The sequence below is a fragment of the Lissotriton vulgaris genome, chromosome 1_2, assembly GCF_964263255.1.
Source record: "Lissotriton vulgaris chromosome 1_2, aLisVul1.2, whole genome shotgun sequence".
Lineage (NCBI taxonomy): Eukaryota > Metazoa > Chordata > Amphibia > Caudata > Salamandridae > Lissotriton > Lissotriton vulgaris.
The window spans coordinates 6583345-6727523 of NC_141686.1; positions in this window are offsets into that span (position 1 = coordinate 6583345).

Here is a 144179-nt window from a genome sequence, read left to right on the forward strand (position 1 = left end):
TAAATGGAGAGTGGAGGGGGGCGGAGCGTGGGAGGGTCAGTTGGGAGGCGGTAGCGGGGAGGGTAGGCGGGCCAAGGGAAGCACAACAACAAGATGGTGGTCGGGGAGAGAAAACGAAACTGAGGCGAGGTAAAAAAATCTGAAATGCCAAATAAAACAGTAAAAGCAAGAGCAGGCTGTTTCAATGTCTTGGTACTGTCACGCTCAAGATCAGATCATTTAGGTGCGGCGCTACGGTGTGATGCGCTATGACCGGCAGAGTGGGCTGACAATAGTAATTTAAAAAGCAGCAGGCTACGATACCAAACGCCGATAGCAGGGCAGTGCAGTTCAGAAGTTGCAGTAGCGGAGAGCAGGGAAAGCGCTTCAGGGAAAGCGCTCCAGCAGTAGGCGCTATGTTCATGAATCAGGAGGCGTGGGGAGCAACCGCTATGGCACGAGTCCAGACGGTCACAGCGGTGTGTAGGAGGAGGTGAGCTTTCTATTCGTGGGTGGAAGGGGCAGCTGGGAGGCGGTAGCGGGGAGGGTAGGCAGGCCAATGGGAAGCACAACAACAAGATGGTGGTCGGGGAGAGAAAACGAAACTGAGGCGAGGTAAACAATCTGAAATGCCAAATAAAACAGTAAAAGCAAGAGCAGGCTGTTTCAATGTCTCGGTACTGTCACGCTCAAGATCAGATCATTTAGGTGCGGCGCTACGGTGTGATGCACTATGACCGGCAGAGTGGGCTGACAATAGTAATTTAAAAAGCAGCAGGCTACGATACCAAACACCGATAGCAGGGCAGTGCAGTTCAGAAGTTGCAGTAGCGGAGAGCAGGGAAAGCGCTTCAGGATAAGCGCTCCAGCAGTAGACGCTATGTTCAGGAATCAGGAGGCGTGGGGAGCAACCACTATGGCACTGGAACAAAGATATACCTGGCTGAAGAGCCTTAATAACGGTGAAAGCAGTCCTGGGTTGCTTGTGTTCTGGTACAGAGTGGATTTGGTCTGTACTGTTATGATGAGTAACAGGGCCAAGACTGATTTGCATATGGCTGGGTCCATATTGAGGTGGCATGGTGGGGGGGAAATGATGGATCAGAATGTGGCCTGAGCAATTGCCAGTGGTTGAGATAAATTCAAGCATTCCTTCCATCACCTTTTTGTGTTTGAATTTGACACCCAAAGTGTTCTGGGTATGCGAAGACTTAGGTCCTGGGCTCACTATACCACTGGAATCAATCTATACCTGGCTGAAGAACCATAATAAGGGTGAAACTACTCTTAGGTTGCTTGTGTTCTGGTTCAGGGAGGACTTGGCAGTTGCTGTTCGGGCTGGACTGTTCCTGTGAGGAGCAGGGTCAATCCTGATTTGCGTATTGCTGGGTCCAAAGTGAGGTGGCATGGTGGATTGGGATGTGGCCCAGAGCGATTGCCAGTGGCAGAGATTAATTCAGGCATTCCATCCATCACTTTGTTGTTTTTGCATTTGATGCCGTAAGTGCACCGGGTATGCTCCGACTTGGGTCCCGGGCTCACTGTGCCACTGGAGTCAAACTTTACCTGAATGAAGAGTCCTAATAAGGGTGAAACCGGATGTTGGGTTGCTTGTGTTCTCATTCATGGAGGTCCTGACTTTGCAATTCGTGCTCAACTGCTCCTATGAGGAGCAAGGTCAAGACGGATTTGCATATGGCTAGGTCCAAACTGCAGGGGCATGGTGGGCAAAAGTTGTGAATGGGATGTGGCCTAAGCGATTGTCAGTGCATGAGATCAAGTCAAGGATTCCATCCAGCACCTTGTTGTTTTTGCATGAGACCATTTGCAAGCATTCCATCCAAGCCTTTGTTTACCTCAGTGCGATACCTACATTGCTAGTCATCACTGTCTATGGTAATAGAGACTCACATCTGTTTCACAACATTGAGGTCTGTTACTGCCATGGATGTTAATACTCATTATTTTCTATTAACGTTTCCTGGAGCCATTGATGTAATTACACAGAGGGGTGATTAATGTTTATTGTGTCCTGAAGCGATTCAAGCTCATTAATGTGTACCACCATTACAACTCCTCACAAGCTGTGTCCACTAAAGCTTTGTATTGTCCAGGGCCATCCAGGGCCCTTACTGACTGGACCTACTGATATTCAAAGCAAGAAGTTACTAATGGCCATTTCTGCCTAGGTTCAATAATGACTAGCAAGGCTTAGGGCCTTTAAGCCTCATTTCTAGTGGGGGACCATTGATCCTCATTGCATCCTGAGCCCATTTACACTGCAGGATTTGTTTTGGGCCAACCAAATAACAATGAAATACAAATGAAAAAACTTTAGTTAATTGAAAAAAATTAAGTACATGTAATAATTCAAATGACAAGAAAACGAATTAAACAGAGATATGAATATTTGAAACGTGAAATAAAAATAGGGCCATAAAGCACAAAGCGCCACCCGCAGTTGGAAACGCTGGACTGAGTTAAAGTTAAGGATGAACGTAATGAAGCATGGGTCAGAAACCGGTCGAGAAAAATGGATATCGATAAGTTGTCAGCAGGGCAAGCTGCAAGCTAGATCCAAAGAAGGGCTTGCAACGGTGCGTTGCTGAAGAGTGGGTTCCTAATGAAGTGATTGACCAAGGCAGGGAAGATCTGAGCTGGTGAAATCCGAAGTCTGTGCCCAGAAACACCTTGAAATTGCAGCTTGGCATCGGTCCCAATGAAGCCCTTTACTTTCTGACTTAGAAACCTTTCAGGATGTCAGCTCTCCTTCAGTGGAGCAAATCAGCAATTTGACATTGACAGCCGAATCTTGAAAGGTAATTCCGGGCTCCTTCAGTCCTTCAGGCAGAAAGTTAGCTGAAATGTTTCTAAGTTACACCTTTTTAAGTGTGGACAGAGGGAGTACACTTTAACCCCAGCCAAGGGTCCAGGACCTGCACAAATCACTCCAACAGAAGCCAGCAGCAGGTCCATGTACTGGTCAGCTGGGCAGTTTCAGGGAAAGGGACCTCTGAAAGCGTGTTGGGTCCCAGTAACTCAAACCAGAGGTCAGTCAACTGACACTTGGAATCACTTCCGGAGCCCTGGGTTCAGAGTAAGCAGGTCCTGTTTTCCATCCGGTTTCAGACAGCAGGGAAGTCTTCATCTGATCTTCACAGGTCGAGGAGTGTTCTGAGGAGAGGTTTCTGGGGTCTACTTTTAATCCAGGTGCCAGCCTATGGGTGGATGGCAAATATTTGTCCACCTCCTAAACCAATTATGACAGTTTCTATACCCCAATCATTTGGTGCCAATATGACTCGCTAGACAAAGGGCGGCCAAGGCTAGGTGTGAGCCATGCTAGCCTCTGCTGAAGTGAGTTCATGACTCCCAAGTAGTGTCTATCGGGTGATGGACTATTGGTGAGTCATCAGTTGAGCTCCCCTAAAGTTTTTAGGCTCTTCACTAACTGGCCTGTTTATGCCAAGATCTTGCCACCCACTAACATGAAGTTCTGGTGTACCCTACTGTTAGAAATTGGGTTATTGGCGGACTGGGCTGTGAGCCCTGGTCAATCAGCAATCACAATCCTTGTCAGGTTAAAGAACAAGCAAATACCAAATTAACGTGTGCTAAACCCCCAGAGTAGCTTGCCACAGAGCAGTTAGGCTTAACTTAGAGGCAATGTGTAAAGATTTTGTGCAGAACATCAAACAGTAAAACAGTGTAAACGCCACACAAAATGATCTCTCACCAGGGTAGTATAATAGAGCCGAATTTAATAACTAAAACAAGACCAAAATGACAAAAATCCAATCAGTAGAATTGAAGTTATGAAACTTTAAAGAATAACGTTCAAAATAGCGCCTAAAAGCAGAAAGCACCATCTGAAGCTATCTGGTCATGCTGGACTGGGTCAAAGTCAAAAGTTCATGCTGGCTGTAATGGAGCATGGGTCGTGTACAGTCCCACATTAGTCCCACTGAAGTTTTACTCTCTCCAGTTTTGTGCCAAGAGTCCCATTTGCGTTGGAGAGGGCAACAAGAAGTAAGTAGAGCATCGTGGGCGTATGTCAATGTGACATGAAGAGCAGGCCAGGAATCACGGAAGGGCAAGCTTTGCACTGGCATTCCACCATGGGCTTTTTATGATGCTGTGTAAAGAGACAGTGTGCCGATGGCTTGCACTGGGTTTCAAAGTGAGTGGCGCGGTCTTAGTGCAAATGACCCTGAATCTGTTCACAAAGAGTCCAAAAATGTGATTTTAAGAGCGCTGAGCCACACTAAGGATCCAAGACCTGAGGAGCAGCACTTTGGGGTCAAGAACTCACTGCACCTGGGTCCAGGAGCTGGTTGGGGAGCTTCTGTTTCTCTGAGGCTCAGATTAAGAGGCCATCAGATTACCTCTTGTAGCCCCTCAGGGGTTCTGCATTCAAGATACAGGTCTAGTATTCTTCCCCTGGCAAGAGGGCAGCAGGAAGCAGGTCAGCACAGCTGGGCTGTAGTTTGTTAATAACAGCAGTCCAGCAAAGCTTGTAGCATTGCAGCAGTACAGGTCGTGAAGCGTACAGAGGAGCTGGTGTCGGGGGTCCTTCTTTTATACACAGTTGTGCCTTTGAAATGGGAGAAGCTTCTAGATGCATGCCTTTGAAGTGCACAGATGTCCTTTCTTCCTGGTTTTAGCTCCAGACTAACTACAGTGGCTATGCAGCCCTTTGCGTGTCGGCAGGACACAGCCTATTCAAGTATAGGTGTGGTGTAAACAGCTCCATCCTCCCATATTGCCAGAGATGGCCAATCCAGTCACAGTTATGCTCCCATTGTGTGCAGCAACTAGGAGGAATACACAAAACCCAGCTTTCACCCACACCCAGTAATATGACCAAGAGACAGGCTGCAGGCACCAAATTGCAAGAAAATGCCAGCTTTCTAAAAGTGGCATTTCAGAATTGTAATTTTGAATCCGACTTCGCTATAAGTTAGGATTTTAAATTGAAAGTGCCTCTTAAGTGGGTGGCACAATCAGTGCTCTAGGTCCACTCGTAACATTTAATTTATAGGCCCTGTGAGTATGTAGTACACTTTACTAGAGACTTATTCATAAATTAAATATGTCAATTTGGTATACGCCAATGTTACCATGTTTTAAACAGAAAGCATAAGCACTATGGCTCTGGTTAGTAGTGGTAAAGTGAGCAGAGTACGAGGGCCATCAAAAGCGAACTCTGTGAAAATAGGAGGTCTGAGGGCAGAAAGTTAGGGGAAAAGGGTGCCGAGGAAGGCAGGTCTAACACCGACTCTTCGAATTACAGCGACTGCCAATGACGCCCCACAGCATGAGATCTGCACTTCACGCCACAGTATGGACAGCTTGCGGTGACTTGCAAAGTGAAGTTTTAACAAACACTATCCCCAACGCCGATAGGAACTTTGTGCTAGAGAGACGACCATTAGTGATGCCCAGCCTGCTCTTCGCGCTATATCGATAATCATCGGCAACGTTCTACCTGCTCCTTGCTGCCCCTTCTAAGGCAGACAGAGCTTGTTGAGCTGGACTTTGAAGGTAAGACTTTCAGCAGGGCTAAACTGGTCCCTGTATTCGGGCAGCGCTCCATTGTGAATTTGACCGGTATCGAACAATCAGATCGGAGCGAGTTGCGCTTTGTGCGTTTGTTGCTATTTACACTTAAATCTTAAAAATTGCAAATATCCTGTTCTACTAATTGGATTTTGTTTTGTTTTGGTGTCAAATTATTTATTAAAATGTACTTTATTTTCGATATTGGGATGGGAATGTTCTTGTGTTTTCACTTTATTGCTGTTTGAAGTGCTGCATAAATACTTTATGTATTGCCTATAAGTTAAGCCTGGCTTCTCTGTGCCAAGCTATGAGAGGGTTGTGCAGAAGTTGTTTGGGGTTTGCTTGTGAGTTCAACCAGACAAGGATTATGGCTACTACTTCAGTAGTGTTCCCCCCTCAACCAGTAGTCCAATTTCTTATATCCATGACATTGAGTCAAGGGAGTCCCCTCCCCATTCATTCCCAGGGCCATATGTCCCGTCAAGGATCAATGCAAATCTCACCACAGAGGAGCTGTCAGGGCCCAGGTGAAAGCCGGACACTGACAGGAAAGCCTTTTGGTTTAGGCAGGAAAATAATAACTTTTTAGAAGTGTGATTTTCAAAATAGCAATATAAAATATGGCTTGCCCATTAAGTTGGATTTTAAATTACTATTAAAATGAGTCCTTGTCTCATTCTTATAGCTGCTTCCAAACTGAAATTAAGCAATACAATTTGTTTTAATGTTTTAAACACTATGCACCCTGCCCAAGGGCATGTATGGCCTCTGCTACGGGTGACTTATAGATAGTAAAAAAGGAAGTTTTAGGCATAGCAAAAAGTTTATTTAGCTAGGTCAAAAAAGCAGTTTAAAACTGCACACCCAGGCTGCAGGGGCAGGCCTGGAGGCTTGCTTTACAGCGCTACTTCAGTGTGTAGCATAATGAATGCCCACTAGAAGCATTTAATTTACGGACTCTGGGTGCATGTGGTATCATATACTAGGAACTTATAAGTAAATAAATAAGGCAAGTAGGTATATGCCAATGTTACCTGGTTTAAAAGGGAAATCAAAAGCTTTACCAAAGGTTAGCTGGGCTAAGGTGCAGACAGTCCTATGCCCAACAGAAAAGCTGATTTGCAGCAAAAGGTAAACATCTGGGGTGATCCTGCAGATCTGGCAAATTTCCAATAATTACTGCATATAATATCAATGAAAAGATAAAACTGATCTTTACAAATTAATAGAATCACACAAATGAATGAAACATGAAATACCAGCATACAATTCCAAAATCACAAAAATCCAGTGTTTCATATGGAACAATTACATTGGATAATTAGTCATCACTAGTATACATGTTGCAAATAAAATGCATTTTCGGCAAATATCGATCTGTAACAAACACAAATTCGAATCACTCCAACAACTTATAAATGATTCCTTCAAATTGTTACATACTGAATGACTTACTCATGTTGTCTCTTATTGGCCTGTGCTTGCCACATTTGACATACAATAGTAATGGTGGAAGCTAACTTATTATGTTTAGACCCTATTTATGAGTATAGACTAACCCCATGGAATTATTGTCAATGCCTGGAATCTCCTTATAGAATTCCTGCTAATATCAGTTTATGCTCACGCAATAGGGAATTACTGCACAGACTCTGTTTTACCGGGAGAAATTTCATATGGTATTCCTGGTTATTTGTGGATTAATGCACACATTTATCACCTGCTTTAAGAAGACAGTAATGTGTGTGGGTGGGGTCTGAATTGATTGGGGGAGTGATGAGAGTGGAAAGTGTAAGGGAGGGAAAGTCATCACAGGATATGACAAAGAAAAAGGAAGACATGTGCCAGCGGACGGGGCTTGGCATCTGTAGTAGCCAAAGCTTCTTACAATGTGATACTTGGAAATTGGAGAAAATGTAAATGCTGAGTTTTAACCATTCAGTTTAATCTTCTCCCATTTCAAAGTGCTGCCTTTACCCACAGCAGGCATCTTGCTGCCAGTGGCTGGTAGCACCGCCATATTTATAACTGGAAAACACAGCCATTATTTGAAGTGGGAGAAATTTAAAGTGCAGAAAAATGTTCCATAATATGAACTTTTTTGCACAACATTTTTCTGCACTTTAAATTTCTACGATTTAAAAACAATGGTTGCATGTTTGTGTTAGACATGTAACGGTGCCATGTATGGTGAAAGGTATGTTGTGTGCCACAAATACATATGACAAAGGCTGTCAGGTACCATATACATATATTCCATTCTTACACACACATTTTCATATATTCCCAAAGACCACACTTTCACTGATACCCATTGCAGGCCCGTCATCATGCCGCTACTCAAAGTGTGTTGTTTACTGCATAATATCTGGCACAATGGACATGAGGCTAAAAGTCAATGAAGCTGGTTCTGGGGGTGTCTGGTAACAATCTGCTAGTTGCTTAGACTTCAGTTTCTCACAATGATTTTCATTGATCAGAAGTAGCACTAACTACAGAAAAGGTAAGGGATCCCTGGAAATCTAAATTGAGCAGGGAAACCAACATTTTGGGAAGTTTCCACCAAATTCAAAATGCAGATCTAACAATTTAAAATATTGTGGGCATGTGGCATATAGTGGGTGTTGGTGTATCAGATTATATAACGATTGAACTACCTCCTACTGAATGTTAAAAGGATATTGTGAGGTATATGGAGGCCTAGGATCAGAAATTGGCCGTGTTTCTCTTTATGCTCACAGAACTCCTGGGTCACTATTAATGTCCTCATGAAATAAAGGTAGATGTGTTGCAAGTCATAATTTCATGGCCATAAATATTGTGCTCTGAAAGTATCATAGCCAAAATGTTAATTTTCAGAATAGCATGAATCTAAGTATACCCAGGTAAGTATAGATGTACTCTTCTTAACTCCCTTCTACATACTTTCAATATAAACATTTAGGGCCTGATTCACAAAGGTAACTTACTCACAAACTCGGATTCTAAAATACTAGTAAAAAAATAAAAAGCAGAAGTCAATCTTGTGCAACACAAGGTAAACCACTGGTACTGCAAAAATGCCACCCTCCCATAGAAAATAATGGAGAGTGGGACTTAAATTAAAACCTCAGGAAATATTGATAAATTAAATTAGATTATTTAAAATAGTTAAAAATATAAATAATTATGAATTAAGACTAAACAAATAGATACCAAAAAGTACATATATATTATTTAATTATAACATATTTTAATCACCTATTTTGAATTTTAAAAATAAGATATCAATTATTTTCTATAAAAATTGATTAAAGGAACTTTAATTCTGGGTATCGCTTGTAATATGTATTAAGGCACATAACAAAATATATTTTTCCTTAGTTGGAAATTTATTTTTCAAGTTAAACTTGAAGAAAGTCATTATTTTATTTTAATTAAATACATTTCCATGAACTAATTTTGTTCTATGTTTAAAATAAATGTGCACTAACAATTAAACTATAAATTTCTAAATATATTTTTTATTTTAAAAACAAAAAATGTAAATGTTCCCTTTACCTCACTACAGGGAGACTCCACAGTTGGGGCAGGCATGGCCACATCGTAAGGTGTAGAAAAAAGTAAAAAAAGCTGATTTAATAAAATAAATTATAAATATTGTTATGTAAAATATGAAAGGTAATTCATTTTGTGTATTCACATCAAATGTGTAACAAAAACAAATGCCACAGTGCTATTAAATTCATTTTGAATTAATCTTTTCTATCATATCCTACGGTATTGAAAAAATTCTCCCAGTCACATCATGGCCAATTTTTTATGTATGTGCTGGATGGACTCTACTTTGAAAGTCTGTCTCCAAGTCTCGCTGACACACATTTGCCCTGACTGTTTTGTCTTGCTTTCCTGGAATAGCAGGCCTGGTGCTATGGTCTTTTGAGCCACAGATTTGTCATTCTGGTAGAAGTAATTTGGGGGAAATTGTCTTCTGCAATGGGTAACTGTTAGAACTGGCATCCTTGGGAGGGTTTTCCCCTAGACGTTTTGTCTGTACCTCTTGTTTCTGCTGCTCTTTTTGTTGGCCCAAGGACTTTGAACACTTTACCACGGCTAACCACTGCTAAAGTGCATGTGAGTTGCCCCTAAACATTATGACATTGGTGAACATATGATTGGCATATTTGATGTACTGGTAAGTCCTTATAAAGTGGCATACCATATACGCAGGGCCTTCACTTCAGATGCAACCAGTTGGCTGGAGCCCCAATTGTGACTCCCACATAAGTAGCCTTTCCATCCAGGCTCAGGTCTGCCACTGTAGTATCTGTGCCCAAAGTTTACTACCACTTCGACTTGGCATTGAAGACTACTTGTCAAGCCCCACACTCCCCTTTTATGACATATGAGTCACCCCCAAGGTAGGTCCTAAGTAACCCTAGGAGCAGGGTGCTATGTATGTAAAAGGTAGGACATATACCTTTATGTTTTTATGCCTTGGTAGTGACAAACTGCCAATTTCATTTTTCACTAATGTGAGGCCTACTCCTCTCAAAGGATAGCATTGGGAATCCCTTAATACACTTTTAAGCTGTAATCCCTGATTAGAGAGGTGTTGCCTTTTCATGTTTCTTATGTTTGGAAAGGTAAATCTTCGTTACTGGTGAAGTTGGATTTCACAGTACTGTTTTAGAAATAGAGGACATTTCTCTGCACTTACTGCTCTATGTTTCTGACAGCTTGTCTCCAATACATGTCTGGGGTGGGTGACAGCTACACCTTGTGCATTCCCTCTAGACAGTCACAAACACAGGAAGATAATGCTCATTTGCATTCTGAGCACTCATCTGCATTTTCATTGGTCTTCCTGGGCAGGGAGGAATGGGAGGAGCTATCACACTTCAATAGGTAGTGTCCTGTCCATACACAAAACATTACGTTACCCCCCATAGATAGCCTGGCATCCAGGAATGGGTTCAAAGGGATAGTTGTGCCCTTCAGAGAGCTGATTTGAAGTCACCCCTACATCAAAAGCTCTTTTGGTTATAAGTACTGGAGCTCTAACCAGCTAAATTCAGACACTTCTGGTTCTTAAACTGAATCTTTGTCAGGAGGACTGCTTTGCTCCTTAAAGGACTCAACTGGACTGCTTTTCTGGAAGGACTGTTTTTCTGCTTGTTGCCTGCTGCTCCCTGACTTTCCTGAAGGAGAGCTGAACTCTGCCTTTCCTCCAAGTGATCTCCAAGGGCTAGCTGGCTTGCCTTTTGTTCTCTGAAATCTCAGGGATACAAAAGACTTCCTACACTTTTGCTGGTGCTGCTGAACTTCTCCTGTGAGTTCCACTCTTGCTTGAGGTGCTCCCTCCAAGTCTGGGCCTCAAATGTGGGTACTGCAGATGTCTTGCTACAAAATCAATGCATTGTCACCACTGCAACAATTAGAACCGACACAGTGCCCTTCGACAGCGATGCAGTGCTGTTACAGAGACAGCCCTGTGCAGCTCAATGACAACATGGGACTTGACTGCAAGGTTCGACAGCGACACAGCCCTGAACCAAGGTCCAGACCCAGAGGCTCCACTTCAGCGCATCAACCCGACTGCGAGTTTCCACAACAACGCTGCACCAATCCGTAGTCCTGACCTTGAGGCTTGAATCAACGCATCTACCTGACTGCATGAATCGGAACTGATGCATTGCCTTCACTGTATGGAGGAGATCAACACATTTTTATCAGGAAAGGTACTTTGTTCACCGGGGTCTGCGTGGGTCGGCCCAAACTTTGACTTTAGCCCAGTCAGCATGACCTAAAGTAACCTCTTTAGCACTACTTGCTACTAAGCACTGTACTGCATTTCAAATTCAATATCTCAAATTTTATGCATTGGATGTTTGTTATTTTGGCCTTGTTTTGTTCAGAATAGAATATTCTATTTTTCTAAACCTATGTGGAGTCTTTTTATGGTGTATTCATTGTGTTCCTGTGTTTGTGTGTTTGTGCGTGTTTGTGTGTGTTGCACAAATACATTACAAATTACCTCTTTAGATAAGCCTGACAGCTCTGTGCTAAGCTACTAGACGATGTGCACAGGTTATCTTTTACTGTGTGTCTAGCTTACTCTGACCAGAGTGGTGGTTCGTGCCAGGCCTGGGTGCATACCTCAGGAATCCCATTTCTAACACTAACTGTGGTGGTTCAGCTACCGGCAGAGTGGAGTAGACGATCTTTACAACTCCAGCAGATTTGCTCAACAGGCATGCGGTCAGCAAAATTAAAGGTGATTTGTAGTCTGTAATGACACAGTTATCATCTGAACTTACTTGTTAGTTACAAATGTAATTCGTAATGGTTTTTTTCCAGTTCTCGATCAGCACTACTTTGGAGTATGAAAATAGAAGGTGAATTTGACAATCCGGAGGGAACGCCGTGTGAAAGCCATGAGCTACAATGACTTAAGTTACACTAGACCACCGGTAAACTCCCATCTCACTGGTGTATCTTACTATTAGGCATGTGGGGGCATACAAATTTATAAAACTTTACACTTGTATTATATATTTATTATAATATGATTTGATAGCAGTGGCTTTTAAACGCATCTCATACTCAAAGTATCAGTGGAGAAAATGTCAATACAATAAAACACATTTGGGGTGGTCCTATATTGATTTCACAGTACCCTACTATTTAAGATGCCAGCACACAATGGAAAATATCCACTGTGTATATTATGATTAAAAAAGACACCAAAGCATTCAATAGAAGTCCAAAGAATGTAGTTAGTCCATAAAGTATGGATTCACATTGAAGTTCAATTATTTATTTGATGCAGTAGCAAATTTCTGTAGTCATCTGTACATCATAACAGATTGACAGCCTCTATAACCTTCTACGGATTCTTAACCGAATAACAACTGACATATGTTTCATCACCCAGTAACTTATTCAAGGCTAACCGTAGTGGAATTGATGGCGCACATTGATGGCTCCATGCCAAGGAGTCCCGTGGTATGGTGGATTGCATACACTGAGCTTCATTTATGAGAAATGACGCATTGCTGCATGAAAGCAGCGCTGCGTCACTTCTCAGTGTGCACTCCTTGCGACATACCTGATGCGTCATATTTAATGTATGACGCACCATGTCGCAAGGAGTTACAGATACGTCAGTATTTCTGACGTATCTGTAAGCCCAAAAATGATGCATTGCTGAAGTGTGTCACAAAAGTGACGCAACTCCAGCAATGCGTCCTTTCACATGGAGCAAGCCCCATGTGAAGGGGCCTGGGTCAGTCTTATGCCTGCTGTGAGGCAGGTGCAAGATTTTGATGCAACGGCGTCCTAGAAGTGGCGCAGTGAAATCTCATAGATTTCACTGTGTCACTTCTACGAGGCTTTTTGCGGGGGAACGCCCCCCCTGCATACATTATACCTGACGCAGGTATAATGTAGCTCAGAGGTTTACAACGTGACGCATCTGCTTAGATGCGTCACTTTGTAAATAGTGCGCAACAGGAGGCATGTTTTACGACCCATGCTGTGTTTCTGTTGGTACCTACCCGTGGAGATTTTAGTTGATTGTGCCTCATCCAGTCGGGTAATTAGAGGATGTTGAAATAAGCAACAGGGGAGACATGATGCCAGGGTGGACACAGCCCTGTGCAAAGTGTTTGGTGGAGTTTGAGGAACTATGCCGGGCCCCGGGGGAAGCAGAGTCGCAGACTAGTCTTCCCCTGGGGTCTTTCGCGCAGGGATAGGCCAGGTAGGGGAAGGGGAGGAGTTAGGGGGTGGGTATTTAGGCGCAGGGGAGGAAGGGAACTTCCTCTTCCTGCGCCTGGCACCATCGGGAGGGAGATCAAAAGGAAGGTTAGTCAGGTCTAGGTTTTTCCAGTGTGGTAGAGTAGTCAGCAGTTTCTGGGTTGAGGCGATTAGCGTCGGGGCTGTTGCACGGCAGTTGGGGTTTTAAGCTGCCACGCCTGAAGCGTAGGGTTTTTGAGATGTCGGGGGTGTCTTCAGAGGATGTCCGGCAGGCTCTGCTGTTGCTCACGAGGGCCGGGCGGGAGGACCTGATACAGCCGAGGGTTTTGGAGCAGGCATGGGTGGGGGCCCCCAGGGGCACGTGCGCTGCCTCGGCTGGAGTTAAGGCCGCTGTGGTAGCGTGCCTTGAGGATGCGACGGACGAGGCGGGGCAGGAGCATGTGCGAAGGGGGGGCGGGGCACCCAAGGACCCGGCGAGGGGCGGGAAACGGTGGAGCCTGCAGCCGCGGGCCTACCCACAGCTTGAATTTTTGCCTGGGGCTTCGGGGGCTGCCGTAAGGGCCGCGCCCCCGCGCTTCCACCCCAAGGGCCTTTGCAGGTGCCGGCCGGCGCTATGCAGGGGGAGGGGCAGGCGGGCGGCATTTCTGAGCCTGCCCTGGAGATGGAGGGAGCACCGGGTGGGGAGGGGGCTCTAGGGCATGCCGGGCAGCCGGCTCTCACTGCTCCTGGGGATGGTTTGACTGGGGACACCTCGAGGGCAGCAGGGGGGCTGTAGGAGGAGGAGGCCCCCATCGACCTGTCTACCAGCTCTAGGGCTCGCACCCCTGCCCCAGTAAGGCAGGCGGCGGCGGGGGACCTGGGGGGCCGGGGTGGGCCTCCCACCCTGGTTCCCATGGGGGGGGCCTGGCTGGGTTCCTAGTTTTCCGCAGGTGGGTTTCTTCACCTCGGGGGCTGAATTTTTTGGCTACTGGCCCTCAGATCTGGGGCGCCACTTCCTGGGAAGACAGGGCCCGGGGTGAGAGAATCCTGGAGCAGATTCAGGAGGTCAGGTGGGCAGAGGAGACCAGAGCCAGGGTGGGTGCGGTGTGGGGCCATGAGGTTGAGGGCCCTCCCACCCCGACCTCTGAGGAGGAAAGGGAAGCAGAGAAGAAGGAAGAGTTAAGGAGGGTCAGGGCTAGGAAGGCAGTGCAGGACCACATCCCCAGGGGGAGTATGGCAGGAGTAGGGACGGCCAGGACGGCTTTGAGGCCCGATGGTGCTGGGGCCCACTCAGGTTCGAGCAACCTGAGGGGTGGGAGGGGATCCAAGCCGGCGGCTGTCGGCAGAGCCCGGGGCTGCCTGGCGGGGCGCAAGACGGCTCCAAGACTCAGGACGGAAGCAGTAGGGCAGTCCGCGGTGGCTGTCCCTCCACCGAGGGCTCGGGCTCCTGCAGCGCGTGGCGAGTCTGGTGTGCGTGGGCGGGGAGGAGTACAGAAAGGTGTGAAGCGAGCGGTGAAGGAGGTGGACAATTTGAGTGTGGATCTGGAACCGGTGCTCGAGTTGGATTATGGTGCTGAGAGTGATGAGCTGGAGGACGGGGAGGTGCGGGATGACTTTGAAGGCTTAGGCGGCGCTGCGGACAACGGGGACCTTGGTGTCTTACAGGACAAGGCGGTGGCGAAGACCAAGGCAAGGACGGCAGCGGTCCAGGTGACGGAGTCCAGAGGACGGCCCCGGGAGCGGACCTCGGCACTCACAGGTGAGGGAGCCTGGTGGGCTGCTTGGGAGGACGTTCCCCTGGGAGGGGAGGGGCGGAAGAGGACTTGCAGGTCGGTGGGTGTGGGGGATGGTTCGGTGCGGGAGGTGGAGAAGCCATCGGGCGGTCCACCTGAGGATGGTAAGAAGGTGGATGGTAAGTCGGTGACTTTGGGGGTGCAGACGGACAAAGGGGATGGTAAGGAGCAGAAGGGAGTGAAGGTACCTAAGAAGCTCCCATGTATGGGGCTGGCGATGCCTTTGGGGTCGCATCTCTGGGAGAAGCTTAAGGATCGGATCTGGAAACATGAGTTTGTGGATGTCTTTAAGTTGCTTCATAGGGAGGTGCAGGCTAAGGAGGGGTCTAAGGAGGAGAAGTGGGAGCTGACGAGGCGTCCTAGGGTACCGGTGACAATGGAGAATTGGATGTCGGCTTTCTTGATCTATGCCAGTGTTTATTGCCAGAAGTATTTGGACAGGGCGATTGCGCTTTTTAAATACATGGACATTATCCGCAAGGCCCAGATGCAGTTCGGGGGTTTTGCTTGGTTGAGCTATGATGAGAAGTTTCGAGCTAGGGTTAGCGCGAATCCCGAGAAGTGTTGGGGCGAGGTGGATCAGGAACTTTGGATGCAGTGGATGGCGTCTTCGCACTCCACTGCGTCCACTCACACGGCCAGTGGCCTACCAGTGGTGTATCGGTCTTTTCCGCCGCGTCCCGCCCAAGGCGGGGCGGGGGGTGGAACAGTGCCCAGCACCATTGTCTCCGGGCAGCAGTCCAAGCCAGGGGGTTATTCCACGGGGGCCTGTTGGAGCTACAATAAGGGGTATTGTTCCCGGTATCCCTGTAAATTCAAACACGAGTGCTCGAAGTGCGGCGGGAAGCATGCCCTTACGCAGTGCCTCACGCTCACCACACCCTCGGAACAATGGAGGAACGCCAGAGGGCAGGGCCACCCTGGACCGAAGGGCGCCTACACAGGTTAGGGTGGAGGCGATGGCCCCGTGGCTCTCGTGCTACCCGGATCAGGAGGCTGCGGCGCAGCTCTTCTGGGGTTTCACTGAGGGCTTTAGGGAAGGCTACCAGGGTCCCAGGGAGCGACGTTGGGCCGAGAATTCGAGATCTGCCAAAGAATTGCCGTGTGTAGTGTCTGCTAAGTTGAAGAAGGAGGTAGAGGAAGGAAGGGTGGCTGGCCCATTTACTGACTGGCCGTTGCAGGACCTGATCATATCCCCATTGGGGGTGGTGCCGAAGAAGGAGGACTGGGAGTTCAGGATGATTCACCATCTGTCGTGGCCAGAGGGCCAGTCAGTGAACGACTTTATTGCAGATTCAAGAGTGCTCTACGCGTCGGTGGACGATGCGATCCGCCTGGTGAGGGTGTGTGGGACAGGAGCGGAATTGGCGAAGTGTGACATCAAGTCTGCTTTCCGTTTACTGCCTATTCACCCGGCGGATTTTTCACTCTTGGGCATGCAGTTTGGGAGGGCCATCTACGTGGACAAGGTTTTGCCCATGGGATGCGCCATCTCCTGCGCTCTGTTCGAGCTGTTCAGCACTTTTCTGCAGTGGGTCATGGTGCGTGTTAGTGGGTGTCGCGAAGTCACTCACTACTTGGATGATTTCCTCTTCCTGGGGAGGTCGGATACCGGGGATTGCGGCAGGGCCCTGTCGCGATTCCAGGAGATGGCCTTTCAGTTTGGAGAGCCCCTGGCGCCCGAGAAGACGGCTGGTCCCAGCTGTTGCCTCACCTTCCTGGGGATCGAACTGGACTCGGTGCAGTGGCTGGCGCGCCTTCCTGCGGCCAAAGTGGCGGAGATCCTGGCATGTCTGGAGTGGGCTGTGGGGGAGCAGCGGATTCCTTTGCGGGCGGTGCAGAAGCTTCTGGGTTTCCTTAACTTTGCACGTAGGGTGGTGCGGGCAGGGCGGACGTTCTGCAGGCAGCTCGGCATGGCCATGTCGGGGGCAGTGCTTCCACATCACAGGGTCAGGATTTCCATGGGAGTGAGGACGGACTTGAGGACGTGGATTACTTTCTTGCAGGACTTCAACGGTGTGTCTTTGGAATTTGACAAGGAGAGGGCGGTCTGGCAATGCAAAATTTACTCTGACGCGGCTGGGTCAGCAGGGTTTGGCGTCTTCTGGAATGGCAGGTGGTGTGTGGAGAGCTGGCCGGCCTCCTGGATCAAACAGGCGAGGAGCATTGCCTTCTTGGAGTTCTTCCCTTTGCTGGTGGCGTTGGTGGTGTGGGGGGAGGAATTTCGAAACAGATCTGTGCTCTTCCACGTAGACAATATGACGGTGGTGGAGCTGGTGAATCATCAGAAGGTGAGGGACCTGAGGGTGTTGCGGCTGTTGGGGAGATTCATGTTGGCGTGTCTGCGGTTGAATGTGGTGTTTCGGGCTAAGCATGTCCCTGGGGCGAATAATGACATTGCGGATGCTTTGTCTCATTCGCAGTGGCAGCGGTTTCGACACCTGGCACCGGGAGCGGATACATGCAAGACCGAGCTGCCGGCCGGCATCTGGGCCTTGGGGGAGTGAGGATGATTAGACTGGTGGAGGGTTCGCTGGCTGTGACCACGAGGAGGACTTATCGTTTGGCATGGTCTGAATTTAGTGCTTTCATGGGCTGGACGGTGACTGGCGTTGTGGGTATGGAGTCGGATGTGGAACAAGGGCTGAGAGGTTATGTGTTGGATTGCATGGACCGGGGTTTGACTGCGGCTACGATCTCTGGTAAATTGGCGGGGATATCTTTCTACTGTGTTTTGTTCCTGGGCTTTGACCCAACTAAGGATGTGATTCTGAGCAGAATGTTGCGGGGCTCGGGCAGGGAACGTGGGAGTCGGGGGGTAGGCTGAGGGAGGCAGTGACGTTTGAGTTGTTGGTCCGGCTGGTTGGGGGTGTTGCCGGAATGTTGTTATGACCTGGTTGAGGTGGGTCTTTTTCGCTTGTGTATGGTGTGGATGTTTTTCGGGGCATTTCGGGTATCTGAGCTTTTGGGTACAAGGAGAGGGGCTGGCAGGTTGTTTGAGAAGGTGCAAGTGGATGGGGGGCGCTTGGGTATTTGGCTGCAGTGCTCCAAAACTGATCAGTTAGGCAGGGGCAAGTGGGTGTGGCTGAATGAGACTGGCGGGCGGTTTGCCCAGTGTTGGAATGGCAAACTTTCCTGGGGACGGGGAGTGTGCGTGGGGGAGAAATTTTTTGTCATGCATCTGGCGCAAGAGTGACGGCGGGCCAGTTGTTGGCTGCTTTGCGCAAGGCTTTGAGGCGGTTGGGCATGGATGAGGCTGGATTTGGGACCCACTCTTTCCGGATTGGGGCCGCGATAGCGGCGGCCAGGTTGGGTTGGTCCTGGGATAAGATCAGGAAACTAGGAGATGGAAGTTGCGCTGTTGTGAGAGGCATGTGAGGAAGTAGGTTGGTCCCAGGCAGGATGTTGGTGCTTCAGGCTGTTTTTTCTTGTTCTAACATCTTTTTCTTCGTAGGTTGCGTGGGTGGACCGGGCAGTAAGACGGTGACTTGGATTGTTGGGCACTCCTTCGTGCATTGGGCTTCCAAATATGCGGAGCAGCAGGTTTACGGCCGTAACCTGGGACTGAAAGGACACTTGCACGAGGTACAATGGTGGGGCAAAAGTGGCATGCGATGGGGGGCACTACTGCCCTGGCTCGTGAAGATGGTCCCACAGAGGGGATGTCCTGATTTGTTGATCATTCATCTGGGGGAGAATGACCTGGTTCAACTGTCCGGATTGGCACTGTTACAGCTCATGCAACGGGACCTGGAGGTTTTGAAATCGAGGCTTGCAGGGACCTGCATTGCCTGGACTGAGTTGGTCCCCAGGAAAGTGTGGAGAGGGGCTATGAAGCATGGGGCCATCGAGAAGGCTCGAAGGAAGGCTATGAGACTCTACTGTGGTGACAGAGACATTAAGGTTATTGCACATGGCTGGATACGACTGGAGGAGCCTTTCGTTTTCAGGGATGACGGGGTACACTTGTCCCAGCTGGGCAATGCGTACTACATGATGGAGATGAGAGATGTGGTGAGCAAGTTGTGGAATGAGGCTATCTGGTGTCGCAGGGAGTGAATGATGAGTGTGTGGCGGACTGGCGGGCCGGAAAGGGGGGTGGGGCAGTGATCCGCCCTACAGGGGCTTTACTGGTTGGCAGGATTTGAAGGGACAGGGGGGTCAAGAGCGGGCACACCCATCCCTTGGGGGGGGGAGTTCGTAGGGCGGATAGAAGCGTGAATGGCACGACGCAAGGAGTGGGGCTGGATGACGAGTGATTGAGGGGGAAGAATAAAGCATGGTTGGAGCTTCTAGGGCTTGGTGATGAAGCGGAACGAGTGAAACGAATGAGGGGGGAGTGTGAGTGGGGGTTTGTTGTTATTATTATGTTGATGTTACTGTTATGTACAGATTCGCAGTTCTGGTCTAATAAAATGGCCTTTTACGCTGACACTGTGTGGTCTGTTTATTGCGCGATGCCAGGCCCCGGGGGGAGCAGAGTCGCAGACTAGCCTTCCCCCGGGGTCTTTGGCGCAGGGATAGGCCAGGTAGGGGAAGGGGAGGAGTTAGGGGGTGGGTATTTAGGCGCAGGGGAGGAAGGGAACTTCCTCTTCATGCGCCTGGCACCATCGGGAGGGAGATCAAAAGGCCACCCACCCGCCCGGCAGCTGGAGGTGTGTTTGGGTCGGTCTATAGCGTTGCCAGTTTAGGCCAGAGCTGCTTCAGGCAGGATTTGAAGGGACAGGGGGGTCAAGAGCGGGCACACCCATCCCTTGGGGGGGGGAGTTCGTAGGGCGGATAGAAGCGTGAATGGCACGACGCAAGGAGTGGGGCTGGATGACGAGTGATTGAAGGGCAAGAATAAAGCATGGTTGGAGCTTCTAGGGCTTGGTGATGAAGCGGAACGAGTGAAACGAATGAGGGGGGAGTGTGAGTGGGGGTTTGTTGTTATTATTATGTTGATGTTACTGTTATGTACAGATTCGCAGTTCTGGTCTAATAAAATGGCCTTTTACGCTGACACTGCGTGGTCTGTTTATTGCGCGAGATGTGTTTTTCAAAATTCTGCATAATTGACACCGAGAAGGCTGTACTGCCATGCTTTAAGTTAAGACGTATGCATTGCTGATCCCGAATTATGCCAGCACTAACCTTAGAAGATTATTTGGAATCATGCCTGTCAATTCACACAGGTTAACGAGGACATCTTTGGGCCAGTGGCAGCCTCCAAGTTCCTTGAAATACACTTCATTAAATATCTTTGCTATATCGCAGTCTTGTGATGATTCTTTTGTCTCAGTTGTTTTAACACTGGTGCACGAGATATGGAGCAAATGTTTAATTGGCAACAGAGGATAAATGTGCAATATCAAGTTGTTGAGAAAGGGAAAAGGGTGCACTGAATATTATCGTGCTAAGGAAGGAGACTGAGCACGTTTTTTGATGGTAAAGTCTTTATATAAAATAGGGTAAAATGCAAAACATTGGAAGAGAGGAAAATCATCAGTTATGACTAAAATTGAGAAGTCGAATGTGTGAAATAGAGGGTTTATGTTGTATCATAGTAAGGAGTTCCAGTAGACTTGGTTAGTTTATAGATGAATACGTTTATTGTTCTTAGATGTTAAGTAGATTTTCCAGTAAAGATTTAAAAAGACCCCATCAGGGACAGCCTTTCTGCTGCTCAGCCAGGATCCAAGTGACAGTCTGCCTCACAGCAATCCACACATTCCAATGACATCACCATCCAGACCAAAATTCTACCCTTACCATTCACACTGGCTGAGCAGCAGAGGCAGAGCAACAGGGAAGATGTAAGGTACAAAACCTTAGATATAACGCACCTTCCCACTGTTGGAACTGACCCTTCTTGCAGGGTCATCCCCAAACTTTTTGCTTCTTCCTCCCTTTTTTTCCTGACCCGTGGCTGTTGGCAATAGGACTCTGATCACTTTACCACTGCTGATCAGTGCTAAAGTGCATATGCTCTCTGTGTAAATTGTTATTGTAATTGGACCTACATGATTGGCATATTTGTATTACCAAGAAGTCCTTAGTAAAGTGCACTGAGTGTGCCAGGGCTGGTGATAACAAATCCTACTAGTGGGCCTGCAGCACTGATTGTGCCACCAACATGAGTAGCCCTAAAATGGTGTCTCAGGCCTGCCACTGCAGTGCCTGTGTGCAGTCTGTGAACTGCCATGCCCTCCTGGTCAGTGTCCCCACTGACCAGGCCTAACCCTTCCCTTTTTGTGCACATTGGTCACCCCTATGGAAAGCCCAGGGTACCCCCCTGGGCAGGGTGCAGTGTATGTGAAAGGTAGAGCATGTACTGGTGCAGGTGACATGCTCTGGTAGTGAATCACAGCCAATTTCGTTTTTCACTATTGTAAGGCTATCTTGCTCCATAGGTTACATGGGGGATGCTGGCTATAGTGGCTACCAGCATTTCTTCCCATAGGAGCAAGATAGGACATAAGAGTCTAGTATACCCAAACTCAGAAATTAATAACACATCTTTTAGGAAAGGTTGTTTTTAAATCCTGTGTTTGAGAACAGCACTTTTAGAAAGTTGCTGTTCTCTTGTCTGACCCTTTTGTGTGCCTTGGCCTGTTTGTGTATTGACTGTCTGGTTTGAGAGTGACAGGGGCTGGGGATTCCCCAGGAGGCTGGCTGAGTCAGCCCTAGGCTGAATGACTGCATTTGCAACTTGAGTGGTGGGAGGAGATAGCACCTGGGCCTGAATAGGGCTGTGCCTGCCTTTCACAATGCTGGCTCCACCTACTGCTGGGCGGCTGACGACCCTGCCCCTCACTCTGAAAGAAAAGGAGAAGCCAGAAAAACAAAGTGCTCAAGAAACACCCAGAACTGTTTCAGACCGGGCTCAGGGCCCAGATGCACAAAGCGAACAAAGACTTTTAGGGGTATAAGTACAGGACCCCTGACAACAAAAAATTAGATCATCCTGGGATCAAGAAGGAACCTCTACCAAGGAGAAAGCTGAAACTGAAGAAGGAAGATTTTCCAGCTGTTGCTCTGCTGGATTGCCCTGCTGTTGCTTTGCTGCCAAGGAGAGGGGAAGGACTTTGCTGTGCTATGTCCCCTTGCTTGAAGGAATCTCCAAGGGCCTGAGAAGAGCCGGCTCCCTGTTCTGAAGTCCCAGGAACAAAAGGGATTCACCCCCAGCTTCCCCTGAGCTCTACTGAGAGAGTTCTGTCCTTGCTGGAGTGCTTGGCCCATGTGTGGTGCCTCTGGAAGTTGTACCTGTGTTGGGAAGCTGGAAACTAAGCTTGAGAGACTTTGCTAAAGAAAATTTATCGCATCGCTCGCTAAGGAGCGCATCCCTGACAGTGCAAGAAGTTTCCCGCCGCTACGAAGGTCGAGATCGTTGCAGCGCCTGTTGCTGCTCTCAGAGCCGTCGCATCCCTCATTTGAAAGACGCACCCGATCGGTGCGGGAAGTCTAACATCGCTGCGAGTATTGTCGTAGAGCCTGTCGTCGCTGGGTGAGATCAACGCACCGCCTGCCTGCGGACCGCATCACGTCGCTGCGAGAGTCATCGCCGAAGCCATCGCATCCACGAGCTGCGAGAGAGAAGATCACCGCTGGTCAACGCATCGTCGCCCTGGAGATCGTCGCAACTCCAAAGATCGTCACATCGTGCCTTTGCGAGAACAAACTTCCTACGGAAACTACGCACCGGAATCCATACAAGTGGCCTTCCTCCCCATACAGACCGAATTCGTCGCAACACGCCCACTGCTGCAGCGGGGCTGTCGCAAACGCCTCCCCAGGGTCTCAGGAGCAACGTATCGCTTGTTTTCCACCGCACCAGCTTCTGCTTTTGGAACTTTGTCGCTACTAAAGGTACTGTGTCTGAAACGTGACGCAACTGTGAACTTTTCACGCAACTGTGGAATATTTTATCGCAACTTAAAGAACTTTTTATTGCAACCTTAAGAACTCTTTTGAAACCATATTCTTGAATTGTGTATTTTGGATTTTTGTTGTTTTGGTCTTGTGTAGTTTAGATTAAATACCTTTATTTTTCTAAACTGTTGTGGAGTCAGTTTGTGGTGTTTTCACTGTGTCACTGTGAGTGTTGGTACAAATACTTTACACATTGCCTTCTGATTAGCCTTGACTTCTCGTGCCAAGCTACCTAGAGGGGGAGCAGGGGTTATCTCAGAGGGTTTCCTCCTTACCCTGACTAGAAGCAAGGGTCCCTATTTGGACAGCGGTACCTACCCCTGCCAACTAGAGACCCCATTTCTAACACCCCCTTTATAAAATGGACAAAGCAAAGCGAATATAAGTAGAAACAACAAAGTTACAAAAAGAAGAATAGGAATTGCACAGTTATTATGCAACAGCATGCTAAAAAAACAAGGTGGAAATATGGTATTAAAGAGATACAATAAAGGAAAAGAGAACATTCAGCAGAATACAAAAATGTAAACTGCATTGCAATAAGTAAAACCCAAAAGTAGAGTAGTAGAATGCGTAAACTAGATAAGACACACATCTCCTTCCTTAGAAGAGCAAATATGAAACAAGGAGTTTTAAAAACACAAAGGCAAGATTAGAAAGAGACATGCATTAATAAGAAAGAAGTATACCACGAAAAAAAATAAAGATTGCACCAAAGTTACCACCACAACCACACCATCTGGCCAGACTGGCGAAGAAAATGGAAACACTGAGCACTGCAAAAGGAAGAATAAAGGATAAAGACTTACAGCCAGAAAAAGTAAGCAATGGGTGGCTAGCACCCAAACAGCAAGTAAGGAGTGAAATACACCCAAAAGAATGAGAATACACCCAACCAGACAGCAAGCAAAGGGAGACATACACCCAACCAGAACATAAATAAGGGGCGGCTGACACCCAAACAGAAAGCAATCATAAGTAAGCAACAGGTGGCATACACCCAACCAGAAATCAAGCAATAGGTGGCTTACACCCAACCAGAGGTCAAGCAAAGGGTGGATAACACCAAACCAGAAGAAAGAAACAGGTGACTTACACCCAACAGAAAGCAAGCAATGGGTGGCTACACCCGACCAGAAATTTTAAAAAACTGATGGCGTAACCCCAACACATCGTCCCAGAGGAAAGACATGTAAAGAAAAGTATAGAGTAGGTGAATAACACTAAATTGTGAATCCCGAAATAGCAAACAGAGTAAAAATGATCTGGGTGGACTGCACCTCACTAAAAATCACAAATACAGTCACACCTCAAGTTAGACCACGCAAGAGTAGATAAACACAAGGGAAATGCAGACGAAACCAACATGCCAAGAAAGAAATGCATTAACAGCACAGTAGCATGTACATGACAATGTGGTAGAAATGCATTATAAGATTAAAAAAAAAATAAGGTAGGAATATCAGAAATGTAATAGCAGCACTATAGGAAACAAATTAGCATCAAAACATTGTATAATAGATGAGAAACATTAAATAACATAAGTAAAATGGCAAAATAATGATAGAAAGAAACTGCAGGTATGAGAAGAAACATAAAAATGCATATTAGTGAAGCGCCGTAGTAATGGGAGCCAAAAAAAAAAACCACAAATCATGTTGCTTAAGTGTCAGGATAACCTGAAGTCACACTTAAGGTGAAGCAACAAAGAAAACTGAAAATCATCTCTAAAGTAAATGCAGTAAGGCTGGAAACAGTAAAATAATGTCCCATGAAATACCTCAGACAGATGGCTCCACGGATGTCAAACTGAAAACCCAAAAGGATTTGAAGCAGGTGTTCACGCCACTGGGCTAACAATATTCACAATTATTTTTTTATATTCTGTTTATTGAAGTTTCTCAATACCATACCAAACAATTGTACTGTCGTACCCATCAATAGAAACTCAAACAATAGCAACAAAAACATTAAAAGGTACATTTGTGATCAGATGTTACAATACTAGCAATATAACGGTCCTGTCTCCGTTGAATCATTTCATGCATTCAGAGTGATACGATAATGCAATATTAAGGATAGCCAATCAGGTCACACAGTTTCATTATGAATCTGGAGTGATAAATATTCTCTAAGCCGTACGCAAATATCTTTAGGTCTGGATGTTACAGACCGTTCCTCGTCATACAATTCCAATTGTTCACAGCAGTACACCTGGGGCCTCATTTATGAAAGCCTTGCGCCACCGGTGCGTCACTTTTTCCCATGTTAAAAGTGACGCACCAGCGGCGCAAGGCCTTCATAAATAAGGCCCCAGATCTTTAAACCATTCATCAATTTTTGGCGCAAATGTACTTTCCCAAGTGAAGATAATCTACCACTTGGCGAGTAGGAGGGCCACTCTAACAAACCTGCCTAAGATGGCCTTTGGCTGGGGGTCATAGCCAAGGAGGCACCCCAGAGTTGCGCATTGTAGAATGATTCCCAATATTTAAACACAAGCTCACACTGCCACACAAGGTGGATAAAACCAACATTGGATTGTCCACATCGCTTACATTGGTCAGAGTCTCTTAGGCCCATTTTGTGCAATTTAACAGGGGGATGGTACATTTGATGGATACATTTCAAATTAATAATATCAAGATTACTATTAGGCGTGAGTCGACCTGTTAGCATGCAAATCTGCTCCCATTCTTTCAGAGTAATCTGGGGATTCAATATGGCGTTCCATCGCCCTAGACACATGTCTGATCCACATAGTGTTTCTTCTTGCACTGACCTGTATAACTTGGTAATCATTTTTTTCCTGGTTGGGGCCACTAAGAGTAATTGAAGTGATTGCAGTGTAGTAGGCGCAACAGGAAAATCAGGGTAATGGTCCTCAAGTGCACTTTTCAGGCGGTAGCAAGAATACTGGAAGAGTAGCGTGGGATTTCGAGTATATTCCAGGTCGTTCCCTGTGGTGTAATTTCCCCAAGGAAAGAGGTTGCACATATGCGTGATGCCAGCCTCCTTCAAAGCGTTTATGGGCCCTTGTTCCTGAGTGACGGATAAGGCTGCATAACCGGACAGGGGCTGGGCAGATGCATATAAAAGGAGTTTGTCTCCGTGTTTGCCAATCGCCTGCCAGGCGGCAATAGTGGTGTCAATGGTGTTAATTTCAAGTCTTGGCATGTGTCTATGAGTGTATGTAAGGATGCTCGCAAGCGGTATTGGGTGTACATCTCCTTCCTCTACTGCAATGTGCGGTATAAAGTTGTGTGTGCGAAACCAGTAGTAAGCGTATTGGGCCTGTGCACACAGATAGTACACATAGAAATCGGGAGCGGCAAACCCCCCTTAGCCATAGGCGAGCGTTTCTGTGTGCCAGCTAATTCTGGGCTGCTTGTCATCCCATACTAGTCTCAAGAGTTGAGTTTGGACCGTTTTAAAAAATTGTTTGGTGAGTTTGATCGGGATGTTGCAAAAAAGATACAAAAATCGTGGAAGGATGACCATTTTATTTACTGCAATGCAGTCTGCCAGGGACAGCGGGAGATGGGACCACCTATCTACTTGCTGCACTAAAGTATAGTAGGCATGGCCATAATTCTCTTTGATCACAGTGTCGGGGTCAGGGTGCACCCAGAAACCGAGATATTTAACCGGATCTGCTGTCCACACCAATGGGTATTACAGCTGGGATGGAGTTGTGACCAACGTCAAAGGGATAATTACCGATTTCTCCCAGTTGATCATGAGTCCAGAGAATAGACCAAATCTGATATATTCACGGATGACTGGGGAGAGATGCTGTTGAGGATCATGGATGAACAAGACCATGTCGTCCGTATACATGGAAATACCGACCGGCTGGTTGTTAAATTTGAGAGCAGATTCTCTATGGCGTTGGCAGATTTTACAAGCCAATGGCTCCAAAACAAGGGCAAAGAGGAGGGGGGACAGGGGATATCCTTGTCTGGTGCCGTGTTCGATTTTAAAAGTCTCCGAGGTGAGACCACCCGCCCGCACCCTCGCCGAAATATCTGTGTATAAGATCTGTATCCATCTCGTCAAGACAGGCGGGAACCGAGTTCTTTGCAATATGCGTAGCAGATAGCTCCATTCTATGGAGTCAAACGCTTTAGCCGCGTCAAGCATGACAACAGCCGCTGCTAATTCAGGATTAAGTATGTGGAACATAGCAAAGATGGTGTGCAGATTATGGGAGGTGGAACGCTCTGGGATAAACCCGGACTGGTCAGGGAGCACATGATGAGGCATCAGAGGTTGGATTTTTGTGGCCAGTATCTTCGCTAGTATTTTTCCGTCTAGATTGATAAGTGATAGGGGATGATAGGACTCGCACAATGTAGGTGATTTATCTTTAGTAAGTATCAGGGACCCCCTGTTAAGGATCTAGCTCCTGGGTCAGGGAAACAATAATTTTTGAAAAGGTATATACCCAGGCAGACTTTAGCTACAAGGAACTGGCTTAATCGCAACACATCTTAATGACAACATATGATAAACACAAAAAATGATAAAAACTAGAAAAATCAACAGACTGTTATGATATCAAAAATACATTTTAATTTCGATTTGTTTTTTTTAAAAAATCAATCTGATAGGAGATGTATAGTCAAGCAAATGATACATTGATTAGGAATGACATTTCTAATACATTATTAAAATACAAAAGAAAACAAAATAAAAAATTAGTTTTAAAATTGTTTCTCCAAATTTTTTTGTTAGACTTGGGCTGTGTCAACGCGTTTCGACAAATCTTTTGTCTTCATCAGGACTTTAGAATATGCAGCCACTTTTTTCTAGACAGAATAAAAACAGGTTTTAGATAAATGTATGGTCAGCACTTTTTAGGTTACATTTAGCGGTTCTTGTTATAGCTAACCGAAGGTGACCAACAGGTAACAGCAATTTATAACAATCTGTTGATAATTTCCATACGTGATAAAAACATATTATACGTTTAGATCAAAAAGCAACGTTAGATAAAAATTCATTTTCTTAGCCAGGCTTGTGTATTTCATTTGAATGATCGTACAGAATCGTAGAGGCCCCAAAGTGCATTCGTATTGGGAACCTATAGTTTGGCAGGCTAGGTAGGTAGGCATTTTGTTAAAGACTGGAAAGGAGAAAGGTGTATTCCCATTTATGTAGGTTGCGTAACATTTTTTTAAAAAATTAATCCTTATTAAACAACGTCATCCAGAACTATATCATACTAGATTTTTATGTCTAATCTTTCATAATAAAAAAATAGATACTGATTCTAACAGTCAATGTCTAAAAAAACTCCTTCGATGACTGCTAGCTATATATAATATCTATGTTACCCATTAGTTCCTCAAAATTCTTGAATAATCTCTTACCTAAAAAAAGAGAGAGAATTTTGTAGTGACCTTCCACTGTAGTATTTTATTGGAGACTGAAACAGGAAAGCAGTGCTTTTTCTATACTTTGACGTGGGCGGCAAACACTATCTGTTTAATAAAAGAATCAAAACTTAATGGTATTTCAGTATTTTGTTCTACATTTAGTATTAAATACAAAACGGTTTGCCAACTCTGCCCTCTATTATGTATTCATGGCAGATTTACCTGAGAAAGCAATAGACGCTGCGTACTTTTTACTTCTATGACACAGGGTCGATTTCTTTAGTCTTCAACAACAAAACGGTCCACTTGATTGTTTACAAGGGGTACGTTCCTATACAGATGGAAAAAAGGATTCAGTCTACTTGTCTTTAGGTTGGTATTATCTAAGCCTCTTCAGGCAGTATCCAGAGTTATTAATTATTTCGTAGATTACCTCATCTAATGAACGCAGTTGTCCCAAACCAAAAGGTGTGTGATGTAGAGCTCTGGTCTTTCAAGTGCGTTTATACAGTTCTAGCCGCTCTCTGTGTCTAGCGATTATCGATGGTAGATAGTCAGAATACTATTCAATGTCGGGAAGTTAAAAACGTCCTGAAGATAGAAGGAAAAACAAGAAAACAGTGTTTGTCCCTTAAACATAGAACAGCTTCGGCTCGTTATAGAATTTCACCCGAGTCCCTTGGCGTTTGTTTACCTTTTGGATTCAGTACGATATGGCGACGGAAGGTGGAGCCGTTTACATATCTTTGTGATTCTCAGGGGTTTATTCACTGCGGTTCCTCCATATGGGTATCGATTAAGTTGATCAGGGGTGCCTGGGACAGTGCAGCCTTGACTCGAAATCTAGATGAAATATGATTAAATTATTTTACTTAACGACTGATTTAAAGTCGGTAATTTGTCTGGTTCCTATGTTGGAACCTTAACGGTACGGCTTTCAGTAAAAAGCCGACAAGGAAGTTTGCAGCGAGTCAAATAGACACGGCTTCCAGCTAAAAGCCGACATAGAAGTCTGCAACGAGTCAAAACAACTTAACAAGGAGTTTGATAAGCTCTTACCGATTTCTAGAAGCAACAGCGCCGTGCGTCTCCTTCCGTCAGGGGTTCAAGTGGAAAAATGGAAGATCACAGAAAGTCCTTCTTCCATTACTTTATATACACTTCCAAAGGAGGAGGCGGGATTCGTTTTTAAAGGGATATCACCTATTTTTCAGAATTACCTAACCCAAGGAGGGGGCGGAACTTAGGCTATGTTGGGGAAACGTCTCGCATGATTAAAACAAGACTTACGGAACATAGGTCAGCAATCAAAACAAAACGATTATCAGCCCCACTTGTGAATCATTTTTCAGAGTATAAACATAAACCAGAGGACATAAGATGGCGCATCTTGGAGAAAATTCACGTGCAAGAGAACCAAGGTGGTAATGAAATACGAAAGAAACGTGAGGTCTACTGGATCTTTACCCTTGGGACTTTTGAACGGGGTTTAAATCAAGATCTACCCTGGGAGAATGCGATTATATAAATATATAAATATTATATAAATTTATAATCTGCTAACAATAAATATACTCCTTATACAATGATGTCTAGTCTCTGGATACATAAGTGGGCAATATCCCCTTAAATGTTAACTCCGCCCCCTCCTTGGGTTAGGTAATTCTGAAAAATAGGTGATATCCCTTTAAAAACGAATCCCGCCTCCTCCTTTGGAAGTGTATATAAAGTAATGGAAGAAGGACTTTCTGTGATCTTCCATTTTTCCACTTGAACCCCTGACGGAAGGAGACGCACGGCGCTGTTGCTTCTAGAAATCGGTAAGAGCTTATCAAACTCCTTGTTAAGTCGTTTTGACTCGTTGCAGACTTCTATGTCGGCTTTTAGCTGGAAGCCGTGTCTATTTGACTCGCTGCAAACTTCCTTGTCGGCTTTTTACTGAAAGCCGTACCGTTAAGGTTCCAACATAGGAACCAGACAAATTACCGACTTTAAATCAGTCGTTAAGTAAAATAATTTAATCATATTTCATCTAGATTTCGAGTCAAGGCTGCACTGTCCCAGGCACCCCTGATCAACTTAATCGATACCCATATGGAGGAACCGCAGTGAATAAACCCCTGAGAATCACAAAGATATGTAAACGGCTCCACCTTCCGTCGCCATATCGTACTGAATCCAAAAGGTAAACAAACGCCAAGGGACTCGGGTGAAATTCTATAACGAGCCGAAGCTGTTCTATGTTTAAGGGACAAACACTGTTTTCTTGTTTTTCCTTCTATCTTCAGGACGTTTTTAACTTCCCGACATTGAATAGTATTCTGACTATCTACCATCGATAATCGCTAGACACAGAGAGCGGCTAGAACTGTATAAACGCACTTGAAAGACCAGAGCTCTACATCACACACCTTTTGGTTTGGGACAACTGCGTTCATTAGATGAGGTAATCTACGAAATAATTAATAACTCTGGATACTGCCTGAAGAGGCTTAGATAATATCAACCTAAAGACAAGTAGACTGAATCCTTTTTTCCATCTGTATAGGAACGTACCCCTTGTAAACAATCAAGTGGACCGTTTTGTTGTTGAAGACTAAAGAAATCGACCCTGTGTCATAGAAGTAAAAAGTACGCAGCGTCTATTGCTTTCTCAGGTAAATCTGCCATGAATACATAATAGAGGGCAGAGTTGGCAAACCGTTTTGTATTTAATACTAAATGTAGAACAAAATACTGAAATACCATTAAGTTTTGATTCTTTTATTAAACAGATAGTGTTTGCCGCCCACGTCAAAGTATAGAAAAAGCACTGCTTTCCTGTTTCAGTCTCCAATAAAATACTACAGTGGAAGGTCACTACAAAATTCTCTCTCTTTTTTTAGGTAAGAGATTATTCAAGAATTTTGAGGAACTAATGGCTAACATAGATATTATATATAGCTAGCAGTCATCGAAGGAGTTTTTTTAGACATTGACTGTTAGAATCAGTATCTATTTTTTTATTATGAAAGATTAGACATAAAAATCTAGTATGATATAGTTCTGGATGACGTTGTTTAATAAGGATTAATTTTTTAAAAAAATGTTACGCAACCTACATAAATGGGAATACACCTTTCTCCTTTCCAGTCTTTAACAAAATGCCTACCTACCTAGCCTGCCAAACTATAGGTTCCCAATACGAATGCACTTTGGGGCCTCTACGATTCTGTACGATCATTCAAATGAAATACACAAGCCTGGCTAAGAAAATGAATTTTTATCTAACGTTGCTTTTTGATCTAAACGTATAATATGTTTTTATCACGTATGGAAATTATCAACAGATTGTTATAAATTGCTGTTACCTGTTGGTCACCTTCGGTTAGCTATAACAAGAACCGCTAAATGTAACCTAAAAAGTGCTGACCATACATTTATCTAAAACCTGTTTTTATTCTGTCTAGAAAAAAGTGGCTGCATATTCTAAAGTCCTGATGAAGATAAAAGATTTGTCGAAACGCGTTGACACAGCCCAAGTCTAACAAAAAAATTTGGAGAAACAATTTTAAAACTAATTTTTTATTTTGTTTTCTTTTGTATTTTAATAATGTATTAGAAATGTCATTCCTAATCAATGTATCATTTGCTTGACTATACATCTCCTATCAGATTGATTTTTTAAAAAAAACAAATCGAAATTAAAATGTATTTTTGATATCATAACAGTCTGTTGATTTTTCTAGTTTTTATCATTTTTTGTGTTTATCATATGTTGTCATTAAGATGTGTTGCGATTAAGCCAGTTCCTTGTAGCTAAAGTCTGCCTGGGTATATACCTTTTCAAAAATTATTGTTTCCCTGACCCAGGAGCTAGATCCTTAACAGGGGGTCCCTGATACTTACCCAAGATTACCCACGGTTGATCCATGTGGGGCTGTTCTTCTCCTTTTTTATCTCCTCTTGTGTACAGAATCGTAGAAACCTAATAAAGAACATTCCTATCTAACTTTATCTAAAATACAGCCTCTTTCTAGTTTAGAATAATAACAATCCAGTGAATCCATTCCTCTAATAGACCATCAGAAGCCTGAGATAATATTATTTCTTTACACACAGAATGGCTAATCTTCAAACCTTTGGGTTCTCGGATGAGGATTTTGAAACATTAGTAGGGACTAATGTTAATTTCGGTGAAAATCAAACAAGTAACCAACATAATAATAGCGACTATAGCAAACTACTAGATCTTCAGAAAAAGTTAGTCAGGATAGAAGCACACGGGGAGTTCATGCTGAACTACCTCAAAAATGGCATAATCCCCATGGGTTTAAGGATTCGAATTATTCCAGGCCTTTTTGTAGATATCAAATCCTTTCTAAAAAAGTGGAGTATGATAGCGAGCCGCTGCTCGAGAGATCTCATGATGTTAATCATTTCCACGTCAAAAGAGTTGGCAGCAGATATAAGAAAGGAAATAGAAGTACTTGAGGATAAACTAAAAAAGTCTACCACTTTAGATGAGGCAGAAAAACAGCTAGACTCTATCAAAAAAGACATATTGTCCTTCTCTGAATATTTTAAAAAAAGAAAGGAAGACAAGTTTATAAAAGATAAAAGATTCTATTCGGTTGAAAAGACTTATCCTTATATTGTTGAAGGCTTTTTCAACTGTGATCCAGCTTCAGGTGCTCAAGGACATACTTATCAACAAAGGGTTAAAAACTTCTCAAATTCATCAGGGTCAGAAATAGACTCAGAAGAAGAAAGCAATATGGGTTATCAGGACGATGGACCCTATGATCCTAGAAACGGACAAAGAAATAATCGCCGTCCTTTTTTAGGCCATCGAGGGGGGAGGGGGAACCGTCAAAGAGTCAGGTTCCAAAACCACTCAAGAGGCAATTATCAACCAGCCCAATATACCCCGGAACCTCAGAGATACCTGGAGACAAGGAACAAGCAATACTGGAGGAACGGGATGTGATCCCGATCTTTAACTTATCCTCCCATGTCCTTGAACCTTCAGATGTGTCCCTTCTATCGAAGGGTTTAACGTTTGTCCCTCATGCACAAGTGAACATTTTTGAACTTTATCGTGACATTCATTCTTTTCTACGAAAAATTAGACTAAAAAAGTTTTTTATCCTAAATGATTCATTAGAATTAGATAATATAGGTAACAATATTGTATCCCTACCCTCCAGTTTCACCCCAACTCTACAACAATTGGGTCCTGAAGTAGCTGTCTTCGAAAAGGTCATTATGAAAAGACTAGAACAGGCCCTTAAATTTATCCCTAAACCGAAGTACAATATATCTAAAGCTGAGCACGACTCCCTTGAGAAATTGAAGAATGACAACACGATTGTCGTTAAAAGTAGTGATAAAGGTGGAGGAATAGTCCTTTTGGACTACACCACATATGAGGAAAATATGCAAAAGATGCTTAATGACACCACTTTCTACAAAAAGATTCACTCGAACCCTACAGAAAGAATAGTTAAAACCATAAACAAACTAACGACGAAAGCTCTGAATGAGGGAGTCATAAACAAAAAAGAATTTGAATATTTGAACAAGTCAGAAAGGAAAACATCTTGCATATACGGACTACCCAAGATCCACAAGGATCAAAATAATCCACCCTACCGGCCAATTGTCTCCACGATTGGGACCCCTCTGGAAGCAGTCTCGAAGTACCTAGATCAAGTTTTGCGGCCATATATTTCGTTATCTCCATCGTATGTAAAAGATACAGGCGATATCATCAAAAGAGTAGAGAATTTGTCATTCAATAAAGGTAGAGATTTACTCGTGACTCTAGACATAGAGTCATTATATAGCAATATACCCCAAACAGAAGCCATTGAAGCTACTCTATGGTTTATCGACCTACATCAGATCCCATGCTGTAAAACTTTCATTAGAGATTGTCTTACTATAGTGTTAAAAGAAAATTTCTTAGAATTTGGCAGTGACCTATTTTTACAAATCAAGGGCGGAAGCATGGGTGCCTCCATGGCGCCCTCAATAGCTAATATTTACATGATTTTCTTCGAAAGCAGATTCATCTATAATGAAATGGCACCGTTCTTCGAGTCTGTTTCCCATTGGTACCGTTACATAGATGACATCTTCTTTGTATGGACCGATGGGGAACAGACTCTGAAGGAATTCCTGCTTTGGCTGAACCTTACTGATAATAACTTGCGCTTCACCGCACATATAAATGAGTCAAAAGTTGAATTTTTGGATATCAACATACAAAATAATGAGGGCACCCTTGAAGTGGACCTGTATTCAAAGCCAACTGCACGTAATACACTTTTACACTTCAGCAGCTATCATCCGCGGTGTCAGAAAGATAGTATACCGTTCTCTCAATTTTTGAGAGTCAGACGGAACTGCACAAATATCAAAGATTTTGATGCCCAAGCTGCAAAGATGAAAGAAAAGTTCATTCAGAGAGGCTATCCGCACCGTCTGGTAAGAACAGCTTACAAAAGAGCTCGGTTCTATGACCGAGATATACTATTGAATTCCCAAAAACAAAAAAATGATCCCAAATTAGTGTGCATAACAAAACATTCAACAATGGACTCAACAGTGAGACAGATAATCAATTCTAATTGGCATCTCTTGAACACCATTGATGACCAAGAAAAGATACAGAAACCTATGTTCGCGCACAGACGGAACAGAAACTTAAAAGATCAAATAGTCCATTCTCGCCACAAACCCAAAACACAGAATACCACATTTATCCAGAAATCAATTACTGGATTAAATGCAATCAAAGGTACATCACGGTGTGGATCATGCCACTCATGCGATAGCATCATGACTGGAGAAAGTATGCAATTCAAAACGATAACTATTCGGGCCAAAGAGCTATGGAATTGCAACACGAAAAACGTGGTATATTTGATCATATGCCCCTGTAACTTAGGCTATGTTGGGGAAACGTCTCGCATGATTAAAACAAGACTTACGGAACATAGGTCAGCAATCAAAACAAAACGATTATCAGCCCCACTTGTGAATCATTTTTCAGAGTATAAACATAAACCAGAGGACATAAGATGGCGCATCTTGGAGAAAATTCACGTGCAAGAGAACCAAGGTGGTAATGAAATACGAAAGAAACGTGAGGTCTACTGGATCTTTACCCTTGGGACTTTTGAACGGGGTTTAAATCAAGATCTACCCTGGTAGAATGCGATTATATAAATATATAAATATTATATAAATTTATAATCTGCTAACAATAAATATACTCCTTATACAATGATGTCTAGTCTCTGGATACATAAGTGGGCAATATCCCCTTAAATGTTAACTCCGCCCCCTCCTTGGGTTAGGTAATTCTGAAAAATAGGTGATATCCCTTTAAAAACGAATCCCGCCTCCTCCTTTGGAAGTGTATATAAAGTAATGGAAGAAGGACTTTCTGTGATCTTCCATTTTTCCACTTGAACCCCTGACGGAAGGAGACGCACGGCGCTGTTGCTTCTAGAAATCGGTAAGAGCTTATCAAACTCCTTGTTAAGTCGTTTTGACTCGTTGCAGACTTCTATGTCGGCTTTTAGCTGGAAGCCGTGTCTATTTGACTCGCTGCAAACTTCCTTGTCGGCTTTTTACTGAAAGCCGTACCGTTAAGGTTCCAACATAGGAACCAGACAAATTACCGACTTTAAATCAGTCGTTAAGTAAAATAATTTAATCATATTTCATCTAGATTTCGAGTCAAGGCTGCACTGTCCCAGGCACCCCTGATCAACTTAATCGATACCCATATGGAGGAACCGCAGTGAATAAACCCCTGAGAATCACAAAGATATGTAAACGGCTCCACCTTCCGTCGCCATATCGTACTGAATCCAAAAGGTAAACAAACGCCAAGGGACTCGGGTGAAATTCTATAACGAGCCGAAGCTGTTCTATGTTTAAGGGACAAACACTGTTTTCTTGTTTTTCCTTCTATCTTCAGGACGTTTTTAACTTCCCGACATTGAATAGTATTCTGACTATCTACCATCGATAATCGCTAGACACAGAGAGCGGCTAGAACTGTATAAACGCACTTGAAAGACCAGAGCTCTACATCACACACCTTTTGGTTTGGGACAACTGCGTTCATTAGATGAGGTAATCTACGAAATAATTAATAACTCTGGATACTGCCTGAAGAGGCTTAGATAATATCAACCTAAAGACAAGTAGACTGAATCCTTTTTTCCATCTGTATAGGAACGTACCCCTTGTAAACAATCAAGTGGACCGTTTTGTTGTTGAAGACTAAAGAAATCGACCCTGTGTCATAGAAGTAAAAAGTACGCAGCGTCTATTGCTTTCTCAGGTAAATCTGCCATGAATACATAATAGAGGGCAGAGTTGGCAAACCGTTTTGTATTTAATACTAAATGTAGAACAAAATACTGAAATACCATTAAGTTTTGATTCTTTTATTAAACAGATAGTGTTTGCCGCCCACGTCAAAGTATAGAAAAAGCACTGCTTTCCTGTTTCAGTCTCCAATAAAATACTACAGTGGAAGGTCACTACAAAATTCTCTCTCTTTTTTTAGGTAAGAGATTATTCAAGAATTTTGAGGAACTAATGGCTAACATAGATATTATATATAGCTAGCAGTCATCGAAGGAGTTTTTTTAGACATTGACTGTTAGAATCAGTATCTATTTTTTTATTATGAAAGATTAGACATAAAAATCTAGTATGATATAGTTCTGGATGACGTTGTTTAATAAGGATTAATTTTTAAAAAAAATGTTACGCAACCTACATAAATGGGAATACACCTTTCTCCTTTCCAGTCTTTAACAAAATGCCTACCTACCTAGCCTGCCAAACTATAGGTTCCCAATACGAATGCACTTTGGGGCCTCTACGATTCTGTACGATCATTCAAATGAAATACACAAGCCTGGCTAAGAAAATGAATTTTTATCTAACGTTGCTTTTTGATCTAAACGTATAATATGTTTTTATCACGTATGGAAATTATCAACAGATTGTTATAAATTGCTGTTACCTGTTGGTCACCTTCGGTTAGCTATAACAAGAACCGCTAAATGTAACCTAAAAAGTGCTGACCATACATTTATCTAAAACCTGTTTTTATTCTGTCTAGAAAAAAGTGGCTGCATATTCTAAAGTCCTGATGAAGACAAAAGATTTGTCGAAACGCGTTGACACAGCCCAAGTCTAACAAAAAAATTTGGAGAAACAATTTTAAAACTAATTTTTTATTTTGTTTTCTTTTGTATTTTAATAATGTATTAGAAATGTCATTCCTAATCAATGTATCATTTGCTTGACTATACATCTCCTATCAGATTGATTTTTTAAAAAAAACAAATCGAAATTAAAATGTATTTTTGATATCATAACAGTCTGTTGATTTTTCTAGTTTTTATCATTTTTTGTGTTTATCATATGTTGTCATTAAGATGTGTTGCGATTAAGCCAGTTTCTTGTAGCTAAAGTCTGCCTGGGTATATACCTTTTCAAAAAAAATTGGTGATTTATCTTTATTAAGAAGAGTGATAATCAGAGTTTGTCTGAGGGAGGGAGGAAGGGTCCCGGACTCATGAGCCTCCGCATACATTTCCAAAAGATGGGGTACGAGAAGGTCTGCATAGGATTTATAGAATTCTGCCGTTAGACCATCTGGCCCGTGGGCCTTATTATTAGGGAGAAAGAGAATAGCATCTTTAACATCAGTTTCGTTTATGGGCTGACTCAGATACTCTCGGTAGGCATCCAATAACCATGCACAGGCTATATCTGATAGGTAGTCGTCGAGTGTTGCATCATCCATTCCACCCCGCGAGGCGTACGTGTCCGAATAGTATTGCCTAAACTGACCGACTATTGCTTGTGGAGTGAAATGTGACCTACTATGAGTGTCAACTATTTGGTCAATCTGGTGGTGCTCGGACCGGAAACGCAGTTTAAAGGTCATGTTCCTACCAGATTGTCCCCCCTCCCCATTTTCTCTGGCCACATGACGCCATGTTATGTATTTTGCCTCTGTGTCAGCCAGCGTATCATATTCTGCTAGAAATTCGTGGACGCAAGCTAGAAATTCTATAGATGGTGTGTTCAAATACTGTTTCTCCAGCTCCTCTAAGGCCTTCTCTATATGCGACAGTTGGCCTCTAATGTCTCGGAGAATCCCCGCTGTGGTGCTGATACACACCTCCATATCGTCAATTTAAATGCCTCCCAAAGTGTGGTTTGACTATCCACTGAGCCCACATTCAGTTCAAAATATTGTACAATGGCCGCCCTGACGGCTTCATTGTATATAGGATCAAGTAATGCCTCATCCCAGAAATGTCAGGTGAAGGGGCGGTGGGGGTTTGTGGTTATGCAAATGCATAAGCTGACACAGTTATGATCTGATAAAGTGCGCAGTAAATTGTGTACATGTGTGACCCGTCCGTTAGCTTCTTCATTCAGCAGCCAGTAGTGTCGCCGGGACCAACTTTTGTTTGCAGGTGTAATATACATACCCTCTTGAACTCCTGCAATGCTCAAGCGCCAAACATCCACAAGACCTAGTTACGCCATGGCCTCATGAGAACACTGGGCGAACTTAATAGTGGGTGCGCCTTATGGATTGAATTTATCAACTTGTGGATTGAGGTATGTATTCAAGTCGCCTCCCCATAGGACTGCAGATTCAGGCAATGACCGCAAAACATTGAGCATGTGTAGAAAAGGTGATGGGTCGTCAACCACGGGGCCGTACATGTTAATAATCCGTCCGTAGGGTCATTCCCAGTTTGCCCTGTACCATAGCCCAGTGGCCCTCAGTATCCGTGCAAGTATGTATGGGCCGGAACGATACTCCCTTTTTAATTAGAATAAGCACTCCTCTGGAATATTTAGAGTCGGATGACGCCAGACGTAAATTCGCCCTCTTGTGTGCTATTTTGGTTTCCGTGAATTTACTCAAGTGCGATTCTTGCAATAAAGTGATTTGCACAGTATGCCTATCTAAATATGTCAGCACCTGGTGGACTTTCTTGGGGTGTTAAGACCACGTATATTCCACGTTATGCATTTATACGTTTCACCCCTTGTAAATATCGAGAGTATTCAACACACTGTGAATGCTGGATTGTGGGCGGTCAGTGCGAATATTGATAAGGACACCATCTGTAGCATGTGAGCTAATCACAGTACCTACAACTGTAAACAACATTAACCCATACCCTCTCCCCACCCACTTTAGCAACCCCAATTTGCCTAAGACAAGTCCCACTAACATGAACCGTCCCAAAACAGAAAAAATACCATAGAACATAGCGTGGGGTACACCCATTGGGGGACGTGGCGGCAAAGACCACTCCCTGATGAAGGCAGAGGGGGCCGCATATGTAGTTTGGAAGTCTCCCACGTGTGAGCCAACCAGCTGGGCCCAAAAGGAAGAACATGTGGGACGACAGTAAGAGCAAGGGCAGTGATCATAATAGTGAGGCTAGGAGCTACATCAGCCCAAGGTTACTGAGCACAGCCAAGCCTGTAAAAGAAGGGGATCCCACCCCGCTGGTCTATAGTGGATGAACATGAATACGTGAATCTACGATGGGGAATCACCATTGGAAAACAATAGTACAAAATATGCATTTCAACAAACTAGCTTACAGTCGCCCTAAGTGGGCTCATCTGATCTAACACATAATGCAGCAATATATCATAATAACTTTGACTAGCACATTGCCTGTGGCAGTAGGACAAGTCATCAAGAGCACTGAAACTCCCCCGGATGAATCATCCACATCGGAAGTGGTGTCTGCAGTGTGCCACTGACAGCGCAGTGATTTGGCATAGTCCCTAGCTAGCTTCGGGTTTGTAAAAATCTTGGGGTTGTCATTGGCGCCTATGCGCAGGGGAGCTGTGTAGAGCATAGCATATTGAATTTGCTCTTTCATGAGTAGATTTTTGACCCCCTGGAACTCTTTCCGCGTAGCCTGAACCGTGGCCGTAAAGTCAGGATAAACGGATAAGACTGGAGGTTGATGATGCCCTCTTGGCAAGTAATACGCAACATTGTATCTTGATCTCTGAAGTTCAATAGATGAGTAATGATATGCCTGAGGGGTCTCCGGGTGGCGGACACACCCCCACTGATCTATGAGCCCGCTCTGGGGTGAACATAGTGGAAAGATTCTTAGCTTCACAGACATCATGAAACAGAGTCTCGACTTAGTCCTCCAAGCGGCCAACATTCGTTGATTCCGGCAGGCCCTAAATGTGCGCATTATTGCGCCTAGAGCACGCTTCAATGTCTTCATTTTTCATTTGGATAACTGCCAGTAGCTTGGCCATGTCCATGGTTTTGGCTATTTGTTGTAGGCCATCTTCGGAAAATTGCTGTTCAGCTTCTCCGATCCTCGCTGCATGCTTGTCTAGTTTTGATGAAAAGCGGTCCATCCAGCCTTTGAGGGCCTTGATGTTGCCGTAAATGGCTTGAATGGCGGACAAGGTATTTTCCAGCGTGGTAGGGGGTGGAGCAGCAGCGTCCAGCTCCGAGTCCGAGGCTGCAGTTTGTGAAGACTTACAGCCCTTGCGTAAGTCAAATATCGGTCTGGCCTGGTTTTTCTCTGGTTTGCCCATAATGTTCTCAGAGGAGAGAGATGCTTTATCACAATCGCAGCTGCGCTTCCCAGGTGGCTGTGAAGGCGAGGGGTGCTCCGAATCTCGATGGGAGGCGTGGGGAAGCTCGTATTTTGTGGACAGAGAGGGCACCGGCTCGCACGGTTGATCGCAAGCCTTCCCAGCGCGGTTTGACTAGCTACCCTGCAGTGGTGCCAATATCAGCTCTAGCAGTGCGAATAAGCAGACGAGCACACACCTCGAGTCTGGGGGCAAGAAGGTCTCAAGATGTGCACACTACTGCTTGCAGTACAAAAGGGGGTGGCGATGGACGCAGCATCTGAACCAATCAACCACTCACACCCAGTCAACAAATCTGGGTTTAATCCATCACCGTTCTTTAGCCCACTCTGCCACCCCATTTCAGACATAGCCATATGCAAATCAGTCTGACCCTGTGCCTCATGGGAACAGTCCAGCCCGAACTGCCAAGCCATGCCTTCCCTAGACTGGAAACAAGCTTCCTAGGACCGGTTTCTGGCATTACAGCCGTCTTCAGCAAGGCTTGCTTGAATCCAGTGGCAAAGTGAGCAAGGGACTCACGTCTGAGCATACCCTGCCAACTTATGGCAAACAAAGCGGTACAAAAGGGGGTGGTGATGGACGGAGCATCTGAACCAATCAAACACTCACACCCAGTCAACAGATCTGGGCTATATCCATGTCCCTTCTTTAGCCTTCCTAGGACTGGTGTCTGGCATTACAGCCGTCTTCAGCCAGGCTTGGTTCAACACACCAGCGCATCTTGCCTCTCAGCAGACCAACAGCTCACCCGACTGGCTCAACTGCATCCTCCTCAACGTGCGGCCCTGCCACAAACACGTCACAGAAAACTGGGACCCCGTTGACACTACTTCCTCAGACATCGCCTTCTTCACAGAAATCTGTTCCAACCTCTGCTCCAAACTGGAAATTGCCATTGCCATCCCAGATGGCTACAAAATCATTTGGAAGGACCACCCCAACCACCCAGGAGGAGGCATTGCCATTGTCTACAAAAGCACACACTGACTGCCCACGCACTCTAATGACCCAATGGCGAACATGGAACACCTCTACTTCCAGATCGGGGCCAACCCCAACACCACCTCCTGTGGCACCCTCCTCTGAATGCTCCCCGGCCCATGACCTCCCAATTCACCAATGCCATCGTAGACCTCATCGCACCCCAGGCTCTGCCACCCACTGACTACATCCTACTCAGAGACCTCAACTTCCACCTGACAACAGTAGTGACCAGAACACCACCACCCTCCTGGATAACCTTATCAACATTGTACTTAAGCAGCTAATCACAGCAGCAACCCACAAGGCCAGGCACACACTTGACCCCGTCTTCTCCGCCAGGGGGAACTTCAATTACAGCCACACCACAAACTCTTTGGGACTGACCATCATTGTATACATCATGCCTTCACCACACCCAGCATACACCACCACCATCATCGCCCCCCGTCGCAGCTGGATCAAGGCCACTGAAGGACTTCTTGTCAACTACCTCAGCTCTACCACTTCGCCAACACTTACAGATGCCAACCCTGCAGCACGCGGCCTGCACAGATGGATCTCCAAATTTGTCGACACCTGGCAGCTCTACTGTGTGAGTGGACTGAACTGCTGGGGTTTGCTGGCCACCAGGGTAGGTGAAAGCAGACACACTGGATGCCAAACTGTACTCCCGTCTGTGGAAAAAATAGGTACCACCCTTGAACAAACACGCACTTCCCTTGAGGGCCGCATCAACAAAATGACAGTTGACTTCACTCTGGAGCAGGCAGATCTTCCAATCTGACTGACAAGGTACACGACATTCAGCAAGAATTGGCCGAAGTCCCCCATAATACCCAGAATGCAGCATTGGAGGTACATTGGAGGTACATCCGCTAATGGCAAGTGTGAAGTCACTAAAAAGAAGTGTCAAGGATGTGGAGGGCCACTCCTGGCAGAACAACTTGCAAGTGATGGGTCTTCCCGAGTGAGCAGAAAGAGCTGAGGATGTTGGATGTACTGAGATATGGTTGAGTGATCTACTGCCAGCAGTTGAACTCTCCCCATTCTTTGTTTAGGAGCGGTCCCATCAAGTGCCGGTGAGCCTTCTGCCGCCAGGGACAGGCCCTAGTTCCTTTCTCTTCTGTCTCCTACAGGGATTGTGATGCTGTCCTGAGGGAGGCATGCAAGGTGGGGGAGGTGAAAGTGGATGACACTCCCGTACTTTTCTTCCCTGACTACGCCATGGAGGTGCAGAGGCAGAGGGGGTCAATTTTAGTGGTTAAGTGATGCCTCCAAAAGTTGGTAATAAAATACTCCATCCTTTTCCTGGCAAGGTTGCAGGTGGTCTCAGATGGAAACAAGCAATTGTTTGACCCCCCTGAACAGGTCTGCACCTGCTGTAATCTACTGGTCGCCAGGAGGTGCGGACAGGGAGTGAAGTGTCTGTGCAACAAGCTGTAATTTGCAGAGCCAGTCATAGTAGGAGGTGTAGGAAGAGCACAACTACAAGCCACCCCCAGTTTGGAGCAGGTTATACAAGAGAGGCGGAATGCGCTGCATGCAGCATGATTGCACTTAGGGACAGGATCCCAACACTTCCCCCTGAACGCTCCCCCAGCATTGTGGGCTACACTGCGATATAGTAATCCGGTGTGCAGGCAAAAGCCCAAGAATGTGACTTTTCAGATGGCAGATAACCTATTTTAATGTTGACCAGTTGTGCGTCACTCCTTCTTCCACGGTTAGAGACTGCTCCGGAGAGCCTCTGGTTTTCAGTGGTTCCTGGCCTCCAGCTTCCTGTTGCTGAAGTGTACAGAGGTCAGCACTTAGAGGAGATCAGGTAGAGTCGTTACACAAAGGGAACAGAGCAGTTGTTCAGGTTCAGATGCATGTCAGGGGTGGTGGTCCTGCCTTGCGACATGGAGCGCTGTACAGTGTATACAGCGCATCCATGTTGCCGCAAGGAGGGCATAGTGAAAAGTGTTGCATTGCTGTTTCATCACAGCAATGCTACACTTGTCATGAATGAGGCCCAGGAATGCACCCTTTTTCATTGATAGGGCGCATGCTTGCCCTTTGGTTTTGTCACAGGGCAGCATAGCAACATTGATTGCAGCGCGGACCAGCACCAAATAAGGCCCCAAGGGTTTGCACCAATTTCAAGACCAGCTTTTTTCTGGTCTTAAACAACTGCCTCTAATTAGGAATTTCATTGTAAATATAGCAAAGTGTGGTTAGCAGCAGTTTTTACACGAGAACGCCTACAGTGTGTCTCATTTTCGTGAAATCCAGCTAACAGAAGTGTCGATCCTGAAAATTCACGTTTACGCTGGAATAGTGGCACTAACTGCAGTTAGCAGCACTTTGTAAATAAACGATAAAAAAAAGCCACAGTAACATCAGAAAATGTATGCTATGACGGCGTTAAGTATGCCCCATAATTTGGTCATATGCCGAATATCCATGTTCTCTATTTTTCATTCATTATTTGACTGGCAGTGTCATAAAAATAACTACCTCATTTCACTCTGTCCCAAAAGAGTTTGCTGCATAGCACTTGTATGATTAGACAGGGTTATGAGTTACTGACTTGACCCCTAGAAGTGCACCCTTGCTACATAACTAGACCTGCAATGCCTTTGATTACAACAAAACATGTTTTCAAACACAAAGATGTCAAAACATCAACACGTTGGCTAGTCCTCCCTTTAAAGGTATTTTATTTTAAAATAGACACAATTAGATATGAAAGATTGTTATTGTCAACGATTGATCAAATAAAGAAGCCGCAATAAACAGATTCAGGTGTTGGTAATAAGAAAATAAATAAAATGCAGCTTTAAACGGAATCCCATGTTTATATAGAGCCCAGTGATTGAAGGGAGGTGTTGGAGACGTTTTTGTGTGACTTCTAGAATGTATTTACACGTGGAGGTTGTTTTCATAATTGTGTTCACACTGTGCGTGTACTTAAAGTTGATATTGAGTGCAGAGAAGACTGATCATTGCTGGTTGTCACGGTGTGCAATAAAGTAGTCTACTAAGATAGCTGTGCTGTTCGGTAACTTGGAATTCATTGGTCTCCTCATTGAAATGTGTAATGGATTTATTGATTGCATTCAGTGCACTGGGGGAAACAATTTCTGTTCGATTGTTGACTTCATTTTGTGTGACTGAACCAATTATGCAGTGCTAATTGCAGGATGTGGTATTGTGGAATACATTTATTTACATCCTGTTTGTGATACAAGGGATTGTTTTTTTCAATTTCCCTATGAAGAAGCTGGAGGCTCTCAACCTATGGTAAGGGTTTAAGGGTATGTTATGGGATGAATAGAACTAAAAGACGTCTTTGAGGATGTTTTTGTCTCGTGTGGCAAGTAATTCACAGAACAGCCATCCACATCTTTCTACTTATCGGAATCTTCGTGACTGGATCGATGTGATGCACCTCAGGTACACACAAGTTGCTGCAGCAACAATTGGTATTTGTTTGTTAATTGCTTGAAGCTGCGATTCAGATATAGCCATACGTCCCTTATTATAACTATTGTTTTTCATATAGTTAAACCTGTCATCCTTAGGGTGGTCTTCCTCTAACCCTTTTGCCTTCCTCCACCATTTTTGCTGATCTCATTCTGCAGGCCTTAGGACTCTGCACACTTTACCACTGCTCACCAGTGTTACATGCTAAAGTACAAGCACTCCTTAAAATATGGCAACATTTGGCTTTTTTCAATTGGCATATTTAATTTACTTGTAAGTGGCTAGTAACATGGCACTACATTTTCACAGGGTCTATAAATTAAATGCTACTAGTGGACCTGCAGCACTGATTGTGCCATTCACTTAAGTAGCCTTTAAACATGTCTCAGGCCTGCCATTACAGCCAGTCTGTGCAGTTCAAAACTGTCATTTTGAACTTGCAAAATAAACCTTTTGCCAGGCCCAAACCTTCCATTTTAATACCTCTGAGTCACCACTAGTGTAGGCCATGGACACCCCATAGGGCAGGTGCAGTTTATTTAAAGGCAGGACATATGCTTTTTGGTTTTATATATCCTGGTAGTGAAAAACTCCAGGTATCTTTAAATGAAATATACCTGGTCAATGTAGATTTGTAGGTTGATTTATTAAGATTGATTTTATCATCAAGAGCCCCACCAGGAGCAGTCTTCCTGCTGCTCAGCCCATCCTCCAACTGACTCCCTCACTCACCAACATTCCACACCATCCCCACTCACCAACATTCCACAACCTCACTCACACTGGCTGAGCAGCAGGTATAAGAAGGTTGCTTTCATTACACAGAATAACTTTAGTACTCTTGCATGAATGCTTACCATGTAGCAATGAGAACTAATGCACGAAAAATATTAGGTGGAAAACATTTCACGCATGACATGTCATAACACACTAATTGCAAATGCGCATGCAAAGAACAGATAGAAAGCATTGAATGCAATTTGTACAACATGTCATAACATAATACTTACAAACAAAATCACAGTAAACAATAATAAGAATACACTCACCCTCATCTTCTCCCTTTCTAACCAGACAACAACACACACTCTACCACACCACAAAACCTCAATCCACCCCCTGATACCACAAACCTGCCAGATGCCCAGGCTAACATAAAAAGCAGCCCGTGGAGTACCAATCACAGGGCGCAGTAGAGAATTGTCCAAACAACTGCCAAAAAAAAAAATTGAAAAAGTGAAACACCTTGGCATACCACTGCCCCTCACCCTAACCCTTAGTATGGATGGAAGAAAACTCCAATAACACGTCAAGAGTGGCTTAGACTCTGCCACTCACCCTTACTCCGTAGGTAGGGTGGAACACCACTCAACACCAACCATTTGACATCTACACTGCCCTTCACTCAAACCCGTAGTAATGGTGGAAAACACTGCAATCACGTGTAATATGGCTTCACTCTGCCCCTCTCCCTTACCCCATAGGCAGGGTGAGAAAAACTCTACACTCCAAACACTTGTCTTTTGGAATCTACCCTGCTCTTCACCCAAACCCATAGTAAGAGGGGAATCAAATTCTAATAAGACATCAAACCTTCAACCACTCATGAGTTGGCTTAATCCTGGCCCTCACTCTTACCCAGTAGGAAGAGTTGAAATAACACATTCATTTGGCTTACTCTCTTCCCTTCGCCGAGTGGAACACCCCATCACCAGTAGCACTCAAACTTGTACATGACACACTCAATCTACACATGGCAAGTGCCATGAACACCCATATAATACAAAGCACTCTGCGAAACCTGCCAGTGAAACAAAGAAACAAATCACTGCAAATTAAACAGTTAAGCATTGAACATTTGACAATAGGTCAGCATTAAAATATTCACTCTCAATGCAGGACACAGCAAGCAGTAAGGCATTGAACATTAGAAAATACACCAACATTGAGGAAACTGGTGCTTCCCTTTGGTGAGCGACTCCTCACTCGAAATTCCTTACAACTCCCAGGTACCTTAAGATGTTTTGCAGTTACTAGTCCTCTGTATTGTGTAGAATTCCTTTCTGTGGTGTAGAAGACCACAACTAACAAAAACTACACAGCGCAGGAATTCGATAATGTAGTAGACACCTATCTAAAACTCAGGGTGTATAGTTGTGTCGCATCTTCAAAGTGTTTGCAGCTGCGCCAAGAATATCAACTCTCTTCAAGCACTCACCAAGACCAGAAGAGCAAACTCAAAGCTTGTCATGAGGATGGCACACTGCAGCTGCAGCTTCCTACTGGTGGTGGCACGTAATGGAGAGCCGTGTTGAATGGCTCTAGGTGCATGCGTGCGCCACACATCCAGCGTCAGAGAGATGCTTCAATTCATCACACTACACCACCATGTGACTCAACAAACAAGGTAAGGACAGATGCACTATGTTGCTATTCAAATGTCATGTTAATGCTGATGCACATGAGACTAAACCCCTAGCATTATGCTGAAAATTGAAATGCGTGCAAATTTACACCAAAATAACTCACAAAACACTTCAAAAGTCCTGCAATGATTCCGGCGGACTGCAGTTGTAATTCATATGAACGTATGCACCACTTTCAAGCATTGATGTGCTGGTGGAAGTAGTCCTCATACCAAAACTGCCAGAAAACGTACTGCTCAGTCCAATACATTCAAACGAATTTTCACTACAATTAATTCCTTATGTTGAGGTAGCCTCAACCTAGCCGCCAATAACCTCACACCACCTGATCTCCACACAGTGAACCAGACAGGTTCACAAAAAGCTGCCCCACATATGTCAAGGTCAGGTCCTCCCACACCGCGGTTGAACTTGTGGATTCAAAGGTTGTAGGTGGGGCAGTATGCCGCAGGTCCAGCTTCAATCATCGTAGTCCAAACCTTACAAGTCAAAGGTGACATATATAGTTCTGGCACACCCAGGTTGGGGCGACTGGTCTTCAGTACTGGGCTGCAGAACTATGTAGTTACACTACATACTCTTGGTTTATTAGGCTCTAATTTCTTGGAAATTTTGTATGCATTGTTTTTTCTTTCAATCCATTTGCACTCTTAGATTCTTCTTTAAATTGTCGCCAAAATGTTGTAAATGAAAGACGCCTTGTTCATGTAGATTATGTAGGTTGATTTATTAAGATAGATGTTATCACCAAGAGCCCCACCAGGAGCAGCCTTCCTGCTGCTCAGCCCATCCTCCAGCTGACTCTCTCACTCACCAACGTTCCACACCATCCCCACACACCAACATTCCACAACCACAGTCACACTTGCTGAGCAGCAGGCATAACAGTAACATTGAAGTTACCTTATTACATTTAATAAGCTGTAATTTCGAAATGGGAACAGGTAACTATTTCATGATTGGTGTCTTTGAAATTGTAATGAAACATTCTAACTTATGGTAAAGTCAGATTTTAAATTACAATTTTGAAAATGCCACTTTTATAAAAGTATAATTCTCATGTCTTAGCCATTTAGTGCCTGTGTCTTGTCTCTGGGCCACATGAAAGGATGTAGCTGACAGCTGGGTTTTGTGTATTCCTCCTAGATAGCCACTCACAATAGAGAGCTTAGGTGTACCTGGCTGGGCCATCACTGGAAGAATGAGATGGTAGAACTGAGCACAGCCTTACTTACACTTGAATAGGCTGTGCCCTGCAACCACACAAACGGCTGCATACCCCCTGTAGTTAAAATAGGGTAGGGAAGGCAAGATGTCTTGGCACATTAAACAGAAAAGGCTAGAATATGTTTCCCCAATTCAAAGGCACAACTAGGTATAAATATCAGACCTCAGACACCAAGTCTTCAGTACGCTTCTGGACCTGTGAATACTCTGCCAGGAAGTAGGACTGCTGTTCTGCTGATAGGACTGCCGCTCTCCTGAACTGCTGCTCTCAAAAACTAGACTGATGCCGTTCTGGGCTGATCTGCTGTCTGCTGCCCTCTTGCCTGAGTGACAAGGACTGGACCTTGACCTTGCCAGGTAGGTCGCTCCCCCACGCTGCAGCTCCAACTGCCTTTGCCTTCTGTTGCCCTTGTGTGCCCTTTTTGCTTCTTCTGGGCACCGCTGCCCGTTTTGCCTTCTCCACCCCATGCCCCCTGTTGTCCTTGCTCACCCCCTCACTGCTCCTGCTCCTGCTCCTGCCGTTGCATCCCCTGTGGCCCCGCCCCATCCATGCCCATTCGCTGCCCCCTGCTACCCGCCTCCTAGCTGCCACTCCCTCCCACCTCCCCTTAAATGGCGCCCGCTGAGCGGTGAGGAGACAGACCTTTGACCTTGCCAGGTAGGTCACTCCCTCCGCTGCAGCTCCACCTGCCTTTGCCCTCTGTTGCCCTTTTGTGCCCTTTTTGCTTCTTCTGTGCCCCGCTGCCCATTTTGCCTTCTCCACCTCGTGCCCTCTGTTGTCCCTACTTGCCCACCTTTCTGCTCCCGCATCCCCTGTGGCCCTTCCCCCCTCCGTGCCCATTCGCTGCCTCCTGCAACCCGCCTCCCAGTTGCTCCTCCCTCCCACCTCCCCTTAAATGGCGGGCGTGCCTTTGGTGCGCCGCTGGCGAGCCTAAGGCATGCCTAAGGCAAGCCCGTCCGTGCCCATCCGCGCCTGGACCGAGCCTAGCGCCAGAACCCCTGGCACCCACACCAGCCATGAAGACCGCCTCCGATACTACACCAGCACCCTCAATGCTCTCAACCCAGGACGGACACTCACCTGATGCAGGGCCACCCCGACGCGCCCCCACAGTCCCTTCACCTGCTGGAACTGCAGCTTCCCCTGCATCAAAGACACGGAGACACCCTCCACGACAGAACACAACCAGCTCCGATGAATCCTGATCCACACCTGATCCGCACATAAACACGCCGTTGAGCTCTGGGCCCTACTCGACACTGCATCACCAGATGTCGCCTTCCTGACCGAGACCTGGATGAACGAAGCTTCCTCTCCAGACATCGCCGACAGACACAAGATCGCCCGCAAAGACCGCACCAACGGAGTCGGCGGAGGAATCGCCAACATCCACAAGAAGACCATCAGGGTCTCTACAAACACCGACGACACTCTCAGCACCGCTGAACACATGCACTTCCAGATCCACACGGACCCCAAGACCACCCTAAGAGGCACCCGCGTCTACAGACCACCCGGACCCCTACCACTATTCTGCGACGCCATCGCTGACTTCATCAGCACGCACGCACTGACCTCCACCGACTACATCCTCCTCGGAGACCTGAACTTCCATCTGGAGAACAACAATGACAGCAACTCCTCCACCCTGATAGACAACCTCGCCAACCTCGGAGTGGAACAGCTCATCACGACGCCGACCCAAATCACCGGACATACGCTCGACGCCATCTTCTCCTGAAGCACCCACGTCTCCTTCAGCCACGTCTCCGAACCCACCTGGACCGACCACCACTGCATCCACTTCACCTTCCGGAAACCCGTCGCACATCACTGCACCATACAGACCCCGTCGCTGCTAGGGCAAAATCACAGAAGCACAACTACAGACAAACCTCACACTCAACCCACCAACCAACCCCGTCAACCCCGAAGATGGTGCGCGCACCCTCAGGCGATGGATGGATGACTGCGCCAACACCTTAGCCCCGCTGAAAAAGATAACCCTCAAAGACACCAGCAAGAGAGCCAACTGGTTCACCCCAGAACTCCTAGCATCAAAGCGCACCTGCCGGAAGTTGGAGAACATATGGCACAGCGAGGAGTCGCTGGGCAGCCGCGCAGCCCACAAAGATGCCATCCGCAACCACTACCACCTCATCAGGACCGCGAAGTGGACCTTCTTCAAAGACCGCCTCGACAACAATGCACACAACAGCAATGAGCTCTTCAACATTGTGAAGGTACTCTCCAACCCCAGCTCCAACGCCAATGACATCCCGCCATCGCAAACCCTGTGCGACTTCCTCTGCACCTTCTTCCACCGCAAGATCGCCAACATCCATGACAGCTTCAACCCCCTGATGACCCTAACAGGCTCCAACACACCGCATCCACCACACCCCACCAACCGCGACCCCCTGACAACCTGGGCCAATGTGAGCATCAAAGACACAATCAAGACCATGGGCACAATCCACTCCGCCTCGCCGCATCTTCAACAAAGCCAGCAGCTCCATCGCACCCCACCGGAGCAACATAATCAACCTCTCCTTCGAGACGTGACCTTCCCTGAGAGCTGGAAACACGCAGAGAACAACGCCCTACTGATGAAACCCAAGGCGGACCCAAGCAAACTCAAAAACTTCCGGCCCATCTCCCTGCTTCCGTTCCCAGCTAAGGTCATCGAGAAGATAGTCAACATCCAGCTTTCCCGCCACCTCGAAGACAATAGCATCCTGGACTCCTCCCAGTCAGGATTCCGCAGCAACAACAGCACCGAGACCGCCCTCATCGCCGCCACAGACGACATCAGGATCCTACTGGACAACGGCGAGACGGGGGCCCTCATTTTTCTGGACCTCTCTGCCGCCTTCGAAACCGTCTGCCACCGCACACTAGGCACATGACTCCACGACGCAGGGATCCGAGACAAGGGCCTGGACAGGACCTCCTCCTTCCTCTCCGGCAGAACCCAGAGATTCTGCCTCCCTCCTTTCCAATCCGAAGCCTCCAAGATCATCTGCGGCATCCTGCAAGGATCCTCCCTCAGCCCGAGGCTCTTCAACGTTTACATGGTGTCTCTCGTACACATCGCCTTACATCATGACCTCAACATAATCTCCTAAGCCCACGACACGCAATTGATCCTTTCCCTCATCAAGGACCAGCCAAAGCCAACCTCCACCAAGGAATGAAAGCCGTCGCCGACTGGATGGAGGATAGCCGCCTTAAGCTGAACACAGACAAGACGGAGATCCTCATCCTGGGGCCCAACCCCTCAGCTTGGGATGACTTCTCGTGGCCCGCATCGCTGGGGGCACCCCCTGCACCTACCAACCACGCACGCAACCTGGGAGTCATCCTCGACTCGAAACTCACCATGACCAAACAAGTCAACGCTGTCTCCTCCACCTGCTTCAACACCCTCCGTATGCTCCACAAGATCTACAGATGGATCACGACAGACACAAGGAAAACAGTCACCCAGGTCCTAGTCAGCAGCCGACTTGACTAAGCAAACGCCCTCTGTGCCGGAGCCCCGACCAAGCTCATCAACAGACTGCAAAGAATCCAGAATGCCTCAGCACGCCTGATCCTGGATGTCCCACGCTGCGACCACATATCACCCACCACCTGAGGAACCTGCACTGGCTACCCGTCGACAAAAGAATCTCCTTCAAGCTCCTGATCCACGCACACTAGGCATTCCACAAGACCGGCCCAGCCTATCTCAACAGTCGACTCTCCTTCTACGTACCCAACAGGATTCTCCGCTCCGCTGACCTCTCCTTGGCCACCATCCCACACATCCGTAGAACCACAGCCGGAGGCAAATCCTTCTCCCACTGCGCCGCTAAGACCTGGAACACCCTTCCCCTCAACCTACGACAAACCGAAGACCTTCTAACCTTCAGGAGACAACTCAAGACCTGGATGTTCGACCAGTAGCAACAGCACCCCACACTCCCCACCCTCAGTACCTTGAAACCCTTGCGGGTAAGTAGTGCACTTTACAAATTATTTGATTGATTGATTGATTGATTGATTGACCTGCATCTCTAGAACCCAGAACACCTGAGTGACTTCTAGGGCTTGTTGGCTAGCCTAAGAAGCATAACAGACTTCCAACAATCTTTGCACCAACACTTGGACTCTGCAGTCTGTGAGTGTACCCTACTAAGTGGTCAAGCAAAATACAAATAATAGTGGAGGGTCAAGATTTGGATTTTTTCTGAAAAAACGACTATGTGTAAGAGTCAGTGGCAATAGTCCACTAATCTGGGTACATCATTCATGGTTATTGAAAAAATACCCATCAGTAGCTCTTCCTTGGCGCCCTTTTCATCATATGGGTTCCTTCCAACCAAGAAGGATAGTATTTTGATATGGTCAATTGGAACAGCATAAGGACCAGTGATGGTATAACCAGGTCACAGGGAGCTTCTGAAAAGCAGTGCGGGGGGGTGTGTGTGTTTTAACGTGCAAAAAGTGCAGGGTAGTGACATTAAAATTAGATAACCCTGAGGAAAGATTATTTATTAGAGACCTCAGTGTTTCTAAGATTTTAAAACGTGCGAAATTGGTAGTTTCACCTAATAGCTACCAACAGGTTGGTCGACATGACATGTTTCAGCAGACTTTAGATCACAGAGGTATCAACTGCATTCATCAGGACCTGTATCGCTACTGCTAGTAGTGTATTGTAAAATAAATAAGAAAAGGAAATCTTTCACCTGGGTACTAATGAAGGATCATTCTCCCAGCTAGGAAGTCCAGTGTGAGACAAACATAGTCGAAAAAAGAACAGAGAAAATCAACAATTAGTATATCTACAATATCCAGAGCAATTTGCATGGTATATCATATCAGTAAAGAGAACCACATATGTTATCCTCTCCGTAGTACTTTAATTCCTACTATTAACCACCATACCTCGAAATGATATGTGGTAGGACTCTCACTTACCATATTGTGCAGGAGAGTACTGCCTCACCTCACCTGGCTCACAGCTCAGGTAATTGAAGCACCGCTCTAAAATGAGAAGAAAAATGGACAAAGACATGTCAGCATACGCCGACTTCACACTTAATCACAGCTAATTTCAGCGTGCTTGTGGGTTTAAGCGGCCGATTTTACCAGTTTAGGACCTCGGCAGACTTAAATATCATTGTAGATGTCAAACCTCTATTAGTGGAAAGGAGTGTCTCTTGTTAGTTATTTTTTGAAAACAAAAGGCGGTGAAGTTTAAAAGCGGCAACTAAGTATATCCAAAATCACCGCTTAGTCGTGACTTATGACGGGTGAGTCAAAGAGATCATGCGCGATGTGTGTTAGCATCTCCTGATCTTTGTAAGCTCGCGTTGGGTTAAACACGCACTAATTGGGACTGTGTTAGTCGCCACGTATATTCCGCCGCTTTTGGTGGAAAGAAAACACATGCGCCTCCGCTAACTCAGCGTTTTTGTGATACAGATCGAGCGGGTGCAGGCTCTCACCAACGGCGTAGTCCTGCACTCCTACTCTGTACCGGTCTCTGAGGAGCGTGCGCATATGGTTATGGAAAGCTCGTATAGTCGCTAGCAGACAGGCATAGAGCCATCGTCTCTTACCTGTCCGTCGATACTTCCAGCGTCCCTCTGGCTGTAAGGGGAGGTAACGCGCGTTGTTAGGAGCAACAGTTATGCTTCCCTCGCTAGGCGTGTACCGTCACGCCCACTGCCCTGAGGATTGTGGGGCATGTAGTTCTAAGGCATAGGTGTCCGTTAGCTTGCCTAATCCGAGGCGCTAGCAATGCAGTAGTTAGATGCGCAAGCATACGGACCAATGGACATTACAAAATAGTATTACTATTATAGGAATTAGTTTGCCTAATCCGAGGCGCTAGGCATACGGACCAATGGACACTACAAAATAGTGTTACTATTGTAGAGTTGGGAATGTTAACCGGCTATGCCAATAAGGGGATCTGCACAATCAATTGTTGTGGAGTATGTAATGTAACTGTTCATAAGGTGGAAGGCAAAATCTTTTGTTACAATAAGATCTCGCACAATGTGAAAGATCATGACTGATGTAAATAGCATCATAAGGAGAGGACAAACGTAGCCCTTTAGCCTGGTCAGAACTAATGCCAAAACCCTGAATGGTTTAGTGTACTCTGAGTGAACCATCACACTAATATAATGGATTGAAAATTAGAGTGACATCCACGGTATGTCATCATTCAGCCCATCTTTGTCTGAGTTCAGGGTATATACCCATTTCTGTTCTTTTCTGAACAAAAACCTGTTTATGTCTGTCACATGATTAGGTATAAGTGGTTGTTCGAGCACAGTCCAACGAAAATCATTTGGGCCATGTCCCACCTCTAAGAAATGGTTAGTCATTTTGGTAGACTGTTTACGACACCTAATAGTGCTCCTGTGTTCGGAAATGCGTGTCTTCACTTTCCTTGTCGTCATCCCCACATATTTGTACTCACAGGGGCAAACTATTAGGTAGATGACATTTGGACTGTTACAGTTGGTAAAACGCCTTTGTTCCCACAGACGCCCACCCCCAATGTCGATGGTTGTCGATTTGGAAGTTAGCGGACATGCAGCACAACTCAAACAGGGATGGTGCCCTGTCACGGCTGGCATATCCCAGAGTGTTCCTATTGCTCTGGGGGTCACTGATCTGGGTCTAGTGTGGACCAGTTGGTCCTTTAGATTTCTACCCCTTTTAAAAGCAAACAGAGGGGGAGGCAGGCTGTCATTACCCGTATTCAGAATACTCCAATGCTTCTTTATGATCTTTTGAATCTGATTGGAGCGAGTGCCAAAGGTATTGACACAGGTGATCCGGGGTTCTGGCATTTTGGGTACCGATGGCTCCAGAAGACTTTCACGGTTGTTGTTGAAAGCCCGCTTTTTTGATCTTCGTATCAGATGTTTAGGATACTTTTTTTCAAGTAGATTGTTCTCCAATGTTTTGGCATGGTTGTCGAAACTCTCCTTGGTGGAACAATTCCTCTGTATTCTCAGGAATTGTCCGTAAGGCAAGTTGTCTCTCAGAGCTTTTGGGTGACAACTCTCATAGCTCAGTAGAGAATTTCTTGCCATTGGTTTCCGGTAGAGTTCGGATTGGAGACCTGTTGGGGTCACATTAATCTTAAGGTCCAGAAAGGCCAGGTGTGTATTGCTGTACTCAACTGTGAACCGAAGGAATGCATTTCTGCTATTCAGCCATACGTGGAAGGTTTTCAGGTCATCCACACTACCGCGCCAAATCACAAGGACGTCATCAATATAACGTTTCCATAGACGTAGCGAGGCTAGGAAAGGATTGGTTTCAGTGAGGACGACTTCTTCTTCGAACCGGTGGACGTAAAGGTTCGCCAGGCTTGGGGCAAAAACACTGCCCATGCTGGTCCCAGAGACCTGTAAGTACATGGAATCTTCAAATTGGAAATAATTTTCGGTCATTGCTAGGGTGGCCAAAGTCATAATGAAAGAGACCGGAGTGATTGTGTCTAAATCACGTGTTCGTAGCAGGGTCTCAACAACATCAAGGGTCTCCCTTTGAGGAATTGACGTGTAGAGAGATTCTACGTCGAACGATACCAGTAGGTCCAGGTTGGCATCAAACTCAATATCTGGTAGAATCTTTAGAACATCCTTCGTGTCTTGGAGGTATGTCGGCATGTTATGGACCATGGGTCTCAAAAAGTGATCTACAAAAGTAGAGAGGGGTTCGAGCAGTGACCCAATGCCCGATATTATCGGACGTCCAGGTGGGGGCCTTTGAGGTTTGTGTACTTTAGGTAGCACGTAAAAGTATGGGATAACAGGATGTGACAGTTGTAGATATGATGCCTCCTTTGATGTTATCCATCCTTCAGATAGTGCTTCTTCCACATATTGTTTTATGGCCAAAGACAGTCTAGCAGTGGGATCCTCAGTGAGTTTACGATATGATCTCTCATCGTTGAGTTGTCGGATACATTCCTCGCGGTAGGTGGTGGTGTCTAGGACCACTATAGCTCCGCCCTTATCGGCAGGTTTGATCACTATCGAGCAGTCCTCTTTGAGATTCTTCAGAGCTATCTGCTCTTTTTTCGGGAAATTGACAAAAGGCTTACAGTCCTGTTGCAACAAATTCTTTACATCGCTACCCACTGCTTCTTCGAAGGCAATGACCTTAGCTGGAAGTCCTGTGGTGGGTGGATTGAAAGTGGAGGGTTTTTTTAGACCTGTATTGTGGTCCATCAGTGATGTATTACCTCCATCTTCGTTGTCTTTGGCGAAGAAGAAGTGCAGACGGATTTTCCTGAAGAATTTGCCCATCTCAATATGGGTCTGGAATGGGTCGCCGATGTTAGTTGCTACAAAACCCAGTCCTCTATTGAGCAATTTTAGCTCCGTCTCAGAAAGTGTTCTTGAACTGAGATTTATCACGAGGTCGTTCCTGATGTTGTCGCTTGGTCCTGTGGGATCTGTTTCCCGTTCCGGAGGCCCATTGACTGAGGTGCGAGGTTCCATTGCACTTGGTTCTGCTGCTGTCCTCTCCTCCTCCCTCTCTGTCTCCCCCTGCCATACCCTAAAAAAGGCTGGGAATTGAAATCAGGGAAGAATTGTTGGGGACCAAAGGGCATCATCTGTTGTGGGAAAGGGGCCCCCTGAGACCAGGGGTTAGGTTGCCACCATGGTGGGAACTGGGGTTGGATATAGTTCTGACCAGGTCCTCTCCAGTTCCTTCGGTTGCCTCTCCCTCGGCCTTTGTTGTTGGTGTTGCTACCTAGGCTGGACGAATCTGAATCACTAGATCCATCGCCAGAGCTGGAAGTATCATAGCTCGACCCTCCTTTGTGACCCTTAGAATTATATACTGGGGGGACAAAGGAGTCGCTGGTATAGGGATAGATTTTCTCAGTGGCAAATTTTTCTATATCTTTTTTACACTTCTCTAGTTTCTTAAACAAAATAGAATCACTGAATTCTTTGTTAGCCTTATTATTTTCATCTAGATTCTTTGTAAAGATTTTACTCGAGAGTGTAGTTCTGATCTGCCCTTCTAATAATTGGATTTCGACCAGAATTTTATCGGCCGCCTTTTTTGCTGTCTTGATTATAAGCACTAACCAATCGCGGGTGCACTTCCACGCGATTAGGTACCAATTATTCAGGAATTCCTTATCATCCAAAAAGAGCCTAGGAGCATTAGTCACAATTAGTCCACTGGGTGCGCAGTTGCCACGTAAGTACTGGGCCATTACCACGCCATGGGCACAAATACGTGATTGGCTCTTTTTCATAGTTAGAATTTTTGCCCAACCTTCATCGGTGCTTACTTGAGGAGTAGGTATGTTATCCAGGATACTAGGATTATCATCTAAAATGGATTGAATCTCTACTTCATCAAAGGAAAGGCCAAGGATCGTTGCCATGATAGTATATAAACCGCACAAAATGCACGCACAGAAAGAAGTAGTGAAGGTACGTATAGTCAATGTCTATCGAACTCTCACAGAGGGGGTAAAGAGAAAAGTATGAAAACATAGACCCGCGGCCTTAGCCGCACAAAAGCATTAATCGAACAGAGGTTGTTTGGGTCACAGGGATAATTTTTTATGACCACTCAGCACTATATTCCCCGAGAGTAACTAAGCAAAATACAAATAATAGTGGAGGGTCAAGATTTGGATTTTTTCTGAAAAAACGACTATGTGTAAGAGTCAGTGGCAATAGTCCACTAATCTGGGTACATCATTCATGGTTATTGAAAAAATACCCATCAGTAGCTCTTCCTTGGCGCCCTTTTCATCATATGGGTTCCTTCCAACCAAGAAGGATAGTATTTTGATATGGTCAATTGGAACAGCATAAGGACCAGTGATGGTATAACCAGGTCACAGGGAGCTTCTGAAAAGCAGTGCGGGGGGGTGTGTGTGTTTTAACGTGCAAAAAGTGCAGGGTAGTGACATTAAAATTAGATAACCCTGAGGAAAAATTATTTATTAGAGACCTCAGTGTTTCTAAGATTTTAAAACGTGCGAAATTGGTAGTTTCACCTAATAGCTACCAACAGGTTGGTCGACATGACATGTTTCAGCAGACTTTAGATCACAGAGGTATCAACTGCATTCATCAGGACCTGTATCGCTACTGCTAGTAGTGTATTGTAAAATAAATAAGAAAAGGAAATCTTTCACCTGGGTACTAATGAAGGATCATTCTCCCAGCTAGGAAGTCCAGTGTGAGACAAACATAGTCGAAAAAAGAACAGAGAAAATCAACAATTAGTATATCTACAATATCCAGAGCAATTTGCATGGTATATCATATCAGTAAAGAGAACCACATATGTTATCCTCTCCGTAGTACTTTAATTCCTACTATTAACCACCATACCTCGAAATGATATGTGGTAGGACTCTCACTTACCATATTGTGCAGGAGAGTACTGCCTCACCTCACCTGGCTCACAGCTCAGGTAATTGAAGCACCGCTCTAAAATGAGAAGAAAAATGGACAAAGACATGTCAGCATACGCCGACTTCACACTTAATCACAGCTAATTTCAGCGTGCTTGTGGGTTTAAGCGGCCGATTTTACCAGTTTAGGACCTCGGCAGACTTAAATATCATTGTAGATGTCAAACCTCTATTAGTGGAAAGGAGTGTCTCTTGTTAGTTATTTTTTGAAAACAAAAGGCGGTGAAGTTTAAAAGCGGCAACTAAGTATATCCAAAATCACCGCTTAGTCGTGACTTATGACGGGTGAGTCAAAGAGATCATGCGCGATGTGTGTTAGCATCTCCTGATCTTTGTAAGCTCGCGTTGGGTTAAACACGCACTAATTGGGACTGTGTTAGTCGCCACGTATATTCCGCCGCTTTTGGTGGAAAGAAAACACATGCGCCTCCGCTAACTCAGCGTTTTTGTGATACAGATCGAGCGGGTGCAGGCTCTCACCAACGGCGTAGTCCTGCACTGAAACATGTCATGTCGACCAACCTGTTGGTAGCTATTAGGTGAAACTACCAATTTCGCACGTTTTAAAATCTTAGAAACACTGAGGTCTCTAATAAATAATTTTTCCTCAGGGTTATCTAATTTTAATGTCACTACCCTGCACTTTTTGCACGTTAAAACACACACACCCCCCCGCACTGCTTTTCAGAAGCTCCCTGTGACCTGGTTATACCATCACTGGTCCTTATGCTGTTCCAATTGACCATATCAAAATACTATCCTTCTTGGTTGGAAGGAACCCATATGATGAAAAGGGCGCCAAGGAAGAGCTACTGATGGGTATTTTTTCAATAACCATGAATGATGTACCCAGATTAGTGGACTATTGCCACTGACTCTTACACATAGTCGTTTTTTCAGAAAAAATCCAAATCTTGACCCTCCACTATTATTTGTATTTTGCTTAGTTACTCTCGGGGAATATAGTGCTGAGTGGTCATAAAAAATTATCCCTGTGACCCAAACAACCTCTGTTCGATTAATGCCCTACTAAGTGGTGCCACCCCAGTCTTGGACCCTTGGAAGTGGGTCTAAGGTACTTTGCCAGCCTCTGTGGATCCAGAAGAACTGATACATCTCCTCTGCTGCACGGTTCACCCCTGAACAGAACTTACTCATCGCTGTTACTGCGTGGATCAAAACCGCTGCATAGACCTGCATTGTATCACAGCCTGTCACCTCATCAGAACCGCTGCATCCCTCATTGACTGCAGCCTTGACGACAACGCTAGACTTGCATTGCATCGCACCCTCTCCAAATCTCGGGACCAATACATCGCCTCAGCTGCACGATGCATCCTCAATATGGATCCAAGCAGCGCTGCCCAAACCAGGACTTATGTTACTTTGTTCAGCAAGACTAACTGGGCTCCAGTAGCCAGCCTGCACTCCATTGCAGTAGGGCTAAAGCTGTGTCTTTGTCCTCGTCCGGCTTTACCAAATATCCACAGTTGAAGCTTTGTGCTCTTTGGCGATATTATTAAAACATTTAAAAATAAATATTTCAACTTCTACTGATTGTTTTTTTTGTTGTTGTTTTGGTCTTGTTTTATTTATTAAAAATCACTCTTTTTTCTAAATCTATTTTGGGATCCTTTTATTGGTGTGTTTTCACTGTTACTGTTTGGAGAAGTGCACAAGTACTTTACACATTGCCTCTGAGTTAAGCCTGACTGCTCTTTGCCAAGCTACCCAAGGAATGACGACAGATTAATTTAGGGTTCGCTTGTGACTTCTTCCGGAGAAGAATTGTGGTTGCTGCTTGAGAATGGTTTCACTCACCTTAACCAGTAATCCAATTTCTTACCCATATTATAACTGTCGCCTGGCATGGTCAAAGAGGTGTGTTTCTGACGTTTTATCATTGTAGTGCTTTATACCATACAGTAATGAAGCAGCTGAAGTCTACCATTGCCATGATCACAAAATGTCTTAGCTTAGGTCACTCTAATGGCTGCCCCTGGATTCACATACTATTCATAACAATTCTTCTATCATCTGAAAAGCAGACTATTTTCATCAGTGCTTCTACTAGACTGAAAACGTGGTTATTTCTAGTGACTTGTGGGTTAAAAAGAGCATGTATGAAATCTGATTTCCATCCCTGAAGTTCATCACCTGCGATCAAAAAAGATTTTTCAAAGTATGCCTTGATTATATAAATGAGTGTACCACAAAAGGAAAATAATTGTGAGCCTATTCAGACAGTAAGTTCTGTTATGATTTCTTTTTCTAGCGTGGGATGTCTTTTCTTTTTGAACCCGGATGGAACAGGATTGCTCTTGTAATCTTTGTTTGAGTTTTTTCTTGATCTTGAATTTGAGCCTTCTGCTGTGATTAAAACTTCAGTAAATGTAGGCCAGAGTGCGAAACATGATTTGTGACTAGAGTAAGAGTAAAATCTTAAATTCGAGTAGCAAACTTAGTATTAAAACATTTGAAAAAATGTCATGTTTAGCTGCCACCATGGCAAATTATGGTCAACATCAAATGAGATCTCTATCAGTGCTGGCAGCAAGTTTGAAATAAACTTACTTCAAAGGAGCACTAGATTGCTTTACAGAGATCATGTTCATGGTAATAGAAGCATATCAATAATAAAGAGGTTACCCAACATTATTGTGCATGCCTGGACTGGGGGCAGGAAGTTACGTGAATCAAGTATATGATCTCCCAAGAAGGCCTATTACTATGTTTGTTCTCTTTCTTTTTACTGTATTATTTATTTATTTGTTGATTCACTTGTCTATTTTTTACTTTTGTGATGGCCCGGTACCTCCACATTTATACTGGGCCGATTCCTTATCTCCATTTATCTAGTTCCATGTAGACTTAACATTCTTTATCTACCATTTCAAACTGTGTGTCCACTATGTTGGAATGTAAATTAAATGTAAACTATAAAAAATAATTCTAAAATGGCTGCCATGCATGCCTGAACGAATGGGCTGATAATGTTTGAATGGGTTTTTATTTTACTAAAAGTCAAACAATTTCAAAAGGGCCATGGTGCATATATACATATGCAAGGTGGCCATCAGAGGAAAAAGTAAGCATTGGAAAAGACAATAAGTGTCACAGGTGACCTTTATTTAATTTGCCAATGCTTGTTATGAGTTGTTACAACTGTTAAGGTCAGTCTGTACCTATTCAAGGTTTCATGACTCTAGGAGCAGCTGCAAAAATGTGATACATTGTTAAGGGCAGGCCTGTTAGGTAACAGCTGATGCCTTTCCTTGTGGAGAAAAAACAGCTGCCCCCTTCCTGAAGCAACCTCAGACTCCAGATTTGTCACATGTTGTCAAGAGGTGTGGCTAGAAGTGAAGCACAATTCAAGGAAAAAAACTAGATACAGTAAAAAAACTGGCCAATCAACAGGTCGTGCAGAGGAATGGAGCTGGAAGAAAAAAGCAGGACACAAAAGGAAACCAGCAAGTCCAGCAAGTAAGCAACAGATAAACAAGCATACTTGTGACGCAAGTTGCAACTGGTCTGGTTTCCTTTTTATAGCATAAAAAAAACTGTGGAAAAAAACAGGAAATGATGAGACACCAGCTTACCTTGGACAAGTCAAAGAATAAATTCTTGTAAGAGGAGACCTTAGCTAAAGGAAGAAAATCTGGCAAGGACTACTAATTATGAAACCCTAATTTTCCAAGCCTGTGGCATTACAGAGAGCAACCGCATGGCATATGATTAAACTGAAACACCATTTTACAAAGCAAATTCACCTAGGATATACACACCATGCCAAACAGTGCTGTGTCAAACCAGAGGGACACTCTGCAGCAGCGTAACGCTAAAAACAAGTGTGACACCTGGGACAAGTCGGAGCTAAAACACTGCCTTCTCTTAGGGGCTCCCAATGTAATTGGAATTCTCTCACAAATTGTCTAAATAGACAAGGACTGCATACAGATTCTGCAGTTTCACATCCATTCTAATCAAACAATTTGTGAATCACACATTTCCTGTGCTTCATATTCAGCTTGTCAAACCAGAGGGACGTTCTGCAACAGCACAACGCTAAAAACAAGTGTGGCTCATTCAGTAGCATCGAAAACGCTATGCTCATATTCAGCTGGTCTATATAGCAAAACTAGTGGTGGTCTCCTATAAAATGTATTCCCTTGCCTTTTACTAAAAGTTCCTAATATGGAAACATGAAAAGACTGATGTATTCTCAAAGAAGAAGACAGCTTTATTCAAACAGTGAGAGGATATATGATCCTTATGATACTAAATGGATCACACTATTTTGGACTAAGTTTAGACCCAAGAATAGAAGATGGTAGATTGTCTGAAGACAATCATACCTCATCACCTACCTTATCAGTTTGAGATGGTCATCTATATAGATTGGCCTGGTTAATTTGTCTTAATCTCACTTTTTTCGGATTCGGGAGATGAATTTCTCAGCAATGAAGCAATATTCTGCAAGGCATGGAACAGGATCCTGAACATTGCAAATCTCTTAAAAAAATGCGAGAATTTAATACAATTTCAGCACACAATGGGGACAATTTTGCTGATCTATGAACTGAACTATTGTAAACAAACTCTGCAGAAAAAAGCAAGTATTTGCAAACAGTCTGAGAAGCAGATACATAATATCTTTAAAATATTTCACAGGACTGTTCAATCTTTTAGTCTCGCCATTGACTTGTGGATGATATCTAGAAGTTAAAGCTCTCTGGGTTCCAGGTTTATTTACAAGTTCACGTCCAAAATTTGGAAATGTATTGAGATTCATGATCAGAAGTGATCTTAATAGGAAGACCATGAAGCCTAAAAATATCAGAGTAAAAGGCTTTAGTGATTTCTGAAGCCTAAATAAGCTTTGGAAAAGCTGAGAAATTACCCATCTTGGTAAATGAAGCAACTGTTACCAATGTAGTGGTACATTCTTCTGAACTTGGCAATACAGCAATAAATTAAATAAATATTATCTCCTCAGGCCTTTTTCGGTAACTCAGAGTTTAAGAGGAGACCAACCTTCTTCCGGGTTTCTGTTTTCTTTTGAAGAGAAATTTCACAGAAGCTTAAATACTCACACATATCTTGTTAACGACTAGGTCACCAGAATTTCCTCTTTAGTAGTTTCTCTGGGGTTTTTATTCTTCCATTGCCAGAGAGTAATCATGACATAGTTGAAGTACTAGTTCTCAAAGATTCTTATAATAAACAACCTATTCTTGTAAAAGATTAGAACATATAAAATAATGGTACTTGTGAAACAGATATTGATTGATGTCTTTAGTTTCACACTGATTTTCCCTAAAAAAAAAGAGGTGGCCAATATGGCTGTCACAAAGGTGCTAGGTGGAAGAATCCTTTCTTTGGTTCAAATTTCTTTCTTCCCGGAAACTGTCTAGAGAAGCTATCAGCAACAGTGCTGAACTGTTTAGCTAAATATATAACTGGAAAATCACTATTCTGACATTCAGCCTGTTGAGGAACCTGCAGATTCTAATGATCTGTATGAAACAATACCTTGAATTGAGACCGTAGAAAGAAAAGCCTCAGCTCTACAAAGGTTCCTTGATTTCTAGCAGCTCTTTCTCTAACACCAAATAATTATATTCAGCAGGTCAAAAGTTTCTGCATAAGAAAGTTATTGAAAGTTCCAATTATCCGGGCCTTCTTAAATTAGTATGACTCCAATAGCTTGACCAGATTCATCAGTTTCCAGGGCAAAAGGTATGGAAGTATTTTGTTGTTGAAAGATGGAGTATCTATGAATCCTTCTTTAGGCTGCTTAAATGAATGAATGGATTCCTTGTTCCAAAGAAAGTTTTTACTCTTTTTAAAAAGATCAATTTTAGATGTAACAATTTCGGAGTAGTTCTTGATACAGTTGTGATAATAATTGACCGTATTCAGGAAACTTTGAGGTTTTTTTACTGAAGTTGACAGCCACTCTAAAATAGTTTTCACCTTTCTAATATCCATGACGAAACCTTCTGCAGAAATCACATATCCAAGATATTCTAAAGAATCAACATCAAAGACCCATTTCTCAAGTTTGATCAACAAGTTATTTTCCTTCAAGTGCTTCCAAACCTCTTTGACATGCTTAAAGTAATCTTTTGTAATTTGGAAAAATACCAATATCGCACCTAAATAGAAATCTATGGAATGGAGTATTAAATCTGAAAATATAAAGTTCATGAAAAATTAAAGGGCTGAAGGGGCATTGCAAAGCCCAGCTGGCATTACAAGATATTTGTGGTGCCCAAAACGGGTTCTGAAAGCAGGCTTCATCCCTGGCTTTGATCCTGATAAGATGGTAGGTTCCAGTAAGATCAATATTCATGAAAGTTTTTGCTCCTTGTACAGCTTTTAGGATGTCAGAAATCATAGGTATGGGGTAACGATCTTTAACAGTGAGTTGATTAGGTCCAGTATAATCACTAGAGCAGCCGTGGCCCGTGCAGGTAAGAGCGGTGGGACCGAGGTGGGGTGGATTCGACAGATGTCCGCGAAATAAAATTAAATAAATAAATCATTTTCCCTCGTAATTGTCTGTCAAAATTCTGCTCCTACCTGGGCCCACTGCTCTTACCTGCATGGGCCTGCATGTGCAATATAGGGCATAAGCCGTTTTAATCTATTAAAGGAACAGAAAGACAATCCATCAAGATACTCTATAAAGGCAACTTTTTCAAGAGGCAAAAGCAAAAAGATTTGACCAAAAGGAACCACAGCAGTCAGGACGTGGCTTGGCCAGCCAACATAGTGGACCCCAACTAAAGGAGCTCCGATCCCTCTGCCCTTCAAAATTATACAGTATCTTTTAAAACCCCCCGAGAGTGAGCCTGCCGGTACCTGGGGCTGACGACAACTTACATGACCAATAGAAGGACGTCTAGGAACGCTGTTAAGAGGTACCTGTACCGAAGTCGAACGTTTCAGCTTCACAGGCACAATTTATATATTTCTGAAATTTCGTTTAATCCCGACAGAGCCATGTCGAATTTTACAATCAACAGGGCCTCCCTCTGTGCCAATTTCAGATGTATATCGCCTCCACGAAGGTCTCTTTCAACTTTTGAGATAACTGTCCATCTCAAGTCATTTACACTGTGGCCCTTCTTTCTCTAATGATTCACAAGTGGAGCTGTCTCAACGTCGGTTCTAATTCTGGATTTATGTTGGGAAATTCTTTGGCGTACTTCTTGATTCGTTTTACCAATGTAGAACATTTCACATGGGCACGTTATACCGTAAATTACATTTTTGGTTTTACTATTACTATTACTGAATGTTTTGTGTTTCCAAAAGATACCGTGGCGTTTGAACAAGGAGCCTTCTCACAACAGACGCACGTGCCACATTTATGGTGACCTAAAATCGGTGTCAAGCCCATTATTGTTGGTTTTGGATCTTGTTGAATTGCCACCCTTACTATGTGGTTTGATACACTACTCTTTCTTAAATGCAAAAAGAGGTGGGGCCATAAAGTCCACATCTAGGATCCTTATAAGGTGCCAGTTTTGAGAGATGACTTTTTTCAGTTTATTCAAACTTGACGTTGCATTGAAGGTTTATTCTTTCTTTCAAGGAGGGATTCGCTTGGGGTCCAACGCGCTCGCTTCATCACATTTTTTACTAATTTTTTGGGGTACCCTCGGTCCTGTAGTTTGTCTGCCAGCTTGCTTGCATGTAAATTATACTCATCTTTATAGAAGCAATTTTTGCGGATTCTTAAAAACTGGCTGTAAGGCAAGTTTTCTCGTAGGCTCCTTGGATGGTTGCTAGAAAATAGTAGGGCTTTATTTCTGTCAGTAGATTTTGTATATAGCGTTGTCACCAGGCCATCTTCAGCCGGATACACTTCAACGTCCAAAAATGACAATTTATTTGCAGAATGTTGGATACTGAATTTTATATCTGCTGTTCTTCTGTTAAGCCAGTCATAAAAAAGCATCAGTTGTTCCTCTCCTCCTGTCCACACCATGAAAATATCGTTGATAAAACGTAGCCACGTTGTAATGTACTGTGAGAATGGATTATTGTTGTGGATAAATGTATCCTCGTACATTGACATAAAAAAAACTGCCAGCTCTGGGGCAAATGGGCACCCCATTGCCACTCCTTTCAATTGAAAGGAGAAGTCCTTCCCAAATATAAAATACTTTTTCTTGAGGGCAAATGAGGCCAGATCAATTATGAATTGTGTCGGCACCTGGACAGGTCTTGATCTTTTCTCCAGGCAATGGGAGAGCACTGCCACTGCTTCATCCTGTGGAATTTGGGTATATAACGAGTTGACATCTAGTGTCTTTCCCTTTGTTGAATCTCACTTCCTCCAGTTTATTGATGAAGTCTGTGGTATCTTGAAGAAAGGAGATAACTTCAGTCATGAAATCTTTCAAAAAACAATCAATGTATTTTGAGATAGGTTCTAACAAAGATTCACACCCGGATACAATGGGTCTCCCGGGCGGGGTTTTTTCATTTTTATGAATCTTTGGCAGTAAATAAAATACCGGCACTCTTGGATGTTTATTTTGAAGGAAATTACATTCCTTGGGGCCAAGGAATCCTTGTTCAAATCCGTCCTTTAGTATAGTAAATAAGTGATTTTGAAGTTCCAATGTTGGATCTTTTGATATTTTCTTATAACAAGTGGGATCATTACGTTGTTTTAGAACCTCCGTACTGTATTCAGTAGTATCCCATACTACAATTGAGCCCCCTTTGTCCGCCTGCTTTATTACCACAGTGGAATCATTTTTGAGCGCAACCAGTGCTTCCCTTTGGAGAAGCACTGGGTTTCGAAACGCGTAGACCATCGGTTCTGCCATACGTTCCTTTGTCACTTAGTAGTGAAGGTGTCACTCTGAATCATTGGGAATTATTTTGTGACCAAGTTATTCAGTATAATTGATTTATGTAGAATGTGAATAGAAAAAGTATTAGTGTAAATAGCTTGTGTTGGCAGCCCATTTTTTCCCCCAAAAGGTCCATTATTTTACCCTTATGGTGTGTGTCTTTAGTGGGTTGATTGTGGTAGGTGGATTGAGAGAAGAGTAAACGTGGGTAAATGAATATATATCTGTCTGATTTTCTTAGTGGTCCCTGTGTCCTTCAGTAACTTTATTGTAAATGGTGTTTTTAAGCATTTAACTTTCTTGAGATGAAAAATTATACATTTGAATAAAGAGCGACTAATGAGCTTTCAAATGCATTGTCGTATGGTTTATGCATTCATGTGAAAACGGATTTTGAGTAATGAATCAGTACTGGCATTTTTTCTTGTTATATCCTGTATAGGGCTCAGCCTTACTGATTAGAGCCATACCCGTTGTTGTTAACGGGTATTGGTTAATACAGCGGGTGTGTAGCTGAGGTAATTTTGTAAAGGAGGGGTGAGTACAGGAGCATGAGAACTTGTCTCACAGAAAAGGCTGCGCAACCATTGGTTGAACTTGTTTTGAATTCTAATCATTGATTGGTCATTGAAAATAAGAAACGTTTTGGTATTGGAGGTTTCTCGTAAACAAACTGAGTGTCATCACGAAGTAAAGCGGCATAAAATATAAGTGGCATTTAGTTCCAGGATTCATAGGCAATCGATCATATAAAAGATATCTAGGTTTTGCTAAAGAACAGATGATAAGAGGGAGACCTTATATCATGTATGGAGTTAAAATAAAAATGTCGTTTGTCCAAAAAGTTAAAAATTTCTTTAAAAAGGATAAGCCAATAAAAACCAGAGAAGGGATTATTATTCCACCATCGAATACGCCCGCATCATACATGATGGTTGAAAGGGGCTACCATACTTGTATATGGTTAGAAAACTGGATAGAATACACAAAAGATGAAGGAATGTTGGCATTTCCAGAAAATGGTACCTTTATTAGTAGAGTTTTGTACAATTTAAGAGCACGCATGAATGAATCAGATCCTAGTCCTAGGTTAACCCAATATGAGGCATCGGAAGAATGGGAAACAGAGGCTTTTGAGCGAGACAGATCCAGAAGTGATGAAAGTATAAGTACATTTTATCCTAAATTTCCTAAAGAGACAAGAGATAAGCAGATAAAACAATGGAGACAGTCTATGCTAACGGAATGATTATATACTGTCCGATCATTAGAAAAACAAACAGGGAGTAAAAGTACTGAGAAAAATAAAAATGTTATGGCAAGTGCTGATCCAGAAGATGATTACTTGAAGAAATTTCTTTGATGGATTTACCTATAAGAGAGCTCAGCTAGGAAAACTACACCTGTAAATACTAGAGGAGAAGTGCAAATAGAAACTTCTTCAGGTACAAGAAGTGCAACTGTAGTTACTCCAGAGGAAATTGAAAGATGGTCCCAAGAAATAGAGAAACCAAAATCACAGTCAAAGACATTAGATATTTTTAAATTAAGAGTTGAATTAGAAGAAATGATTGCTGGAAATGTGGGATTAGATTGATTGAATGTATTAAATGAAGAGGAATTATTGTTTATATGTCGAAGTATAACTCGAAATACAAAAAACATTTCATGAAAAATTAACAAGTTTGGCAAGTGAAATGGGGATTGATATTGGTAAATCAAAGGTATTACAGAAACCATATCAAGCTGAAATTTCTGACAAAGATTTAGAAAATATGAATGTGTCCGGTCGTAAATTACAGATTAAAGAACTGTTATCATTGTTGCAGAAATGGGGTGATATTGACATATGGAAAGCTAGATGTTTTAAGAAAAAGGAAGAAGCTCAAGGGAAAGGCAATGCATCAGAATATATGTTGAAAGAAACAGAGAAAGTGGAAAGGTTGTGTCCAATGAGAGAAGTACCAGGTGGAGATTATGTGCATGTTCCATGGTCCCGACAAGATATATTGTCATTTACGAAAGAATTCCCAAAACTCAGAGAGAAACCTGTAGAATGGTACAGATAGGTCGAGAGATTTGTGAAAGTCTCAAAAGTATTGTTAAAAGATCTAGATGGGTTAGTCGACATTGTTGTTCCTGTTGATTTATGGACAGAATGCAAAATTGCAGTAAACTGGCCAAATGATGAGTATCCTAGAGAGCCAAAAACAGGAGCACCATCAGATGAGGTGATGAGGAAGTATAATCAAGTTATACTGCACTTGAAAGGGAAAGTACCTCCAAAAGAGACAGACTGGACTAGAATAGACAGAACTACTCAGAATAAAGCTGAATCTGTGCATGCATATTATGAACAACTCTTACAAGATTTTAAACAGTACAGTGGTTTTGAAAATATTGACACCAAAGATATGACACATTTTATCTATCTGTTTGTGTCTGGGCTAAAACCAGAAATTTCGCATTGGATTAAAGATCATAAAATCTGCTGGCAGGCGAAACCTGTAGATGAAATACTGAAATATGCAAAATATTGTGAAGATGAATTGGACAGTAAACGAAAGAATTTGGAAGAAAAGGTAATATGGGCACAGGTAAAGTTAGCAGAGCAACAAGAACTTCAATTGAAAAATATTCAGACCCAAGGAGATGGAAATGCTAATAAACCTAGAGGAAAATTTAATTGAGAGGAAGCTAAAAAGGAATTTCCTTGTCATGGGTGCAGCAAGTTGGGGTATTGGAAGAACGAGTGTAAGGCTGTATTAAATAATAATAATGATTTGAATTCACAGACGCAGAATGAGGTATCGAAAAAGCAGCAAAAGCTGGTAATACAAAATTAGTTACCACTGGGGCCTATGCCAAACCCTCGGAGTCAACCAGCATACAGTGTAGATACCACAAGTTGGGAAGGAAGTGGTAAAAGGGACACAGTGACACCCCAATTTCTTTTGAGTGATTCTGACTTTGATGAAGAAATTGAGTTGGGTGAAGTGTAAAAGTTGGCATCTGTTTCATTAATTAGTGATGATATAAAATATCATCAAAGAGGGGATTGATGGAGCAAGGTTTCACACGTAAAGTGACTTGCTCGTACTCAACCCTCTTGAAACCAATATTAATATACTAACTAACATGTTTTGTCTTATTAATATTGCATTACACAACATATTAGGCAACTAGGGGAAGCTTGCCAATGTGCTTTTACTAACTATAATCCGCTTGCACTAAAATGGCTGCTGCTACGCAGGATTTTTTACTGCACATGCGTCTGTCATGCTCACGTGACATGTTTGGTGGGAAAACGTTTGCTTCTGCGGAATAGAACTGAGATGGCTGTTATGTGTCCTAACATGCAAGAAGCTTGCATCACTGCTTTGCTAAGCTGTTTGTTTTTGCTTAATATTTAACGCAATAGTTAAAATAAAATAAAGTAGAAAAAAGTGCTATACAGTGCATTTATTTATCCTGTGTCTCTAAAACTGTTTCTTTTCTATTTTTACATGCAACGAAATAATAGGCCTAAATGCTTTGCTGAACTCCATCTTTGGAGAAACTGCGCCTGTGCGACAAGTCCTGAAGCCACAGAAGCTGTAGCCTTGAACCTAAACCAAATCAGACATGGATAGCAGAGCAGAGTGAACTCCTCGCCTTGCTAGAGGAAGCTGAATTGAACAAAATGTTAAAAATGTTTATTGATACATTTGACTACCGGGTGGAATAGAAAATACATGGGTAGATAAAGTTATGGGGAGGAAACAACTTGAATACATGATTGACAAGTTGCTTCAAGGAAAATATGGTGTGATGGCTACTCCTCGTTCTTGTCCAATAACATTGTGGGATTCACACATTTGCAACATTTGGGGGTGGTACACTGACCTGAAAAATAGTATAACTAGGGTAGGCTTAGCTAGTTACATCGTCCGAATAGCTGACCTGTCACTGACCCAACGCACTCAATAGGTGATCGGGAGCAGAGTATCTGGCGGAGCACTCTGTCAGAAGATTCGATAACCCAATCAGGGTTTTGTGGAGAAGATCGAGGACCCAATCCGGGTTCGACTGTTAGCTGCAGAGAGAGTTTACAAGGCTGGTGTTTGAACTTTAGCTGTGGTGCTGGTCTTAGCCTGTGGTGGTCTTCCTGATCCAATTTGGTCCTTAACCTGTCCTGATTCTGGCTTGCACCTGTTCTTTCCTGCTGGCACTTGTACTTTGGGATTCTTATTCTTTGACTCAGCCCGTGACCAGGGTTGGTCATCACACCGATTTAGGTAACTATAAAGTGTGGGTTTGTCATTGTACTGTTTTCACTTTTCCTACCCACCCTCTGTTTAAATGCTTAATGACATTTTTCTCTCCAAATCATATGCAATGTTTATTTTTAGGTTTAAAGCATTTTATTAAGGCATAACATAAGAAAAGGGGCAAGGAGGGCTTAGGGTTTGCGAAATACTAGAGAATACAAGGCATAAGTAGACGAAGCATAGCGATAGACAATGGCAGTAGCATATAAAGTTCCTTTGAAGAGAGTCTTGGCGTGTCCGCCATTGTCAATAAAGCTGGAAGGCAAAAGAAAAGGCAAACAATACATTGAACCTCCCTCCCTCCTTGATCCCCTCCCCTCCAACTCCCTCAACTCCCCCCCAAACTCCCCCCCAGCCCACCCCCGTCCAGTGCTTGGGTTATTCTTACGCCCTGCCCCCCCATCCCCCATCCCACCCCTCGTGAGCCCCCCACTCATTGTTTGTTTAAGCAATCGGGTCTATGGGAGGCGTTAGTCTCAGGAGTCTAAGGTATCTCAGGCAGGTAAGTTCTCTAAATTCTGTGGTTAATAGCGCATGAAAGGGTTGCCACAACTCGTCAAATTGTTCCTCTCCCCCGCCACCGTAAGCGATAGTTTTTCCATGCCCAGGACATGCCAGAGTCTGTGGAGCCAACCTGTGATGGAGGAGACTGTGGTGGTGCGCCAGTGTATCAGTATATTTTGGACCGCCGAACCCACTGCTATCGCTATTTGACGACCCCTACGGGACTTCAACGGGTACATTAGCCGATTCGGGAGGCCCAACAAAACGTACGACGGGAAGCTCAGCAATTCTATGTCAAAGTGAGCATCCACCTCATCTATAACCTCCTTCCAGTAATCCTTCAACAACGGGCAATCCCAAAGCACATGCGTGAGAGTCCCTGTCTGCCCACAGTCCCTCCAACACACCTTCCCAATGTTCCTATTCATTTCATGCAATCTCTCTGGGGTATAATACCAATATGTAGACACCTCTGTGAGTGTTTCGGTGAGCCCCGTGTGGTATGCCGAGTGTCTCGCGTGGTATGCAATCTGATCCCATTCCTTACGGCTAAGCGTCCTCCCCAGCTCTCTATTCCAGCGCTCCCTGCCAGGATTATAAAACTGAAATGGGGGAGGTTGCAGCAACTTATATAGGTCCGAGATCAGCTTAGCGTCTGAGGCGCGAGTCACCAACCACCTCTCATACGGCTTCAACTGACGGTCTGCTGTCTCGCGTACCTGCGGCTGAAGCGCCCAATGTCTAACCTGCATGTACCTCATCCTCTCTGTTTCGGCCAGTTGGTATTCCTGTCTAAGGTGCTGAAAGGGGAACCACCCCCTCCGTGTCATACATCTGGAAGAGCGCACGGCAACCCGCTGCTCTCCAGTGTATGAATGCGCCCGGTTCTAGACCCGGGGTGAAATCAGGGTTCTCTGCTATCGGTGTAAATGGCGAGGGGAACGTGGTGAGATCGTGAACTTCATTAACAGCGTCCCACACTCTCATGGGAACTCGCGTAACAAAGGACGCGTACAGATTTTGGGGGCGGTGGATCCGTCGCAAGAACGGTATCTCCTGTAAGGGACGCCCCGCCACTGCTTGGTCTTGAAAGAGCCAATGCTTGTCAGATTCCCATCTGCTCCATTCCACCAGGTAGCGCAACTGCGCCGCCTGAAAATATTTCCGGAGATCCGGGATGCCAAGGCCTCCTGCCTCCGGAGCCAGTGTAGAGAGAACCCTCTTCATTCTCGGCTTGCGGCCCTGCCAGACGAAGCGTGCAATATCTGCTTGCGTCTGTCTGATCCATCCCGTGGGCGGCTGAAGTGGCAAAGCCCGAAAGAGATACAAAATCTGGGGCAAGACCGTCATCTTGACCGCAGCTATTCTGCCGAGCCAAGACAGCATCCCTTTACCCCAGCGGCCCAACTCCTCCTTGATTTTCCTGCCCCGGGCTTCGTAATTGGCCGTCATCATTGCTGGTAACGTCGGTGCAGGTCTCTTCTCGTATCAGCCACCAGAGATACATCCAGGGCCGCTGACTTGCCCATGTTCATCTTGAAGCCCGCTACTTTCGAGAAGTCATCCAGCTCCTTAATGCATGCAGGGAGGGCCCTCATCGGGTCATCCAGGATCAATAGGACATCGTCCGCATAGAGACTAACCATGTGGACATATTGCCCCATCTTCACCCCTATCGCATCCGGGTTCTGTCGAATCCTCTGGGCAAACGGCTCCATGTAAGGGGCAAAGAGAAGTGGGGAGAGCGGGCACCCTTGTCTAGTGCCCCTTTCTATCTCGAAGCTGTGGGAGCTACAGCCATTAACTCTAACCGTCGCCGATGGGGACTTATAGCAGTTAAAAATCATCGAGCAGAACTTCTCTCCAATACCCATCTTCCCCAGCACCTGTTCAAGATAAGGCCAATGAACGCGGTCAAATGCTTTTTCCGCATCCACCGCTAGCAACATTCTCTCTCCGGGGATCCTTGAGGCTTTCTCCAAGACGTGCACCACCCTCTTGGTGTTATCGACTGTTTGTCGTCCTGGGACAAAACCAGCCTGGTCAGCCTCCACCAGGCCTGGCAGATGCAGAGCCAGTCTGGACACCAAAATCCCTGTGTATAGCTTAAGGTCAATGTTCAGGAGGGAGATTGGCCTGTAAGAGCCACATTGGGTCCGGTCCTTCCCTGGTTTAGGAATGACCGATACCGTGGCTCTCAGTAGGTCCGGTGGGATAGCCCCCGGTGCAGAGAAAGAGTTGAAAAGGCGGGCAAGGATAGGCGCCACAACCGGGCAAAAGGTCTTATAAAACAGGGACATGTAACCGTCCGGGCCCGGGGCCTTCCCATGCTTGAGCCTGGAGATGGCGGCGATCACCTCCTCTACGTGAATATTACGTTCTAGGTGCTCCGCTTGTGCCGGGGTCAGGACCGGAAGGACCACTGACTCCAGGTAGTTCGCGGTGTCCTGCGGCAAAGGAGTCTCCCCTGCGTAGAGGTCCTCATAGAACTTACGGAACACCTCCGCTACAGCAGCGTCCCCAGAGACAGCCACCCCATCAGAGTCCAACAGTTCCTTGACCGAGTTCCACTGATGTGCCACTCGAAGCTTATTTGCCAGGAGTTTGCCGCATCTGTCCCCCCCGTGTAGAACGCATGTCTCAGGCGCAGCGCCGCATATTCTGCTCTATCCATGTCTAACGCCGACAGGAGTTTCCTAGCTGCCTTCAGCTGTTTCCATATCCTAGGGGCTCCTGTACGGCGGTGTACGTGCTCCAGTTCTCTAACCTTGGAAGTCAACTCCTCCCTCTTGCGCTGTCTCTCCCTATAGAAATAAACTCCCCTCTCAGGACCGCTTTCAACGCCGCCCACTGTGTCGCTAACAATGTGTCCGGATTGCTGTTATGTGTTTGATGCTCCCGGATCGACTCCTCAATGTGTTTCACTACAGATTTCTTGTGTAACAGGGTGTCCCTGAGACGCCAAACACCACGGGAGGGGGAGACCGGCGGCAACGTAAATGTTCCCGAAACCGGCGCGTGGTCTGACAGTGACAGGACCCCTATTTCCGCCGTCGTGGCCGAGGCACATATTGGTCCGCTGACCAGTAGATGGTCTAGCCTCGCATACGTCCGGTGCGCATGCGAATAATAAGAATAGTCCCTATCTGTGGGGTGCAGCGTGCGCCAAAGGTCATGCAGGTCCAGATCAGCGAGCGGAGCCTTCCCTGCCTGTGAGAGTTCCCCAGTTTGCGGGTTTCTCTGCACGGACCTATCTAGTGTGGAATCAAAAACCATGTTCAGGTCCCCCCCTAAAATGATGTGTCTGTCTGAGGAGGCCGTCATATCCACCAGTGCCGAGTCCAGAAAACGCTCCTGGTGTTCATTCGGGCTGTACAAGGAGCCAATGGAGAACGTCATGCCCCCCAGCTTGAGGCGGTACGCTAACAGCCTCCCTTTCTGTTCTGTGAGTTTGTACAACACCTCCCCCTTGAAGGAACTCGATATCAATATGGCTACCCCCGCCTTTTTAGAAGTAGTGGAGGAGAAGAACTGCGTGGGAAACTTGCGAGAGCGCAGCCTGTGACAGTCTTGTGCTAACAAGTGGGTCTCCTGCAGGAGGCAAATGTCCGCCTGTGTTCCCTACAACAGAGACAGAATTGCCCTTCTTTTAACTGGATTGTTTAACCCCTTAACATTAAGGGTCACCACCTTAAGCGTCGCCATGTTCGTGAAGGCCAGTGTGCGCTAAGCAACGGGAACCCAATCGGGCAGGACAGGTCACGGGGTGGCAGCGCAAAGGTGCTCTAGTGAAAAAAAGCAAGAATGTGTAAGACACTGGACGGTATCCCCCCTTCCCCCCAACTTTCCCTGAACCAACCCCACGGCAACTGGCCAACGATCCCACCTCCCCTCCCCAACTTGTGCAACTCAATGTCCCAGTCATGTCCCAAAACGGACAAGTCCGTGGAAAGTACTTAAAGTGGACGTCCGGCCACTCGCTCTTCCCGCCTCCCCCCCACCCTCCCTTCAGCCCCAAACCTGCTGTCTTCAGATGCTATGTCCTTCTCCCCCCGCAGCGTTCCTACGCCGTCAGGGCCACGCCGTTCGTGGCAGCAGAGTCCCTGGCTGCTTCCCTCAATGCGTTGGCCATTTCGGCCCTGATGGTGGGCGAATCCGGCCTCCCGGCGCTAGCCACCGAGCGCCTTCTCGCTGTTCTCCGCCATCCACCTCTGTCTGCGCGCCTCCGGCTCGGCATCGCTCCATCCTCCTCCGTCGCTGTGAGTCCCAGGACCCCACATATCTCCTGCAGGGAGCGCAGTTGGTGCATCGTGCCGTTCCAACGAAAGATGAGGCGGAAGGGATGCCCCCAAGTATACGGTGTTTCATGTTCCCTCAGGAAGTCCGTCGCAATCTCGAAGGCCCTGCGTTTTTGCAGCGTGATGACAGACAAGTCCTGAAACAGCGCGACGGAGCATCCTCGGAAGTTTAGTGGTTGCTTTTTGTGCTCCTCCACCATTATGCGCTCCTTCACGAGGAAATCAGGTAGGTAGGGCAAAATGTCCGGTGGAGGTGCCGTCGATTGTCGTTGACGGCCAACCCTGTGGGCCCTATCGATCCGGATTGGGAAGTCCGCTGGTTCACCCAGGATTTCCCTGAACATGTCCCTCAGGTAGCCGGCAATATCAGCCCCCTCTTCGGCGGACGGGACCCCCCGAACCCGTATGTTATTCCGCCTCGACCTGTTCTCCAGCTCCTCGTTATGCGCTTGGAGGTCCACGTGCTGTTCCCTGAGGTGGAGTACCTCCTGCTGTAGGTGGACAACCTCCTCGTCCCTCCGGTGGGCCGCCGTCTCCACCGTTTCCATGCGCTCACCCAGACCCTCCACTTCTCTGCGTACCTCGCGCACCTCGCTGGCCACCTCCTGTTTCAACGTTTGGAAGTCCTCTTTGAGCGAGCTAAAAAGGGCCTCCATGAAAGATCTCGTGACTGGGGGCTCCCCCCCAGCCGGGTCTCCTGAGCCCCTGGAGGAGCTCGGTGATGGCTGTGCTTTATCCCGTTGTTGCTGGGCCCTGCTGAGCATATCTGGGAGCGTGCGATCCCCCTTCTTTCCGCCCCGGCCGCTCACCATCTGCCCTCTGTAGATCGTAGCTCACCGCTCGATGTAAAGAGGAGTTCAAGACTTCCAATAGACTTCCAATAGCAGGTCCCGGTGTCGCTGGGTCCCCTTGGTGGGGCCGATGCGGCTAGGATGAGGCTCCGATACCTCAGGGCCTTCGTCCGTATCGTCCCCTCGAGGACAAAATGGCGGCCGGGCGTCGTCGTGTAGACCCTCCTTCTCCAATATCCAATGTCCAAACTGCGACACAGACCCAGGGCTTCAGCAGGGAGTCCGCTTGGAGATCTCCCGGTCCTTATTAGTGCCAACCGTGCTGCACCCTCGATTCACACTCCTTCTCAAGCGTCCCTCAGGGCCGGGGGGTGCGTAGCAGCCTAGGCCGCGACCTCAGGGCTTTGTCTCCTTTGTCCCCTCGGGGACAAAATGGTGGCCGGGCGTCTCCAGGAAGACCCTCCTTCTCCAATGTCCACTGTTCAAGCTTCCACACAGTCTTAGGGCTCCGGCAATGAATCCTCTTCGAGATCTCCCGGTTCTTAGTAGGGCCAACCGCGCTGCTCCCTCGATCCGCACGTCTTCTCGAGTTTCAGTCGGGACCGGGAGGCGCGTGGCACCCTAGGCCGCAGCCGCGGTCCCGAGTGTCGCTACCCCCAGTCAGCGACCAACTCTCTCCGCAGCGTCCCACGCGGGCTTCTCGTCCATCTCATCGGCTTCAAAGTCACAGAACCGCTGCAGAGTGGCAAACAGACGTGTCGCTGTCCAACCGAGGCCTCCGTGCCGGGGCTAGCTGTAGGGCTCCGTCCTCGGGTCCCCGCCTCCAGCTGCTCGCGCCTGCCTCGACTCAGTGGCACTTCGCGGTCAATCCGCCATCGCCCAGATGGCCTCTTATATCAGCACCCGGGACCTAATTTTGTCACCCGTGCATGCACCAAGGCCTCCGCCACCCGTCCCGCGGCCGCTGTGCTCCAGCGGGGGGAGAGAAGCTGCCGAAAAAGGGCTCGGGCCTAGTCGGGCCGGAGGAGCTGCGGGAAGAAGCGTCTGCTCACTCCGCCATCTTGGCCACGCTCCTCAATGTTTATTTTTAAATCTGCATTTGTCCAAACAGAATAAAAAGTTAATTTGAGTTTCATGTTTATAACTTTTCAAAGATTTACTTAGATAAAGATTTTAAACATTTCCTGAGTTTGTGGTCATTTATGAAATGCTAAATGTTATTATTGCTACCTATTCTCTCTTAACTCCCTTGATCCTTTAGGACTATAGGTATCGGTGACTTCGATTTATAAGATAAATTGTATAAAAATCCAAATGGTAAAAAAAAAACAATTGATTGTGTGTAGGTTTACCTGTTTAATGTATACATAGATATATGGGCCCAGGTGAGTATGTTGAGCAGGTGAGCTCTATCATTTCCATGAGTGCTTACACATGCCAAGAAATGTCACCATGCCAGGACCTGAATTTTCTCACAAGTACCTCTGCAATGTCAAGAATTATCTACAATGTGGCATCTCCAGTAAGTAGCAGTGGGTGCTTCCATAAGCCATAAACCAGCTTTTGGATCTTTGTGCCAATGTCAGACTCCCCAGCATAACATGCAGTCCCATATTATACACTCATACTAACTCATACTCACTCCCTTGCACTCTCTCATTGTGACTCACTCATTCTCTGTCAGTCATTCTACCTCACTATTACTGCCCCTCACAATCACTCCCACCTGCTCACTCTTGCTCAAAGCCACTTACATCCCTTATTGCTTCCTAAACACACTTAATCACACTAAATATTTCTTAGTCACTCAGGTTCACTCACTCTCACTATTTGCGCTCAATCTTAGTCACTCACTCTCACTAAAACGCTCTTATTTTCACTCACCTTCACATGCACAGAGCAACAGTGGAGTTGATTTTTGCTTACATTGGTTTAGCTGCTGATGCCCCTCCCATGGATGGCTGTAGCAAGGCTGGAATCATGTTTTGCAAAAGAGGAGCCAGACTGAGCAGTAGGGGCAAGATGACTGAGAGGAAGAACTGGTTCAAACTAGGCCTCGGCAAAAGTAGAGTCATTTCCTTTACTGAAATTTTGTGAAATACCCAAATAAATTATGTAAAATTACTTATTATAATGCAACCTGCTGGTAGAAAATGTATCCTAGAGTTCATTGTTGGCTCGAGGACACATTTCAGGCAAAGAAATACATCTGGTGTCACCAAACAACAGTTGCTCGTGTTTTTATCTTTTTTAGTGTTCTTCCCACAATAGGAGTTTTACCTGAATGAAGTCTTTATTACGTGACATGGCAAAATGGCATAATCCCAGGTATTTCATGTAACAATCGTAATGTGAAATGCTGTAAAATACGCAAAATTATGCAGTTATAAATGGAATTTAGTCCGGGCCTAGCTCAAACCCTCTGCCATCTTATGCTAGGGCTGGATGTACAGCGTTATCAGAAGCTGGGACAGGGCTTGGGACCCAGCCTGGCTTCTCTCTGTAAAATCTAATTGGGTGCAGGGATGCTCTGATTAGGGCACTGACAGCCACTTTTTACCAGACATGCTGTGCTACCTCAGGCATGTGCAGCATATCCTCTGAACAAATATAGCTCATGCTTGTGTGCGAGGACTCCTAGCTCAAACACGCTCCCACATATACGCAATCCAGACATCCACCTACAGAGTGCCATGCTCTTGAGCAAAACTCTGCAGAAGGATTGTTGTTCATCCCCTCTGGTCGTCTCCTCCTGTCATTAGCTGCAGAGCCTGGAGAGCTCGAGAGAGAGCTGACCTGGATCCTGGCAGCTTTCATGAAAACGGGAAATTGAGCCCTCTCACCCCGTAGTTTGGCATTTAAAAACAGCCATTGATGAGGTGAAACCAGCCCCACATAACCTAACATCCGGTGCCGCTACACCTCTAGTGGTAGCTGCGAGCCTGGTCTAAAAGTTTTGGGGTCACTTGTATGTACCTTTTTCAAGGTCACAAATGGCCCAAGTTGTAAAATTGGGCCTTTTGCGATCGGAAAAAAGGCCTATTACCAAAACTTATTTGCGATTCAGTAACCTGTTACCAAATCACAAATAGGGTTTGTGATTCGGTGTTACAAAGGGGCATGTCTATGGTGTCCCTTCCTAATACCGAATCGCAGTGGTATGCAAGGATGTTTTGTGACTGAAATGCAGTCGTAAAACATTCACATTTTACCACCAACTTGAAGTTGATGGTAACCTTTTGCAAATCGAAAGGGGTCCCCAATGGACAGCTTCCCATTTGTGAATGGTAGGACAAACAATTTTTCAGAGCAGGCAGTCACTGCCTTCTCTTAAAAAATTAAAAGAAAACTTTGAATTATTTTTTCAAACAGAACCAGTTTTCTTTGCACCCTTTCCGCGCTGCTCAAATTTTTGCGTTGTGTAGGTGTTTTATTGAGTGGGCGGAGTTTGGATGGCCCCCGGCCCTCCTTAGCACATGCCTACACAGGGTGTTAAGGAAAACAGGATGCATTTGAAAAAAATGATCCCGGCAGGCCACCATCCCCATGATTTTAGTGATTCCTAATGGGTCGCAAATGACCTACCTCATTAATGTGTACGTCAATTTGCTTCCCCTAGGAATCGCTAAATGAAACTCATGGAGTTTCATACATTAGGAATAGCGATTACCTAATTGCGATTCACAGAAAATGAATTAGGTAATAGTTATTCGTAATATTGAAACACGTGGCTCATGGTTTTTTTATTGCGCAACAACAGCATCTAAGTATACAACACAGATAATAATAATAACAACTCCTATGGCCATGATAATCTCGTTCAAGTAAACGCTAACATAAACATTGGAAAAGACTAGGCAATATATTTAAGAGAGGTGGATGCTACGAGCGACCACTTTCAGAAATTTGTTACGATGCTGATTTATTTCGCACATTGGATTACTCAAAGTGTGGCGAATAAACCCCAGCAGCAGATCACGATGTGGCTTTATTCACGTTAGTTTGATCTGAGCGCGTGTGCTAGTGTCAGCGAGTAGGAAGGATTTACTTATGATGCACACTCGGCAAGAGGTCTTGCGTCAATTACTTTTTCCAGTATCTACTCCCTTTCAGGGTTCACCCTGAATGCTTCACTTGTAGGAATCATTAATTTTTACTTTTATGTTTTCTAGAAGTGTTTTCATGTGACAGAGTGACAAGGCGCACCCCAATTTGAATGCAGAAAACTTCATGTGAGGATTTTGAATGCAAGACATATTTAAATGACTTATTTTTTACATCACCCTTTTAAACAGGTGATGAAGAATTATACATGCAGATTATTGCACTGCATTTCCTTCCGCTTTGAAGCAGTGCGCATGCAGAGCAAGCTTCCGCAGATCAAGCGGAATTACCTTGTGTTCGAAATGCGGTTTCTGGTTGGCCATGGTATGCACCTAAGCCAGGCAGAATCAACAACTCTAGTGAGGGTAGGGAAGTTACACACACAAGACAACTCTTGCTCACCCCCTTTGTAGCTTGGCAGAGCAGTCAGGCTGATCCCTTTAGAGGCAATGTGTAAAGCGTTTGCGCAACACACCCATACACCTGTAGCACACTAGGCACACCACAAAAAGAGACTCCAAATAAGGTTATATAAAAATATCACTGTATTATATATAAGACACATAGACCCCAATCACATACATCAATAATCACTTTGCCAACTAGGCAGTCATCACAAACACAATTAGTGCACTAAAACATATACTTATAAGTTGCACAGATCATAAATCACTTTGCCATAAGGCCATTGTCATACACATAACAGCTAGTGCCCTTACATTCGAAGACATTTAAGGTATTAGGCATAAACTCACAGAGCACCAAAGTTAATAATCATACTTGCACAGGTCCTAACTCACTTCAGGCGTAACATCACAGTTAGCGCAATGACATACATACTGAAAACTTACACAATAGACCACAAACACTTTGCATCAGGTGCAAAGCACAACATCATAGCATAAAGAAAATGCAGCAGTTAGGTTGGAGGCCTAACCCATAAATCACCCAAGGAGCCGCATCTGTGCTCCTAATATCGGCCATATGGTAATTTCAGAAAAGTAACTTGAACAGGACCGGGACCTCCATTGAGAGTTTCCCTCCTGTCCTGCATCTCATTTCTAATCCTAGAAGGCCCTGTGGTGTGTAGACACCCACAGAGTACAGCAAGGAGGGGGAGACCTGAACTGGTCCTTCCTTCTTCCCTATCCAGGGATCCGGGCAGCTGTGGCAGAACCAAACGCCAGAGACTTCTCTTGGGTCGTGTGCGGTCGACTGGGGAGGGGCCGGCACCTTGCTCTCCCGCACGGATTCATCACTCACAATGCCCCTGAATACACTGGAGCAGGACTCGATGGCTGCCTGCGACCACGCGTTGCAGCATCCTCTCTGCAGGTGGAAGAGCAGAGGCATGTCTCTGACCTTCTGCTCCGCTCCAGCCCACGCTACCAGCTGGGTCCCTGACAAACCTCAATCCCGGAGTCTCACGCAGGGGGCCTCAGGTCAGGCATGCAGTGGCCATCTCTCAGGATGGCTGCATTGATGAATTCTGGCCATCCTGTTCATCTCCAGGGCAGGCAGGGCTGGGCTCCTCATTCTGGGTGTGGCTGGACTTCGGCATTTTCTGGTTGATCACTAGGCAACACCTGGAGCTTTCCTCAGTGGGTGAATGGGTGAGACTCTTGGAAATTTGCCAACAAAGCGTCCAACACTTGCTGCAAGGGACTGACGTCTAGCAAGGACAGCACAGGACCTACGTCACAATGATGGATTCAACCAGATCTGTGACTGGGGGTGAGCGTCTGAAAAGTTTCAGCGCTCCGTCCATCATCTCCTTGTGTTCTCAAGGGACACACCAGCACTTCCCACACCCTGGCTGGGGGTCTGAACGACATTCTCTCCCCCACGGCTTCACAATATGGCATGGCAGAGCAGCTTGTACTGTCTGCGAACCAAGCGCTGAGGGAGGTGCCCCCCTCATGTGAAACACAGAGAACTTCCAGGCAATAAAGCACTCTTGTAGGTTCTTTGTTTTTTTTACACAAAACTAAAGGTGAAGGACCATATAGTCATTCTCCTGCTCCAGGCAGGGGAGTTCACTGCAGGTCGTCTTACCTCACACAAGCAGGAGCAGCCCTCCTCACACAGGTTCTTCAGCTCTTCTCCCAGGCAGGACACTTTAAGATTCAGCAAGAAGATTTCTTGATTTTTTTTTCTCCCTGAGATTTCTAACAGGAGGCCAGCACACACAAGACCATGGATATTTCCTTCCCAAGCTGGATACCACAGCAGGGGAAAAAGAGTCATTTTCTTCCACCACAGACAGAAACAGCAACTTCAGGCCAACCCATCCCTCATTCAGAAAAGGCAGCGCTCCTCACACAGTCCTTCCACTTGTCTCCTTGGCAGGGTTCTCTTGTTCCTGGAAGCAATCTAAAGTTGTGGGGTTTTAGGTAACCCTGGGCGTAGTGGGCATAGTGGGGCTACGCGAAGCACCACGAAGTGGGGGGAAATCTACGCCCACCCACACACTTCGCGTAGCCCCAGTACGCATGGCCCACCTCCCTCCCACCCTCTTGTAAATGTAAATTGATACTTGTAGAGCGCACTACTCACCCGCAAGGGTCTCAAGGCGCTTGTACCAATACCGCTGTGGAACCCATCCTGGCTTTCCCTGTGAGGCGTCCACTCCTGGGCACCCCCAAGGTGGAGGCCAGGCATCCTTAGCGTTGTGGGGGCCGTTGTGGAGATTAAGCAAGCTATTGCCCAGAGTTGCAGAGCGGGACTCCATGATTGAAATAGGCACCGAGGCGAGAATTATCAGGTCCGTGGAATTTTGAGCCCAAGACCCGCCGAGGAGGGGAATTGAACCCTGGTCCCGGGCTAGACCTCTGCATCAGGGTCTGCCGCTCTAATCATTGAGCCACACTTCTCCATGTGCCCTCCAAATGATTTAAAACATTGTAAAATTAATTAAAACGATTTACCTGACATGCGGCGTCCCGGTGCTCCCTCTTCCTAGTTTTGCACAGACTTCTTCCTCGCATTTCTCGTTAGGAATGGCATGCGGAGGCGCCCACGCGTGCGCATTTGTCAGGAAGAAGTCGGCGAGAAACTAGGAAGAGGAAGCCCCGGGATGCCGCATGTCAGGTAAGTAGTTTTAATTAATTTTACAATGTTTTAAATCATTTGGAGGGCATTTACAAGAGGGTGGGAGTGAGGCGGTGGCAGGCAACTTCGCTCCGCTATGGCGTGTGCGTAGTGTTGCCTACTACACCTACTTTGCGAATTGCGAAGTAGGCAACACTACGCACACTCCGTGGATGGAGCGGAGCATTACGCCCACCCTTAGTTTTAGGTCCAATACTTATACCTCATTTTGTTATTATTCGCTTTAGTGTAATGGTCTCTGAGCCCTGTCTAAACCTGTATTGCCCTCCTTGGTGCAGCATGACCTCAGGGGGTGAAGACAGCACTGGAGAAAAGAAGACAAAGTCTATTCTGCTGCAAGAGAAACTCCACCCACCCCTCTAAATGTAGACCAGGTCTATTCAGCCCAGTGATGGGTCCCCCAGGCAAGGCAGGGCACACCTCAACCCCCCCATTAACTGTCTAGAGTGAATGCACATCCCCAGTTCCTGTCACTCAAACACCAGACACTGAATACACAAACAACCAGAGGTGCACAGAATGGTAAAGTAAGACAATGTCCACTTTATAAAAGTGGCATTTTCGAACACAGAATTTAAAAACCACCTTGAGCAAAATGTGTGTTAATAAATTCTGAGTTCAGCGAGCCTAAGCTCCATTTTCCTATCTTGTCTTTTTGGAAAGCTACATGTGCAAAAATGTTGCAGTGCAAATCCCATGATAAGTCTATGTGACAGATAGCTTTTCAATAGTGAAAAATGAAATACACAGTGTTTCACTATCAGGACATGCCTCACACACCAGTACAAGTCCTACCTTTCACATACAATGCGCCCTTCTCATGGGGGTACTTTGGGCATACCTTAGAGGTGCCTTACATGCAAGGAAAGGGAAGCTTTGGGCCTGGCAAGTGGATACACATGTCAAGGCAACATGGCAGTTTACAACTGCATTCACAGACACTACAGTGGTAGGTCTCAGACACATGTACTCTTTCACATGGATGCGATGTGCACTGGGGCCCCTCCGTATCAGGACATGGTGTCCCTGGATTGTGGAGCAATGGAACAGTACGTTGTTCATCTGTTCCACTGGAAATCAGACACTTTCAGAAAATGGTATTTGGGATGCCGCTGCTTGGCGACAGAGACACTCAAGCCCAGAGAACAGTGCACCCTCCTCCCCATTGAGGATTTTAAGGGTGTCACTGGCATGGCAAGATCATGATAGGTGAGCCTTTTAGGCACGGCCGGACTGGGATCGGAAACCAGCCCTGGCAATCAGCTCGACCGACCCCTACGTGAGGGGGGGAGGGAGGAGAATGGGAAGCACCACTCATGCTGCCGCTTTTGTTAAAGGTGGACGATATTGCAGTGCTGAAAAACCAGCCAGCTGTAACTAAACCGGCCCCCAGGGATCCAAAACTGGCCCTCACCCTCCGGCTCACAGGGGAAATGCCCGGTGCCCACTAAGGCCAGTCCCGTGTAAACAGGTACTAGGAAACTAGTATAAACCTCTGAGTGACAGCGTGTGCAGCCTGAGAAATGAGACATGTAACATCCTCATTTAAAATGTGAGCCTGTTTCCACAGAGGGTGCATTCTGGTAAATGTTGACTCACAATTGTCTACTTTATTACCACCAAGAAGGTCAACCTGCAAACATGATGACCATAGTATGAACTTCCAAAATATCATCACAGCTGAGCTAATCACAGCAAATCCATATATTAGTAAATCTACAGTTACCTTGATGATCCTGTAGGGATCGATTGCAAGCTAAAATTATATCAGCAGATCGATAGTTCAACCGCAATATGGTACAAACAGCCCTCGGTGTCCCTCTGAAATCTGGTGCTCCTTCCCCTGACAGTGTTTATAAAGAAGCTTTAGACTGTCCTGGTGGATAGTTGATGCACTTCAAACAGCGCCAAGACACAACCCAAAGGGTAGCGGAGCTTTGCACGTGTCAGGCCCCCTCATAGAAGCAGTTTAATGCCAGAGTATTTATACACAAATTCAGTGATCCATTCCCATATTGGCAGTGTCTACCCATGCAGCCCCTTACTAGAAGGGTTAAACTAACAATAATGATGTATTTTCTTGCATTAATTTATCCCACACTCTTGCAGCTTAATTACACTGCAAATACCTATAGGTGCTACCAATTATATAGGTGCTCTTGCTAGAAGGTGTCAAAATAGCAGTACTTCTGGAAAGGGTGAAAGACGGTCTACCCACAGAGTGAGTTCCGAGGTTTGACCTTTTTTCACTACACTTGGTAGAAGCTGCCCTCAAGCGGTACCATGTCCATAAGAGTGGGTCTCAAGAGGTAAACCCCTTGCATGCAGACTTAGGAGAAGCCTGTAAACAGTGGAAGAATAGGGTAGGTTGGACGTGTCACTGGGATTTATACCTCCCAGGTAAACCATTTAGAAAAATGGAGGACCTTTAGATTGGTGGGTCTCAGTAGTTGTCTATATCCCTCTCACTAGAAATTCCTAGTTGGGCAGATGTGTCACAGGAGGCCCTCAAGGGAGCCACAAAAGTCCATAATGGGAGTCTATGCAAAGTGGTAGATCTCACTGATTGCGTACTGGTAGCTCCTGGTTGCCAGTAGGGCCCCGGGTCCCTGAATGAGGGAGGCAGGAGACTCGGAAACGCTCAGATGATTAGGGAGGATCCCCATGCTGTTGCTAGAAACCCTAGTGGAATATGATCCAGGACAGTGGACTTGACACCGCAGCTTTCTTGTATATGGCCTAGCTGAGAAATGACACTGCACTCATGTAAGGGATGGGCAAGAGCAGCTCCAACTTCCCATCCAAGGTCCATTAAACCCAGGAGTTTTCATTCACTGGTAAAAAACAAAACTGTGCAAGTGGCACATTTTCTTATCATAAGTTTAAATATTTTCCCTACTGCGAAACCCCATAATTTCAGGCATATTCCTCAATTCTGGGAAGTCCCCTTTCCTTTCCCACCCTGAATACAGATTTACTCCTGCCCTTCACTAGAGTAAATCTCCTACTGTCTCTAGGGTGAGAATGTATGAGATTTATGAGAACATACAGACCCACATTCATGATTGTGAGTTTTAAGGCTTCCCACTTAATGCCCGTGAGAAGATTTGCTCACACGTAAAATAACGCAATAATAACGCAACATTACCTGTGATAAAATGCATTCACGAATTTATGTAAATTGTTAATTTACACGAGTCAAATAGCCATTGTGCAAGTAAGTACTGCATTTGCCATTTATTGATTGTAATGGATTGCAATTAAACAGGTCTAGTTTATTTCAAACGTGCATCGTTCCTCATAGTACCTCGTTTTCTGCTTGGATATGTTGACAGTGAAGTTAGACCTCTTATTTTAAACATTTAAACCTACACATATTCTTTTGTTACTTTTGTAGATTTGCAGTATGCCTTTGCTTCCAACCAGAATAAGTGTAGTAATAATTGTATTACTTCCTGTCTTTGCTCCTGTGCTTTATAATCAAGCCTAATAAAACAAATGTCACTGCATCGTTCTGAAACCTTAATTTTTTTCAGTAAAAGAAAGAGAAACCATCACAGGGCCCGTAGACATATATCATCAGTAATGACATGTAATGTAAACATATGACAAGTGACACTCAGGTGACAAGCATTAGTTGGTATAATATATGCCAATATATGACATAATGTGGTGTAGCCATGGCCATGTTGGTACAGAAGACTAAGAGCGTCATAAAGAGTGCCCTGTCAGCAGTCGAGGTGGGGGAAGGGCGTGAGGGGAACTCCCGGAATTAAGGGCAGTAGTTGTCCCGTTAAACCTGGTGCTGTGGGAATAATTAGGTTTATAGGCTGAACCTGAAAATTCGTTGAGGAATGAGAATTACCAGGGGAATCAGTAATTCAGGGTCCATTTTTCCTAGAAATGTCTCATCCTTCCACACACTTTCTCCCCGAAACATGACAGGTCGGCTTTCTGGGTACCGAACCGAACTTATAACTGCATGATATACAATGGATTTCCACAGTTATGTTCAAAATGCTGAGGCAGATAAAATACTTACCTATAGGCGAGTCTCATACGTCCTTCCATGTATCTCCTCCTTCACTTACGGGCTTCTGACTATGTCGGCGACCACCATTCCTTCCTAGAAGGTCACAGAAACTGAAGCCAACCAGCAGAGGCAAATGTCATGACATTGGGCTTCTTTTTGCCCAGATAGAAATGCAATCAGTTGAGCTTGAGCACAGATGCAAGCAGTGCACCCTTGCTTCAGTCTCACCTGCTGGAGCAAAGGTTGCAGTACATGACGTTATGAAATTAGCAAAAATAATAATATTAGGATACAAAAAATCCCAACTGGGGAGTCAGGTTCTCCTAAAGCATTTAATGTGACTATATCATAGAATATGGGAGCAAACTAACTAAAGGGAATTGTCTACTAAGAGATGTGCAGGTGCTCTTGCACTGCTGGACCAAAATCAAAGCAGGTCAGATATTTTCCACACAATTAGGGCTCACATTTGCATTCGTTGACATTCGAGGATACCTAAGAGGTAAATTTAAAGTATAAAATGTATACTAATTTTGAGGTTGGTTTAAGTGAGAGAAAGCTAAAATAACATACATTTCAGCCAGAAATTGAAGTGACTCCCACCTAAATCAGTAGTGTTGGCATGCATGGTGAACAATATCACTCTGCAGAAAAGAATAAGTGCCAAGGCCATTATCAGGAAGCCGCTGCAGTTTGCACCACCACCCATTGCCCCAGCCAGCGCTGCCCGTGACAGTACAAACATATCTACTAACCATCACAACCCAACAGGTGTGCCAATTCATACTATTCTAGCCCCCCAAAGCTGTAAAAATGACTTGGGAGGCAGGCAATGTTCCGTTTTAATGTATATTGAATTAATTAATAAGTGTTGTTGTGCTCATCTCTAAATAACACAAACAGTACCACTGCTAGACTTGGAAGTCAATTCATCAAAATACCAGGGGTAGCAGAAGTGACATCACATGGCATGTGACCTCCACCGGATGTCATGGGAAGTGGCATCACACAATTTTGACCTAGTGACATAACATCACCTACCGTTTGACCCACCCTGATGATATCACAGAAAGTGACATTGCAAGGCATTTGACCTGATGACATCTCAGGAAGTGACACCACATGACCTTTGGACACCATGAAATCAAATGAAGCAAAATTGCATGACCATTGGCTTGGTTCTATCACAGGAAGTGATGCATCTAATCTTTGGTTACTTACATCACACTCAGCGGCTGGAAAATCTGGACAGATACAAAAGAAGTACCATATAAACCAGTGATACTCAAAGAAAGGCCCGGTGGTGGCCCCCCTGGTGTTTAGTTGCTGGCCACTAATATTAATTTTTTTCTTTAAAGAAACGGGCAAGCATTTAACACCTTAGCTGCGATGGAACGTCCAGCTCCAGTGCTGAACCTTCCATTGTGCAGGTGCAGCTGGAACGTCCAACGTCCAACGGCCGACGGCAGCACTCCCGAGGTAGTGTTGCCGTCGGCCGTTGGACTGGGCACAGCACTTATGAGGTTAATAACCTGCACAATAAATGCTTGCCCGTTTATTTAAATTTTTTTAAACTTCCGTACATAATCCCTGACCCACCCCGAGCCCCTACTGCCACCCTACTACACTAGTCTATTTGAAATCATCTATTAGCAATATCTAATAACATAAAATGGGAATGTTGATGGGCCTGCAATGTTCAAAACATGTTCATTTTATCATTTGTTTTAGAAACTAAGAGTGGCATGGAATTAAATATCAGTCATGGAACGTAGACAACAGTGCTACTTAATGCAGGTCAAGTTCTCCCAGCAACCTTCTTTACCATGACATGCTATACATACGTCTAAACCTGTGGAGCCATTTAAACTTCCCACGTTTACTGTCATTAATTTCTTCTACAGTAAACATGTACATCACTGGTACATTACTTGTGTTGATCAATATTATGCTTGGTCTGCATTAGCATACTTTACCAGCAACAAACATTGTATCTAACAGCCAGAATGCCCACAGGCATTAATGCCTGCTTTACAAATGCAGATGTTACAGTGCATATTTAAAAAAAGACTCCATTATTCTCTGCTCCTTAAGCAAACCTTTCCATATTTTCAAAATCTATCACTCACACATTCAGAGACAATGAACTATATGTGTGTAACTCAGTGTATAGAAGATTCTACATAAGGCAAAGGAGACTACAAAGTGTAGGATTCACATGTCATCGATACTGCTAGGCCCTTTTTAGAAGCACAAAATCAAGATTCAGAACAAAACACAGTGGTTAGGGTTGATTTTAATATTAAGAATTAATTTCTACCCAAGCAAACCTTTCGAAGAAACATCAGAATAAAGATCTGGCAAAAAACAATAATTTTCTAACATGTACCATGCAGCTTGAATGCAGCTCTTGGATGGCAGTTCATAGCTTACTGTGCTAGATTACAAATGAAACTTATGAACTGCACAGTAACAATTGCATTTCTGTGCCAAAAGCAATAACCTACTGAACTATCCACATAAAATATTGTTTTTGATATGCATGGTACACCTTCTATGCAGCAGGCAACTTAACCATCTGCGCTACCTTAAATAAGTGAAAACTGCCACTAGACAAAACTCTCATCTCTCTCCAGCAAGTACATTAAAAAATCACAAGAGTTAACTTGGCACTTTTATTGTTGCCCGAAAACTGCTGAATATATAAGGAAATTTGCAGTGTTTTTAACACAGCTGTACAGCTGAAAAACGTCCCCGACTAACAAAACCTCCCCCCACCGTTCCAGGCTCCTGGGGAAATGCCCGCCAATCACCGGATGCCCAGTACAGCCATTTCGGCCTTGGTAGTAGTCAAAACAGACAATGTCTTGTTGGGCGGTCCACCAGTACTGACCTGCGTGCGCATGCTGAGTCTAAATGGATGCAGTGTTCAACATAAAGCAATGGCAATTAAAATGTGTTATGCGAACACAATAAGACGATAGACTGTGCTGACACTTTTCAGACACTCACCCCCAGTCACGTTTAGATCTGGGTTAAATCCATTATCGTTCTTCTGCTCACTTTGCCACCCCAGTTCAGACCCAGCCATATGCAAATCAGTTTTGACCCTGTTCCTCATGTCTTCAGTCCAGTTCACATTACCTAAATAATAGCTGAACCTAATATGTGTGCTCGTTGACAATCATTTCTGAAGTTTTGCAGCAGGGCATGTGAAAACCTTGTGTCAACTCTAAAAACAGATAATCTTATATTACTTTTCTTGTTGCTTCTGTTAGAGGTTTGCCAAGGGCCCAGCAGCTCACAAGAATCACCACAACCAGCACCACCACAAGAGTCATCAGAGAATCCAGACTCTAGTTGAGTTGATGTGACGACTCAGCTAGTCTCACTCTCACACGACCTGACCTTCCACTCGGCCCACCCGAATTCCAACCGTCCGATTCAGTCAGAGAGTGAAATTAAGTGAAGCAAGTCATTCACGGGCCGGACCCGAACTTGCGTTGATTCTAGTCATTCACTCTAAAGACTTGACACCCAGCACCCATTCAGTAGACATGAGTCCGACTCGACTCTGACTTAGTGTGGCTCTTACCGCCACACAGGGACTGGCCAATAATGTTTGCCGGGCCTTCTTCATTGGTAGGGTTTTCGCACACTACCAGATTGATGGCCCTGGGACCCTGCCAGCTGTCCCAAATATGGTAGTACACATAGTGCACCAGGCACAACGCCCTAGCTGGTGCACACTTGCACTTACACACGTGTGCTGCTAGGTGCAGCACATGTAGGTAATCACTGTCCAATCATGCACAGCCATGCTGCGCGCACTGTATTCATGCTCATTTGCTCAGCTTCCTAACCCAGGCCTGCAGCAGATACATGTAATGTAAAATGCGCCACCCAGCCTGGGGGGTCACCATAGCAACTAGTGAGATTAGTTCTTTCCCCCAAAGCAGGCCCAGCCAGCTTGCAGGCAATCATGATGCCTCTGCAGGAAGAACTTTAGCACAACAGTGCAATCCATAGCTGCTCACACTGCGGCTGAGCACTTTACCACTGCTGGGCAGTGCTAAATTGCACGTGCTTCTCCCCTAAACATGCTGACATTGGTGCATAACTGATTGGCATATTTGTTGTACTAGTAAGTCCCTTGTAAAGTGCTATACCATATACCCAAGGTCTGTATTTCAAATGCTACTAGTGGGCCTGCAGGACTAATTGTGCCATCCACACAAGCAGCCTTTCTGCAGGGCCTGTGTGGACGTTTTACTGCCACTTCAACTTGGCATTTAAAACTATTTGCCAAGCCCTAAACTCCCCTTTAATACATATAAGTCACCCCTAAGGTAGGCCCTACATAACCCTCAGGGCAGGCTTCCATGTAAGTAAAAGGTAGCACATGTACTTTTTATTTTGCATGTCCTGGTAGTGACAAATAGTCTACTTATTTTTCACTACGGTGAGGATTACCCCTCTCATAGGTCAGCAATGAGAATTCCTGAATAAACTTTTAAGCTACAATTCCTGATCATAGCTAGTAACCTTTTCATGTTTCATATGTTTGGAATGGTAATGATAAATCCTCCTTACTGGTGAAGTTGTATTTAACATTACTGATTTAGAAATGCCACTTTTAGAAAGCAGAGATTTCTCTGTACTTACTGCTCTTTGTGCCTGACAACATGGCTCGAATACATGTCTGGGTTGTGTAACAGCTACACTTTGCGCATTCCCTCTAGACAGCCACAAGCACAGGAAGGTGAGGCTCATCTGCATTATGAGCACCCATTTGCATTCATCTACATTCTGATGGGTCTTCCTGGGCAGCAAGTAATGGGAGAGACTGACACTTACAGTTCAATAGGTATTGTCCTATCCACACACAATGCCCTGATTTACCCCCCAGGGTTAGCCTGGTAGACAGGATTGGGTTGAAAGGGATCCTCATGCACTTAAGAGACCTGCTTTGAAGTCACCCCTACATCAAAGGCACTTTGGGGAAAAATACTGAGTCCCTGACCCCCAAAAATCAGACACTGGTGGATCTTGAACTGAACCTCTATCAGAAGGACTCCTCTGCTGCTTAAAGGACTCAACTGGACTGCTTTTCTGGAAGAACTGATTTTCTGCTTGTTGCCCTGCTGCCTGCTGCTCCCTGACTCTGGTGAAAGGAGAGCTGGATTTTCTTCCGAGTGATCTCCAAGAGTTTACTGGCTTGCCTCCTGTTCTTCTGAAGTCTCAGGGAAACAAAATACTTCCAACTCATCACCTACAGCTCCTGGGCCCAACCTAAACTCTCTCCTGACCCCCAAGAGGTGCCTTTGCAATGGTGGGCCCTTGGAAATGGTTTTTGGGCCCCTGAAATCAAGCTTTTGTGCTCTGTGTGACCGCAAACGCATCAATTCAGTCCGGGTCTGCACTGCTTGCTCGAAGGATCAGTACGAGCGGCCCAACATTGTCTCCTAACACAGCAAGCATCGCCACCCACAGCCACAAGGCCCCGTCTGCCAACTACGATGTCTGACTGACTCTTTACGCCTGTAGGATCATGGCTAGTAATGCTGTACTTTACCACCGGCAACCTCATCCCCCGCTAATGGGGCTCTTGTGTCAGCTTAAGCAGTTAACCCCTTCCCTGCTGCCGTCGGCCATAGGCCGTCGCGAGCACTACGTCGCTGGTGCTGCGAATGTCCAACGGCCAACGCAGCCCCGCCTACTTCGCAGAACCGCCGCAATGCCACAAATATCGGCTGCTGCTAAGGTGCTAAGGCTTCAGCGGGGCAACTGTATCCGACAAGCACTTCATCACAGTCAGTCTGAACTTTGGAATTATTCAGGTCTAATGCGACCAGTAGCGCCTCCTGGTGGGAGTGCTGCGGATCCAAAGAAGGCCCCTCCCCCATCCGTCCCACCACCCACAGCACTTCCACTAGGAGTCGCTACAGAATGCAACCTAAAGTAACCTTTTAGCTCTATTGACTACTAAACGCTGTTTTTGCATTTAATCTTCAAAAATTTATATCTCGACTACTTATGATTGGGCTTTTGTCATTTTGTTCTTATTTTGCTCAAATAAATATTCTCTATTTGTCTAAACCTGTGTGGAGCCTTTTTTAAGGTATATTCATTGTGTTACTGTGTGTGTGTATTGCACAAATACATTACACATTGCCTCTTTAGATAATCCTGACTGCTCTGTGCCAAGCTACCAGAGGGTGAGCACAGGTTATCTTTTAGGGGTCGATTCCGATTCGGAGAAAACCGCTCAGAATAGCCGTTCGGAGCATTTTTCCCATACGAATCATACCCTGAAACGTCCCCCGTACGTACGACGAAGTACGATTCGTACCAGGAGCCGTACTCCGTACGAGTCGTACAAGACACCATACGACTCTAATCTCAGTATGATTCCCCCTCGGAACCCACTGTACGCAACATCTGTACGGTTCGTGTCTGGTTTTTACGACCCAGCAAGTACGATACATGTCGGGTACGCACCGTATGACCCTTTTTCTACGGGAGCTGAAAACAGCCGTAAAAGCAGAGTTTGTGGCGAAACAGGTACGGAACGGCCCCCCAGGGTACGCTGCCACCAAACTCACACAATGGATCACTCACAGCGCTAACGAATTAGCACCCTTGAAAAACCACCAGATCAAACAAGGCAGCAAAAAGGCCCCCTGGTTCAACGACGACCTTAAGAAATCCAAGAAGTTATGTCGTACTCTCGAGAAAACCTGGAAAAAAAAACCAACCACTGACAACCTAACCACCTTCAAGGACGCCACCCGCAAACACCACCAATTGATCCGAACCACCAAGAAATCAGCATTCAAGGATCGAATCGACAATAACGCCCACAACAGCAAGGAACTATTCAACATCGTCAAAGAATTTACCAACCCCACCGCCGGCACCAACAACATCACTCCCTCCCAAAACCTCTGCGACTCTTTATCCTCTTTCTTCCACAACAAAATCGCCGACATACATAACAGCTTTGAAAAACAGTCCGAAGAACAGTCCACTCTACCCACCTCCAAACCAAAACAGCACCCTCACAACCTTTGCGCCTGGAACCCAATCACTACTGAAGACACCATCCGCCTGATGAACTCCATCCACTCAGGATCGTCAACCGACCCATGCCCCCACTACATTTTCAACAAAGCAGATTCCATCATCGCACCCCATCTCCGCGATGTCATCAACTGCTCCTTCAACTCCGCTACCTTCCCAGAAAGCTGGAAACATGCCGAACTCAGCGCCCTTCTGAAGAAACCCACAGCAGACCCCTCTGAACTCAAGAACTACCGCCCCATCTCACTCCTCCCATTCCCTGCCAAAGTCATTGAGAAAGCCGTCAATAGCCAGCTCGCCGCCTTCCTTGAATTCCAACAATTCCCTCGACCCCTCACAGTCCGGCTTCCGAGCCAAACACAGCACCGAAACCGCCCTCCTCGCAGCAACAGACGACATCCGAACGCTACTGGACAATGGAGAAACAGTTGCCCTCATCCTACTTGACCTCTCCGCCGCCGTCGACACAGTCTGTCATAGCACCCTCATTCAACGCCTCAGCAACGTCGGAATACAAGGAAAAGCTCTGGAATGGATCATCTCGTTCCTCGCCGGGTGAACCCAGAGAGTCTGCCTCCCCCCATTCAAATCAGAGGCCACCGAAGTCATCTGCGGCGTACCACAAGGATCATCACTCAGTCCCACCCTCTTCAACATTTGCATGAGTCCCCTCGCATCCATCGCGCGACAACACAACCTCAACATCATCTCCTACGCACACTCAACTGATACTCTCCCTCACCAAAGACCCAAAGACCGCCAAAACCAATCTAGAGGAAGGAATGAAAGAAGTAGCTGAATGGATGAAGAACAGCCGTCTAAAACTAAACTCGGACAAAACGGAAGTCCTCATCTTAGGATCATCCCCCTCTGCCTGGGACGACTCATGGTGGCCACTGGCCCTGGGTACAGCACCCATACCTACTGATCATGCACGTAACCTGGGTTTCATCCTAGACTCCTCCCTCTCGATGACCAGACAAGTCAACGCCGTCTCATCTTCATGCTTCAACATCCTTCGCAATCTCAAAAAAATCTTCTGTTGGATCCCCACCGAAACAAGAAAGACAGTCACCCACGCTCTGGTCACTAGCCGACTGGATTATGGAAATACCCTCTACGCCGGAACCACAGCCAAACTTCAGAAAAAACTCCAACGCATCCAAAACGCCTCAGCCAGACTCATATTGGACATCCCCCGTCAAGCTCACATTTCCGGTCACCTGAAAGACCTCCACTGGCTACCCGTCAACAAGAGAATAACGTTCCACCTCCTCACCCACGCACACAAGGCCCTCTACGACCTAGGACCCGAATGCCTCAACACACGACTGTCCTTCTACACACCCACCCGCCAATTACGATCATCCAATCTAGCCCTCGCCGCAATTCTACGCATCTATAGATCCACCATGGGAGGAAGATCCTTCTCCTACTTAGCGGCCAAAACCTGGAATTCTCTCCCCACTCACCTCCGCCTTACACAGAACCACCTCTCCTTCAGAAAACAGCTAAAAACCTGGCTATTCGATAAGTAATGCACACTCCCTCCCTAAAGCGCCTTAAGACCCTCTGGGTGAGTAGTGCGCTATACAAATGCCTGAACTTGAACTTGAACTTGCGTACCCCCCATGATCGCAGGGGTACGCACCATGCCCCTGCGATCATGGGGTGTACGAGCCGTACCCCCATTGTACGATCGGTGTACGATCGGTGTACGAGCCGTACCCCCATTGTACGATCGGTGTACGATTGGTGTACGAGCCGTACCCCATGTACGATCGGTGTATGAGCCTTACCCCATGTACGATGGGGGTACGGCTCGTACACCGATCGTACAATGGTGGTACGGCTCGTACACCAATCGTACAATGGGGGTACGGCTCGTACACCCCATGATCGCAGGGGTACGGTGCGTACCCCTGCGATCCTGGGGTGTACGGACCATATGGTGTGTATGTGTTTGTGTGTTTTTTCGTACGACTCGCCCTTACCTGACGTGGACCGTACGAATTGCGTCCTCATACCCCGGTCCGGATCGTACTCGTCAGGTCGTAAGGCATGTGTACGAGTCGTACGGTATGTGTATGAGTCGTACGGTTCACAGTTTCAGCCTTGCAATACATACGGATCGCGATGATTTGGACGGATTCACGGAATACGGATCGTACTTTGCGACTCGGACGGACTGGTACGATTCGTACGGAGAGGGGTCCGGATACAAAACGTACGGATGTTTTTTTTCCCGAATCGGAATCGACCCCTTAGTGTATAACTAGCTTGCCCTGAGTAGAGTGGTAGTTCCTGCCTGGCCTGGATGCATACCTCAGCTAAGCAGGAATCCCATTTCTAAGAGCCACCAGATGGCAGACTGTCTAAAAGACCAGTATTGCCAATTACATTCCAGACCCAGAGCACCAGAAACCACCAACTTAAATTAAGCACTGCCACATTGGGATCCAGAAAGGTAATTACAAAAAGAGAAAAATTATAAATAAATTGTGAAATTCAGAAGTAAAGGGATCTAATAGATGCTTTTTAAGGGCCCGATTCACAGAACTAACTTAAGATAAAATCCTAAACTTACTACCATTTTCGTATTCACAGAAGGCGCTTACTCTTTTTGGTATTCACAGAAGACACTTAAGGCCCGATTCACAGAACTAACTTAAGACAAAATCCTAAACTTACTACTTTTGGTATTCACAGACGTTAGGATTTTGTCTTAAGTTTGTCTTAAAACAGACTTAAGTCAGACTTAAGTTAGGATTTTGTCTTAAGTCTGTCTTAAGACAAACTTAAGAAAAAATCCGAACTTCTGTGAATACCAAAAGTAGTAAGTTTAGGATTTTGTCTTAAGTTAGTTCTGTGAATCGGGCCCTAAGTGTACACAAAACATCTGGATTGAAATACATATCCAATTTACAGATGCAATTACTGTCACCTCACTGAAAGATGCCTCCACTAAAATAGAAAAGATATATTATTAAACAAAGCTGGATTATTATTCTATACCTGATGGCAAATCACAAACATACCTTAAAAGATTATTTATGGAGCTCACGTCAGAAGTAAGGGTGGACGTAACTCGTGTAATGCAGTGTAGCGTAATCACACAGAATTACTCAATATTTCACGGAATTACATGGGAAGAATAATTCTGCCTTTAGTGCTATTTCTTACTGCAAATTGCAACTCTCATCCCAATTGGACTCGAGGGTGCATTTTTCTACTAAGAAATAGTACTAAATGCAGCAGAAAACAATTTTCCTACACTCGTAGTCACTAAATATGCTGTTGGGGTACGATTTTTCCTCAACTTACTCATGACATTTAGCAATAATTACTTAGGGCAAAATGCACCCTTGGGTTCAAAATAGATTTGAGGATGCATTTTTGAGCTTCAAAATAGCTCTAAAGGCAGCAGGACATAATTAGCTAAATGTGCTCTCGGGGTAGGATTTCTCTCCCAAATTGCCTAAGTAGAAGTAATTGCTTACTTTTTGGTATTGCTGCGTCAAATAGTAATGAGGAATTACTGAAATTACTCTGATTACTCTGGCATAATTGAAATTCTTCTGATGACTAGTTCAATCAATCAATCAATCAATCAATCAAGACATTTATTGAGCGCACTACATGCCCGTGAGGGTCTCAAGGCGCTGGGGGGGAACGGGTGCAGCTACTGATCGAAGAACCAGGTCTTGAGGAGGCTTCTGAAGGCCAGTAGGTCTTTAGTCTGCCGTAGGTTGGTATAGAGGGTGTTCCAGGTCTTGGCGGCGAGGTGGGAGAAGCATCTGCCGCCAGCGGTCCTTCTTCGGATGCGGGGGACCGTGGAGTGGGTGAGGCCTGCGGAGGGGAGCTGGCGGGTGGGGGTGTAGAAGCCGAGTTGTCTGTTGAGGTATGCTGGGCCGGTGTTGTGAAGAGCTTTGTGTGCGTGGAGGAGGAGCTTGAAGGTGACCCTCTTGTTGACGGGGAGCCAGTGCAGGTCTGTCTTGCGGGGGGTGGTGTCGAGGATCAGGCGTGCCGAGGCGTTTTGGATGAGTTTGGCCAATGTTCCTGCGTAAAGGGCATTTCCGTAGTCCAGCCTGCTAGTGACGAGGGCCTGGGTGACTGTTTTTCTTGTTTCGGTGGAGATCCACTTGAAGATCCTGCAGAGCATTCGGAGGCTGTTGAAGCAGGATGAGGAGACAGCGTTGACCTGCTTAGTCATGAGAGGGTGGCGTTGAGGATGACCCATAGGTTGCGTGCGTGGTCGGTGGGTGTTGGTGCTGTTCCCAGTGTAGTCGGCCACCAGGAGTCTTCCCAGGCTGAGGGGGTGGGGCTGAAGATGAGGATCTCCATCTTGTCTGAGTTCAGCTTCAGTCGGCTGTTCTTCATCCATTCGGCGACGTCCTTCATTCCTTCGTGGAGGTTGGTTTTGGCAGTGTGAGGGTTGTTAGTGAGGGAGATGATCAGCTGGGTGTCGTCGGCGTAGGAGATGATGTTAAGGTTATGCTGTCGGGCGATGTGGGCGAGGGGTGCCATGTAGATGTTGAACAGCGTCGGGCTGAGGGGAGGGCCCTGGGGTATGCCGCAGATGTTCTCGGTGGCTTTGGAGCGGAAGGGGGGAGGAGGACACTCTGGGTTCTGCCGGAGAGGAACAATGTAGTCCAGGTCCTTCCCTTGGATTCCGGCATCATGTAGGCGTGTTCGTAGTGAGCTATGGCAGACCGTGTCGAAGGCGGCTGACAGGTCCAGGAGGATGATGGCCGCTGTTTCTCCATTGTCGAGCAGGGTCCTGATGTCATCGGTGGCGGCAATGAGGGCGGTCTTGGTGCTGTGGTTGCTGCGGAAACCAGACTGGTATGGGTCTAAGATGTTGTTCTCCTCCAGGTAGCGAGTCAGTTGTTTGTTGACAATTTTTCGGTGACCTTCGCTGGGAACGGAAGCAGGGAGATGGGTCGGAAGTTCTTGAGGTCTTTGGGGTCTGCCTTGGGTTTCTTGAGTAAGGCGTTGATCTCGGGGTGCTTCCAGCTCTCCGGGAAGGTTGCAGTCTCGAAGGAGATGTTGATTACTCTATGGAGATGGGGTGCAATGGCTGTGCTGGCTTTGTTGAAGATGTGGTTAGGGCGTGGGTCTAATGGTGATCCGGAGTGGATGGTTTTCATGATCTTGCTGGTGTCCTCGTCGTTGACACTGGCCCAGGATAACAGGTGATTGGTGCTGCTGGTGGTCATGGGAGTGGAGGTTGTCGGGGTAGTAGTGGCGCTGTAGCTGTTGTAGATGTTGCGATCTTGCGGTGGAAGAAGGTGGCAAGTGAGTCGCACAGGTCTTGCGAGGGCGGGATGTTGTTGGTGTTGGAGCTGGGGTTGGGGATTTCCTTCACGATGTTGAAGAGCTCTTTGCAGTTGTGTGCATTGTTATCTAGGCGGTCTTTGAAGGAGGCCCTCTTGGTGGCTCTGATGAGTTGATGGTGTCTGCGGGTGGCGTTCTTGTGGGCTGTGTAGCTGTCCGGTGATTGTTTGCGGAGCCAGTTCTACTCCAATTTTCGGAATGTTTGTTTGGAGGCCTAGAGATCTTCGGTGAACCAGGTGGCTTTCTTGCTGGTGCGGCTATTGGAGGGTGTCTTGAGCGAGGCGAGGGTGTTGGTGCAGTCGTATATCCATTGTCTGAGGTTGCGGGCGGCGGTTTCGGGATCTGTGTAGTCTGAGGGTGGGTTCAGGGTAGAGGTGCCGGTTAGCTGGTCTTCGGTGACTTTGCTCCAGTAGCGTCGAGGCCTCTGTTGAGTGCGGTGGTGCGTGGTGGGCTTTCTGAAGATTAATTGGATGCAGTGATGGTCTGTCCAGTGGAGTTCGGTGGTGTGGTTGAAGGAGACGTGGGGGCTTACGGTGAAGATGGGATCAAGCGTGTGGCCTGGGGCATGGGTGGGTGTTGTCACGAGCTGTCTGAGTCCGAGGTTGGTGAGGTTGTTGATCAGGGTGGTGGAGTTGGCGTTGTTGTTGTTTTAGAGGTGGAAGTTCAGGTCTCCTAGGAGGGTGTAGTCTGTGGAGGCGAGGGCGTGCGTGCTGATGAGGTCGGCAAAGGAGTCGCTGAACTCTGGTCTGTGTCTGGGGGTCTGTAGACGAGGGTTCCTCTGAGGGTGGTGCGGGGGTCGGGGTGGATCTGGAAGTGCATGTGTTTGGCGGTGCTGAGGGTGTCGTCGGCGTTGGTTGAGACTCTAATTGTATTCCTGTGGACGATGGCGATTCCTCCTCCTACTCCGTTGGTGCGGTCCCTGCGGGTGATCTTGTAGCCGTCCAGGATGGCTATGGCAATGCCGGGTGCAGAGGAGGGGTTCATCCAGGTCTCTGTCAAGAAGGCAACATCCGGGGTGGTGAAGTCGATAAGGTCCCAGAGTTTGGTGGCGTGTTTGCGGGCGGAGCAGGTGTTGAGCAGGATGCAGTTGAGGTAGTTGGGTTCCTTGGTTGGCGGTTTGGCTGACCAGATGCTGGTGAAGCTGCAGCTCCGGCAGGTGAAGGGTCCTAGGGTGGGCTTTGGGGTGGCCCGGTAGCAGGTGTGTCCTCTGCCGGTGTTGAGTGCGTGGAGGGTGCTGGCGTCGTAGTTCAGTCAGGAGTTGTTGCATCAGCGCGGGCCAGGGGTTCTGCCACTGGGCGTGGTCCAGGGTGGGCGGGCAAAGACAGCCTTGGTTTAGGCGCGCCTTTGGTGCGCCAGCAGCTTGCCCACTGCATGCGGCCACCATAAGAAGGGGAGGTGGAAGGGAAGAGCAGCTGGGTGGGGGGAGATGGATGAATGAGAGCGGGGCGGGGCCACAGGGGACGCAGTGTCGGGAAGAGGGACCGACGAGGAGGCGCGGGAAAAGGGCAAAATACAAGTAGGGAGCACAATTTACAAGACAACAGTACAGGGCAGGAGGCACAATTTACAAAAAAAATAACAGAACAACAGTGGTTAGGAAAAACACAACTGAGAGAAATAACAGGCAGACCAAGTCCTACCAGGCGGGCTTTGAACTTGGCAGAAGCTGGGGGATAGCACGGGTGCAATCAGGTGGACCTATGCGGCTTGGGGAGCGACCTGCCTGGAAGCAGGGTCAAAGGTCACTAGTTAGAAGGCTTCTATGCAGTAGTGTGGGTAGAAATTGAAACTAAAAGTTAATAGGTTTCAGCAGAGCGCAGCACAGACATACATTTAAGTCAATACTGGTTCTTTAAGGTCATATTCTTTATAAGCATACCAGGCCTGAGAAAAGATGAAATAATATTTATAACCTTTTGCTGCCCTTCTGAATTTGAAATTATTCATAGACCTGGGGACATCAAGGGAAGTGGGCCTGGAGAAAAATGATCTAGTTTCCATCGCCTTCTGCCAATAACAGTCCTGTTCCTTAAACACCACCAGCCTACACCAGATTCCTCTCTGAAGGGCGAAACAACCCCCAACTGGCCCTTGTTACCTCTAGGCAGTCCACGGAGACTGTCATCCCACATCAGAAACCTTTAGCCATGTATCAGACACACCAACCCGTCCAATCAACATCTAATGGCACTAAGGCTCAATGACCCTTTTCATGTTCTCTGACACTCAATAAAGCTCTTGGAGTCCCCTTACACATTACCTAAAGACCCTGTGTTTGTCCTCAGGCACTTACCCAAAATTCCCAAACATGTGTGGCCCACTATCAGACACTCTTGACAGACTTTTATACATCCTCACTGTGCCCTGAGAAATCAATAGGCACAGCCAGCCTTCAAACACCTCCATTTAGACATTAGAGAGATGAGCCAGCCCTCAATCTACATTCAAGCAACCCCACATAGTAAATAGAATCTACAAAGGTCCCTTGGAATATGTACATACCCTCACTCTGACAGTAGGCTCTCAGAGACCCTACTTCAGAATTCAGGCAGTCACATTATATATCTACTCCCTGATAGCCCTCTGCCCATTTTCATCTGACCACATAAGGTCCGTACAGAAAACCCTCAGATAGTTTTCATGCACCCCACCACTCACACCACATACAGACTGTTGTTATGCCTTGAACCACCTCCAGTAGACCCTTAGACACCCCTGCCTGACTCATAAGACCCTGTACTTGATTTACGATACCACACTGTTGCCTAGAAAATAGCTCTTAGATGAAATCAGCACATCATCAGAGGCCATCACTTACTCTCAGTTACCCACAGTTGTTTCATAGGCACCCTTGGCCTTTCCTCAGAGACTCATGGTGAACTCGTATAAACCTCCAGCATGCCTTCAGAGAACAACAAAATGCACTCAGAGGCCATGAACTTGCCATTAGTAACACAGTCCCTGCATGTGTCTGGCTTACCCTTCGAGGTCTGTATTTGGCATGTTGACGCCTCAAGCAGGTCTTCAAAGACCCTTACAAGGTCTCTGAGACGCTTTGTTGGCATTAAAGTATCAGCAATTCTTCTCCATTCTGGCCCTTATATACAGAGAAGGGGTGGAGAAATTCCCCCATCTTCCTTCAAAGAGGCCTAGACTGCTGAAAGCCCTGCAGGGGTATCAACTGCCCCTTGGTAACCCAGAGCTTTATATCGGATAACCAACAGCTGATCCCTAAACTGCTACAGATCGTAATAAAGGCTGTTGGCATGCCTAGAGACACCACCAGTAGGCTCACAGAGAACCTGAACTAGGCCATGGAAGTATTTGGCTGCTTTTGAGAAATCCACAGCCCACTGTCAAATGTGTTTTAGCCCCATTCTGAAATTCCACGAACAGGCCATCAGTGATAATCCGATTAACCTCAGATCTTATGGCTCAGACTCCCTTATATGGTCATTAGGTTCCTCGACCAACTCTTGACCTACATTGAGACCACTAGGTGTCCCTCAGAGATCTTCATCCTGCTTTAAGATATACACAGCAGCCAACAGCCAACAGCTAGATAACAGCTAGATAACCTTTATCTCCCTTGATTGTATTTGTTATATGTGAATTAGTTTGGGTACATGAAAGTGGGTGTACTTTTAGGTCGAGATCCCTCATGTGTACATCTATCCCGTAAGGTTTAAGGTACTGTATAGAATGTAATGGTAGCCACAGCTGCTGTCTACTCTTTTCTTGGTCCATAAAGCAAGTTTTGTAAAACCAAGAATATTCCTCGGGTTTGAAATGAAGCCCACTTGAACTGAGTAGATTATTTCCTTTCTGTTCACCTACCTGACCAAGCCACTTCCACTAAGGCAGCCTGTGGTCTGAGAGAAGCCATATTTGAGCAAAGACTTTAGTTAAGGGCCTGACTACACCCGGACACCTAGAACAGTGAGATGCCCTGGCTGCCCATTTCTACCATTCATTACTTGAACTGCTGGAGAAGCATGACATCAGCCACCGTCCCTGCTTGATCCCCAGTATACAAACTGAGACCAAGAGCCACTCTACCAGATCAACTTCCCTGACTTATTCACAGTTCAGTTCCATACACCGGTGTGGAGGAGGGCTGGGTAATGAGGCAGTAACTTTATCCGTCTCTCCTGGGGAGTTACTGATTACAACACAATAGTGATAAAGAGAGCTGAACCTAAAGGTGGGTCCAGTGCTTGAGCTCACCTCTACTTAACATTGCCATGAGGAGCAGGAGGAAACAGAACCTCTGAGATTGGAGGCTAGTGATGAGTACCCGGCACAGCAATGACCTGCCAAGCAGTAATAGGAGAGCACAAGGGCCTGTTTGCCTCTAAAACTACCACTACACCCGTATTCTTCCCAAGGTGACATTGAGAAAGCTTGGTTATCATTGCGCCTCTGTCCTCCCGCTGTGCCTGTGTTTCACCCTGACGAGTGCCTCACGTAGGGCAAGAAGGCCCATTCGACTCCACACCTACATCTGTGTTTTCTCAACAAGTGGCATGTCCCAAAAGTAAGGGCCTAGGAACACTGCACTTTTACCTCTACCCATATGCTCTTCAATAAGTGAAGTTGTTCGATCCACAGGGTGGGGGGTCTTGGTGTATTTGCCATCACTAATATCTAGCCCTAGATCTTCAACATCAACTCAATTGCCAGTGTAAATGTGCCACAATCATCGCTACAGCCTTGGGTTGTCCAATTCCCCAATAGGATCACCACCCACTTGTCTCTTAGCAACAGATACATCAAGAAAATGAGAGAGAGAGAGAGAGAGAGAGAGAGAGAGAAAGAGAGAGACCGCTGCCCAACACAAACGCGGAGTGTGCACCATGGTTCTTCTCAACACTGCCTCACAGGCGCTGTGCGTGCTCCAGCACAGAACTGAAAAATATGTCACATTGCAGGCCTGCAACCTGTATGTTTTGGCTCCAAAGTTACGTTTGCAACTGAAACTGTATACTTGCCACATGCGCGGAGAGTCCTCTAGACTACAAGATTTGCGAACATATACTCTTAGTCTTTGTATGCCAGATTCCAAAGAGAGGTCCTTGACAATTCAGTGAGATTGCTGAAGTACCTATCTTCTATGGTTCCAGAGACGACAGCCATTCTTTTATCAAAGATGACATAATTGTACACAGGTCCCATGGGAGCTAGTCTGAATTGATGCTTTTACAATATCTCATTAAATGTTAATTTGAGATGAATGGATGAGGAGAAAACAACAGAGAAATTTTCTAAATATTTATGATGTTTGTTTGTTGTCTTTATAAATATTAACAACATAATATACGTAATACAAAAAGGCAATTTAAACTGCATTTTACCTCAAACTATGAGATTGCTTTGGAAAGAGTACATTAGAGCTACATACATATCAAAATCGAATGATTGTGTGTGTTTATGTGCATGGGTAATTGTAGAGGGTAAACCTAGCCCCAACAGCTGGGGAAGAGCTGCTACCATGGAGGACCATAGATGGGGTAATTCAGCAAAATTAGGTCAAAGAATGGGTTTTTATGTGTTTTTGTCTTAGCTGAACATTTTCACATAAACAGCTGCATTCTTGTGCAGCTCCAAAAACCCATCAAAATTATGCAAATTGAATTAACTCTTCCAACACAAGTAACCTTTTTAATGCTTTTGTATTAATGCTGCTTCTGTAACGTTTGGCTAATTTTGATAATCGCTATCATTGCAAGTCTTTATTGATTAATTGGGCCTATAAAATAAATAAAACCATACAGGTAAACCAGCCAACCATCACAGCTCATTAAAGTTCTAAAACGTACTTCTAGAAATGAAACTATTTTTTGGTATAAGCAATGCCCTTAATATACGTTTTTAGGTCTCGCCTAGCTTCGCAGCGCATGCGCTGCATGCTCTGCAAAATCTATTGTCGTCGAGTTGAAGTTGGAAGTGGGATGGAAGCTCAGCCTCTGCTAGTCATTGGCGCGCATCACACTTTATGTTAAACACTCGCTTTTGATTTGGAATGAGGCTTTTTTTATCCCTCCCTGTCTCCTTTCTGGGTCGCCCACCCGGACTGGATATTTTGCTTGCGCACAGCGTCTCTTTTGCTTGTGCAGGGCGTCTCTTCCGCTTTGTTTTTACTTTAACCCCTTTACTGCTAAGGCATTATTCTTCTGATCATTTAATTTGCATTGAAATCAATGGAAAGTCCATGACGAGTTACCCTTGTCATTAGCAGCCAAGAGGTTAAAACTGAGCATGGCGCCGCTACACGGACACCATGTTCGGTCTATTTCTAATATATTTTTTTTTACTTTGACACTGAGCACAGCGCCCGCTTCAAGGCTACCGCGCTCAGTGTTAAAGTTTTAAAAAAACACATTTGCGGTGTCCTTCAAGTGGGGCTGTGCTAAGTTTAAAACTTTTGCAATACAATCCGACCTATTGCATTGCAAATGCATGTTCCATACTGCTCTAAAAGAACCCCCAGATTTGTCCTTACGGTTGTCTCCCAGACACACACACCTCTTAAAGGTTTTAGATTTTTTTCACGCAGTTCTGTCCTTGATGCGCACATTTCTAATGTGCCGCCATGTTCTTGCCAAGGTGGTTCCACCCCAGCATGCGCTGCGCACGCCTCTAAGGTGCCTGTGTTTTTCATGAGGTTCTCCCGACAACATGCAGATCTTGAATGTGGTCACGATTTTTTGATGAGGATCTTTCATCAGCAAAAATACCCATCCTCAACACTAGGGGGTCGTTTATGATGGCGGTGAATCCGCATCTTCCGGGCCGGTGGAAGCCACCGCCGGCCCGGAGGATGCGGATTACCTGCTGCGGTCCTTGAAAACACCCACCGCAAGATTATGATGGCAGTAGGATCAGCGGCGGAAGAGAAGGTCCGTCCGCCGCTGATCCACGGGGTGTGGACCACAATATGGTGGCGGTGTCTGCAAGACACCGCCAGCCATATTATGATGGGTGCGGAGACATGCTTTTCCACGGCGGATATTCTGCTGTGGAAAAGCATGTGGACCTTTGCTTCTGGGGACCCCTTGCGGGCCCCCAGGATGTAGTGGGTTGGGGGGTGCACGTGGGGGGTACCTATGGTACACCCCTGCATGTGCATGCACAAAGCGGCAGGCACTGAGCGGTGCCTGCCGCTTTGTGCATGCACATGCAAAGCATGCATTTTTAACTTTGCGGCGGGTGCTGCTTTAAGCAGCACCCGCCGCAATGTGAAATATACAGGATGTGACCGCCAGAGTGGAGGGAAAGCCGCTGCCTCTTAGTTCACAAAGCATACACCTAAAACTACACAAACCCTGCGTGCCAGCCCCATGTTACAGATTTGCTGCCAAACTCTGAAATAAATATAATGGATTGGCGGTGGAAGTAGTCTGATCCAGGAACCACTCAAACTGCATCTGGGCTTAACACACAAGTGCTTCTGCTCAAAATAGAAAAACCGGCAGACGAAACACTCAAAAAAACTGCACATTATACTACGTCGAAGCACAAAACATCCATAACAGTCTACAGCACCATGTATAAACGTGCAGGCATACACTTTCTGCCGGTATACAGACAAAATAGCGAACCAAAAATATAGAATAGCACTAATATCGAAGTCAAAATATGAATGGACAAAATATCGAATGGACAAAATATAGTCAACAAAAATATTGAATTTAAGGTAAGTAATTTAATATCGAATTTCATAAATATAGAAAGTCAAAATATCGAAGTATATACTACAGGTATTAAATATATCGAATTTTTAATAATATCGACTTTTTTAAAGGGTTTTGTATGTTAGTATATGTGTGAAAAGTGTATTTTTATTTTATAATTTATTTTAAGTGATGAATTTTATGTTATTTAATTTTTACATAATATAAGTCTGTAGCGGGTTGTGGGTTTATAGGGGAATAGGGTGGGAAGTAATTTAATTATAATTAATTAAATATTTAAATGTATTTATTGATATTTATTTTGTAATAATTGTTAATTAATTTTGATTTGGTAATTAATTAAACTTTAATTGGCAATTAATTTTCCTTAATTGATTAATTGATAATTATATAAATGTATTTTCTGTAGCAGTTTGTGGGTTTATATTGGAATAGGGTGGGAAGTAATTTAATTATAATTTATTAAATATTTTAATTTATTTATTGGTATTTATCTTGAATTAATTGTTTTTTTTAATTCTTTTTGATTTTATTTCAGTATTCAGTTGTAAATTGTACACAGTACACAACAGAAAAAAATGTATGCAGTAAATAAATTATTAATAGCAGAAATATATTTACAGAGAGCATTTGATCATACAAAATCAGATCCATTTTGAAATAGGGGCCCATACATTTTGGCCGAATAGCTTCTTTTTTTTTCTTTTGGATCTACAAATCGCCATTTCTAGTTGATATATAGATAGCAGTTTTGATTGCCAGTGATTAAGAACTGGTGGCTCAGAATCTAGCCAGCGAGAAGTAACACAAAAACGAAAAACGGACATACAAATAAATAAAAAACCATCTTCAGCTGCTGCTCTTTTTCCAATTTGATTCGTTTGGAGACCGAAAATAATCATTTCAGCAGTTAATTTTATAGTGATCCCCAAACTTTTATTTAAGAAAAAATCGATGTCCTTGATAAATTGAGAGAGTTTCGGGCAATTAAAAAACATATGTATAGAATCAGCAGCTGCATGATCACATCTCTTACACTTGTCCCCATTTCTAACTTTCCACTTTGCCCGCTTAGCAGGTGAGTAATATAAATCAAAAATTGCCATAAAGTGTTGGCTCTGAAGTGAGGCATTAAATAACATTCTGTCAGATAATTCAATTTCTCTACATACATCAACATTTTCTAATTTAAGTTTCCTCTGCCATTTGCTCTCAACAATACATGAATCATCATCAATTTGATTTAGCATCATCTGATAAACTGCGCCAATTTTCTTTACCCTTCTACTAGTTTCTAAAATATTGTTTTTACTCATATCGATATGATCAAGGAGACCCTTAGATTCTAGAAAACCTCGTACTTGGAGATATTTAAAGAAATCGTTTCTAGGTAACTTATATTCCTGTTGTAAAAAAGAACAAGAGGCAATTTGAGTACCTTGATAAAGATCTCCTATCAAACGGATCCCCGCGGAGTGCCATCCAGTCATGATTTGATCCCTAAAGATATTCGGTAGTATATGGTTGTTCAGTACCGGAGAATAATAATTTAAATCGCCACACCGAATAATTTTCTTTTTAATCTGTCTCCAAATTACCGAGGCCGCTATAAAAATTTTAAATTTTGTCTTTTTATATTAACTGGGTTCTAATATCCTCAATAGGCATTGAGTGGTTCCTTTCCTAAAATCATAATTTCCGACTATATTATTCGGTTATTTCACTTAGATATATGGGCATGTTAATATTTCCAGATATTATTACGGAAGAATCGATTAGCCCTTCGATCTTTGAAATGATTATTGGAAAGGAAATCTTGAATTAATGTTAATTAATTTTTAATTGGTAATTAATTAAATTATAATTGGTAATTCATTTTTATTAATTGATTAATTGATAAATATGTTAATTTTATAAATGTATTTCCCGTACCGGGTTGTGGGTTTATAGGGGAATAGGGTAGGAAGTAATTTAATTGTCATTAATTAAATATTTTAATTTATTTATTGGTAATTATTGTGAATGAATTGCAAATTCATTTTTAATTGCTAATTAATTAGGTAATTCTTATATGGTAATTAATTTGTATTAATCGGTAATGAACTGTAATAATTAATTTGTATTTGTATTTTTAATTGATTCATTATTATATTATAATAAATTGGTAATTACTTTTAATTCGTTTTTTATTGGTATTAATATATATACTGATTAATAATATAGGAAGTATTTACTTTCTCTACTGTTGCACTCACGGGAGTGGGAATAGTAATTTTTACCCCTACCTTTCCAACTCTTTCCCTACTGTTGCACTCTCTGGAGTGGGAAAAGTAATTTTTACCCCTACGCTATCCAACGCTTTCCCAACTGGTGCACTCACTTGAGTGGGAATAGTAATTTTTACCCCTACGCTATCCAACGCTTTCCCTACTGTTGCACTCTCTGGAGTGGGAATAGTAATTTTCACCCCTACGATATCCAACGCTTTCCCTACTGTTGCTCTCTCTGGAGTGGGAATAGTAATTTTTACCCCTACGCTATCCAACACTTTCCCTACTGTTGCACTTTCTGGAGTGGGAATAGTAATTTTTACCCCTTCGCTATCCAACGCTTTCCCTACTGTTGCACTCTCTGGAGTGGGAATGTCATTTTTACCCCTACGCTATCCAACGCTTTCCCTACTGTTGCACTAACTTGAGTGGGAATAGTAATTTTTACCCCTAAGCTATCCAACGCTTTCCCTATTGTTGCACTCACTGGAGTGTGAATAGTAATTTTTACCCCTACGCTATCCAACGCTTTCCCTACTGTTGTACTCACTGGAGTGGGAATAGTAATTTTTACCCCTACGCTATCCAATGCTTTCCCTACTGTTGCACTCTCTGGACTGGGAATAGTAATTTTTACCCCTACTCTATGCAACGTTTTCCCTACTGTTGCACTCACTGGAGTGGTAATAGTAAATTTTACCCTCCCGCTATCCTATGGTAAAAATATTGTATATTTTTTATTAATGTTATGTTAATATATATATATATATATATATGTTTTGAAAAATAAAATTGTATTTTTTTATAACTTAAATTAATTATTTAATAATTTTAAGGTTATTTAAATATTTGTAAGTATATTTTAGTTAATTATTTTTAATATTTGATTAATTTTAAATTATTTTTAAGACATTAAAACGATTCAATATTTTGACTAACTATATTTTTTAAACTATATTTATGATTCAATATTTTTGTACTTACCTGTTTGTAGATAGGAATTCGATATTTTCGTATTCGATATTTTATCTTCGATATTTGTGTAATTATATATTAGTGTAATCGATATTATGTCAGTGATCCCTTTCTGCCATGCAGCTGTAAAAAGGTCTATGCACAGTAACACAAAATCTGTATGCATTTTCCTGACCACAAATTGCAATTTTACATGCTACTTATGAACAGTGCTTTAAGAAAGACCGTGAGAAATAAGGCCTCAGGCCCTGACGGTGTCCCTGCGGATTTGTTTTTAGCTAAACTTCCCTGTGGGTCCCACTGCTTACAAACATATTAAGCTGCTATACGGTGCTAGGTCCACCTGACTCCTGGAGAACCGTGATAATAGTCCCCATCTTTAAAAAGGGCGATTGGGCGGATCCTAAATGTTATCGTCCAATATCACTAATTGACTGCACCTGTAAAATCATGGGTAGAGTTCATTTAGAAAGGTTGAAGGTCTGTGTATTTGAGACTGGAAAATTTTCTGACATCCAATATGGTTTAAGGAGAGGCTTGGGCACTGTGAACAGTGCCTCAACCTGCACCTAGTCATAGGTAAATACACCTTAGCCAACCCTGGATCCCTTTACCTAGGGTTCATGGACCTGACGTTTGCCTTTGATTGGGTGCAGAGAGGGGGGCTCTGGGAGAAGATGGTGCAAATGGGCATTGAACCACCCATTGTACACTTCCTAGCAGCAATGCATAGGGATGTCACAGGGAGGGAACGCTATGGAGCAGACGGGGAACTTTCAGCTCCAATTAAGATGAACCGCGGGGTACGCCAGGGTTGGGTGCTCACTCCTTTTTTATTCTGTCTGTACCTAAATTAGCTCGAGAGCCATATTAAAACTGGGAACGTGGATGTCCCCCAAATAGGTGGCAGGATGTTACCAACGTTACTATATGCAGACGACTGTGTTTTAATGTCTAGAACGGGAGTGGGGTTGCAGAGGCATTTAACTAGTTTTACCAATTTATGGATGACCTTGGCATGAAGACAAATGTAGCTAAATCCAATATCATGGTGGTGGGTAAATCCCCTGCAATGTTAAAGACATGTCTTATAAATAATGAGAAATTGTGTTATGTGCCCACTTTTTCCTACCTGGGAATTCTTTTTGAATCAAATAACACCTGGCCCCACCTGTTAGAGGCTAGGATTAGGGGTTTTAATCAAAGCTAGGAGGCAATTTTCAGATTTACAAAAAAACTAGGCTCTTGACCTATTAAGGTAATGACTGAAATTTATAAAGCACGCACGTGTGCTGTCACCCCGGATGGTGCTGGAGTTTGGGGCTCTTGCAAAGTTGAACGCCTGCAAGGAGCCAAGGAATAGGTTTATGAAACGATTACTGAGCGTCCCTAAATCCACTGCTGCTACCATCTGTCATAGCGAGCTCGGGGTGATTCCTCTGTCCTTTCGTATATATTTGGCTCCTTTGTTGTTGTGGCACAACATTTGGGCAAAGGAAGCAGCAGTCTTAAATTGCGCCATCATCATAGACTGCTTAAAATTGGATTGGGTGAGTAACATCCCATGGTTCTCTTATGTCAGGGTGCAACTGGAGACTCTGGGATTGTTGGATTGTTTTGAGAATCCCGGGAACATTGCCAAAATATCAAGGGCAAAGTTGAAAAGGGATTTTCTAACTCACTCATATTCTCTGAGAGACAGACAGGAAACAACGAAGAAAAGGGTTGTAGACCATTCACTTCTAGTCTGCTCTCCAGGTATGGAGTTTTATTTATCCCTTCACCTTAGTCACGCCAAACTGTATTATCTTATTAGGTTCAGGTTTGGAATCTCTCATCTGTTGGTTTCATATCCCCGAGATGTATATTCTGATGCCGATTCGGATTTATGCCTCCGTGACTTAGAATCAGCACAGAGCACATTGCACTTTATGGGGTCGATTAGGATGGCGGTCGGACTTTACCTGCCCGCCATCCCCGTGCAAAATGGGATCACCCGCCATCGGAGCAGCGGTCCCGCCTTGGCCATTAGGATGCACCCGCCACACTGGGGGGCACATCCTGTCCACCCGCTGCAATGGTAAAAATGCACGTTGTGCATTTCAAAGCACAACATGTCAGGCACAGGGCGGTGCCTGCCATGTTGCACTTTGAAATGCAGGGGGTATCATAGGAACCCCCCATGTGCACCCCCCAACCCCACGGAGTCCCGCCATGGAAAGGCATTCCCCAAAGCCCATCATATTATGTCTGGTGGTGTCTAATAGACACCGCCACAATATTAAACATTTTCCGCCCCGGCCGCAAGGCTACCGGGGTGAAAAAGTGCGGATGGTCTTTCCGTCCGCCGCGTTCCCCCCCGCCTTACTAATATGGCGGGGGAAATGGGTGGCGGGCGGCAAAGGATGTCGATCCACCCGACATCCTAATGGGCCCTTATTTTTTTTTGTAATCTGTATATTAATGAAAGACATGCCTTTCTAAAACCATTGTTAAAATTTCTTCTTTATTGTTTTATTTGTGCCTATGTAATCCTGTTATCAAGCATTATCGGATATTTGTATTTTCGTACTTATTTCAGTTTTGTACTGTTGTCAACCAGCTACTTTGATTTCATCTTTGTATTTGAAACCTTATTGTATTATCTTCTTTTCCTTCTTCAATAAAAACGATTTGAATAAAAAAAAAAATCTACTTATTAGAAAATGTCAGGCTGCCCTGTGTCATCTTAAGCTTTTAAATGATGAGTACACCTGTTTAATGGTTTATAACTATATTTCTTCCGCAGTTCGGACACGAAATATCATTGGAAACTGACTTTTTATCTTATTTATTTTTCCCACAGTGATTATTTTTGAAACCTACTCATTAATTGTCTTATTGATGCGTGTTACGCTTACAGTAGTCTCCTTGTTCATGGCACTTATATTGGATGCTTGTATTGTATTTTATTATTACGTAATTATGTGTTCTTTTATGGCTGGCCACAGCAGAATAAAGATTTTATGATGATGAAACAACAAGTATTACCAGCGAAACTTTGAATGGCAAGCACACAGTCTTCTAAATGGCAAAGACGTACTCATTTTCACAGCACAAACAGGGATATTCAGCTCCGCTTGTCCAGTCTCTGTGAAACAGTTAACTTTTTCTTGCAACACGAACCTGGCACTCCAAATTATCATCAGACTGACAACAATACTGGCTCTTTCCACTTATGACTCTGTCACTCTTTTCACTACTGGCAAGACATCCGGGGTTGCTAGGTGATGACGCAACCAATAGGCACGCAGTGCCACACACTAAGAAGAATGTCTGTCGAACACAGTCTTTTGGACGGGAGCCTCGCTCAGGTGCTACACAATTCATTTTGAAAACAGGACTCACGCCAGCCAGATGTCGGTATGCATTGAGCTGCCCAGAAACAAACATACCCAAACAAGCAGTAAAGGGAAGCAGCACTATCTTCCTTCTTTACTGCTGCCTGTAAAAACAGTCTTTTTTTCAGTTTAAGATATTTTTATTTTGTTAAAAGAAAGTACAAAGCAAAGAACATATAATAATACAGTAGAACCAAGTGATACAATGTGATGCAAAGAAAAAGCTATAAAATAATGGTTTATTTGTAAAAGGAAGAAAATGAAAAGATAGGGAGAGAGAAGAGAGAAAAGGAGAGAAGAAAAGAGAAGGGAAAGAGAGAAAAGGAAAGGAGAAAGGAGAAAGAAAGAAGAAGGAGGGAAAAGAAATAGTGGATAAACAGGCCCAGCAATCAGAGAGAAGGGGGTGATGAAAGATAGTTGGAGAAGGGGAGCCAAAGAAGATCAGATTTAATTTTAGAGGAGACAGAAGAGGAGGAAGCAATAGAAATCCTATGTTCATCACATACAAAGTTCCACCAAGTATGAACAGATAATTTGGAATTATCCTTCCAACAAGATAAAATTACTTTAAACGCAATAGCAATAAAAAGATCCAGTAATCTAACACTAGAAGGAGCAATATCAATATCAACTGAAGCAGATCCTAAAAACACATTTAAGAATGATAAGGGAACAGAACAATGAAATATACGCATGCAGATAACCCAAACAGAGTTCCAAAAAGCTAAAACAGAGGGACAGTCATATAATTGATGTTTGAGTGTACCAGTGAGTGAAGAACAAGACCAACATAGAGTATTAGAAGATGGAGAGAACTTGGCAATACTAAGAGGGGTGAGAATGGATCTATGATAAATAAAATATAATGATTGAGTAATGCGGGCTGCAACAGAAGTCTTAAACAATTTGCTCCATATACAATTCCATTCATCTACAGAAAGAGATACTGATAAATCAGATTCCCAAGCAAGCTCAGTTGCTGACTTAGACCGTTCCAAAACATTTGCAGATAATAATTTATAGACAAGGGCAGCTTTAGGTTGGTGTAGGGAAAATAAAGCATATAGGGGGGAGGAAGGAGAAAATGAAGGTAGAGAATCAGAGGAAGGAAAGGTTGATAAGTATGAAGTTATAGCATTAACAATAATCATATATTCCTTGAGAAAAGACATGGGTAGGTTATATAAAACTTGCAGTTCGGAAAAAGAAATAATGGCATTATTGGCGAAAAACTGATGTACAAAGATAATGTCCTTTTCTTTCCAGTATTTGTAGTAGAAAGATCTGCCCTTATATTTCAGAAATTTGTTATACCAGACACATGATGATAAAAAACATTGGAGTGGAGATAAATCTTTAGCAAAAATATCATGCAGTAGAGTTTGTGAGTATTTCAAAACTGTATGCTTAGATAAAAACGAGCAGTTAGACATAAAAACAGTATGTTGAAATGAAAAACCTTGTAACAATGACCGTTCAAAGACAATCCATTTAGGAATCGGGGATTCATGGTAATCAAATCCTAAAGAAAAGGATTGCTTAATGAGAAATGCTGAGTGATAAAGCTTGAAATGTGGAAAACGAACCCCGCCTTCCAATTTAGGGCGTATGAGTTTATGTAAAGCAATACGAGGGTGCTTGTTATTCCATAAGAATTTAGAGCAAATAGAGTTTAAACGAGTAAAATAAAAATTAGGAATTTTTATTGGGAGCATTGAAACAGTATACAATATGTGAGGTGTAATCATCATTTTGATGGTATCAAGCCTGCCCCACCAAGATAAAAATAAAGGAGACCAACTTTGGAGGAGGGATTGGACTTTCTGAGTGAGAGATGCAAATGTGGCTTTAAGAGTGTCAGTAAGGGAAGGAGAGAACCAAATGCCCAGGTATTTGATTTTGGAGGGACACCATGCAAAGTCAGTGGAGGAAAACATATATTGGTAACAAGTAGAGTTTAAAGGTAGTACTTCAGTTTTAGATAAATTTAGTTTATACCCAGAAATTGAGGAATAAAGGAGGACTTCATCTAAGAAAGGGGGGAGTGACGTAACAGGATTAGACATGTAAACTAAAATATCATCAGCATAGGCAGACAATTTAGTTTCAACAGAGGAAAGTGTAAAGCCGGTGATTTGGGGATTAGAGCGAATACGCTCAAGAAAGGGTTCAAGGCAGAGAATAAAAAGTAACGGGGATAAGGGACAACCTTGTCTCGTTCCTCTACCTAAGGGAAAGAATCTAGAAAATTGGTTATTAACAAAAATGCTGGCACGGGGGGCTGAGTATAGGAGTTTGACCAGGGAAATAAAAGAGGGACCAAAACCAAACCATTGCAGGGTGCGAAACATAAATTGCCAGTTAATGCGGTCAAAAGCTTTTTCCACATCTAAGGATGGTGCAGCTAGAGGGGCTTTAAAGTGTTTACTATGGGAAATGACATTAGCAAACATACGGGCATTGTCAGCAGCAAGTCGGCCTTTAACAAAACCAACTTGGTCCGTTTTAATTAAAAGTGGGATGATAGAATCAAGGCGGGAAGCGAGGATTTTGGCAAAAATGTTACAATCATAATTGATCAAGGAAATAGGGCGGTAATTTTTACATTGGGAATGATCTTTATCCGGTTTGAAAATTATGACGATGAGGGCATCCAAGAAAGAGCCAGAGGCCTTAGCATCAGCAATGAAAGAATTAAACAGTTGTAGTAATTTAGGTACAAAAATAGCATGAAGGGCAGAGTAAAACTCAATTGGCAATCCATCTGGGCCAGGGGCCTTTGATTTTTTGAGGGAGTTAATAGCCAGGAGAATTTCTTGAGATGTGATATTTTTTTCTAACTGATCAAATTTAACAGGAAGTGTAGGAGGAGAGGGGAGAGTATCAAAAAAGAGGATAAATTTTGATCTGTGGGGTGAGTATCATCAGTATAAAGATTATGATAATAGGTATGAAAAACCTCTGCAATATCTTCGTCAGAGGTAACTAATGAGTTTGTAGAGTCATTCAGGATAGGGCCCACAGTTTTACGCTCAGATTTGATTTTCAGGTAATTTGCCAACATTTTACCAGCTTTATTCTGACCTCCATGAAACTTAGATTTAATTTTCAATAAAGTATTACATGCTTCGGTAGTAGCAATTTTATTCAGATCGGATTTTGCTTTTATAAGATTATGAAGGGCAGTAGAGTCTTTAGAAGAGAAATACAAATGTTCTAACTTCTTAATGGAAGTGAGTTGTTCCGCATATTTAGATGCATTAAGTTTCTTCTTTTTAGAGACATACGAGATCGTAAAGGCTCTCAGGGCAGCTTTGAAGGCATCCCAATTATTGGGAACTGATGTGTCTAAGGGATCATTGAAATTAAAAAATTCAACTATAAATTTCCTCCATAAAAACAGCATCCGACGGTGTTGAATTTCCAGCGACTGAATTTGGAAGAGGTAAGAGTAAGATCAAGGGTTGCAAAGACAGGGGCATGGTCTGAGATAAAAATAGAGCCAATTTCAGATTTATGCAATGTGGGGAGGAGAGATTTACTAACTAAAATGTAATCAATCCTGGATCTAGTATGATGTACATTGGAATAAAACGTGTATTCCAAAGTATCAGGATTACAAGTTTTCCACACATCATATAGGGGACGGGAAGAGATGGCAGATTGGAAACATTTATGAGTTTTGTCAGGTCGGAATTTAGTGGAAGAGAGTCTATCGGAAAAGGGATCCAACCATTGGTTAAAATCACCAGAAATAACAATATTGGGACAGTCAATAGAGGAAATGAGAACTTTAACCTCATTCCAGAATTCAGGAGAAGGGCGGGTGGGACCATAGATGTTCAAAAGAACCAATGTTTTGTTTTGGATTACAACTTTAGCCATAACCCAGCGACCTTCAGTATCCGCTTTGGAAGAGAGAATTTGGGCACATAAACTTTTGTGAAATAAAATTGCAACACCTCCCTTGTTGTTTACAGCAGGAGTAAATACTACTTGACCCACCCATTGTCTTTTGAGCTTAGAGGATTCCGTATCTGAACAGTGGGTCTCTTGAAGAAAGGCAACCTGTGAATTAAGCTTGGATAAATGTGACAATACCTTTTGACGCTTGACGGGGTGACCCAGACCACGAACATTCCACGTGACAAAATTACACATGTATAGATGTAAATGTAATGTAAATGATGGGAGGTGAGGAAGGGGACGAACATCTGAGGCGAACACACTGCAGGAGAATTACTAAAATAAAAAAGAGAAGGAACACAAACATTAGAGATAGAAATAATATACGAGAAGAGTACAATAATTCGAAAAAAAGCCAAAAAGTACCAAAGACGAACTGACAAGGAACAGAAAACAAAAAGCAAGGAGTAGAACAGGCAAAAAAGAAAAACAAGGGAAAGAGACGTTAAACAAAAGTTCATAGTGGTAGAACAAGAAAAGGGAGAGTAGGAGTAGGAGAGGGAAGAGATAGAAGAAGAAAGAGGAATAAGTGGACAGATCAAGGCAAGAATGCCAGATCTGAGAAGAAAGAAAACACCAAGACATCTGGAGCGAGGAGACGCCGAAGGAGAAGCAGACCCCCTCAGGACACCCGGAGAGAAGAAGAGAAAAGCCAAGAACGGCACGACATAACGAAGGAGAACATGTTGAGGCTAGAAAGAATACAACAATAATACAGCAGAATGCTGGCAGAAAAGGAGAGACAAAAGATGCCTATGGGAGGCATCAGGTGGTAACATCCATATTAGGAGTGGAGGCAAGTTGCAGGTATTCGTGCAGCTTCTGAGGATCATCAAATGTGCGGGTACGACCATTATGAGTGACTTTGCATAGGCAAGGGTTTAGAATTCCATACTGAATGTTTAACTGTCTCATCTGAGGGCGAAGATTCAGGAATTCCTTGTGGCGGGCATTGGTGGCATTTGATAGATCTTGAGAGATAAAGATGTTATGACCCAACCACACAAGGCGACGTTTGAGCCTAGCAGCTTTAAGAACAGTCATTAATTCAGTGAATTCGAGGAAAAGGAGGATGATACCCCGAGGTTTTGAGGAGTTAGAGGTAGGATGGCCAAGACGGTGAGCTCTCTGGATATTCAGTGGATGAGCATTTGGTTGAAGGTCTAGCAGCTCATGTAGGAGCCGACGAATGAAAGACACCATGTCAGACCCCTTAAGATTCTCCGGAACTCCGTAAATACGTAGGTTGTTCCTCCGATTGCGATTTTCAAGGTCCTCTGTATGTAGTTTGAGTTGTTGAATTTCCTTTTCCAGGAGGGGTATCTAAGTAGAGACATCTTGAATATCACTGACACGCTGTTCCAGATTCAAGACCTTGCCTTCCATAACAACCCACCTCTCTTCAATCTGCTTGAGATTCTCATTAGTGGCAGACATAAAGGGTTGAAGACCCCGAACCTCCTCTAGGATGGGGTCCAGAATAGGATTTTGGGAGGTGCGAATCGGAGAAGGGGGGTCATTTTTAAGGCGCTTGGGTGTGGTTCCTGTGTTTGATGACTTTAAGCTGTCCGTGGCATGCGTCATTATTCCAATATAGGGACACACCAGGAACACAGATGAAAAATGAATAAAAAAGATAGTGGTTGCAAGAGGTAGCACAAAAGAGTCTCCAAGCGCGAGGAAAATCCTCCAAAATGAAGAATTAAATGACTGAGATACCCTATTCCAGAACCTCAAGTCAAACTTCAAACAAATGTAGTGAAAGAGCGTAATTCAGTCAGACTCCGCAAGCTAGCACAGTGAGGAAAGCCACAATAGGTGATGAGAATAATATTATCCGCAAAGCGTTCATGAGAGAACTGAGGAGTAAGAACTGGCTTTGAAAAACCACATTGCGGCAGTTGAAAGAAGTATGTACTCAATACACCCCTGCAGTACAATTTAGGAAATGGCGGTCAACACTCACTCAGGTCGAAAATTCATGTTGAGAAAAATTAATTCATAGATGGAGGAACCAGTGGTGAAAGTACGCCATACCTTCTGCAAGGTTAGAATGAAGGAGGAGCACGTATCAAGAACAGTTCCAAATGCAGCCTGAGGCGACGGTAACTTCTTGAGGAGAACCGCGGACACGGCAGCTCAAAATGTGGGCCGCCCGCGTCCCGATAACGCAGCAGGGAGAAAGGCTCGCAGGACAGCAAAACAGCTTGTAGAGCCTGAAGACTGCAATCATCCAACGCCGAACATGCTCCGCCGCCTGAATATGTGAAAATTCGGCCTCAAACACGGAGAAATGAGGCTAGAAACACATCGGGAGTTCGCAACTCTCCTGAGCTCACGGGAGAGCCGCCATCTCGCGTCGACGCGTAAGCCACGCCCTCCTGTAAAAACAGTCTAACAGCTCATTTTCTTCAGCATCCTGCCTGAAAAATGAAGAAATGCAAAGCAGTAGCACCATTCTCTCTTCTTTTCTTCTTTGCTGCAAACTGTGTAAACAGTTTCTCTTAAGTACAATGGCATCACTTTTACGGTCACCCAGAGTCAGACAGGGGCAATAAACAGGCCTCGTTGTCCAAAATAAACAAGCATTTGCAATGCAATAGGTCTAGCATTTGCAAGAGTTTAAGCTTTTGGCATTTTAAATGACAATGTATTTTATATATGTTTTAAAGACCAACACATAAATAAAAGGTATTGCGATTTACAATGCCGATAACTCAAACTCTCATAACTGAGGGACCTATTGCATTGCAAATGCTTGTTTAAACACTGTTGGTCCAAGTCACAGACTGCTACAAAATTGGAAGGGTTTAGGCAAAAAATAAGGAGTTTAGGGAAGGACAGGCTACTGCAAACACCCTCCCACAAAATAGTAAGGACATTGCACTACAAAACTACACTTCTAAAGTTACTACAACTCTAAAGGTGACTAAGGGTAGTAAATGTACTTCAACCTATCGTCATTGTAAGCCAATACCACACATGGTCATTCACTGGTACAGCAATAGACTCTCATAGAAAATAATGTCAACAGGAACTTAAAACCTATCTATCTATCTATCTATCTATCTATCTATCTATCTATCTATCTATCTATCTATCTATCTATCTATCTATCTATCTATCTATCTATCTATCTATCTATCTATCTATCTATCTATCTATCTATCTATCTATCTATCTATCTATCTATCTATCTATCTATCTATCTATCTATCTATCCATCCATCCATCCATCTATCTGCCTCTCTCTCTCTCTCTCTCTCTCTCTCTATATATATATATATATATATATATATATATATATATATATATATATATATATATATATATATATATATATATATATACATATATATATATATTGCCTACTGGCGGTCACCAGTAGGTATATATAGTAAGAACCTAGTTTGTAGCACGCTCCAGAACTTTTTTAAACAACTCTGCACCGAAAGTACCCCCCCGGGTCGCAAATCAGGAGAAGGGGAGCGAGAAAGGTAAAAAAGCGCCAGATCCCCCAGCAGTGAAAACAGGGCCGGCTGCAAATGCTAAAGTGGGTACCCCCTCTAAGAAGAACACCGGGGCGATAGGGAAAACACTCCCCTCCCCTCCCCCCCCGCTGGAGATAGGTAAAAAAGGAGAGACGCGGGGAAATCAAGTACAGCTGCAAAAAAATTTGAATGGGCAATTAGCGGAGGATCGTGACCTAACCAGGGCTAACCCCGGGAAAGGGGAGGGCAACAAAAAGAATCAAGACTCTGCTATGAGGCAACCTACCCTGGTAGAGGTCCTTGCTGCAAAAATCCCCGAGCAACCCCATCCTCTACAGGAAACAAACAATTCAGTGGCTCCGACTCCCGGTAACGTCCTCGAGGACGCAACAGACGCTGGAAACACTGAGAGCCTGGTTGCTAAGCAACGGCTGGCTCCGGCACGGAACCAAGATCGAAGCACCACCACGGAGGCACAAGCAGTTGGTGAAGCATACGAGGGAGGTGAGACATTGAACGGGGCTAAAGAGGGAAGCAAAGGGGGACTCGGGAGGCCTCTAACCTCAGGCACAGGCACGGGGGATACGACATCTGATATGCTGGGGGCCTTACTGTTAGTCGAGGAAGAAATTAATGCCTCAAGGCAGCTGGACGGCACCTGGGGCAGCAGGGCCAGCCTAGCAGATAAGGATAATCCGGAAGCAGGCACGAGCAGGCAGACTATGGGTGGAGGAGACTGTGCCTCTGTAGAAGCAGAGTTTTATTCGGTAAATGAGGATTCCGAAGCATTATCTTCTGATATCAGCTCAGAGGAGGACGGTGAGGGAGTAACTGGGTCAGGCTCCAGTACCTCAGGAAAAGAATCTACGACGAAGAAAACATGCAGGAAATCAATGAGACAGACATCTGGATCTCCTGAGCACACTGAGAAGCAATTACTATGGGATTATTCTGCGACCTCGCAGGTATATCAGGAGAATGATAACGCTAGTGCTAGTGCTGGGGGTGCTGGGAGCGCCACGGGTGGGCCTCCACCCTCAAAACGGGACCCCTTTGACATTTTATTTAGTACTCTCAAACAGATGCAAGGGGAGGCCAGGGCAGAAAGTCGAAGAGCAAGACAGGCCGCAAAGAAAATCCAGAACACTTTGAGGAAAGTTAACAAGCTGTATGATGAAATCGCAGACCGAGTAACAGAGGTGGAGGAGCGCACTGGAAGATTGGTGGACGACGTTGGGAGCTGGCAAACATTTAAATCAGAGCAGGAGAAACTGGCGGAGGATATGCGTTGGGAAATGGAGGATTTTGAAAATAGACAGAGGAGGAATAATGTCAGACTACTGGGTGTGGCAGAAGGGTCAGAAGGGCCGGACGCCAGGCAATTTGTGATTAATTTATTGAAGGGGGCCTTCCCAGAGTCTCAGTGGCAGTGGGAAAGGGAGATACAGAGAGCACATAGGTTCCCCTTCATAATGAAGAAAGCCCGTGGCACAGGGGGTACAGGGAGTGATGGTCAGGGGAATCACCCAAGGGCGACATTAGTGAATGTAGGGAACTTTCTGCTTAGAGAAGAGATCATCAGCAAAGCAAGGCCAGACAATAGGAGGTCATTTGAAGGCACTCCCTTCTTCGCCAGGCCTGACTTTTGTCACGTCACCGTAGAGAGGAGATGGAAGTTAAGGCAGATGATTTCTCCTTTCCAGGCCCTTGGCATGGAGGCATATCTTTTATTCCCTGCCAGGCTCAAGGTGGTCGTGAGGGGAAAACCCTGGATGTTTACTTCCGAAATCAAAGCTCAGATATTCTTGGAAGAAATGAAAAAGCAGAAGGATGGTTAACTAAGAGTGGTATGGGTGCTTACACAAAACGCTATTTGTAGAATTCAGGTATAAGGTTAAAAGGGTAATGGGCGTCACAACACACATATAAAGTAAAAGCGAGAGAGGGATGCGACTAGCGCAACCTAATGCGGACACACATAGGTCTTCTGACCTATTTGCCTGTAAGAGGGAGGGGGAGGGGGGTGGGGATGGGGCAGAGCTAGGGAAGGGGGGGAAGGGCTCAGGGGAGGGGGGAGGGGAAAAACAGCACTAATGTTTTCTTTGTCACTATATATTTTAACACATTGTCATTCACCTAGAACATACGGTATGGCTATAAACTGGTTGATGACCTTTAAAAAAAAGCATTTGTCTAATTGGCTACACTCTTCAACGATATTGCTATGGCATGTAGGATAACAACAATTAATGTATGTGGTCTCAATGACATAAACAAGAGGATGAAAGTGGCGGCATATCTAAAAACCCTGCGCTTGGATTTAATCTGTCTTCAAGAGACCCATATAGAAGGGAGTAAGATGTATCTCCTGGAGCAACTAGGGTTTACTGTCCTAGCAAGTACTAAACAGGGTACCAGGACTAGAGGGGTAGCAGTTCTGGGAAAGCGTAGGGATATGATTATAGAGAGGAAGAAGGAAGATAAATGGGACAGGTGGGTGATTTTGGAAATACATTTTAGGGGTCAGAAATTAACTCTTGCCACAATCTATTGATCCACAGAAGATGACCCAGATGTGTTCCAATTCCTTGATATTGAGTTAGCTCACTGGCCCGAGCCCATAGTGTGTTGTGGGGATTTTAATATACATGACCCAGAGAGTTTATTTACACAGCCAGGCGGGAAATATCGGGGAAGGAAGAAGAAGGTGTACAAGGCATTAGCTGCTATGGTCTCTGACAATGCCTTGGTTGATCCATGGGTAAAGATACACCCATATCTGGATGGGAGTACTTTCTTCTCCGCCCCACACAAAGTAATGGTCAGGCTGGATTATTTCTTAACCTCTAGCTACTTGCTTCCTGGTTCACATACGGAGAAACTCCTGCGAGTTATCTCGGACCATAGCCCGCTGATTCTTACGTTAAAAATCACTCAAGCACAAAGAACACCCTCGCATTGGTCTTTCGAGAGAGGTTTGCTAAAAGATGCTGCATGTAGGGAGCATATGACAACATGGATCCAATACTTCTGGGATATTAATAGAGGGACAGCATCTCCAGGGGTGGTCTGGGATACCTTTAAGGCCGGAGTAAGGGGAGAAACAATGAGTTTTGTCTTAGCAAGGCAGAAGAGGGAAAGGGATAAGAGAGAACAGATAGCACAAGAATTATTACGAGAGGAAGATAATCTGAGTAGGGCAATTGCACGGAATCTACCCCTAGAAGAATATTTTTTTAAACTATAGCATTGAAAGCCGAAGCCGTTGAAGGTCTGGCTAGGAAAGCAGAAGATAATTATCTAACGAAAAAGGAAAGATCATATGAATTAAGTGACAGAGTAGGGAAAGTACTAGCAATTAGAACTAGGCAGAGAACAGCTGCAGCAGCAATAAAAGAAATAAGGGATGGAGAGCAGAACTTGGTTGCGGATCCTAATTTAAAAAGGGAATTCTTTTGGAGGTTTTATTCAAATTTATACACCCCGGAGGATATAGGGAGCCCGGTAAACATTGAAAACTATCTTATGAATATTCCACCGCCAACACTGCCTGAAGAAGATAGGGAGATACTGGAGGGATCTTTTCAGTTGGAAGAACTAAAGGATTCCCTAGGAAGCTTACCAGCAGGGAAAGCAGCAGGGCCGGATCAAATCCAGCTCGAATTTTACCAAGTATTTAGGGATGTGATTCTACCAAATATGTTCTACATAATGATGCAGGTGCAATCAGGGGACTCCTGGGGCGGAGCCGATATCATCGTAATTTAAAAAAAAGGGAAATCACCAGAAGCACCAGAATCCTATGGACCCATTACACTGATGAATTGAGAAGTAAAAATGTACTCTAAAATTTTGGCAAAAAGATTGGCAGAGATTATTGAGCAACTGGTAACCCCCACACAGCACAGGTTTATACCCGGTAAAGGGACAACACAACATGTTAGGACTGTAGTTACCACCTTCGACTCTGCAGGTGTCTTGGGAGACCCTGTTGCAGCACTTTTCCTAGACGCTGAGAAGGCGTTTGACAGGGTCTCCTGGGGCTATCTCTGGTACGTTATGAGGTGGTGTGGGATAGGGGAGAAATTTATAAAAGCTATACAGGCCCTTTATAGCACCCCAACTGCCAGAATTAGAGTTAATGTAGGGCTGTCAGCTGCAGTAAAAATCGCTAAGGGGACCGGGCAGGGGTGTCCCTCCTCGCCCCTTCTTTTTGCGTTATATCTTGAACCGCTATTGCGGCGATTTGAAACTAATGCCGACATACCACCAATGAGGGTAAATAACTGTATCGTGAAGACTCTAGCTTACGCATATGACGTAGCAATCCTAACCTCGAACCCTACTTTAGCTATACCAGAGGTAGAAGCAGAGGCCCTGGTGTTTGGACAGATATCCGGCTACAGTTTGAATAGATCCAAAACGCAGATTATAAAGAACATACACGCTAGATGTGATGACAATAGAGTGGTTAGCTCTGCAGTATATTTAGGAGTCTCACTATCGGCGGACTTGGGCGTAGTGGTTGAGAGTAATATGTCTCCATTAATCTCTAAGGTAAAGAGCGATTTGGAGAGGATGAACAACCTTCATCTCTCCCTGATGGGCTGAACTAATGTGATAAAAATGCTGATTCTGCCCAAATTTCTTTATTTTTTAGAACTATTCCCTTGGTTTTTGAAGTCAAATGGTTCAATTTGATGGAGAATGTACTGAATAGATTTATTTGGGCACACGGGAAGACCCGGCGAGCATACCAATATATGTCTCTTCCGAGAGAGAGAGGGGGCTGGGGGGCCCCTGATTTTAGGTTGTATCAAATGGCTGTAGCAATACAGTATATGCAGGGATTAATTGGGGGTGGGGGACTTGACCAAAGAGTTATGACCATGTCCACGGAAGTCTATTCTGCAGTACAGGGGGCGGAGACAGAAAACTGTTTCTTAAAGAGAGTAGAGTTTGGGTATTACAAAAGGACAAGATTTAAGACTGTAGAGGCAGCAGTTAAGATATGGAATGCTTTTTTAAAAAAGGCGGATCTAGGAAGATACAATAGGTATATCCGGCTATATAAGAATGAATCCTTCCCGGCGGAAGTCTTTGCTGATTCAAAAATGGCTGGTTGGGCACAAAAAGGGATAATACAGTTTGGGGATCTAATGGATGACGAGGGGATTGTCCAGTTTGCAGATCTTATCCTTAAATATGGTATTGAAACAAGGGATTTCTTACAATTTTTGCAGATAAGGAGCTTGCTCAGTAATAAGGGGGCGGAGCCGTGGGCTTCAGCCGCAATGAAATACTTGAGAAGATAAAATTAGGATGGGATTGTACGATCAGATCCTTCTATGCAAGTTTTTCAAAAGGGAAGATCGATGATATGAATAAAGTTAGTAATAAGTGGGCTGAAAAATTAGGGGGGAGACTGAAAGCTTCCAGGAATCTCTGGATTTGGGTCGTATCATATTATGCTCGGGTCCCCTGCAATCTCAGCATTATAAGACTCTGTTCTCATTGTATCACACTCCAGCCAGAATAGCTAAATGGGGAGGGTCTACCTGTACTACCTGCCCTCGATGCAATGCAGTAGATGCAGATATCGTTCATATGTTTGCTACCTGCCCCCAGCTACACACTTTGATTAAAAATGTAGAAGATTTTATGGGTAGCACGCTAAGAATACGAGCACAGTTGACACCTTTGTTAATTTTGTTGGGGAGAGACACGGGGGGAGATCTTATTTACAAGGAATTTATGTTTATTGCCACCGCAGTACTGAGGTTGACAATAGCAAGAGCGTGGTTGGATAAGACCCCCCAGTTATGCAAACTTGTCTCTCAAAGCTACTAGGCATGTACAATCTTGAGAAGGCAATTTATGCACGTAAGGGAAAAAGGGGAAGAAGGCTAGGTTTAAAAATATGGGAGCCAATTGCGAAATGGAAGGAGCTTATGGCAATGTAGGGAATTTATGTGTATATGAAATGAAATAGGAATTATAGGTATTAGTAACCATAAGTTCAGGTATAAACTGTGAAAATGTATTTTATAATTTTTTTTTCTTATTTAGCACTCTGTTCTTATGTTTAATTTTGTTGAAGCCATGTATAGTGTGAGTAGTGTCATCAAACCAGATACGTTGAATTATAAATCTAAAGTCATTTGGTAAATGTATAATATATGTAATACAATGTGTGTATTGTGGGAGAAAAATATATATTAAAAAAAAAAAAAAAACTCTGCACTTCCCATGCTTGGCTGCTGAACGTTGTGATAAAGCGTAATAGAGCGTGAAAAGTGAGGATGCTGATATCAATGCTCCATTACGCTTTATCACAACGTTCAGCCGCCAAGCATGGGAAGTGCGACGTTGTTTAAAATGTTCTGGAGCGTGCTACAAACAGACAATACCCTGTAAAAATAGATAGGTGGAAATGCACAGCTTTAGGTGATCTGTTGTGTAGCAGTGAGGTGCGGGACAAGCAAGATAAAACATCAGTAAAAGGGTTCTATACCTGTAGAGCTTATAAAGCCTGCAAGTATAGTAACAATGTGAAACAAATTGAGTTGTCGACACACCAAAAACCATTTGTGATAGATAAACATTTATCATGTAAATCTGATTATTGTGTGTATGCCCTGATCTGCCCCTGCCCAAAAATCTATATAGCCAGCACCATACACGAAGTCAAGGAACGGGTCCTAGAGCACAGATGAGCTATCGTCAATGAGGATAAGCAATACCTGATAGCTCGGCACTTTAAATAGAAACACAATAAAAATGTAGATCTCCTCAAATTTTGTGCATTGGATCGAATTGTAAAGGATGACAGAGGAGGGAATCGCCTTAAAGAACTTAGACGTAGGGAATCCAAAATGATCATTAAGTATGAATCATGTTTCCTGTAGGATTAAATAAAGACGAAGAACTTGCAGTCCATTTAGGATAACTTGTTACACTGTTGTACTAACAAAAGTAGCATGAAGTGATTTTATTTATTTTGTTTGGTATGAAACTTTTAAGAAAACTATTAACTCATTATACGTATATGTATATTTTATCATAGGAGACGGAGACACCACATCTGTAAAATGGAAATTATTGAGGAAGCCAGTATCGCTTATACAGCAGCCCACTGGGGCAGAATTGTACAGAATACTCATATTCAGTTGTAGAGCACAAATAGTTAATGAATTAAGCCCACTTGGGCAGAATTGACAATATAAGGTGCAATAATACTGGACCATCAGTTGATTAATTGGAAAAGAATGTAATTTTCCTTAAAACTTAATCTCAGGTGTAAATATTATGAATCTTTACATTTGTCACATTATTTGTCTGAATTAAATTCAAATAATGAGTTGCAATAACGTAAAACTGACTATTAGAAAGGAACAAATATTGCTTTTGCATGAGTAATGAAATACTACAAAATGGCGCAAAACGGAGTTTGGGCTCGGTTCTTTCGCTCTTTGTATGAAGAAGTTCACGAAAGAGTTGGTGCAATATATATATATATATATATATATATATATATATATATATATATATATATATATATATATATATATATATATATATATACATTACCTACTGGCGATAGCCAGTAGGTATATATAGTTAGGATTTTTTTCCTATGGGACTTTTGAAAATTCTATGTCTAATAACTTTGGCGTTTGTGGACGGAATCGGGTGAAATTTTCAGGAAAATGGCACATTTTGTTTCTGAGCAGCTCCTGAAAATTTGGGGGGGGTTCGTCAAGGGGGGGCCGAGAAAAAAGGGGGGTCCCAAAACGCGTTTTTCCCATGTTAATTTCCATAGGGCGGTTGGACTCACTTTTAGCCCGAACGGCTGAATGGATTTCCACGAAACTTGGCAAAATTGTAGGGACTGTTAGCCCGATGTGCCTTTGCTAGGTCTCAATATATGTGCTTCAGTGGATTTTGAGAAATTAACGTTTAAATCAAGATATATATCTGTAACAGCGCTCCGGGCAGCTATCCGGTTAGCGAACCTTTCGCGTATCGGAACTTTGCAAAGCGAAGCTGATTGGCTCTCCGGTGTCTGTCAACATTCTAAACAGTCCGGTGCGGCCGCCATCTTGTCTCTCGGTAGGATCGAGAGACAAGAGAAGGCCAAAACAAAGGGGGAAATGAAGGAAAGGGGGAAAGGTAGACCCCTCCTGACCCCCTAGGATTGATGAGGGGGATATTATAGAGCCACGCCGGGCCCAAAAAAAAAAAAAAAAAAATCCGATTTTTTCGCCGTAGAGACGCGTCTTGGTAAGCGAACCGGGCAGCTAACTGGGCAGCTAACCGGGAAGCTAACCGGCAGTGTAACGGGAGTCTGAGGAGTAGCTGATTGGCTGTCAACATTGTAAACAGTCCGGAGCGGCCGCCATCTTGTCTCTCGGTAGGATCAAGAGACAAGAGGAGACCAAAACAAAGGGGGAAATGAAGGAAAGAGGGCAAGGTAGACCCCTTCTGAACCCATAGGATTGATGAGGGGGATATTATAAAACCACGCGGGGCCCAAAAAAAAAAAAATCCTGAGGAGTAGCTGATTGGCTGTCAACATTGTAAACAGTCCAGAGCGGCCGCCATCTTGTCTCTCGGTAGGATCGAGAGACAAGAGGTGGAAAAAAAAAGGTGTAAATGAATGAAAGGGGTAAGGCAGACCCCTCCTGAACCCCTAGGATTGATGAGGGGGCTATTAAAGTTCCCTGCGGGGCAAAAGAAAAAAAAATTGCGATTTTTCGCGGTAAAGGTGCTTCCGTGTACGTTAACCGGGCAGCTAACCGGCAGCGTAACGGGAGTCCGACATATTGTGTTTTTTGAACGTTTGTGATATGTGCACGTGTGGATTTTGTCTAATTAAGGTTAAAAAAATATATATATATCTTTAAGCGTGTTCTGGCGCGCTTACGTTTTGGGTTTGGTTTGCGCTGCAGAGACGATACGTCACGGTTATGCGATGCATCATGAGGCGTCTCACGGGCTACGTGATACGTCACTTAATAAAGAATATATTTTACAGCTATAGATATTAGCTTTTAAAAAACCAATGAAATTCACAGAAAAAACCATAGGTTATAGACCATATATAGTTAGGAATTTGCATTTACAAAACCTTGAAAATTCACTGAAAAAACCATAGGTTATAGACCATATATAGTTAGGGATTAGCATTTAAAAAACCTTATTTTATTTGCACAAAACCATTGAAATTCCATATATAGTTAGTTGCACTAACTATATATCGCGGACCCGCAATCCACTGCTAATGATGTCACATATTACATCATTCATGACATGGTCAGTGACATCACTGATGACATCACTGATGACATCTCAAATGACATCACTGATGACATCACTGATGACATCTCAAATGACATCACTGATGACATCACTGACATCTCATTTGACATTACTGATTACATCACTGATGATATCATTTATGTGATAATACATCTTCAGACTCTAATATAACCTTAGATACACTCAGTGTAAACAGGCACTCACAGACTGTCACACATCCATGGAGTTACTCACACACCTAGTCAGTCATGCAAAGAATCAATCACATCTCCATTTCCTCAACTATACAGTTATACACACCTTACTTATTCAAACATATAGTAACACATATTTACTCTCTTATACAATCCTTGATACAAGTTCACAATGATTCATACAGCCACTCACACATTCACTGGCTCTTATGTTCAGTTATTTATATATGTCAACTCTCACATGGAGTGTGTTTTACATATGTACTTACTTTGACATGTAGCACTGAGATATCCATTCACTCACCAATATACTCATGCACACAGTCAACTGTCCATACAGCTGTTTCTACATGCACTTTTGAACCCATACACCTAGGGAATCAACTGCTCACACATCTATGCACAGAGTTATACACCTCCCAGCCACCCACACACATACTCAGTCTCCCATACAAATACTTGGGCAACCATTCAATAACCCATATAGTTACTGATATAGCTATTGATTTAAACAAGCAGCAGTTTACAGAAGAACATAAATAATGATTGCCAAATTAAGACACTTTAATCACTAACCCATGCACTCAGTGAGACACATTTAATCATTCTCTCATACAGTCAGTCATGCACCTACTAAATCCTTCATCCAGACACTTATACATCCACTCATTCTTCAATATGTAAGACATATTTTAACTTTACAGAAACATACAGTCACTGGGTGTTGTCATCAGTGATGTCATCAGTGATGTCATTTGAGATGTCATCAGTGATGTCATCAGTGATGTCACTGACCATGTCATGAATGATGTAATATGTGACATCATTAGCAGTGGATTGCGGGTCCGCGATATATAGTTAGTGCAACTAACTATATATGGAATTTCAATGGTTTTGTGCAAATAAAATAAGGTTTTTTAAATGCTAATCCCTAACTATATATGGTCTATAACCTATGGTTTTTTCAGTGAATTTTCAAGGTTTTGTAAATGCAAATTCCTAACTATATATGGTCTATAACCTATGGTTTTTTCTGTGAATATATATATATTTATATATATATGTGTGTGTGTGTGTGTGTGTGTTAATGTATATGTATATATATTCACTGAAAAAAAAGTTACAGATACGTTATAGGTAGGCTTACATTTCATCAGTGTTGTCACTGACCATGTCATGAGTGATGTAATATGTGAGGTCATAATCAGTGTATTGTGGGGGCATACACTATAGTTAGCCCAGGTAACTATAACTACTGAATTTCTCTGGTTTTGTACGAGTGAAATGTGAGCCTAACTATAATGTTCCTGTAACCCTTGTTTTTTTTCTGTGAGTTTCTAAGGGTTTTAAAAAATATATATATTTCCTAACTATAACGTCTCTGTAACCTGGTTGTATGAGGGTGTGTGTGAGTTGATGTGTGGGTGTGTAAATGGGTGTGTGAGTGTGTGGTGGGTAGGCGAGTGCAAATGTGACTGGCTGTGTGGGTCTGTGAGTGGGTGTAGGGGTGGCTGTGAGGGTGAGTGAGTAGGTACGTGAGATGCTGTGTGGGTACATGAGTGGTTTTGAGGGTCTGTGAGTGGGTGTGTGAGTGGGTGTGTGAGTGGTGTAAGTGGGTGAATGACAGTTCTATGGGTCTGTGATTGGGTGTGTGGATGGTTTTGAGAATGTGTGAGTGGGTGTGTGGGTACGTAAGTGAGGGTGTGAGTGAGTGTTTGAGTAGGTGAGTGGATCTGTGAGTGAGTGAGTATTTGTTTCTTTCTTATTTGATTGAGGTCTGGATCCGTGGATTCACCCGAATCCAGGAGGATCCGAGGAGAATCCACGGATCCTCAGGTGGTAAAATAAAATGGTCTTTGGACAATTTCTTGCCCAGAAGGGGTCCCTCACAGACCCCTCTGTTACTCACATTGGGTCAGGGTACCTCTACCCTGACCCCTTCTATGAATTTTTAACATTATTTTTCCCACTGGGAACCGAGTCCCGATTAATAAAACGGCAGCCACAATTTCCTCTCAGGTTGCGGCCAGCCAATCATTCCATTGCTGTTGACACCTGGATTTACGGAGCCACGGAGGAAACCCAGGAGGATTCGCACTCCTGTATATACAGCTTTGGATTTCAGTTAATATCTCACAAAACTACTGAATAGAATTACACCAAATAACACCAAGCTTTGGCAATGCCAATCGGACTAGCCATTGGGATCTTATATGTAATTAGCTATGCATCACATTAGCGTGGGTGCTGAAACATATACTGTTCTTTAACATGGAGTCAAAGTAAGCACCAAACTGCGTGACACGCCATATATGGGACCAGATTGTCACACCAGACGTGGGCCACAGTGCTTAAATGAATGAACCGTAAGTATGCCAGTATTCTGCCTCACTTCAGATAATGGTAAATACTGCAGCCAATAGTGAGTGACAAGTTGACTTCATTCTTCTTGCTCAATATGCTTCTCTCCTGCTACATGTCACTCATCGCTTCTATGGGCCAGGATACATGCAGACGGATGACAATGAATTACAGTGAATGTGAATGTCATACATAAAACACACAAACTGTCATGTAAAGTGAGCGGTTTGAACTTGCAAACTTTCAGTGGCTTCCAAAAGGAGCCAGCCATGAGTAACTCATATTGAACGCATTCTTTACAATCAATTTTTAAATTCCTGTTCGATTTACCAAACGAGACACTAGCCTTATGCCATAGCATGTACCTGCAAAGGAGCTTCATTTTATCCCTTGTGTGTGCTAAGAATCACCCGTTCTAGCCACACTTGTCTGAAGATGAAGCCTTTCTGAAACACTATTAGTCAAGTGAAAAATCACACATGAAACCCCGGCCCACCCTCATGCACAGTGTGTTCCTTGGCATATACCTCCTACATAGGAATAGGCCAACTTAAAAACACATAAGCTAAAAATCTGTGCTTAGCATGGTGAGCGGCCTACTTGTATTTTGCTGTTTCTGTTATTGCATTCAGATATATAATACAGCAAGTAACATTACACCTACCACAAGCCAGCACTTTTGGCTTTGCCAATAGGTATTAGTTGCGTAAGATAAATAAGCATTAACTATGGATTCGTTGTATATAATATTGAAAATGCTTCGGTGCTGTAATAATGAGTCTGTAAGAACTATAGGGAGTCTCTGAAGTTACCTCAAAGGCATGGGAAGGGTGGCACTGCTGCGGAGTAAATATTTTTTTTTTCATACTGAGGGTGAGGGCAGAAATGGAAAGCCTGATACAGACCGGTCTCAGCACCTGCTTTTTAGAACTGCTGGTGCTGAGCACTGGCAGGACCCGGCCCACTTAAAGCCCTGGAGGTAACTGAGTAGTATTGAGGAGTAAGAGTGTGATGGCGAGGCCACGACATAGGGAGACAGGTGGGAGAGGAAAGACAGCAGTGGATAGTGAGATTAGCAGAGGGTGGAGAGCATTAGAGAGACGGAGGGAAAAGGAACAGAGGCCAGGTGTCCCGAAGAGGCAACAGACATTTGATGAAGGTGGGCAGAGGAAAGCAGATCTGTGGCAGCGCAAAAATAGACTTAGTGGAAACAAGGAACAAGAGGGGCCGGAAAGAAGCAGAGAAATGGTGAGAGAAGAATGGGTGATGCAAAAGAGGGAGACTGCTGTCGCACCCATCTCAAGAGTGACACTATCCCTCTGCTGTGCATCTTTGTGCATGTCCTAATGTCTGTTCTGATGCCTGGACAGATGCTCTATATAGTGCATCATAGCTGCCAAGGTTTCATATTGCCATGTGTGACACTTCCATAATTTCAGTGTTATTATGAGTAACATTTCAACGAATATGAGTGACACTTTCTTGGGAGCAAAATGAAGCAATGAAGGCAAGGGAACTATATAAATATCACAAATTAAACCATTTGCAGAACAAGAAACTCTACTACAACTTAATGCAGACGCAGGGTAGAAAGGCACAAGGAACTAATATCAAAATCTATGGACACATAAATGGTGCATAAAGGTATAGGTGGATTGGCACTGACCATTAGAATCACAAGGCAAAAAGACAGAAACTAAAACTAGAGAAACAAAAAATGGGGTAAAAGGCTTAAAAAATTAATAAATTGTGATCTAGTGTAATGTAACTTGTGCTCAGTGACACTTACCCAAACAATGCATAGTCGATGTCACTGCCCACCTAGTCACACGTTTCAGTTTATTCACTCATGCTGGCACCACATTGCTGGCTCAGGGGTCCACTTCAAGTGGATGCGATGCCCCCCAGCTTTCTTCCGCAAATGCCACACATGCTTGCCAGAGCTGTGGTGTGTCAGTGCTCATTGTTGTCAGCGAGCACCATTGATGATCAAAGAGCATGATGGAAGGGCCCAGCTGTGACGTGTAGCAGTAGCGCGGTCCAAGAGGAGAGGACTCGAGCGACTTGCCTGGCTGCATTCTCACCTGGCTGCACTGGACCGTGGAAGAGCAGCCAGGCTGCTGAGGTACGTGGCACCACCCTGCGGGGGCCGCAAGCCCCATTGACTTTAGTGGTGTACAGTCAGTGTTTCTTGAAAGCCAGATTCATATTATTTACTGACCTCCCCAGCCACCACTCACACAGTAAATGCATCTGAATAAGTTAGTGTAAGCTTCGCTTGAATACCTGCAGCAACCCTGAGCGTCTGCCTCGTCATAACGCCTGCTACAACCCAGAGTATCTGAATCACGCCTGCTGCAACCCCTAGTGTCTACCTTATCATCATGTCTACTGCAACCCAGAATCTGCATTACACCTACTGCAACCCGCATTACCCGTTTGCTTTATTATCTCGCCTGCATAAGTTGAGTGGTCCTACAGCCAGGGTCGGATTGGGAGCACAATTTGGCCCGGGCACTGATGAAAAAAGTGGCCCACGTTCAAGGGGCGTGGCATACATTTAAGGGGAGTGGCCTACAGTTAAGGGGCGTGGCCCACATTCAAGGGGCGTGCCGTTTCATGAAACACTATTTGGTTACTCTTTGAGGTCTAATTCGTAGAGAAATATTTAGTAAATTAAGCCTTTTAAAGCTTACAAAGCAAGTAACATTGGTAAAGACTAGGAGCACTGCAGTTCTGATAACTGAATTCTTACTTGCAGTCTTAACGCCCTGCACAATGTCGTTAGATACTCTTTCCCAACCAGCTATATCCTAGACTCTAATCATTACATAAATCAGAAATCTAGTACAAAGTCAAGTAGAAAGGGTAAGACTGGAATCTCTGGGAACAGAACATGTAATAACAAAAGTAAGAATTCACAAATGAGGAAAAGGCAGTCTGAGGTGTAAAGAATGCTGCAAAATGTGTCTGTGCAATCTAGTCATAAATTTATTTCACAGCCAGCAGGTGATGTCTATATAAAAAAAAAACACTGTTTTATTCATATCTGTTGCTGCCTTCAAGTCTGGGCCATGAGGAGACTGAGGATTACTCAATTAACCATGAAAATGATAGAAAATCTGCAAAAAGGAATTCTAACCTGAACATGCTAAAAAAGTGAATTCTTCTGCACAGAGAAAGAAGTGCCAAGTTTGCAAATTTTGCTTAGGCCTCGAACAAGGCTTAGCTTAGAATGGGGCTAAACAGCTCTCTTTTGAGAAAGCACATTACACAAAGTCTTAGACATGTCCTGAAATCAACACACAAACATGTTGCCACATTAGAGTGCAGTCAGACCTACACACTACAAACAAAAACTAACCAAAACATACTAATTAATATTTTGGCATATAGAGAAATATGCCCCTTGTGCGCATTTTGGATGAGGCCTTTAAAATAAAGTTACATTGTTAACTGGCACAGAAATTAATCAGTAAATTGTGCAAAGAAATGGTAAACAAAATGGTTCCTACCTGTTCCTTCTTGCTTCAGAGGAAGGGATTGGCTAGCAGCACATTGCATTTCTGGGTGCTGGATGTGGCAAGTCAAGTAGACCTACTACACTTAGTCTAGTGCAGTATTTTCTGGATTCGGTGGGACGACGATTGAGGCACACTAGATGTAGCTTTGAGTACTGCTCTACTCAGCCTACTTTGGTCAGCCCTGTGGAGAGTGTGATGCCAAGGAGATCAGATGGCCCCTCTTGAGTTAGAGCTTGGCAGGGTGGTGCATCTGGTTAGAAGAGTAACCAAATAGAAAAGGCAGGGTGAACACTCTGTACTTCTGTATGGGAGGGTCAGGACTAGGGTGACCAACTGGCATGGGTGCAAATTCAGGATGGGGAGTGTAAAAATTCAGGACAAAGGGTCAAAATTCAGAACAAAACTTCTGGACAAAAGGTAAGTTTTACAGACCCATCAGAGGAGGTTGCGCATTATTATGTAAGTAAGTAAATAGACAACCATTTAAGCACTAGTCAAAATAAGTTTATATCAGGTTGAACCAATCGTGTACTTCACGGTTTTTCAGTATGCACACAGCTTTGATCAACTGTGCAGGTCTTTTTGTGATATTTCATATGATAATAATCTATATATATGGTTACAGCACTGGGTTGTCCAGTCTGATATTTTGTTTACAATTCATGCTTCTGAGCAAGCATGTTTGGTGAGAGAAATGGTCGGGAAGATCTGCTTGGATAGTCATTGTGAGATGTAAAGTGGCAAACATAAGATGCCGCTAATCCAGATCCAAACATATTCAACCATTTGCAAACCTATCCATCATGTATTCTTCCATCCATCATTTCACTCATCCATCCCTCCACCCACCTTTTTACTCATCCATCCATTATCCACCCATTCATCTACTCTTCCACCCATCCATCCATTCACTCATCCATCCATTTACCCTTTCACCCATCCAGCCACCCTTTCACTTACTCATCCATCCACCCAGTCATTCATCCTTCCACACATTCACCCTTTCAGTCATCCACACATCCATCCTCACTTTTTCTCTCCATCCACCCTTTCACCCAATCCATCCCTTCACTCATCCATCTAGCCATTTTACCTCTCACCCATCCAGTCATCCTTTCACTTTCTTACCCATCCACCCAGTCACTCATCCTTCCACCTATTCACCCTTTCAGTCATCCATTCTCCCTTTCTCTCTCCATCGACCCTTTCACTTAGCTATCCATCCTTCCTTCCATCCACCCAACTATCCATCTACTCATCCACTCATGCATCCATCCATTAACCCTATCACTCATCCATCCTTTCAATCATCCATCCATCTTTTCTCTCATCCATCCTTTCACTCCTTCACTCATCTATCCAATCTTTTTCCCATGTACCCTCCCTTTCACTCACTCATCCATCCTTACGGCCACCCTTTCACACATCTGTTCATCCATTCACTCTTTCACTTATCAATTAATCAATCCATCCATCATTTCACTCATCCATCCATCCATTCTCTCTTATCATCCATCCATTCACCCTTTCATTCATCCATTCACCCTTTCACTGATCCATCCAGCCATCCCTTCACTTACTCTCTCACCCACTTTTTCACAATAATTGTGAGCTGAGCCTTTGTCCGCAGAGTTGCAGACAGAAGAGACTCATCAGGAACTCACCCCTCGCTGTAGTTCTTAAAGCAAAGAGAGGGGTTCAAGATGCCCCTGCACATAGTCAATCTGAAACCTTAGAAGTCATGAGTCATGCATGATGCACAGTGCCAGGCCCTGAGGTGTCTGTGACATGGTGTTGTTTCCAGGGCTTTAAGTGGATGACAAAACTGAGGGGTCTCTCTAAAGGGGGTGTTCAATGTAATTAAGGGCGTGGCTTAAAACACCTAAGCTACAAATCTGTGCTTAGCATAGTGTGCCGCCCGACTGGTATTTTGCTGCTTCTGTCATTGCGTTCAGATATATACTACAGCAAGTAATGTTACACCTACAACAAGCCAGAACTATAGGTTTTGTCAATGGTTGTTAGTTGCATAAAATAGAAAAGCTGCAACTATGACTTCCTTGAATGTAATATTGAAAATGCTTCAGTCTAAAATGATGACACTGAGAAAGAACTATAACCCTTTTTTTTTACTTCTTGCACCGCCTTATTTTGATTAACTGGATTCTCTTGTAGCAGCAAGGATGTTATTGTGCATTTCTTCCTTCTGACAGGATGCCCTAGGTAGTAGGAGGCCACCACATGCTTTAAAGCCCAGACTGACCTATTGTCATTCTGTATGTGGCAATCAGCCGCATACAGAATCACAATGAGCGGGTCAGGCTGCTCTTGCGCTCAGAGGATTGCCAGGCGGCCCCATCAGGGAGTTGAGGCTTCTGGCAGGGGAACAGTGCTGTTCCCCAAAGGCCAAAATTACGGACAAAAGGCGTCCATAAAAGGGATCATCAAGGGCAACGGACGTGAGGTTCCAATTAGGGACGGTCCGGGAAATTTACGGACGGTTTGTCACCCTAGTCAGGACTGTCTTCTTCCTGAGCCTTAGGAGTTGGACTGGGTCACTTAAGGCCTACACATGTATTCCTTCCACCTGGGAAGGATAGGAAAATACTGGCACCTAAGGAGATGAAGATGAAGCAGCAGCCTGTTGAAGCAGGTTTTCTGGGCACCTGAGGGCTGGGCAGGTCTTTGCTTTGATCTCCTGCTGCAACTTCTGGATAAGATCCTCCTGGTGGTGGGTGCTGTAGAGTCCAATTTGAAGTTGTCTGATGAAAGCTGCTGGCAAGCTGCTTTTATGTCCCTCACCTGGCTAAGGTGGCCGTGCTAATGAGGAGGCGGGAAGGAAATCTATGGATTCTCACCCCCACTTCAATCCAGAAGCTGTGTCTTACTCGCTGACCGAGAAAGGGGGTGTGGTCAGAGCAGTGAGTCAGAAACCTATTTGCCTGCTGTTTTTCCACTCATGCAGGCAGTGAGTAAGGGGTGTGTCCATATGGAGGTGAGGCAGGAGCTGGGGAGGGAAAGGAAGGCCACAAACATCACCCAACAAGATCCCCCATTGAGGAGCGAGTCACTGGAAATTATGAATACTATGAAATGTTATCTTAGTGCAAGCTTAGAACCTCGTCATCTCCTGAGGCGGAAGCCGGGAGACCACTTAATTTTAAAAATTGTATTTTGTGTCACTATTTAGCTAAATTCTTGTATATTAAGCTCACTCACCCGTCTGCCACCACTGGAGCGGGCTCTAAAAACGCCGAAACAGCGACCCCTTTGCTGCAACATAGAGATTGTCAACAAACAATTCTGACGCCATTGACGGCGAGGGAGAGAGGCCACGCCTACTCCTAGGCCACGCCCACCCGCCGATTAGAGTATAAAACGCTGCCTTCAGCGCCACGAAGCCAGAACCTCGTCATCTCCTGAGGCGGAAGCCGGGAGACCACTTAATTTTAAAAATTGTATTTTGTGTCACTTTTTAGCTAAATTCTTGTATTTTAAGCTCACTCACCCGTCTGCCACCACTGGAGCGGGCTCTAAAAACGCCGAAACAGCGACCCCTTCGCTGCAACATAGAGATTGTCAACAAACAATTCTGACGCCATTGACGGCGAGGGAGAGAGGCCACGCCTACTCCTAGGCCACGCCCACCCGCCGATTAGAGTATAAAACGCTGCCTTCAGCGCCACGAAGCCAGAACCTCGTCATCTCCTGAGGCGGAAGCCGGGAGACGACTTAATTTTAAAAATTGTATTTTGTGTCACTATTTAGCTAAATTCTTGTATTTTAAGCTCACTCACCCGTCTGCCACCACTGGAGCGGGCTCTAAAAACGCAGAAACAGCGACCCCTTCGCTGCAACATAGAGATTGTCAACAAACAATTCTGACGCCATTGACGGCGAGGGAGAGAGGCCACGCCTACTCCTAGGCCACGCCCACCCGCCGATTAGAGTATAAAACGCTGCCTTCAGCGCCACGAAGCCAGAACCTCGTCATCTCCTGAGGCAGAAGCCGGGAGACCACTTAATTTTAAAAATTGTATTTTGTGTCACTATTTAGCTAAATTCTTGTATTTTAAGCTCACTCACCCGTCTGCCACCACTGGAGCGGGCTCTAAAAACACAGAAACAGCGACCCCTTCGCTGCAACATAGAGATTGTCAACAAACAATTCTGACGCCATTGACGGCGAGGGAGAGAGGCCATGCCTACTCCTAGGCCACGCCCACCCGCCGATTAGAGTATAAAACGCTGCCTTCAGCGCCACGAAGCCAGAACCTCGTCATCTCCTGAGGCGGAAGCCGGGAGACCACTTAATTTTAAAAATTGTATTTTGTGTCACTATTTAGCTAAATTCTTGTATTTTAAGCTCACTCACCCGTCTGCCACCACTGGAGCGGGCTCTAAAAACACAGAAACAGCGACCCCTTCGCTGCAACATAGAGATTGTCAACAAACAATTCTGACGCCATTGACGGCGAGGGAGAGAGGCCACGCCTACTCCTAGGCCACGCCCACCCGCCGATTAGAGTATAAAACGCTGCCTTCAGCGCCACGAAGCCAGAACCTCGTCATCTCCTGAGGCGGAAGCCGGGAGACCACTTAATTTTAAAAATTGTATTTTGTGTCACTATTTAGCTAAATTCTTGTATTTTAAGCTCACTCACCCGTCTGCCACCACTGGAGCTGGCTCTAAAAACGCCGAAACAGCGACCCCTTCGCTGCAACATAGAGATTGTCAACAAACAATTCTGACGCCATTGACGGCGAGGGAGAGAGGCCACGCCTACTCCTAGGCCACGCCCACCCGCCCCTTTTCCTTCCCATAAAAGATGTGCAATTACCGGACGCGCAGCGGACGGGCGCAGCGGGCGCGCCGTCAGCGCGCCGAAGGCGCGCCAAAGGCAAGCCCGTCTGGGCCCGTCCGGGCCCAGACGG